This window comes from Alosa alosa, chromosome 6 (assembly GCF_017589495.1).
Source record: "Alosa alosa isolate M-15738 ecotype Scorff River chromosome 6, AALO_Geno_1.1, whole genome shotgun sequence".
Taxonomy (NCBI): Eukaryota; Metazoa; Chordata; class Actinopteri; order Clupeiformes; family Clupeidae; genus Alosa; species Alosa alosa.
The window spans coordinates 3,052,620-3,172,619 of NC_063194.1; the positions used below are offsets into that span (position 1 = coordinate 3,052,620).

Consider the following 120,000-nt stretch of genomic DNA (forward strand, 5'->3'; position numbering starts at 1 on the left):
TGTGTTGGTATGTTAGTGTGTTTGTGAAGGTATTTGTGTGTGTGTTAGCGTGTTTGTGTCTGTATATCTGTGTGTGTGTGTGTGTTGGTATGTTTGGCCTCCCTTGTCTGTCTCCGGGCCTGGCTTGGCTCCCCTGCTGTCCGTCCCTGTAGACGCTAAGAGGAAGTCTGGCCTGCCGGGTGTCCTTGGGAGCTCCTGACAGCCCTGACAGCACTCAGCCATAAACTCCAGCCTGGACATCGTCTATGGGAGGATCCCACACACTCACTCACTTTCTCTCACTCACTTTCTCTCACTCACTTTCACTCTCTCACTCTCACTCTCACTCTCTTTTTCCATGACCATTCAGCTGTCGCACATTCAGGCAGGCTCCTCGGCACCAACTCAGAACACATCACTGAGAACACTGCACCTAAAAGAGACGGGTTGCGCTCACACTTGGTCTGCTGAAGTGCAGGCCAGTGGGTAGATAAACGCCAACTTAATTAGTATTGCATGACGATACTATAAAGGTTTTGCAATAGCCTGAAATTAAGAATGTTACATCACCCCATTTGATTAGTACGGAATGTTGTTTTAATCAGGTTTTTAATAAAAGCCATATTTGTTTGAGAATTTCCATGTTTTCTGAGAAGTTCCATGTTCTGTCATCAAGGCCTGTTCTGTTACTTCTACTCCTGATATTTAAGGCTCTTTCAGTCCCTGGTGTCCACAGGGACACAGGAAGTGGTATGCTCATCAGTGCACATTTGCACGCGTCGGAGAACGGCGCTATTGACTTGCGGTCTCAATTGTTGGGAGGCACACGACACCCCCTGCCTGCGGCGTTGATGACGCAATTCTCGTCACGCGCAGGACTAATATACCAGGCCTATTAGGCTGGACACAGAGGCTAATGACCTAACCCTCTTAGCGGTGATGAGGCGCTCTGAGGCTCGAGCCCGAGCTGGTTGTGTTGCTTGGGCAGGTTTAATGGGCTCGGTGGCCTCAGATGGAGTCTGTGTAATGGGCTAACTCAGTAAGACCGTGGAAGTTAATGGGCCTCTTTGGAGATGTGTAGGCTGCTTGTAGAGTTTGTGCTCAAGCTCTTGTTTGTGTGTGGATGGAGGAGGGACGGAGACTCGGGCGGCGGCTTCATATGTGGGAACTGCTGTCAGATGACTCTGTTGTGGATGGATGGATGGATGGGTGGATGGGTGGATGGATGGGTAAGAGGGTGGGAGAGACATGTACACTAGTGATGAGTACTGGCCATATCCCATTTCTCCTACTTGTAGACTCACAAACGCATACACACTCTGCCTGCTTTTTCCCTCCCCGGTGGAAGGGTTATTGGGAGGGGGGGGGCGTATATGAAGGATATTGATGTGCTATAAGTCACTTGGCAAAATGGTCACAAAGCAAGTGAGGAATTTGAGAATATGGTGTACTGTACTCACTCAAAGGTGTGTGTGTGTGTGTGTGTGTGTGTGTACGTAATTCTACTAATCTAATCACACACTCACACACCGGATGTGCTGTAAAGTGACTTGGCTGAGTGACGTGAGGGATTTGAGAATAATGATAGACCCACACACACGCATATACACACACACATTCACACACACCTAGATAAACCCAAATCGGCAGTATCGACTAGCGGGTGTTCCAGGAAAAGTGAGTGCTGCAGAGCTTGTTGCTCCCAGGTGAGTTGCATGCAGCACAGTGCAGCAGCAGCACTGAGCCCTGCAGTGTATCACACATGAGTCATGCTGCAGAGAGAGAAAGAGAGAGAGAGAGAGAGATCAAAGTAATGAGAGAGTGAGGCAGAGAGGAGGGGTGAAATGATGGGAGTGATGGAAACTAATGAGTATCAATGGCAGCTGGCAGCACACTGACTGACCCAGCAGGTTGTGGGTTCACTAAGAGTAGCTGAATGTTCAGCCCACAGCCAGAGGGGCCTGTGTGTCAGTCTGTTACAGGTTGGACAGTGGTCACATCTCTTTCTCCTGTTCCTGTAGATTTTACAGTCTATTTGGTGTCACCCAGTCAGTCTGTCTCCCACACTCCCTCCCTCCCTCCCTCTCTCTCTTTCTTTTTCTCCCACACACACAGTCACACACCCACATTCATTTTCCTCTAAATGAGAGTCAGTCCCTGGAGACCTCTGATGCGTTATGTGGGTTGTGGGTGTACCGCACGCCTGCCGTTGCCGTGCCAACGTTCCGGCTCGGCGTGTTCCAGCCTGGGCCCGCTGTGCCACCTGGCCAGCTCCAGACGTCGGCACCGGTTCCGATGTGCCCACTGTTCCATTAAGCTGACTAGCCCGCTGGGCCCTGATGTCTGTAGCGATGGTGACTGGGTCGGGTCGACTTTGTTCTAACTGCGTCTACTCTCCTTCTGTGTGTGTGTGTGTGTGTGTGTGTGTGTGTGTGTGTGTGTCACCCTCTTCCTTCTCCCTCCCCTTGTGTCTGCTGCAGAGTGCCCACTTGGCACTGATGGACGCGCTGATGGCGGTGGGTGCCATGGAGACGGTGAGCACTGCACGGACGAGAGGAGCGGAGCTGCTGGAGGCAGGAGGAGGAGGAAGCAGCGGCTGGGAGGAGCCCCTACTCCAGTGGGTCAACAGGGTAGGTCCAGCAGCTGGGAGCGGCACACTGCTCGTGTGTGTGTGTGTAGATTTCATTAGGGCAAGGGTAGGGCTAGTGTTTGTCAAAGCAGAGGAGGGGGATCAATGCTTTATTACAATAGACCTGCAGGCTCATTTTTCCACATGTGTTTACGTGCTGTGTGTGTGTGTGTGTGTGTGTGTGTGTGTGTGTGTGTGTGTGTGTGTGTCTTGCTTGCTTGCTTCCAGTTGAATCAGAAGCTGAAGGAACACACAGAGGGAGTGCTGAGTTCAGACACCAGCTCAGACCCACAGCCCGTCCAGCCCTCTGTAAGCACACACACACACACATTTGTGTATATATATATATACTTTTAATTAACAGTATTCATAAAATAATACAATTCTTAAATGTGCAAGCTAAGATATCCATTAGTGCCAATCAGCTGCTTGCCTATATGCGTGCGTACACACACACGCGCGCTATTCCTGCAAGTCAGTATCTCTCTTTTCCTCTTACATTCCCTCCGCAATCTTTTCTCCGCCACCATGGCCTTTAATGTCTGTCCCCTCCTCTCTCCCTGTCTCTTCCCTACTTCCTGTCTCTTCTCCCTCTCTTTCCTCTCTTTTGCCTCTCTCCTTCGCTCCTCTCTAACAGTGTCCCACCCGCTGGTACTGGAAACTTGTTCCTGTAAGTGTCTCTCTCGTGCTTTCCGCCCTCTCGTCCTCTTTTCTCCCTCATAATTCCTCCTCCTCCATTTCCTGTCCCATTCTAAGGCCCCCTCTTGTCCTCTATCGCCCCCTGCTGGTGCTGAGTGCCACTGCTGCTGTGGCTTGCTGGGATTGCTTAGAGCTGTGTGCCTCCCCCCCACACTCATCCACCCCCTACTCTGCTGAAGCTCTGGCATGAGCCTGCGTTGGGTGGGTTCCTCTGCCTGAGGGGGAGAGCCCCCCCTCTGTCAGGTCAGAAATCTTATACGGTCCAGTGGGGGCGGCTGAGTGGTCGGCTCAGAGGAAGAGCTGTGGACATGAGTGAGTATGTGAAGCGTTACAATTCTAAGCGCACAGCTTGGCTTGAACCAAACCCCAGGGTTGTTCTTCCTCACCCCCACCTTTTCACTCCAACTCCTATTTTTGTTTTTTTTCTGTGGAACACCGTGGAATGTTGGACTGATTCGGGAAACGGAGACTATCCCAGTGAGACAGGTGAAAAATGGAGTTGGTTTATTTGCCAGCAACAAACAAAGCAACAGACATTTTCTTTAGTTTGGGTTTTGGACTGGATCTGTTCAATTCAGAGTACTCACAGATGGTTTAGCCAAGCGCGTTGATCCACTGCTATCATTTTATGAGGACAAAGGCAGGGATCTCAGAAAGCCAGCAACATCAGAAGTCCTCACCTTTTAAGTGGATTGTCATGATGAGTGAGTGTGAGTGTGAGTGTTGTGCGTGTGTATCAGGTGAGGGGCGTTCATACAACTGCCTCTGTTCAGCGCTCTGACCTGTCTGAAGTCTCGCCCTGCTCTCTCCTGGGACCTGGCTGTCCTAGTTTCCCTACCCACAATACTCTTGCTGTTACTGCCTCCACCCTATCACACACACACACTCTCTCTCTCCCATTACCTACACTACTTTCTCAGAAAGTATTGTCGCCTGTGCGTCTCTGTGTGACTGCCTTGTTCATGAAGTCTTTCATTCCTTCCTCGCCCTCTAAAGGGTTCTGCCTCACTAGCCACTCGACCCACGTTGTTTGCATGTGCATCACATGTAAATATTTGTTTTTTTGGTCACGTGCCGCCTGCAATACCAGTTCAACCAGTCTTGGCTCCAAACATTCTGTCTGGCTTGTTTTTTACCTCATTGATGGATTAATTAGAAATTAATTTGCCTGAATGGGGGTGTGCGGGGTGGGGGTCGGGATGGGCTTGATCCTTTTGTTAGGGTCTGATCTGCGGATTGTAACACGTGCACAAACCCCCCCCCCTCCCTTCTCCAGACGCGGTACAGGAAGGATAGACAGAAGAAGCCCTGCTTCCCGCTGGTGAACGAGGTGAAGGACTTGAGCAGCGGCTGTGCCATCGGCGCGGTTATCCACTACTACTGCCCGGACCTGCCTCTGGAGGGTAAAGGCTCTTATCTCCCCCCAGCCAGCCTGCCAGCCAGACCCCCAACCCCCATCACATCTACCCCACCCTCTCCTCTGCCCCTGCCCCTGCTGCCGTACCCACCCTTATCTACCTGCCCCTCCCCCCATTGCTGCTCTGATCCTACACTGTCTAACTGCCTTCTCTATTATTAATGCTGACCCGACCACTGGGAAAGCACTTGCATTCCTCGACATACTCACCCTCTCTCTCTCTCTCTCTCTCTCTCTCTCTCTCTCTCTCTCTCTCTCTCTCTCTCTCTCTCTCTCTCTCTCTCTCTCTCTCTCTCTCTCTCTCTCTCTCTCTTTCTCTTTCTCTTTCCCTGTCTGTCTGTCTGTCTGTCTTTCTGTGTGTGTGACCTGCTTTCAGAGGTGTGTCTGAAGGAGTCCATGTCGGTGGCTGACAGCCTCTACAACCTGCAGCTGATCCGTGAGTTCTGTGAGCGCTGTCTGCGCAGCTGCTGCCACCTGGGGCTGGAGGACCTACTCTATGCCCCACCCCAGCTACAGGTACGTACACGCACACGCACATACACACACACACACACGCGTATTCACACACACACACACACACACACACACACACTCATACATACATACAGACCTGCAGGCTTATTTTTTCAAAATGTGTTTACATTGTTGTGTGTTGAATGCCATCAATAATAGGCAAGTTCAAAATGGCTGCTGTTGTTATTTGTTTTTATATGATATTTCTAAAATCTATTTATTAAGTATTTAATAAGTATTTCTTGCCTGGATTTCTTTGTGATCTGGTTGGCATGTCCTCCTCTGTGCCATCAGAAATGTCACACATCACTGTGCCATCTTTGCTACTGTGGAACACCAGTGCATGTGTATTGTTGCCTCTGCTTTGCAGGTGAACATCTCAAGCTTTCTGGCAGAGCTCTTATGGTGGTTTGAGATCCAGAAACCAGAGTTTGTTCAGCCCCTGCAGGCAATGGAGTCGGCCGGTAAGTGTGTAGGCCAAGACATTTGATATGTGCCGCAATTGTATGATGTCATGGCAGGCAGTAAATCCTTATTATTAAAGACTCGTGTTTCGCAGATGGTCCAGGGAAAACTGATGGTGGGACATCCAGTGGGAACAGGTACGCATCAGTCTAATTGGAAACACTTGTTTCTCTGAAAGAATCCTGACTGGGATTATTACGTGTCTGTAGATACATTTCCATATTTGCCTGTTGGATATGGTTGTGGTGGCAGGCTGTTTCAGTTGATGTCATCTCTACTTGTCCTCTGTTGCAGCTCTCCCTCCCTGTTCAAGAAGCCCTTTCTGCCCATCTCCTCCCCCGTGTCACCGGTGCCAGGTGAGCCAAACGTCATGCCGCCACCCCATCAGCAGACTCCCTGCCCCCTCCCTGTCTGTGTCTGTCTATTGTGTTGGTGTAGACCTGAGCCAGTTGTGTGTGGCTCTATTACCCAGTTTAGGGATCTGTGAATCATTTGTTGTCATTTGATTTTTTTTTTTTTTTTGGTTTGCTTGCTTTGACACATCGTGTTGTTTGTTGAATCATTTTGGTGTATTTACATTTCTGTGTGTGTCTCTGTCTGTCTGTGTGTGTGTCTGTATGTCTGTTGGTGCGTGGCTGTGTGCATCTGTCTTTGTGTGTGTGTCCTCATCAGGCTCTCTTACTCAGTCTACCTCAATGTCTCATGTAGAAGCTGTTGGAAGATCGTGGACAAAGAAACCAATCAGGTAAGAACAGCCTCTGGCTCTCATCATAATGGTCACTTTGTACAAGAGCCACTGTGTGTTTACGATGCTTCACTGAATTATTAGCATTTGTTCCTTCATTCTGAATTGTAAAGTTTAATTCATTAATAAATGAATGGAACTTTCTCTTTTCCTGTCTCTTTTCTCTGTGCCTCCCTGCCTCCTCTTATCTCTTTCCCTCCACCTCTTTTTTTTGTTTTCTCTCTCCTTCCTCTTCTCTTTCTTGTTCTCCTCTTTCTTGTCCTCTCTTTTCCCCTCTCCCTCTTTTTCTTGTCCTCTTTCCCTCCCCCCTCTCTCACCCTTTCTTTCTTGTTCTCTCTTTCTCTCCCCCTCTCTCTTTCTTGTCCTCTCTCTCTTGTTCTCTCTTTCCCTCCCCCTCTTTTTCTTGTCCTCTCCAGCCGTCCCCTGTCCGCTGTGTCCTTCAGCATCCCCTTCGGTCTGGACAGCGACGTGGACGTAGTCATGGGCAAGTCGGTGGGCAGCGCCATCACCCGCTCGGTCAGCTCCGACAACCTGAACCCGACCAATCAGGGCCTGACGCGGGCGCCCTACACCCCGCCCGAGGACCTCACATGTCACATGCTGGGCAAATTAGCCCGTATGGCAGCTTCTTACCCAGACCTCCCTGCGGGCCTCGCCCATGCGCCCGTGCCTGCTAGCCGAGGAGAACGGGCTGGATGAGCTGGACGCGGAGGGGGAAGCCGAGGCGGGCGAGCTGCCCACCATCGAGGAAGCGCTGCAGATCATCCACAACCAGGGCAAGATGGAGCCGCGGCTGCACCCAGATGGCGCGCCCGACGGCTTCTACCTGCACTCGCCGGACGAGCCGGCCAACGTGCGCCACAACGGGAGCCCTGCTGCACTGAGCTGCTCTGCCCCCTCTTCGAGGCGTGCTTCCACCGACCCCGAGAGAGCCCCCGCAGACCCCCGGCCCGGCGTCTTAGATCTCGTACCCGCCACGTCGGCGGAGGGGCTCAGCGCGTGCTGATGACTTCGGGTACTGCTTGGCCCGGCGGCAAGCGTGGACTTCGGGCCTACCGGAGGACCTGCCCAGGACTGCCCTCCAGCCCGGCCACGCCTCTCAAGCCCGGCCGGGCTTAGCGGCAGTGGGGGTGACCAGACGCCCGACAGCGGCGTCCGCATGACCAGCTTCGCCGAAAGGAAGAAGAAGCTGCTGACCCCCTCACCTCAGGAGCCTGACGCTGACCGCTCCGCTGCCGCCCCGACCCGGCGGCCCGATCCACCTCTAACATGACCCGCATTGAAAACGGAAACGAGCCCCGTAGAAAGAACCGGCGTGACCACGAGATGTGGGCTGGGCCCGTCTGGGAAGCGCCAAGACCATGAGGCCACAAGAAGAAGCGCATCGAGGCCATCTTCGCCAAGCACCGTCAGCAGCTGGGCAAGAGCGCCTTCCTGCAACTGAAGAAGGACCGGGAGGGAGAGGGGGAGGACGGCACCAAGGGGGAGGTCAGCGCATCCTCCACAGAGGAGGACCTGAGCCGCCTGTCGTCCTGCGCTGAGCCCCCACAGCGGCCCCTGGTGGAGCAGGACGGTAATGCAAAAGCGCCGCCGGCCGCTAAGGAGAGGGGAGGCTGGGAGAGGCGCAGCCACGGCATGGCTCTTGCCCGTGACCAAGCTGAACGCGGCGCTCACCTCGCTGCAGAGCGACATGCAGCGGCTGGCGCAGCAGCAAAACCAGCTGATGCACAAGAAGCAGACGCCCGCTGGCGGCGCCCAGGCCTGGGTCATCCCCCCGAGTCCCAGGTCTCCCGGCCAGCGCCATCGCAGCGTGTCTCGTGAGCCACCCGCGACTCCCCACCGACCCTCGTCCTCCCCCTCACCGTCGCGGAGGCTGACCCTCCACGCCACCCCGCCCAAGTCCCCAGCAGCCCACCGCCGGGCACAGTCTGCGCCGCCCAAGAGCCCCAAGCACCACCAACAGCAGCACCACCACACGTCGCGGCCGGCTGACCTCAAGGTCCCGGTCTCCACCCGCGTCATCGTGGCTCCCCAGAGCGTGGACAACATCCCGCACCTGCGCCGCGTCTCGCCGTGGCAGTGCCGTGACCAGAGCTCCTTGTCTTTCAACATCGGTCAGCCGGCCTCTGCCGCGCTCCCGCCCGCTGACGCCACGTCCACCCCTTCCCGTGGACCCACACCTACTCCCTCCGTGCTTCACATACGCACGCCCTATGCCCTGGACGTCGACGATGCGGCCTCGGACGTCGGCTCGGCAGTGGGGGACCACGGCGGTGTCTTCAGCCTGGAGCTGGACGGTGCCTCCACGCCGGGTGCCGCCGGACGGAGGGATCACGCGCCGCTGACGGGAGGCAGCAGCTCTGGCGCACCATCCGAGTGTTCGTTCGAGAGCGACGTGCCCGCTGCCGCCTTCAATGGCAAGCGCAGCAGCCTGATCGAGATCTCACTGTCGGCACTGGAGGGGCCAGAGGACGAGGCTGACCAGGCCAATGACCCCTTCTCCGACTCCATGAGCGACCAGACCGAGCCCGAGGTCAAGCCCGGGGTCGGCTTCTTCTTCAAGGTCAGTGGACTGAAAGCAGTTTTTAGTGTTTGTTCCTGTATGTGTTTGTCTATGTTGTAATGCGGTTATGTGTAACCGTGTGTATTGTTCCCCCGCAGCAGGACGAGGCCCGGCCGGAGGATGAGATGGCCCAGCGGCGCGCCGCACTGTTGGAGAAACAGCAGAAGAGAGCCGAGGAGATAAAGAAACGCAGACTGGAGCAGGAGAGAGAGAGGGAGGCCAGGTGAGGCAGACACACACACACACACACACACACACACACACACACACACACACACACACACTGCAGGACTTTAGAAACTATCATAATATTTGTACAGTCTACTCTGATGCTCAGCTAGAGGATATGATGTTAATGGCATTGATGAAATCTGTTTTTATGGATACTTTCCCCTTTGAGGTCTCTATTGTAGTGTTGTCTTTAGAAGTTTATTAAAAAAGCATTTTTTTTTTTATTCAAGGCTCTCAAAAGTTGTGCATCTGCTAACACAGGATGTATCTATAAAACCTTTGCTGAGAACTTTTGTAGTCTGATCATTAGCTACACAGCAGGGTGTCAGACTGTCACCATATGTTGCTCTTAGTGAGCCCCAGATAGCTACGCTTTCTCATCACAGCTAATTTTTGTTGTCATCTTCTAGCCGGTCGGCATCAGGAGACGAGCTCCGACCGCAGACGCCAAGCACCCCTCCTCCTCCACGCAGCCCCTCGGCCGAGCGCACGCGGCAGCGGCGCGACGTCTTCACAAGGGAGGAGTACGAGCGGCGGCATCAGCTGAAGATCATGGAGGACCTGGGCAAGGTGCTGCGGCAGAAGCCCACCACCGTGCGCGGCGTCAAGAAGCAGCGCCCCAAGACCGTGTTCCACGACGACTCGGCCCTCTCCCGCAGCCCTGCCAAAGGCCTTCTGGGTACGTTGCTATGCTAGGCTACGCTAGGCTATTCTATGCTATGCTATCTGTCCTGTTCTGCCACAGTTTCTGTAGAGTTATGTTTTCAGTAATCATGTTAAATGTATTATACCTCTTTTCTTCTACCTGTAGGCTCCAGGTTGAACAAAGTCTACTCTCATTCCACTATGAACCTGTCCTCTATGGCTAATGACAGTGGGACTCTGACAATCAGGAAGTCTCCCAGGTGGGTGTAACAGCATCCAGCGCAGTTGAGCGAATATCGGATAGCTACATTTGTCAACCCTTGTTAAACCGATCTTTCGGCTTTCTTCTTTTTCTTTTCCTCAGTCGTTCCCACTCGCCGTCAAGGCTGATGTCACCGGGTCGACTGTCGACCCATAACGGAGATCGGGACTGGGAGAACGCCTCCACCATTTCATCCCCTGCCTCCATTCCAGAGTATACAGGTGCTTTCTCCTTTGCACAGTGCTTATTTCTCCTTTGCAGTGCTTATTCATGTCTTTTTTTTTTTTAAAGGAACTGTCGTCCGATAGTTGAACAGAAGTTAAAAGCTGACGTACGAACCATGATAAATGTGTGTCATTGAAATTAGAGATATACTGTATATGGTATATCTCTAATTTGTGAAATGAAAGTCTCACACACACACTTAATCAGTCTTTAGGAAATAGATGCTCACTGTCAAAATGTCATAAAAATATTTACAGATGGATTGATAAAAGTGAAACTAGCCTTTATTGTAAATCAATAAACTTTATGTTGCATGCCAGGCCCCAAACTGTACAAGGAGCCCAGTTTCAAGTCCAACAAGTTCATCATCCACAACGCCATCTCCCGCTGTTGCCTAGCAGGCAAGGTCAACGAACCTCAGAAAAACAAGATAGTGGAGGTGAGAAACCGGCCAGTCTGTGACCTCTTTGATTTGGTCTTTACACTCAAACACACGTTCCCTGGTATTGTCCTTCCCCTAGCCCTTATAGCCGACCTTTCACCTTTCCCTGCCACTCTCTTGTGCATTTAAAAAGAAAATATGACCCCTCCTAATTCATCTGTCCAGAGAGAGTGCATAGGATCCCACCATTAAAATCTTAATTCTGTCCATGTCCCACGTCGTCCATCTTGGCTCAACCAGTTTCTTTTCTCCACTTCTTCACTCTCCCTTTTCTCCCAAACAAACACATCTACAATGGCCTGTTTTTTTCACTTGGTCCATCTCTGTTTTTATTGTATTATTTTTTTATACTTTATTTTAGTTAATTTCATTCATTCTTAAGGCCATTTATACTTTGATACTTGTGCAACACATTCTTTTCAAGTGTTTTTTTCTCCTTATGCACACCTGTGTCTATCTGTAGATTTATGGTAAAAAACGAAATATATATATCCATCTTTGTTTGTAACCTCCTCACATACCTACCCTGTCCCTCCTCCTCACAGGAAATGGAGAAGTGCAGCGCCAACCACTTCCTGATTCTGTTCCGGGACAACAGCTGCCAGTTCCGGGCGGTCTACACCATGAACCCGGAGACGGAAGAGATGGTGCGGCTGACGGGCATCGGCCCGCGCGTGGTCAGCCCCGCCATGGTGGAATCCATTTTCAAGTACAGCTCCGACCGCAAGCAGTTCACCGCCATCCCGTCCAAGACCATGTCCATGAGCGTGGACGCCTTCACCATCCCCGGCCATCTGTGGCAGAGCAAGCGCCCAGGAACCCCCAAGAAGCCCAGCACCCCCAAGTAAAGATGTCCCTCGCCACCTGGGCTCCCCTCTATTCAGCCCCCCTAGCACCACGCCAACACCACCCCAAAACCCCCAACCCCCCCAACTCCCCATCCTCTGCTCCTGACATTCTCCAAAAGGTGGATCTCTCTCTCTCTCTCTCTCTCTCTCTCTCTCTCTCTCTCTCTCTCTCTCTCTCTCTCTCTCTCTCTCTCCAGTGAGGAAGAGGAGGGTGTGCTCGTGCTGGTGAAGGGGTGGGAAGAGGGCGGTGGTCACCTGAAGTCCTAGACAACTCGAAGAAAAAACTGTGTCATCCCTGGCCTTTTTGTACATGGGCTACAGCACCCCCTGCTGCTGTGCTCAGGGCATTGCAGGCCAGGCTCACTGAGGGGCAGAAATGCAGGCCTCACACACATGGGGCCACACCCATGTAGGAACATCCAAAAATGAAGGCGATGAAATGATTGTGCAGACGACAAAACAAATGTCAAGATGTCAAATTGTTGAATGAAAAAAATAAGTAACCATGTCCAAATGCATCCTGGGATGGACTGGGCTGGACATGTCTCTCTTGACTTAGTGTAAGGGCTTTGACAGGCCCTAGTTGCCATGTCTCCTCCTGTCTTAATCTCCACACCCTCCCTCAGCACAGGACGCTTTGAGTGGCACCAGGCTGCGGTCCACTGCCACGATCCGGACAAGCTGGGGAGACCTCTCATCTGTCACTTCCTCTCTTAACTCTTCCTCTTCTCTCTTTTCCCACTGATGCTGTTTTACTGCTTCCCTCTCTGTGTCTTTGTCTCTCTTGCTGCTTCTTGTTCCCCCATTTTAAGCCTGTGGAAGAAATCAGCTGGGAAGAAAGAGTGCTGGTATCCACCACCATCTCCACCACATTGAAATGACCCATGGCACTGCTCTCTACTGAATGTACTGTGGGGCTTCCCAGCCTCCCACCCTCACACTATCGCTAATCAACGGGCTTCTTCTGCGATGTTGACTCCTCACTGGCCAGTCAGGATGTGGGGGGATACCACAGACGGCTCTTCCAACGGGGGCGATTTCCAGGTACTTTAGCCATGCTGCCATGCCTACATATCAGGATAACATGAAGGACCCAGACAACCCTTGCTGCAGTCACCCAGTCCTCCGTGCAGATCCGACATTGTGTACAATGAAGACATCTGTGTGTGTGTGTGTGTGCGCACGTGTGTGTGTGTGTGTGTGTGCGTGTGCGTGTTTGTGTGTGATGTTTTTCTCTCTTTTTATCTTTCCCTCTTTATACAAGCTGCACTTTTGACATGTTGGTGTGACACATGTCAATCATCCAAGCCTTGCTGGGCCTGAGGAGAGCATATCTGCCGACTAAAAAGTCAGGTTCGGAATCATCTTCATGTATTTACATGCCCTCCGTGATCTTCAGAGTTCGTTTTTCATCAGAAGAGAGAAACTACCCCAGGATCTCTGTCCTAATCATAGTCAACACTACTGGAAAATTAGACCAAGCTTTGTACTCTGGCATTGACTTGACAAAGTGACGTCGGTGGACTTAAGACAAAACAACAACAAAATCAGAAGCAGATCGACAACGATTTCATATTTACTCATCTGAATCCTGTTTATTGATGATTGTTTTTGATTTTGACAATGATTTGTATAAAGTGAGGAGACTTTGTAAAGCTATCAAGCTAGCCTGCTGTTTTAGTTCAAAAGGATGTGTGAGTGTGTGGGTGTGCATGGGTGTGGGTGAGTGAGTGTTTGAGGAAAAGGAGTGAGTGTGTGCAAGAGGGAGAGAGAGAGAGAGAGTGAGAAAGAGAAGGAGACCGAGCGATAGAGAAAGAGAGAAACCAAGTGAAGGAACGAATGAGTTGCTGTCGAGTCCAAAATAAAAAAAAAAACTTGATGATCTTCCCTCTATGTAGGGTGAAATAAACCCTGTGCTGAGCGAACAAGACGTGTCCTCCATTTTGGAAATCAAATCTGCTCTGTCACATACACTTTTCTCAAAGGTACATTAACATGGAGAAACATCCATACATAAGTAGGCACAGGATTGTTAGACTGGCTCCTATCTGGAGCCTTCACTTGACCAAGTTTGCGCCATTGTTGTTTGTCTAACACTAGGCTGCTCTGTTTGTCCTCCGGGTTGTTGCCATACTCTCGGGCAGTGTGTAGAAGATTGCTTCCCATGGTATATTACGCTATAGCTGACCTGATCTGTCAGTGTTTGCCTGACAGTCAACCCTCACCTCACGAGAGTAGAGCTGATTCAGACACAATTATGTCCTGTGTGTCAGGAATGGAAAAAAACAAAACAAAACAAAAACACAGAATATAGAAGCGGCATGATGAGATGTTAATATTTTTCTAAAACACTATGTGCAAAATGTCACCATTTAATGGTTTGGGATGGGTGAGTTTGTAAAGTCAGATGAATGGTGTGGAGTGATTGCTCTGAGTGTGTGTGTGTGTGTGTTTGTGTGTGTGCTCTGTCACATCAGAGTGTGAAGGTGATTTATAACTGGATTCTGTGCAATTTTCCTGTAGTTTGTCACCCTGGGTTGTATTTATTGGGTAGGGAGTAGCAAAATCTGTTTTTTTAATGTTTAGTTTCAGATATTATTTATGTTCTGGTTTAGGTGGAGATTTACATTCATTCATTTATTTGTTAATTTCACATTTATCATCTCCTGACACCGTCAGTGTCTTCACTGCCTCTTATGTTGTTGCCATGTCAGTGTCTGTAGTGATATCTATTTTTTGTTTAAATTGTTCATGATTACAAAAATTATCCCAGGTGACTGGATCAAAAGAATAAATAATTTTTTAATCACCTTTATTTTTTCACTGTCGTTCCCATCAATCTTCATGTGTTGCATTTGGGTTATTTGAGTTGGTTTTTTTTATTTTATTTTAATTTTTTTCGGTTTTAATTTAATATTCATCCCATGCATTATAGTGCTTATCCTGTTAACATTTATGAATTGAACACACAAGAGCACTAGTTGTCACAGTATGCATTCCTTTCAACAGTTTATTCACAATTCTTTTCCAACAAATGCTTGCAAAAAGAATGTATGCTTTGGCAAGTGAAGAGGATGTACATAATTTGGCAGTGTTTATTCCTTCGAAATGTGGATCTGTGAAGTGCTGAGGATGTAGCATTAATACAGACACTGAGACTCAGTCTGTCTCTTCAAGGCAACAGTTTGAAGACCATCAGTATATACAGAGTTCAGTCCAGTCCATCTCTGTTGGTCCCAAGAACTCTTGTTCCTAGGACTCCATGGGTCACTGCTGGTTCTGGTTCTGGTTAACTTGGTTTTAAACTGTCAAGATCATTTAAACCCTGCACTCTCACCTCTGAATTGGCGCCATATCGCCTGGGCTCAGGTTCGTAGGAACAACCCCTGAAAGATACAGGAGGGCCAGTGTATTTACATTCTTTACATTCTGTCAGTATAGGTTAATACTCTTCAGGGGCCGTATTCACAAATAATTTTAAGGCTAAAAGTACCTCCTAACTGGCGAATTTAGGAGCAACTCCTAAAAATAATAGGCGTGTCACTCCTAACTTTAGGACTCCTAATTTTTTTCACTAAAAGTAATTGACGAAGCAATTAGACCTAAAAGTAGCACGTAAGTCTGGATGGCTTAAAAGAAGTCGAGAGGACTCCTAACTCACTAAGACCTATTCACAAACAGCTTTTTGTGGCATTTCAAGTTGCGATGTTTTGAAATGCGTTGCCTATGCGGCAACAGGAGCTTCCAATCGCGGGGGAGCAATTTTGCATTTATAAAAGGGATGCAATAACGCCACTAACAACAACCAAAACTACTCATTGTTAACATGTAAATTAAATGTAACGTTTCATTGTGAATCATATTAAAATGTTATCTTTGCAAACGTAGGCATATGGTGACAGATTAATATAATAATGTTGCAAAGATACTGCATCAATCCGTAGGCCTGTTTTCATTAGGCTACTAGGCTATTTGTTTTGCCTTAGGCCTACTCTTTATTCATTTAGGCCTTTTTATTCAGTTATTCATCATCTTCCGTCCTTCACACTACTTGTGTAGCGCACGCATTCTCAGACCTGTCACCTGCATAGACAGTAAAAGAAACCTGTCACTCATCATCGTAAGGGAGGTGGAATCATTCCCCCGTTACAATCATCAGCCAATCAAGGTGGCCACTTCAGTCAAGCTCGTACATGAGTAATGACGTCATCCATAGCAACGAAGGCCAGAGACTTTCTAACAAAGATTCTAGAACAGAGCAAGATAGATTACTGGCAGGAGAATACGTTGGATATGTTGAAGTACGTTCTATGACTCTATGGGCGCCATTTTGGTAAGCTCAGGTGTCGTCACAGACGCTGGCTACCGTGGGAATCCTATGGCGCTGATCCTAACATGTTAACAATATGTATTCTGTAAAGCTGTATTTTTGAAATTACGTGAAACCCAATAGACCACACCATGTCTAGACCAGTTAAATATATTGTATAAAGACAATCTAGAATTATTTCCGAGGGTAAATTAAACTAGGGCACTGACATCTGTCCATCATCCACCAAAGTTCAATAGGCCAGTGTTGGGGGTAACGTGTTACTGTAATTTCGTTACTTTATTGGGAAACGAAGTAGTCTAAAGGTAATACATTACAATTTAAATTTCAGTAATTCGTTATAGTTACTGAATAACTGTAACGTCCATTCCTGCATTAGGCCTACTCACAATATCTGTCTAGCCTATTGACTTATTGTTTCCATGATTGCTTATTTAAATATTAAAATATGTATTAGTCTAGGCTACATTATTTCATAGAGATGTGCGTAGAGCACCTATTCTCTCCCTGCACCTCTCTCCCTCAAGCGGGTTCAGCCCGCATCTCCCCTAAGGAAATCAAAACGGTGGCTTGTGCAAGAACTTCATGCAGACTACAACTGGCGCGGTGTAGCCTACACAACTTTGTTCAAAATTGATGCATTCAAGTTGACTTTGCAAAAGTTAGAATGCCTATTTATCACAATGTTGTCAGTCGCGTTGTCAATCGCAAACTTATTCAAACGACTACGGAATTAACTGTAGCTTAATTTGTGGAGGTCGAAGAGAAAGCACCTGTTTGACATAGGCTACGCGTAGCCACGGGCTGGCCTACTTGTCAGTCTTGCCCGTCCGATTAGAGGGCTTTCCTTCGTATACGCTCATCAAAGACGCGCAAGTCAGCACTGCGCTGAGAGCTCAATAAATCAGTCAAATCGCGGCCACAGCCCCGTTTATTTGTCAGGTGTGATGAAATGCGTTCATATTCCACTTTTTATGTCATAAACGTTGCATGCCTATGGAAAGGTTTTGATTGTCCAATGGTCAAGCTGTGCGGCTTCAATTTGTGTTTTAATTTATGCGACGCACCGATGCTGGGTTCATCAGTTTTGCGCAAGTTTAAAACGTTTAGCCGACTGCGTAATTTGTCATTTTCGTTCTATAAGTTCCACTTTTCATGTCATGAATGTAACATGCCTATGGTAAGGCTTTGCAGTTGTACAATATGGTCAATCTATTGTCTCAATTGTGTTTCATGTGACGCGCGCACCGATGCTGGGTTCATGCACTTGGCCAGCCTAGAACAGGAACATTTTGGAGAGGGAATGAGAGAATGAACGCACGCAAGAAACACTTTTTAATTAAACGTAGCATAATTTACAAAGCCATTTACAAAGACATGTTTTATAGGCAAGCAGGACAATTTGGGAGTTTTTGACTGCATGGAAAAGATAATAATTAGTGTCAAGCACGGTTGTGTTTGGCCTAGGCCAACTATTTGCATTTATTTAAGTTACATCAGACGCTTGAGTGAAATCTTGACCTTATTAGTGATTGATAATAATAGCCTATGCCTATGTGCTGTGTTTAAGCAGGCCGTGAACAAAGGGTTAACGTATAGCCTACAGGTAGAAAAAAGAACAATGGTGATAATATAACGTTAGCTAAGTTAGTTTGCCTGCTAGCTAGCTTATCAGTAGGCTATACAGTCTCTCAATGGGAATTTATGTGATCTATTCACCAGTGCAATAGCTACTTCTGTCTAAATAATAGGCCTATTTACCTCTCCTTATTCAGTGTAAACTTGGAAAAAGATAAATCAGGCCTTTCACACTGTCAGTTCTTGCAGTTCATTACCGAGTAAAAAAAAAAAAAACAGCTGGCAACGTTAAAAACAGCTGTTCAGGTGGGCTCATAGAATTGGAACTGTATATGAAATGTTGCGCTGAGCTTACCAAAATGGCGCCCTGTCGGGCTCAGAGCGTACTTCATGCCTATGACGTAACTGATCTATCTTGCTCTGTTCTAGAATCTTTGCTTTCTAATGTGGAGACACAGCACTCAAAAAATACTCCATAGAAATGCATGGGGCTAGTTTGTCACGCCAATATGGCCGTTGTCTACATATATCCCACCCTTTTCTCGGCAAAACGTTGACATGTGAATACATTGAGCCAATCATATGGTGTGTTGTGAAGACATCGTGCCAATCATGTGTTGTGATCTCGCCGCTGGAGCAAGATTGGTGTCGTGAAGCCTTGCGTACGCGCATTTCTGCCGAAATGGATTCCCGACGAGTGCCCAAAAAGCATTGTCAAATGGCCGCTGAGTGGAGGGACTTGCCTAAAAGGACTTTGCGAAGACTCACTCCTAGTTTAGAGGTTGTCATTTTTCCTTACTAAGTGTAGGTCTGAAAGGCTTTGTGAATAACTTTTAAGAGAAAACTCCTAGTTAAAATCTTTTAGTGAGATTTAGGAGTACTCCTAGTGGTAAGATAAAAGGCTTTGTGAATACGGCCCCAGATGGACGACAATCTCTGGGTGTGTAGCAGTGGTGAGTAGCTCTAATTGTGCTTGGCGTGGAGCATCTCGGTGAGCAGTGAGTTGCAGGGCAGGTCACCCAGCAGGTGGCGCTGGTACAGGTACTCCTCCACTTGCAGGCTGATGCTGCGCACCTCAGGCAGCCGCAGGAGCAGCTGGCCGAACTTGTCCGAGTGGCTGGGATGCGCACGTAGCGTGTGCTCCATCAAGGCCCGGTTGACTCGCTCCTGGGTGCGTTCCACCTGCTCCCGGTCCTGCACCGACTTCACGTCTGGGACGGGGGACGCATGATACACACAGGCATGTGGAGAAGTAAACACACACATGCTGGCACACGCATAAACAGGTAGGCATGCAAAATTGCAAATACAAGTAAACACACTGACAGAAAGACACACACACCTGCATGAAACACAGGCAGACGAGCATACAGACACTCTCATTCAGAAAAAAACATGCACACACGCACACAAATTAGCACACATTCATTCAGAAACACTAAAAGGTTTTGGTTGGTGTTTCAATCACAAGCCATGACCCCTGCCAAACGTGCCAGAGGCATGAACCCTAAGAGCTCACCAGGGTTGAAGAGAACCAGGTACTTCAGACACACAAAATCCTGCCTGTCTAGCTGCAGGGATCTTAGTTTGAAGACGAGGTCCTGAGTCCGCGATACCAGACTGCTCAGAGGGACACCAGCCTGAGTGAACACGGTTGAGACATCAATCTGAAGACAGGGAAGAATGTTATAGATGATGAATTTTGAGAGAGAATAATTTTAGAAAGACTCAAATAGTCGTGAATGTTCACACCAATGTTGTTGACAACTATTTCTATGTTAATAGAAATTAACTACACATAATTCTATGTTTTGTGATAAACAAATCAAATGTGATCAGATTATCTGTTGTAGTTAGATGTTGGATTGGAAAAAATCATCTGCCACCACTACTGGAGTTCACACACAAACTTCTCATTGGATATCTCAGTGGCCTGGCCTCTGACGAGCATTAGCCAGTGGGTCAGTGTTTGTACCTGTTGTCCTGTGACCAGGTAGACGCAGCCCTCTTTCCCATAGGCCACCTGTCTGCACAGGTGATCCAGGACCAGCAGCTCACTCCAACAGGTCTGCAGCAGTGCCATCTGATCCTCCACCTGTGGGAGCCAGGGCACCAGTTATAGGGGTTTATTACACGGCTCTTCAGAGTGCTGCAGAAAGTTCCATTCACATGAATGGGCCTTCCCAACGTTCGGGCCTATGTTAAATCTACATAAATCACCTGCAAAGCATTTAATCACCGCTGTCAATGGCAACGGGTTTTGTGCTTCTGATTAATGTCTTTCATATCACTACGCAAGGACGCAAGGACCGGTCATTACTGTGAAAATAAGTCCCTTCAGGGTGGAACAAGACCCCTCCGCTGCGCGTCGGGGTCCGGTTCGCCCTGTCGGGACTTATTTTCCCAGTAATGACCGGCGTTCTATACATTATCCCTTATGTAACGGTGCACAAAAAACACAATATAGTACGTACCTCTGTGTGGAAGTCACAGTTTGGTTTATTTTCGGTACCGTAAGCCCAGGGGTGTAGTGGTAAATAACAGGTGGGTAAACTATAGGAGTTCTGTGATCACGGTAAGGTAGACTGCACCATGCGGTATCAGATTTTGAAATAAGGCATTCAGAGCATGTTTGATGATGAGGGAGGTTATTAAATGTTTATAACAATACCAGTGGTGTTAAATGGTTCCTAGTGTTGATGAGTGTACATATTGAGAATGTGGATAATACGGTGTGATTTTTGAATGCGCCCGTTGTCATCAAAACCAAGGACAGCACAAGCATATGGAAGTCGTCAGCCTACACTGTCAGTTTCCTCCTGCCCTCGACTTTCCAACACAGCCAGAGTCCTCCCCTCCCCACTGATAGTAGTGTAAGTTTGCACAGACATGACATGAAACATAGTCTGATAAACAAATTTAACAAATGTATAAAGATTATACATAGGCGGAGCAAGATAGTTCATCATAGTTCATGTCTATGGCCTGAAATGGGGATCAAGTCCTGTCTGCATAAAGAGGCTTGTCTTTGAAGTATTGATGAGCATATGTAGCAACCAGCCAACAGCAGCAGAAAACATAACAGGCACACACCTATGGCGCACACCTGTGGATTTTCTCCAGACTGGAATGCTCAAAACATGCTAAAAATGTACCTGAAATGGTCAGAAGGATCATGAAAATGTGCCCAAAATTGAGGATCATGAAAACGTGCCCAAAATTCCATTCCTAACTCTAATGTCTTGCTCCGTCTATGTATAATCTTTGGTGTACCTTCCCTAACAGTCAGCTCTCCTCATCAATATCAGCTGTCACAGATGCCTGATGATGACAGCACTGTGCATATGTGTCAAATACACACATGTATTCTCTGCACTCACCAGAGGTGTAGGTGTAATATGCAACTTTTTTGTTGTGCTAAATACACATATTAGACCGTAGACCAAAATTTAAAAAATATCATCAGATGCTATCATGTTCTTTTTCTAGGTCCAAAGAAAAAGCCCAATAAAGTCCAATAAGTCCACCAAATGAATTTAAATATTTCAAAACTTCTTAAATACTATGTATACAAAATGACATTATAGGTGAATGCTTTGAAGCATCTTTGTTTTGGACTGCAAAATCTACTTACTGCACCTTTAATGAACTGTGGGCACTCATGTTGTTGTCCATTACCTTGAGCTCTTTGAACAGGTCACTGTTGCGGGCCCACTCCACAAGTCCAAACAGCGTCTGGTCGGCCATCTTGCACATGATGCTGAAAGTGTTGAGGCGGTCGTGTTTGCCACGGCTGGCCTGCTCCCTCTGCAGACTGGCTAGCACGCGCGCACACAGCTGGCCCTCATCCGGCTCACCCTGCAGCAGCCCGTCCAGGAAGCCCTCCGAGGGCAGAGGATGAGAAGTGGCTGGGCCTGGCGTGGGCGTGCTGGGAGTGGACGTGGGCGTGGGCGTGGAGCTCGGAGTGGAGGTTGGTGTCAGGGTGCCCGCTGGTGTGCCCGACATAGGGGTGAGGATGGGCAGAAGTGTGGGAGGCGACATGCATGCTGGGTTGCAGTTGTATGAGACGGGCCTCTTCTCCAGGGGACACCCATGAAACTGGGGGTGGTGGTAGAGGCTGGCGTAAGAGGAGTGGGCAGGGGGAGCCAGCACTCTCTCCCTGGAAGAGTCCAGCAGCATGGGGAACTCGGACTGAGCCATGCAGGGGGTGTGTGGCTGTGGGAGGTGGTAAGGGTCCGGGTGTAGTGCGGCGGGTGCGGGATTGGACACCGGCAGCCGGTGAAAGTCATGGGCCAGTGGTGTCAGCTGAGTTGGTTGTGATTCCAGTTTAATCCTGTAGGGGGCGTTGTTGTGCTGGTTGTAAACGCCTCTCTGTTGCTTCAGCTGTCTGTCCCGACGGTACAAAGGGCCAAACTTGTTCCGTCCTCCTCTCATTCGGTCTGCCCGCACAGCTGTGAAGAGGGACAGCACACACACATTACAAAAGCAACAATATGTTAACCTTAACCTGTACAACATGTACAATCTCTCTCTCTCTCTCTCTTTCTCTCTCACTCACACACACACACACACACCTATGAATCTATACTTGGCATGTTTTCATTTTTACTTTTTTATGGTTTCTAGTAGTTCAGTGACCTCGCATTGTATGCAGAGAGAGAATTTGAACAACTTCAGACCATAACGCGTCAAGCTCCTTATCTGGGTCACTGTAGCCTGCAGCTGCGCTAGTTTATGAGCTCTCTGATAAGTCAACTGAGGGAAAGTGAAGGGAGAGTGTAATGAGTAATGCTAGACTTCAGAGACCTGTCTGACATGCCCCCTTAGCCAGTCTCAGCACACCGTTATATCTCATCACTTTTACAGACACAAGCAGAGGGACTCCACATGGGGCACTTAAAAGCCTTGAGAAGTGGGTACCTTGAGAAGTGCTATATAAGGCCTAGTCCACACGTACCAAACCGATCTTTTTTTCCTCCTAAATGCAATGTGTTTTTGTTGTTGATTAGATTCAGACTATGTGACCTAACCTATACATTGGCAATGCATGCACAGAGACAACAATGCTTTTGCTGACTTCTCTAACTCTCGGGGAGACGATGAATATGGTGGCGTGTTCCTTTAAGGATGTCTGTGTCTGCTGTGTAATTAAAAGACTCCATGCCCGCCTGGCTCACCCTCTCTCTTCATGCCGACAGCCAGGCACTTCTGGAAGCGGCAGGACGGGCATCTCTTCCTCTGGGCAGGATCCATGGGGCAGCTCTGTCTCTCCGCACATGTGTAGCGCTTGTTGTTCTGCACCGTACGCTTGAAGAAGCCCTGAGGGAACAGCAGGACGTAGTGCAACATGTAAAGTCTCAGGGATGTTTAACTTTTATGTATTTTTATGTATTTTAAGTCATGAGCGTCTGTCCATTTCTACAAGGGAATATCAGCATTTACTTACTAATAATATTAGATGGTGCTGCTTTATTTGTATGTACAGTAACTATTGGAAGAAGAATAAACGTGAAAATGTATGCTATAAATGTACCTCTATTCAGAAAATACAAACATCTTTGAGCGAGAATAATATTCTAAGATATTAATCTAGGATGTTGACCAAAATGATATTGGACAACCACTTTAACTAAAAGAGCACATCTTTCAAAATAATGTTCACTCAATAGTTTGATTGAACATTCAACACAAGTAATAGCAGTAGTAGTAGTGGTAATAGTGGGCCTAGTATATTTATCAAGTTTAGAGAGAACTGGCAAAGAAAAGATTAAGGGCCCTATTTTTTTTTCTAAAACCCAGCGCATAGCTATTCTTATCATGACGGAATATATTCCTATCTTACACTCGAATTTTCCCCATACCTGTCTCTTTTATTGAACAATGCGCTTAGGGGTGTGGCAATTAACATAAGGTGTGGACTGGCGCATTATCTAAGGGCATTTTCACACCTGAAAGTCTGGACCAAGGTCCGAACCAACGTTTGTGATTAGTTACATTGAATAGATTTGATCCGGTTAGTTAATGGTTTCACATTGCAATTTTTCTAGTGCACTTAAGAACTTTGCATGACGTCCCTGCATCCTGCCATTACCACTTACTGACGCTGCATCTCCCTTTGATTGGTTTGTTTACAGGCATGCGTCTGACGTTGACATGTTGTCAATTCAGTGGGATTTCTTACCTTATTTTTAGCACCTTATTTTCTTATGGCTCCATGTACCTTAATATACTGCTGCCGCAGATTTTTTCAAGCTTTAGAATTCAGATAGCATTGCTCTGCTGTCCTTTGTATCCCCTCTCTCTCATCCTCTCCAAACATGTTGTAGATGTCGGTATTTTAATGCATTTGTTGTAATTGACTTTTAGACCAAATTGTCAGACTTCTAATTCAAATTCTAACTAAATAGGCTAGGCTATATGATCTCCTCTCCCCGTGTGCATTCGCGGCTCATTTTAGGCTATTTATTATCCATTATTTGGTGGCTAGCTGCCTCAACCTCCTGTAATTGGTCCAAAAGTCCGAACCATCCAAAAAGTGTTTTCATACTGCACACAAACCGAACCATGGTTCAGTTTGATCCGGACCGAGACCACCTCTTTAATTCGGACCAAATTTTGGTCTTTTGATCCGGACTGTGGTCCATCCGTGGCACCTTTCTCACCTACAATTTTGGTTCGGACCAAACTGAAAAGTCTGAAGGTCCTGACCAAATGAGGTTTGTGTGAAAACGCCCTAAAAATCACTATCTTACACTATCTAAAAAGCATTACGCAAGAAAAACCTGGTCTATAGCGAAAGTTGCATATGAAGCACGGCTGAAGTTGCACTGTCACAAGATTTATGCAGTAACTCCTCTGCAGGATTAATGTCCTTAGGTTTTTTATTCAGTCATTTGAACATTATTGGTGTTGCTTTTTTCAGGCTTTGTTTTCTATAGTAACCCATTGTCAGTCAATAGTGAAAGTAATTCCCTGTGTATAACTGTTTTGTCGTTGACTATGACAGTGACACCACGGTGAAGTTAGTTCAAATAATAGACGAGTGTAGATGCATGTAGGCTATACTCTGCTAGGTTTTAGTAAAGCATGGCATAGTGGAATACCTGTTCCAAATGGTCTCGAGTGCAAGCAGATTCATTCAAATCCGCCTCTGACTATCAAAATACCGATGCACTGTTTGAAGTCGCACTGCTTGCTGTTAAGGGAATGACAGATGTCATTTTCATTGGTTTAAGGGATGTTACGCCCAAAACACACCCATGACTGATTAAGAAACATAAGAACCACGTTTTTGCACCAGGTGCCCGATGTTTGATAATGTTTGATAACAAAACCACCCCCAATGTGGACTGGACCCTAAGCTATTCACCAGTGACCATGTGTTTTACATCGCTGAGATAGGGACCAAAGTAGAGTAGGAGGTATAGTAGTGTAGAATAGGAGGTGTAGTACTGTAGAAGAGTAGATGTTTAGTGGAGAGTAGGAGGTGTAGTGTATAGTAGAGTAGTACTAATAGTGTAAAGTAGGAGGTGTAGTTGTGTAGAATAGAAGTATTAGTGGAGAGTAGGTGTAGTAGTGTAGAGTAGGAGGTGTAGAGTAGGAGGTGTAGTAGTATACCTACTATAGGTATACTATACTCTTATACTAGTGTAGAGTAGGAGGTGTAGTGTAGAGTAGGAGGTGTAGCGGAGGTGTAGAGGAGGTGTAGTGTAGAGTAGAGTAGGAGGTGTAGTGTAGAGTAGGAGGTGTAGTAGTGTAGAGTAGGAGGTGTAGAGGAGGTGTAGAGGAGGTGTAGTGTAGAGTAGAGTAGGAGGTGTAGTGGAGAGTAGGAGGTGTAGCAGTGTAGAGTAGGAGGTGTAGAGTAGGGGGTGTAGTTTGTGGTAGTAGGTGCGGACACACAGGCAGAGTAGGAGGTGTAGTGGTGTTGGAGAGTAGGAGCACCTTGCAGCTCTCACAGGTGAGCAGACCGTAGTGATAGCCCGACACGCGGTCCCCACACACTGGACATCTTTCCTCAGGGTTGGGCTGCTGGCCTGGCTCCACCTTGGGCTCCTGGGCTGTAGACCAGGACAGGTAGGAGTTAGACTAATGAAAACAGGTTGCTTAATAAATAAATAAACAAATATTGGAGGGAGAAAAGAGGAGTCGATGTTGTGGTCAGCATGCTCTGTATATTTTGAAGACCAATGGAACTTTTTAAGGAGGTTTGGTAAAAATAATTCCGGGGATGATATAAATGGTATGGTCTGGTGTGGTATGATAATCGGTTCTCTTTGAAACTACATATACTAAAAAGTGTCCAATATAAAAGTCCAGCAAGTTTGGTGATGGCAAAAACACAAAGGCCTCTAACTTCTGAGTCTTGTTTTGTAAGAGGTAAAACAAAAGAAGTGTGGTTGGCATAACGATACTGGAGGATGACTACCGGTAATTGTTGTAAAAATCGACATGAGTCACGAATCTTATGGTCAGGGTCATTTATCTGGGTCATGTGGTTGGAAAATGAGTGGATTGCATTAGCAGTCTCTTATCAAAGAGACTGACTATCTGTGCTCGGAACAATAATCCTTATGTAATTCCCATGGTCTGAGCTTGACAGACATGCTTGATGACACACAATTTATGAACCAATCTCTTAGGTCTTTTAAACAATTGTATAATCTGACTGTTTAATTGTGGGAAATACACTTTATAACTGATGAAAGAATTGTAAGTGATTTAATATTTAAAACTCCCACGTAACCATGGTTTGTACAAATCATATGTGCAAAAATTGTGCCACTGTGTAGAATACTGCACACAGCCACAGTGCATAGGACAATGCGCTCTCTCCTGCTGTATGATGTTTTGATGTCTTGAACTTACTGCACATTTAGATAAAAAGCAGTGACAGAACTCACTCAATGCTACTAAGCCATTACTTCCACGCACCTTCACACAAAATCACCTAAAGTGGGGCAAAGCAAACACTTCACTAGATAAGAGAGACAATTAGAACCCAAACCACCAGGCCTGTCCAGATCAGATTGTGACCACTCCAAAGCCATCGTCTTCCAGTCAGTACTCACACATTGAAGGTCCCTCAAGTGTACGGAGGTCCGGTGCGTAATCCAAGGCATGAAGGCCCATAGACTGGGCCTGCTCTGGATGGTAGTGTGGGATGTTCATGTTGAATCTGGGCTGGGGTTGGGGGTCAAACCACCGAGCCGCTAATCACGCCGATGTCCATGACAGCCAGAGCAGCCCATGGAGGAGACTTGAATGGGACGAGGACAGAGAGCGAGCGAGCGACAGAAAGAGCGGTGTTGGCCAGAGGCCCCCGTCCCGGACTTTGATCCGTAGTGGGGGTAATAAACCTGCCCCATGGCTGGCACTCCTTCCTGCCCCTCTGATCCGAAAAAAACAAAAAACACAACAACCCACAATTGGAATCTGGTATCTGACATATTTTGTGGAAAAGCACTGGATAGACCAGCTCATCGCCAGCTTTGACACCGTCTGTCACAGGGACATGTAAAATGTTGTGAACATGTTGTGAAATGTTTGTCACCATAATAGTTATCAGGCCCATCACATGTCATTGGATATTCCAATAGAACTGGGGCTGGTTTCCCAAGTTTGTAACCTCTACCTTAAGCTCTACCTTAACATTGTCACATATTTCCCGAAAGGTACTTTGCCATGAATGTCTTTCGTATGTCGTTCATTGGTAAGATTTGTCTGGAGCAGTCTTAGAACTTAGAAGAGGTCATTACAGTAAGTCCATTCCCTGTATTTTGGCTCTCAAATCATGACTTAAAACACAATACAATTTCAACCTTTAAAATATTTAATCACTATCCAAATTCTGTCTCATAAACAATTCTGGTTGTGTGTTTCTGTTGTGGTTTATTTCATGTTTTTATTATTTTACACAGTTTTGCTTTTATAGCCTCTCTGTACGTCACTAGTGTCTAGTCAGCACATCCAAAGAAATCTGTTTGGAACTAGATCATTCATTCAAATTTATAAAAAAATCAGCCTCCATCAAACAGATCATATAACAACCTCCTAATTGACAATCTACAGCCTCAATTATGTGCGAGTTGACGTCAAAAGAGATAAACCAGTCCAAGGGTGATTGGTTATCTTACCAAGCCATGTAGCGACTGAATGAACATCATGGACACTAAGTATTGCCCCAGATAAAATAAACTCTATTGAATACAATGATTAGTGTTAGCCAATAAAAGTCTACAACATGTATGGGATTCTTAACTCAGATAAGAGTCTAAACTCTTTTTGGTAGTTGGTCAAGAAATCATAGACCAGAATAATAACACCTTTGTAAATGTATTGGTCTTGTGTAGCTATGTATTCACATTTGTATGTGTAGTTAATGTGAATGTGTGTATGATTTATAGTTTTCTTACTTCTCTTGTCTGGCCTATGAATACATTCATGCAGTTTATGCTCTCAAGATGAACAGTGCCCCCTACAGGTAATGGATAAACTATGCAATGACCTTCCTATGAACTTGCTCTCAGACCTGACACTTTTGCCACTCACTGTGAAAAAACCCATGTGAATGTGAATGATTCCTTTAGCACACATATACGGCTTGAGAAACAATGACAACTTTATTTAGTTCCCAACACAATAAATGCAATGGTGCGTTGTAGTGGTAAAGATCAAGATATGGATAGACTATCAAAATACATTTTACAAAACGACGTCCTAAAACAGGACTAGCACAGAGAGTCATATTATTCCCTCTGCTCAATAGGAGAAACATGGCACAATTAATGGTCCCTGCAAAATCAAGTAGTTAGCTGATGCTGATGTAATGTGGACAGAACTCCCTCCTCCTCATCGGTGACAGCTCCCTCTAGTGAGAGTTCTCATTCAGCAGCTGCTGGACACACAGGCTCTCCCTCCACTAAGTACCACACATCGTTGTGCCTGTTTGTCATCTTCATAGGGCTGGAACACACACACACACACACACACACACAGACAAACACACATAGAAAATATTTTTTTCAATTCTTAATCCTGAAACATACAAGCCTGACACTCTCTAATGAAATAGTTTCATCCTCACCTGTCATAGCCAACGTCGTAGTGGTAACCCTTGGTGTAGGACGCATCAACAGCATCCAGTGACTCCCTCAGGCTGCGTGATTTCATTCTTGAGGTGAGACCAATCAACCAGCCCCCATAGCTTTTCACATACACCTTCATGTCTGGCATCACACTGAAGTACACCTAAGAGCAAAGACATTATTCACATTAAATCCAAATCCATGAACAAATGAGAGCCTCGTTAGAAAACCCCCTGGACAATTCCAACGCTGGACTATTGAACTTTCTGACACTAAATTAGGATTAATGCATTATCATACCGGATATGTAATCATCCCACCTCTTGTAACTTTCACCTCAGGTGGCTTTACACCAGAGGTGGAAAAAGTACGAAAATATTGTACTCAAGTAAAAGTACCAATTCCTTGATGAAATATTACTCAAGTACAAGTTAAAATACCGATCTGAAAATGTACTTAAGTAAAAGTAAAAAGTAGTTCATTTAAAATGTACTTTAAGTAAAAGTTACTTAGTTACTTTTTTTATAGGGGGGGGGTACCAGAACAACCAGTTGCATGGGGTTAGTCAGTTGTATACAAAATATCACAACCCTTCCGCAGCAAAACGTTGACATGTGAATACATTGAGCCAATCATGTGGTGTGTTGTAAAATACATTGAGTGCCATCGTGCCAATCATCTGTTGTGATCTCGCTGCTGGAGCAAGATTGGTGGCATTTCTGCCGAAATAGATGCACGATAAGTGCCCAAAAAGTTTTGCAATATGGCCGCCGAGTGGAGTGGAGGTACTTGCCTGAAAAGGACTTTGGTCCTAGCTCGAGTTGCTGCAGCCAGCAGCTAAGGCAGCCATGTTCATGCTCCTAGTGTGTAGCGCTGTAGCTGCAGCAACTCGAGCTAGGTAAAACCGATTGTTTCAGTTTTGTTCATACCGACAGTACTCGGTGACGTTGAGAAATGGAGATCTATGTGAAAAATCACCGGAGTTCTCCTTTAAGTTTGAGCAGTAGTTGATTTTCAAAGTTAGTTGCACTCATCCTTGCGTCGCTTTGCAATGAACAGTAATCCAGCACAACTGAAAAGCCCCTCACAGGCAGCTGAGGCAGGCAGGCTAATGTTGAGTTGCAGAGAGTTTTTTATATTTGGAAATGAGCAGAAGGTTCAGCAGATTAAAGGGGCGTCGAACTAGGGGGGAGAGTGGGAAGTATAGGGCCCCAATGGAGGAGAGGGCCCTTGAAAAGTGGAATACAGGGGGCACAACATTTTCACCAGGCATTAATAATTCAGGTAATCCACACATAAAAAATCCAAACAACTCCATAAGTAGTCATGTGTAATGAAGTGGAATAACACAGGGAAAAAGTATTGAACAAGCTAAGAAAAAGCACTAAGGCAAGGAAAGGGAAGGAACGAGCTGGAATCTGTAAGTAGTTAGAGTAGTTATCCTTTCTATCTGTGCAAATTAATATAAGCTTGGTTAGTAGCCTACATATTGATGGGCTATAAAAAGGTTTTTCATTACCAAGGTGTCACACAAGAAACATTTCATGATGGATAAAAGCAAAAAGCTCTCCCAAGACCTTTGCAACCTTATTGTTGCAAAACATATCAATGAAACTGGTTACAGATGCATTTCAAAACTTCAGAATCTTCAGTAAGCAGCATGGGAGCCATTATCTGCAAGTGGAAGAAACATCACTGCATCATCAACCGGCCACGCAATATTTCTGACCAGGGAGTCAGAAGGATAGTCAATTCCAAGAGCCAAGGACCACTCGGAGAAAGCTCCAGAAAGACTTGAAGGCAGCCAATTCAATTAAATTCAATTGAACAGTTCTGGAAGTAACTAAATATCAGGATTCACAAGAGGGACCCCTGGAATCTGTTTAGAACAATGGACCAAAATCACACCTGATACTGTGACTAATACCTTTTGTCATACAGGAAATGTCTTGAAGCTGTCTAAAGGCTTTTCCACAAAGTATTGAAGAAATTTCAGTAGGCACGTTCAATACTTTTTTCCTGTGTCATTCCACTTTAATACACATAACTCTTATGTTTTGGATTTTTTATATGTGTGTTAATATAATGTGTGGTGAAAATTTGAATAGACTCACTGGAAGTTTAAGTTAATTACTGAAAATATATATGACTATATGTCCACCATATATTTATTTTACCTGAATATTTTAACTTCAAAATTAAATGTCAAAATGAATGTCAGACGAAATTTAAAGTTTGACTGACTGGATTTTGTATACAAAACAGTGAAAACTGTCTAAGGTCACTCTCACTCTCCCTTGCTAAAGAGCTAAATGGTTTAGTCCGCCTTCACATTCATAAGGTAGTCTATCTTTTGTTTATTTAGTTGAGCATCGCTAGTAGTGGACCGCTAATTGTTGTGCTGCTGGTGCAATGTTTTTCTCCAAGCCAAGTCAGGTTATTAAAAAGAGAGACATCAAAACGAGGGGAAACAACTGCTAATAAACTTCTTTCCAAAGAAAGGTGAGCACAAACGTCAAAACACGAAATCCCATGGTGTTTGCTTGAATATCTCCGCTATCATTAGTGCTAAAACGAACTGAGACAACCCATTGAAATAGCGGAAAATACACTTTCATAGGTTAGACTACACATGTAATCTGATGCATTTTGTGATCCAGCTCCAGCTCCATCTCCCATCACTTTCAGAAAGACTGCATGGCGCCAGCTTGATTCATGTCCTGTTGTAGGCTACATGCTGATCATTATCACTAGGCTAGTGGTTTAGGGCGGGATTACTTTTCTCTCCCTTTCTGTTTTCGTTAGTCTTAACTTTTTTTGTTTACTCAAGTAACGGATGGGATTTTTGATGTAGCGAAGGACAATACTTCGCTCAAAATGTAATCAAGTAAAATTTAAAATACCGATTTTATAAACTACTTAAAAAATACAAAATACACAGAAAAACTACTCAATACAGTAACGTGAGTAAATGTATTTCGTTACTTTCCACCTCTGCTTTACACCATGTGGTATTCTCTACACCTGACTATCATATGCATTTGTCATGTATACAGACCTTCCTGTCTCTGACCCTAGGCAGATGAGTCATGGATCTGCTCGAGGTTTCTTCCTATATGTATCTCCAATTCTAGGGTTTTTCCTGGCCCCTGTTACCCATGGGCCTTCTTTTCTTTTCTTTTTTTTTTCTGATTGTCTAACACTCTGTAAAGCGCCATGAGACATGTGTAATATTTTGGCGCTCTATAAGTACAATTAAATTGAAATTGAAAAAAAAAAAATCATTGTTGTTACATCCGCTGTTCAATTTGTTTATCAGACTATGTCTCATGTCATGTCTGTGCAAACTTACACTACTATCAGTGGGGAAGGGAGGACTCTGGCTGTGTTGGAAAGTCGAGGGCAGGAGGAAACTGACGGTGTAGGTTGACGACTTCCATATGTTTGTGCTGTCCTTGGTTTTGATGACAACGGGCGCAGTCATGTCAATCTTCATGCCTGTGGAACGAAAACAATGTGGCGTAAGCTGCACCTTGCAAACCAGTTTGCACAGATGCAATGATTAACTTCATCACAGCTCTGTCCTCTGTGTGTTTTACATTGTCCTGTTCAGTTCCAATCTGGCGCACACACACACACACACACACAAACAAATATATATATATATATATATATATATATATATATATATATATATATATATATATATATATATATATATATATAAAGAGAGAGAGAGAGAGAGAGAGAGAGAGAGACATACACACACACGCACACACAGGATCTCACCAGCATTATTCTCCCCCTGGATGTATTTGAAGAGTTTCCAGAAAGCTCTGTTCATGGCCACTTCCATAAAGACGGATTCCACATCAGCAGACACCCATTTAGTGGTCTCGTAGTGGCGCACCTGAAACACAATGGGTCATTCCTCCTGTTCGCCGAGCAAGCTGCATCCACACAGGATTCATCTGGAATCGTATCTGGAATTGGAGCGTGACATGTGGCAAATGACTTACCTCATACTCCTCACCTGTGCAGGTGAGGTTATACAGAAGACATTCCTTTGTCTCTGTGCATAAGTCGGATTCACTAGAATCACTGAGGAGGATAAACAAAAATAAAGTTTTAAACTTCTAACTCTGTGGAGCTGACAAGAGTAGAGTGCATTCTATGTGGATTGAGGGCAGTTGTTGGAAAACATACCCAACTCTGGCCTCCACTGCCAGAGAGAACACCAGCACAACTATTCCCGCGACATAGACCCTGGAACAGATGACAGTTATTGAACAAATATGGTTGCCACAAACAATTGGTGCCTTGGCCCTTTTTGTCTGCAACAGCCTGAAAGTTAGCTGTGTGAGTCTAGTGTAAAATAGTTGTTGTGTAAAGTTATGTGGGTATTGTAAGCATAATGTCTTAGTCGATACTCAAGCTCAAACAAATGGCCAAATATATAAAAAGCTTGTTCCAGGATACTCACATTTTCCGCAGTGGATGTTGTTTGCCCAGAAGTTTTCCCTCTGCATGCTGCTTATTCTTCCTTTTCTTTTATATAGTTGTCTTTGGTTATGAAAGATGTGTGCCCTCCCTCTCTGGACTCCTCCTACCACCCCATCTCTCACTCATGTCATGGCTGAATGTTATTTGCAGTGTCATTTCAGTAAAGTACAAACATGAGCCTTTGCAAATCAATATGAGCAATTGTCAAGTATGAAAAGATGTTGCCTCAAGTGTTAAAAAAACACTTCACAAGATCACGTGGTGTTGTATAACTTCCCTTTTAGTCACGTTGTGTGTTATGAAACATTGACTGTCAATCAAATTACTGTTCTGTCTTTCATTAAATCAGAAGTTGGCCATTTATCTATGCTGTTTTGTTCATTGATCCACTCTGCCAAATCTGTGCACGTGTTTGGAAAAACATAGCAGAATCTAAAATGGTACATATGCGTGAGACTCTACAATCATTGGTGGGTGTTGAAAATCATATGAAAACATAGAGGGCTTGAAAATGTTTGAATGCACTTTGGCAAACCTGAACCCTTTTGCTCTGTCATCAAGCAACATTGAAAATACTTCCTTTGGGAGCTATATCTTGCAGAATTATCCCTAGGTTAATTGCCTGTACTATTCAATTAGTATGTACATGTAAATAGTATATATACATACAGTACATGTATATATGGCTGGAAGTATAGTTTTAGTAAATCATTATCTTATTCTTCACAAGCAATCTGCACAAACAGTACAGTTTTTGTTAAAGTTTAATGAAAGCCATTTAAGTACTGCCTCAGTGCCTCAGCTCTGAAACAAATAATTCCATTACCACCCATCACTAAAACATCAAAATAAAACTACACAATGAACCCCAAAAATGTTAGTCAAGATCTGAAAGCCCACACCCTTCAATAGCTGAATTCTGTCTTGTGGTGACATAGAGTACTCTCTAGAGACAAGTCTCTTACCCTCTCTCTCTCTCAGAGTATTCCCAAGGCTTCCTCCTGTTCGCCGAGCAAGCTGCATCCACACAGGATTCATCTGGAATCGTATCTGGAATTGGAGCGTGACATGTGGCAAATGACTTACCTCATACTCCTCACCTGTGCAGGTGAGGTTATACAGAAGACATTCCTTTGTCTCTGTGCATAAGTCGGATTCACTAGAATCACTGAGGAGGATAAACAAAAATAAAGTTTTAAACTTCTAACTCTGTGGAGCTGACAAGAGTAGAGTGCATTCTATGTGGATTGAGGGCAGTTGTTGGAAAACATACCCAACTCTGGCCTCCACTGCCAGAGAGAACACCAGCACAACTATTCCCGCGACATAGACCCTGGAACAGATGACAGTTATTGAACAAATATGGTTGCCACAAACTCACTCTTGTTGTGGTGACATAGAGTACTCTCTAGAGACAAGTCTCTTACCCTCTCTCTCTCTCCCTCTCTCTTTCTGTCTTTCTTTACCCTCCAGAGACACAGCCTTTAGCCAACAAATACATTCAACCTCCTTTCGAAATTCTGGCCTGTGCATTACTGTAACATAGGTCAGAGGGTGGTAAACATCTAATACAAAGACTGAGTATCCTACTAGTCTACTGTCTACTAGTACTGCCTCACACACCAACTCCTAAATGGGAACCTGAGTGGGTTGATGTCATGTGGGACAACCCTGTGAAGACATATGTGCCTGTGTTACTCCTGCTGGTGTGAAACAGTTGGGTTCCTTCCTACAAAGGCAATTGGATTGAACTGAAGACCTCGAACAAAGGCAAAAAAGTCTGAGGGGAACTGAGCTTCAACCCCAGAATCCACCTTTGTCTCCTGCCCTTTAACACGGCCAGTCAACAGGCTTCAGATATTATGTGATCTCACAGAAAGTCTGACTCGTGAGAATTGAAGGCCTTTCTCTACCAGGACAAAGGGTCATATCCGACCCATACAATATTGCAACGGAGACCTAGATCTCCGGGCACAGACACACAAGGCCATTAGGTCAAATTGTGTCAGCACTGCACAGTATGCCATATTGAGATTCAGTTTTGTCATTTTTTGGAAATATTGTATATGGTGTGTGGTGTGGTGTATTTGTGGTGTGTGTGTGTGTGTGTGTATGTGTGTGTGTGTGTGTGTGTGTATGTATGTGTGTTTGTGTGTGTGTGTGTTTGGGTGTTTACTGTTACAGAACTTAACTAACAGGGCCACATCCCTGAGAAGACAAGTACATACTCAGGGTGCAGTCACGACATAATCGCATGCCAGGTCTAGTATATCGTATAAATGTAGCCAACTTATAACGGGCGAGGGGAGGATCCTTTCTCTGTAAAAAAATAAATTACAGTATATTACATAATACACCTACTGTGCTATTAGAGGGATTGTTTTTGGACTTCTTCCTCATTGTAATGTGGGTGAAACAATCAGCTGATGGTCCCTGCACCCCCCAGACCAAACCAATCTCGCTATCTTATGCAGCAGTTTGGCGCTAGGCAAAGAGAGGGATTTCACCATGAAGGTGTTGTACTCACTCTAATGAGATTATTCCCAGGGATACATAGAGTGGGTAACAATAAAGCATGTCTTAGGTGAGCTTTCACTGAACACACTGCATTGAGTTCATCCACTAGTGATATTGGAGTTAGGCTCCTTTGTGTTGCTGGACAAAGAGTAGGAGACTGGCCCGATGGTCTCATCTTTCTATGGGCTGGGCAGTGTCTCACTGTGTCATAATAATGTAAACATAATATTTCTCAGAAAACCTGAAAATACTGCTCGGTTTTAAGTTAGTGCCATGCTTATATGTTTCGCCTTTTTCAATGTAAAATATATTTTTACATCAAAGTTGTAACATATTTAGCCAGTTAGTCTTTTGTAGCTAATGATTTATCATATCTTTTCATTTTTTCCCGTTTTCTTTCCCAGTTATGTCCTGTTGAATCCTTTTTGCTCAATTGTCAATTAGTTGAATCATGATTCATTAAGCAATAATGGCATGGTTTATAAATAAACTAATACATATCAAACTGCAATCAATGGGGGCTCAGGGGCTTTCACAATTCTTTCTGGGCTTTGACCTCTTTGGAGGTATAGACTCTCAGTGTATCACTGTTTTCCATAACAGTGTTGAAGTTCAGGCGGGTATTCCAAGTACGTGGTTTAGTGATAAACCTGGGTAAGTTAACTCAGAGTAAGTGGTAAACCCCCTACAACAGGGGTTCTCAACGTTTTGATTGATGAGGGCCAATTCAGGAACCCAACATTGAACTGAGGAACACATTTTAATTCATAACTGAGGCTAAACCTGGCAAAACTTGTGACAAATCTTAAGAAAAATTGCAATGCACACACAATCCCTGGGGTTCTCTACCCTCAACAGACAAATGTGGGATAGAACAGTCCTGTGTGCAGTCCATTTCAAGTACAAGCTTATTTAGAACAAACAGTCTCAGTGGGCCTTGCTTATTATCAGCATAGGCCTTATTCAGGGCCAATTCCAGCTACTAAAGCACCACAGGAAAACCTGACAGCCACTAAACACCACTAAAAGGAGATTCATTCTTTTCAAAGCACACAGTACTTCCTGCGGATATCCCACCTATTGGTGAATTAAGTAGCCAATGCGACGATAGTCCACCAAGGTGGAAAGAGGTGCAAGAAGTAATAAAACGTGCAAGGGCCTCTTCAGCCCCGGGACCTAATGGAGTGCCCTACCGGTTGTATAAGAGTGCACCAGATGTTTTAAGATTTCTATGGCAATTAATGAAGATAGTTTGGAAAAAGCAGAGTATTCCCAAGGCTTGGCGGAGGGCTGGGGGAATATTTATTCCCAAAGAAAAGAATGCAGTGGAGATTAATCAATTTAGGCCAATTAGTCTACTGAATGTTGAAGAGAAGGTTTTCTTCAGTGTGGTGGCACGGAGACTGACAAATTACCTTGAAAGGAATAAACTACTTGATACCACGGTGCAAAAAGCTGGAATTCCTGGCTTCTCCGGGTGCTTAGAGCATACCAGCATGATTTGGCACCAAATTCAAGTAGCAAAGCGTGAGAAGAGAGACCTGCACGTTGTGTTCTTGGATTTGGCTAATGCTTTTTGGTCTGTGCCGCATAGTCTGTTGTGGGAGGCCTTTGATTATTTCAGAATCCCAGGTAGCATTAAAAGCCTAGTAAAAGCATACTTTCTGGATATTCAATTATATTTTACTACAGCTGATTACACCACAGGGTGGCAACAACTTGAGATAGAAATCATGGCCGAATGTACCATCTCCCCACTTGCTTTTACAATGGCAATGGAGGTCATCATTAGGGCCTCAAAATGGGTAGTGGGTGGGGAGATGTTGCAGGGAGGGCCACGCCTCCCCCCGATTAGGGCTTTCATGGACGACATGACAACCTTGACGTCAACCGTTCCATGCACCAACAGGTTGCTGGATAAGTTAAATAGTAATCTGCAATGGGCCAGAATGAAGGTGAAGCCAAGTAAGTCTAGGAGTCTCTCAATTGTTAAAGGGAAGGTAATAGATAAGAAGTTTGCTATAAATAAGGAGGTGATTCCCACAGTTCTGGAGAAACCAGTAAAGAGTCAGGGAAGGTGGTATGATAAGCTTTAGTGATAAATCACAGGTTGAACACTTGAGACAGGTCACTAGACAAGGTATTGCAAAAATTGACAAGTCAGGGCTGCCAGGTAAGCTCAAGCTGTGGTGTTTGCAGTTTGGTTTGTTGCCTCGGCTAATGTGGCCATTGACAGTTTATGAAGTTCCTCTGTCAAAGGTAGAGAGGTTGGAAAAAATGATCAACTCCTTTGTCAGAAAATGGCTCAGAGTCCCACGCTGCTTAAGCAGTGTAGCCTTGTCTGGAAAGGGTATTGTAGAGTTGCCAATATCTAGTCTGACAGAGGAATTTAAGTGTGCTAAGGCTAGATTGGAAATTACTCTTACTCAGTCCAAGGACCCAGTGGTGAGGAAAGTTGCACCCACAGTTAATGCAGGGAGAGCAGGCAGTTAAGCAAGCTCAATCAGCATTGAAGCATAGGGATATAATGGGCCATGTGCAGCACGGGCGTCTAGGGGTGGGTGTAAGTAAACCCTTGTGGAGTAAGGCTTCTGCGGGAGAAAAGAGGAAAATGGTAGTGGAGGAAATGCATAGACAGGAGGAGGCTGTACTAAGATGTACTAAGGCAGTGTCGCAGGCAAAACAAGGGCAGTGGGTGAACTGGGAAGGGGTGGAAAAAAGACGGATTAAATGGAAAGATCTGTGGGGCATGGAAGCTGGTAAGATCAGATTTATGTTAGGTGCTACATATGATGTGCTCCCACCTCCCAAGAATTTAAGTCAATGGTTTGGTGAGGATGATAAATACATACTTTGCTCGTGTGTGGGCAGTCTCCACCATATCCTATCAGGGTGCAAGGTAAGTCTCACCCAGGGGCGGTATACGTGGCGTATTGAAGTGTGTGGCAGCGGCAATAGAGGATAAAAGGAGAGAAGTCAATTCATTAGCAGCTAGTAAAGGGGTAAGGCAAATTAACTTTGTACGTCAGGGGGATAAACCTTGTTCCGCGAGGCCAGGTGTAAAACCAGCCAGTTGAAAAATGGGGCGGGCTGGGAAATGAAGGTTGATCTTGGCCAGCAGATGGCGGTACCTCCACATATAGTGAGTACTAAGCTACGACCCGACATAATTCTATGGTCTGATTCAGAGAAGATAGTTTACTCAAAGATGGTTGATTACGAAGATACTTCATGAGAGGCCATTTCCTGTCCCTGGAAATGTATGCAAATAGGGTAGCAGTACACGCCCCCACACATTTATGCAGTGATCGGGCTCTCTTTTTTAACATTGAGGTCTATGGCAGAATCCAAGAATTTCCCAGAATTTGTCAAAGCCTTATTTTTCTGAGCAATGGATGCACATTTCTGACACGGTATCATGATCTCCAAACCCTTCTTACTATTTCAGTAGAATGTCGTGATAGTATGACCCTCCAGTCGGGAGAAAATCAACATTAATGAAGGTGTACACCAAGTTTATTTTGTACTCCGGCTCCTGTCTGGCGTGGAACCGAGGCGTTCAAACGGAAGTCATACGTCAGTGAGACGCCCCTGTGCAGGCGGGAACTGAACCAGAGCCCGTCTCTGACTGAATTCCACTTTGCCCTCATAGACATGAACTAGGACGACCCATCTTGCTACGCATTCATTATCTTTGGTTTACTTCATTGAACTCACTGTTCCTTGGGAAGACAGAGTGGAAGTGGCCAATGAGCTGAAGAAAGCTAAATACACTGAAATAGCAGAGGAGGCAGCTAAGCGAGGTTGGAGTGAATGATTAAGGCCTATTGAAATCGGTGCACGTGGGTTTGTGGCCAGATCTGCTATTGGCTTGCTGTCTAAATTGGGCATTTGTGGTCGAAGTCTAAGGCAGGTGGTTAGTAACATGTCTTTAGCAGCAGAACGGACAAGCGAATGGTTGTGGGTAAGGAGAAGTTACCCTTCCTGGGGCGCAAGCTAAGGTAAGCTAACTGGCTCATTTGTTTTGTGTTTGTGATGGACTGTGCCTAGGTTGATGGTACTTGGCTAAGGTTTTTTATGGTTTATGGTTCAGTCCGCATGAACGGGATGGACCAACCTAGCCAACTTAGACCATGCCTAGGTTGGTTAAGGGTATTTGGATGTTTGTTGTGGTAATGTGGTGGCAGCATGGGGCGTAAGCTAACTGGCTAATTTGTTTTGTGTTTGCGATGGGGCCTAAGCTAACTGGCTAAGCTAACTGGCTAATTTGTTTTGTGTTTGTGATGGGCTGTGCCTAGGTTGATGGTTGGTTGGCCAGGGTTTTTATGGCTATGGTTCAGTCCACATCAACGGGACGGACCAACCTAGCCAACTTTGACCATGCCTGGGCTGGTTAAGAGTATTTTGGGTATTGGATATTTCAATGTGGTAATATGGTGGCAGCATGGAGGGGAGGGTCTCCAGGACGCTGGTTTCACTGTTAAGCCTTCATGAGGTGTCGTGGGCCTAACTTAACGAAACATCGGGGAATGAGGGTGCCCACTTAATAACCCCAATGACATGCCGCATACTATATACTGCTGTTGGATGGGCCATTTGTACTGTGTTTGTGACCATTTGTTGGTGGATTTGTGGGTAGTGTGCTTTTTGAAGTTAAACTTGAGCAGGGGCTTCTTAATGTGTTTTTACCTTGGATTTTGGCACAAGGGATTTTAACATCTAATCCTGTGTATTAATGTAAAGTTGTACAGTTTTACAGATGTTATCAGATGTTATCGCGGGCCGCCAGAAATGTTTCCGCGGGCCGCCATTGGCCGCACTTTGAGAACCTATGTCCTACAACAAGAGTCCTATGGAATTGTTTTGTTAGGAGAATGAAGCCATACAGCCCTTCTATGTAATGTTTTAAATGACTGTTGTAGAAAGAAATGGCTGATCTTTAATGCAATACCTCTATTGCCCATCATCAGCAACCATTCATCCAATGCTCCAAAGGCACATTCTGTTTACTACAGTAATCTGATATCATTTTACAGTAAAAGGCTGAGTGTGTGACTGTGTGTGTCTGTGTCTGTTTGTGTGTGTGTGTGATGGGGATGGGGGTTATGGATCCTGACACTGAAAATAACTGAAAACAATTATTCGATAGTCTTAGAAATGGGGATTTTAAAGTATGCTACAATAAGTTTAGGTATTGGGGCTTTGGTCTAAGCATTAAATTTTAGTGTGTAAGCAATGGGCAAAAACTGTAAGTGATCCATTCTTAATCCATAGGCTTTAAAATGACTTCAATCCACCCTTTGCAGCTATAGCAGCATCAGGGGTTGTTTTTCAGGAGCTGGGCTTGGCCCCTTAGTTCCGGTGAAAGGAACTTCCGCATACCAAGAGAATTTGGACAATTCCATGCTCCCAACTTTGTGGGAACAGTTTGGGGGTGACCCTTTCCTGCTCCAACATGAGTGTGCACCAGTCCACAAAGCAAGGTCCATAAAGACATGGATGGCAGAGTCTGGAGTGGATGAACTTGACTGTAGGGAGTTGAGACGGAAGAGTTGAAGCTAATAGCTGCAAAAGGTGGACCGACGTCATATTACGTAATGTCTGTCATTTTCCTTTTACTTGTAAAGAGGTGGATAAAGCTTCGCTACATTTTACTGTAAGTCATTGTTTTTGAAATCTGTTGACAAAGTTGCCCCAGAAAAATCTGTCAGAATTAAATGCAGAACAGAGCCTTGGATGAATTCTGACATATTGAAAGCTATAAAGATAAGAAATGATTATTTTAACAAATTTAGGAAGGCTAAAGATGAGCAGATATTTAGTGAGTATAAGAAACAAAGAAATGAGGGCAACCGAATGATTAAGAAAGCCAAGACAGGGTTTTTCAATGACAAGATAGAGGAGAATAGGAACAACCCTAGAAAGTTATGGAAGGCACTAAAACTGTTAGGATACAGCAACAAAGTGAAGACAAAATCTTTCAACCTGAGTTTGGATATAGGAGGCACTGTTATATCGGACAAATTAAAAGTAGCAAATAGTTTAAACAAATATTTTACAACCATTCACCACTTTGGTGAATAAGTTGCCCAGTCAATCAGGGCTGTATGGGGAAAGTCATGTACAGGCTTTTTATCAACAGAAGGGAGTCCAAGCAGAAATGTTTTCTCTTGTAAAAGTAACAAATGAAAACATTCTAAGTAAGCTTAAAAATCTCAATCCTAGCAAGGCAACAGGTCTTAATAATATTCCCACAAGATTCATACGAGATGCTGCAGAAACTATTTCTCCTTGCATAACACATATAACCAACCTGTCCATAGAACTAGTTAGTTTCCAATTGAGTTCAAAAATTCAAAAGGGCGGGAGTAATTCCTTTATATAAAAAGGGAAGCAAAGTAGATCATGGAAAATATTGTCCCGTATCCATTTTATGTTGTCTGTCCAAAGTCATTGAAAGGGTTGTTCATAAGCAAATAGATAACTACTTATCATCACAATCTTCTGTACGAATTCCAGTCAGGATTTAGAAAATCTCATTCTACAGACACTTGCTTACTTTACTTAACAGATTACATTAATATAAAAAACAAGTGGATGAAGGGAAATACTGTGGCATGGTTATGTTGGACCTCCAAAAAGCGTTTGACACTGTAAACCACTGTATTCTTTTAGTCAAACTTAGAGCCTTGGGTTTTAACTCTGCATCTCTACGTTGGATCCAGTCTTATTTGGGGGATAGGGAACAAGTGGTAGATGTGAGTGGTACTATATCAACTCCTCTTCCACTTCCATGTGGGGTCCCCCAGGAAAGCATCCTAGGTCCGTTATTTTTTCTGCTGTATATAAACGACATGAAGTCAGCATGTGATTGCAATCTGTATCTTTGCGCGGATGATTCAGCTCTTTTAGTGTCTCATCGCAATAAAGCAGAAGTAGAGAAATTACTTAGTTCAGAAATTCAGAAAGTCAGCTTTTGGTTATCTGAAAACAAACTGTCTCTTCATCTCGGTAAAACTGAATCAATACTGTTTGGATCAAATGATAAGCTAAGGAAGTCACCTGGATTCAGTGTGGTAGTTGGTGAATCTGAAATAACAACTAAGGAATCAGTAACTTAGGCTGAATACTTGATAATAAATTATCTGGGGAGAGTATGGCTCTAAAAGTTCTGTTTAAAGTAAATCAGAAAATAACATTTCTAGCTAGAATATCCACATTAATAGATAGACAAGCTCTTGAGATTCTTGCTGGGGCCCTAATACAATGCCACTTTGATTATGCCTGCACTTCATGCTACACAACCATTCCTAAGATTTTCAAACAGAAGCTGCAGACATCACAAAACAAATTAGTGAGGCTTATTCTTAAAATACACCCATACACACACCTAAACCCGGCTCATTTTAGTAGCTTGAAGTGGCTCAAAGTAGAGGATAGAGTAACATATATAAAAATGTGTATGGTACATAGAATAATTAAAAATGAAGTACCTACATATCTTTGTAATTATTTTTCTCGGGTAAATGCTGTTCACAGTTACTCAACAAGCGGTAGTACCACTGACTTTGTTCTATGTAGATTTAAAAGTTGCATGGGTAAGGGCTCTTTTCTGTATTCAGCAGCCATCATATGGAATGGGTTACCAGCAGCATTAAAGTCAACAGACAATACTGATCATTTTAAGTCATCCCTAAAGAGCTGGCTGAGCAGTAGACAGTAGTATTGTATTAGAGTTACATGCACTGTATGTACTGCACTTCCTTCTCTGCTTTATGTTGTATGTCTGGGGATGCCTGGTCCTCTCTATGTTACCATGTTTTATTTTTGTTTTATTCCTCCACACACCACCAACATAATTACATTCACTTTAAGACATATGCCTTCACCCTACACCTGCAAACACTGACACACACCACAAAATGCACACATTTTAAGGACCACAATGGAAAAAAGCCCTGTGGCTTTATTGTGTTTACCCTTTTGACTGATAATTGTACAAAGTCATTTTATTAATTTATGTATTTATATAAGAATCATCCTTTGTACAAATACATCATGTCAACAAAGATTTTCAATCAATCAATCAATCAATCATTTCAAATGTGCTTTCATCTGATCTCCAAGCTAATTGTTTGTATTGTATTTCAAGTTTGAATGTGTGCGTATATATTTTTATGATTTGTCATCTATTTATCTGGCCTATGTCTAATGCTGTGTCCGACTTTGTTCCCCCCAAATGAGCAGTATCCCCTACAGATGGTAGTGGTTAAGGTGTGCACTGTGCAGGTCGCTCTCTGATCACATACTTTTGCCACTCCCTGAGAAAACCACCCAAGTGAATAACTCTTTTGACACACATGTAATGCTAAAGAAATGACAAAACATTTATTTTGTTCCCAACAAAATACAGTGTTGCAATGTTATGAATATCAAAATCAGTCTGAACTATCAAGACTATTCGACTTATTCACGCAGCGGCCATTATAAACCAAAACGAGGCTACAGGGTACACAACCATAGGATTGTTGTGTTCTATACATTCGCCAGTAGGTGGCGAAAATGCAATGATGATATAATAAGTGTAAACTGTAGCCTCGTTTTGGTTTACACAATGGCCGCCGTGTGAATAAGATGAATACATTTGGAAAAAACGGTCCTAAAACAGGACTAGTGTATGGGGTCATACTATACCCTCTACAGAAGACATGGCTTAATGAATAGTCCCTGTAACATCAAGTAGTTAGCTGATTTAACATGTGGAAAGAGCTCCCTCCTCGGTGTCAACTCCCTCTCGTGAGAGTTTTCATACAGCCGAACACACAGGCTTTCCCTCCACTAAGTACCACACCTCATTGTGCCTGTCTGTCATCTTCATAGGGCTGGAATACACACACACACACACACACACACACACACACAGACACACCGAAATGTAAAACGAATTTTTCACAAATCCAGTTTTTCAATCCTGTCGAATGGTTTGCTTCATACCTGTTATAGCCAACATCATAGTGGAACCCAGTGGTGTAGGACGCACCAGCAGCACGCAGAGCCATCCTCAGCGCACTAGACTGCATCCTTGAGGAAATAAATGACATCCAGCCCCCATAGCTCTTCACATAAACCTGCATTGAAGGCGTCTCACTGAGGTAAACCTATGGAGCGAAGGTTATGCAAACATTAAAGGAATTTTTTTTTACCTTAAAATAACATCTCCAAAATCATTTTGATGGCACATAAACTCTTAAAGGGCAAACAGCACTTCTGCTACACTTTGAGCAGGTCTTGTCGCATGTAAAACAGCCATAAGAGGTTTGGTGTTCGGTTAGGAACACTGCCCTACTGACTACTGTCGGTGCATTCCCTCTAAATTGCATTTGAGTTTGCATTCATACTTTGTTGCAAAAAATGCATATTTAGTTTATTATTGTGGTTGTAGGGGGACCCCGAGACCAAATCTTCTTAGGTGCTGCTTTAAAACATATTTCCGTACACCTGTTAACAAATTAGTGTTCTGTCTCTTCATGATTACTGTTGCTGCTGCTGGTGCACTATGACAAATAGCTCATGCTGGAGGTCACAAGTTCCCACTCAGCAATCGGTCATTCAGAGGAATAACATCTGTGCATGTCATGTCATGTCTGTGCAGACGTACGCTGCTTTCAGTGGGGTTGGGAATAGGAGTCTGTTTGAGCTGGAAGGTGGACGGCAGCAGGAAGCTAATGGTAAAGCCTGATGACTGCAACATGCTTCTGCTGTCCGGGCCTTTGATGATAACGGGCGCAGTCATGTCAATCTTCATGCCTGTGGAATGAAAACACTGTGTTGCTGAATTTGTTGATCAGATGCAATGATTAACTTTAATCACCTGTCCATCCTCTCTATATTTCACATTCACTTCTTGACTCTCCTTCTGTCTCTCTCTCTCTCTCAAACACACACACACAGCGAGAGAGAGATAGAGAGAGAGAAACAGACAGACAGACAGACAGACTAACACACACACACACACACACACACACACACACACACAGCAGCTCACCAGCATCATTGGATCCCATGATGTATCTGAAGAGTTTCCAGAAAGCTTTGCTGATGGCCATTTCCATGAAGGCGGATTCCACGTCGACAGACACCCATTTGGTCTCCTCGTACCTGCGCACCTGAAACACAACGAGTCACTTTCTCTGTCCCCCATGCAGGGACATCAGCCAAGCTGAAGCCTGGTCCACTCAGGCTCCTAAACCTACTCCTCTGAGCTTTGAGATCTGCCAGGTGTACAATGGAAGGTGTCAACAATGACCACAGTTATTGTGGAAAATGACATACCTCATAGCCGTTCCCAGTGCAAGTGAGGTTATACAGAAGACATTCCTTTGACTCTGTGCAGAAGCTGGACTCACTAGAATCACTGAGGAGGATACAAAATCAGTTGTTGTAAACATCAAACTCTGTGGAGCTGACAGCATCATGTATTGTTTGTGGATTGAGAGCAGTTGTTGACAAACATACCCAACTTTGGCCTCCACTGCCAGGGCGAACACAAACACAACTATTCCTGCTCCGTAGACCCTGGAACAGATGACAGTTGTGAAATAAACAAGAAAAAAGGCAGCTCTTAACATAAAAAGTCAAATTCAACATCAATAATTTGCAACAGCCTTTAAGTGAGCCTAAAAATGCTTGTGGTGATTCATGATTATGTTGTGACGCATCACTAATGATGCATATAAACATCTTAGTTGATAGATACTCATTTAAACTTTTGTAAAAAAAACACAAATAGTGGTCAGAATTTGTATTACTCACATTTTCTCCAGTGGGTGTCGTTAGCCTGGGAGAAGTTTTGTTTATTTTTGTCCTCCAGTCTTCCGCTATTTAAAGTTCCCCCAGGTTATGAAAGTGCACTGCCTCCACCCGGACTCCACCCATCCTCCCATCCCTCGGTCATGTAATATTTGTATAAGCGTAGCCAACGCAGTGTACACACAGGCTTTTCAAAGAAGTTAAATACTCATCAAAGACGTTAGAATGCACGTTAGGTAACTTTTCTGTCCATAATAAACAAAGTCAGGCTCATGATTTTCTCTAGGTAACACTCCCTGTTCAAAAATGTCACATACACAAAGACCTCCACAATCAGGTTATATTTCTTCCCATGGCCATCTATTTTTTGGTTAGTTGATTTGTTCACAGGATTTCACACAAACTGGGAAAGAGAGATTTTGTGAAAATCTAAACCAATTTTCATGAAATCTTAGTAGTGAGGAGCAGCATGAGCAGCAAGATAAAAATAAAACCTTACATTTGGGAGCAGATCTGACTAACTGGCTGTCGGCACACATTTAGTTTAGCTTTCGCTGAGATGAGTATTACTTTAACTTCCCCTTATGCTCAGATAAAGTATCAAAGGGGACTGAGGTATGCACTCTACCAAGTGTAATAGTTTGTTTATTGCTACTGAAAACTGGATGAAAACATAATTCAGGTTTATAGTCCAAGTATACTTGCGTATACCAGGAATTTGGCCCCTGCACTTATCCCATCCGTGAATTAGTGAAACACACACAGCACACAGTGAACACACAGACACAGTGAGGTGAAGCACACACTAACCCGGAGCAGTGAGCTGTCTTGCTACAGTGGCGCACGGGGAGCAGTGAGGGTGGTGTCTTGCTAAAGGGCACTTCAGTCGTGGATGTGGGCATAGGAGAGCAGTGCTCAACCACTTCCCCCGCCCACTTTTCTCCTACTGATCGGGGATCGAACCAGCAACCCTTCTGTTTCAAGCCTGAAGCCCTAACCAGTAGGCCACAGCTGCCCCAAAACATATACATAACACATAGCCAATAGCTTGTCTCTTAGCCTCCCTCATCAAACACCAAAATAAGACTTGTGTATGAGTATGAAAGAACACCTTTCAATTGGGGAATCCAGTCTTCTGGTCAAGTCAAGTCTAGTCAAGTTTATATAGTATTTCATACACAAAGGGCATTCAATGTGCTTTACATAAATAAAAGCAAACAGTAATAGCTAATAAAAACATAGAAGGGCAATAGTCAAAGAATAGTTTACTAATTAAACATTAGAAAACATAAGACACAAGGTAGAATCATTCAGAATTTGTAACTCTGTAAAGGTAGCAGAAAGCATCTAAAAACAGTTTGGTCTGAAGTCTAGATTGATTTAAAACTGGCTACAGATGGGGCCTTTTTGATGTCATCCGAAAGTTGGTTCCAGAGCTGAACTGCATAGTAGCTAAAAGCTGCCTCACCACGTTTAGTTCTAACAGCAGATTTTACTAAGTCTTCTGGTGCCATGAGACTGTATCAAAAAAGATAAAAAAAAAAGACACAAAGACACAGAAGGTTAGAGGGCTGTCAATATTAAACGTGATGAATGATTTTTGTGAACTAACTAGTCTGTTGCAGTGCCGGAGCCTACCGTTGAACTCTTAAGAGGACTCTGAACTTGGAACACGAGTGGCTTGTTGTGGTGTGCACCTGTGCTCCTCTCTCAGCCTCACACACTGCAGGTGTGGGACAGTTGCTCGGCTACAAGGCCATTTCGCCCAGGAGCTCAGACAAAGGTGAAAAGAGTCCCATGGGCCCAGGAGTTTCGACACCGCTGCCGTGTGAGTGAGGTGCAGGGTAGCATGGGCATAATCAGTTTCTGTCTCCTGCCCTTTAAGGCAAACCCCATAATCACCGGGCTTCAGACCTGTGGTTTAACTACCTTTTGAGAAGGTGAGGACTCTCTATTGTTCCCTTCCTTGTCACACCAAGTGTAATCCCTGAGAGGAATGCTATTCTCTACCAGGACAAAGGGTCAGCTTCGTCCCACCCATGCAATATTGCAACCTAGATCTCAGAGCACCCAGACACACAAGAGACCACATGGGAAAATAGCATTTGTATTGCAAAGTATACATTCCATTTCCCCCATCAATCCAAAACATGCATCTGCATGGGAAACTTTTAATTAGCTGATACAGAATGAAACTAATAGGGATATACCCCTAACAACAAATAAGGCACATGTCATTTCTCTTTGCAGCCATTATATAATTGCACGCAATGTCTCACCAGCCACCCCACAAACCCTATCTTTTGTAATCACTCTGACAAACAGAGGTGTCCCATAATGAAGGTGTTTATGAGATTAACCCTGGGCGCATTAAGTGAATTACAAAAACAGTCATTAAGAAAGCACATTTCTATCTGAGGTGAACTTCCACAGAACATTCATTACATTGAGTTCGTCCACTGCTTTGTGCAAGTGTAATAGTCGTATTGGATTTAGGTTCCTTTGTGTTGCAGGACAAAGAATAGAAGACTGGCCCAGGGGTCTCATCTTTCAGTGGGCTGGGCAGTGTCTCACATTGTCATAATAATATTATAACATTATACTTCTTAGACCATTTTTCTTTTGACAAATTCATATAAACATGGACACTGATAAAAATACACAATTTTGTATTGAAATCTAGCAAGTGTAAACAAAAGAAGAGGGGTATGACGATAACCTGAAAGCCGTGAACAAACTGTATGACGGATAAAATGGTCACTGCTTAATTCTTGCATAGAAGAACATACAGAAGGTATGATGTGATATTTGGTGGGAGCACAGAAATCTGTCATTTAATGTTTTGACAGGATTTTTGCACTGTTCCCTGATTACCTAGAGCTGTGTGAAGAAACGTATGATAATGTGTTTAAGACGTACCATGTGTGACTTTCAAGCCACAGACAGCGAGATGACTATTAGCTGCAGCATACGAAAGCCTCATCGTCTCTATCTGATATTGCCTGTGCTACTGTCGGACTCTCCCCCCTCCTCATCCTCCTCCTCCTCCTCGGTGTCCTCGTAGATGACGTCCTCCAGGTCGTCGCGGACCAGATCGTACAGGTCCAGGATGATGCCCTGGCTCAGGCAGGTGTTGACGGTGGAACCAGAGCTGATGTGCGTGGCGCTGGCGTTCACCACGCGGGGCTTGCGGTTCTGCTGGCGACTGCGGGGGTGGACGCACTCAGTCCCTGGAACGTGTGGTTCTGCAAGAACAGAGACCAGCAGAAGGAGGTTAGAGAGCCAAACCCAAGTGTATATTTACTCAACATAGATGATTTTACACATGACAAACACAAACATAGTGGGTTTTAACACAAGGTTTTAACCTAATTTAAATTTAAGGGACCAAAGTGCAAAGTCTATCATCATGGTAAGTTCTTGTGTATGAACTCCAGCTATCGTGTTGAATATGGGAGCACTGAGCTGACTCTAAGGTCTTGCTTGTGGTGTTAAATTACCAAATTGATTTTGCCTCGTTATTAAATTAGCTCTAGCTGGACTTACTTACGACTTTGCACTTTGCCTATCATTTGAATTAGGGCCCAGAATGTTAATCATTACTGTAAGTATATACCAATAGTTGACAAAAGTTACATAACACCATTACTACATAGGTAAATTCAAAGTGTATCTGAAGCACAGTGATGGGCAAACTACTTAGAGAATGTAGTGAGCTAAGCTACCAGTTACTACAGTGCCCTCCAGAATTATTGGCACCTCTGCTAAAGTTGACTAAAAACCGGTAAAAAAAATAATCTGTTGGTGATTTATTGTCATCTCACAATAAGGACTATGACACCCCATAAAGTTGGAGAATACAAAGCAAGGGATTTATAACCGTTTGTCTTTACAAAATCTCCCCAGATCGTAGGTTTCCTAGGTCTACACTTATGCATTCTCCTCTTTGACTTACCCCACTGTTTTTCGATGGAGTTTAGATCAGGGGACTGAGATGGCAATGTCCGAAGCTTGATTTTGTGTTTAGATCTGGACGTTAGTTTTGGTTCATTGTCCTGATGAATGATCCAATCATGACCGACTTTTAGTGTCTTGGCAGAGATTGACAGATTTGCTTTAAAAATGTTCAGGTTTTTCTTGGTGTTCATGATACCATGCACCTTAAATAGGTTCCCAAGGCCTTTGGGAATAAAAACAGCCCCACAATAGCACAGCCCCTCCACCATAATTCTCATTTGGCATGGGGTCCTTTTCAGTTTAGTCATTCTTCTATGTATGCCAAACATACCTAAAGTGTTTCTAGCCAAAGATCGCAATTTTCATTTCACCTGACAATAGACCACACTTCCAGACAAAGTTACTGTACCATTCAGAAACTCCTGTCGTTTACATTGGCAATTAAATGACTGGACAGGCTTTTACCTGGCATGCTCTCTAAATAATCTATTAGCAGTGAGGTCGCTTTTGAATATTTTTTGGGGGACTTGGTGACCTCAAGATGATACCTTTGTCTGTAACTCTCCAACAGTGGTTCTTATGGAATTTTTTTGCCTATATCTTACCATCCTCCATACTGTATGTTTGGGCAAGATAACCATGGGTCTTTGTCAAAGCATGTTTGTCACATTTCCAGATGATTAGAACCTTTTAATCATTGTTTTAATTGTAAATATAGGCATTTTCAACAAAGTACCTAGTTTTCATAGACATTCTGACTTGTAATGTCAACGCACTTTCTTTTTATTTAAGTTTAGTGTATTATCTTGTCTTTCCGATGTTGAAAAATGACTAGAGGATTTAGATTCTGTGTGACTTTATTTTCATACCATAGTGAAAAAGAAAGTCATGAACTACAGACACTCTGATTAACTTAAATACATTGAAATTAGATAGGAAAATAGGCTTCTGTTAGGTTTTGTATATACGATTTTTCAGTGGTGCCAATAATTGTGAGCAACGTGTTTTTGTTAAAAATATTTATTTCTTGATGAGATTTTCCTTTTTTTTCAAAATAAATTTGCTTCCCTTCATGGTTGGATTTTTCCTATTTGTTTTCATTGTGAGATTACAATACATCACCAACAGATTATTTTTTATACCGGTTTTTAGTCAACTTTAGCAGAGGTGCCAACAATTCTGGAGGGTACTGTATATGAAATGAAGCTTAACACAAAAGCTTCCTCTAGAGTCTAGACAAAATGTAGCTAGCAAGTTACATACATTTCACAAAAGTAGTTAGGGTAACACTTTACTTGACAGTATCGACATAAGCAGGGTGCGATTTGTGTAAAAACCAGAGGGGGGGATGATTTTGAATACATTTGTCACCCAAAAAAAAATAAAAATAAAAAATGAACGAACGATTCATAGCCTAGTAATGTCATGGCTAATAATACCCTATATTAGTTTTGCCACCTTTGTAACATTTTAGTTTTAGTTTACCGTGGTGTATGACTATTTAAACAGCGAGTGTGCTTGGTATGATGATCAGCTCCTCTAATGCAGGGTAGGACTACGTTTTGACAAAAATACAAATTCACCTTGTTCTTGCCCCATCTGAAATGACTTCTCTACTTTTGCTGCCTCCATCCTTTCTGTATTTGTTGTGTAAAAAAACGTTGTATATGATGGCACTGAAGTCTTAAGTTAGTGAATTGGTGAACAGTGTTAGTTGGTAACCAAATAGCCTACACATTGCGCTACACGCTGCATAGGCTACGTTCTCTCTCCTGCTGATTTGCGTTCAGTAGCCAAGTGCGTAATATTGCAAAAGTTGAAAAAATAAATGTGTTTATTGTAGCCTACAGAAAATAAATAGCCTATCATACTGTCAGTTAATTGCCTACAGTGCAGTGAAGAGTTTGGAGAGTAAAGTTATAGGGCAACTTGAAGTTTTATGAAAATAATTTAAGAACCAGAACATAAAGACCATGAAGCTTCTATTTCTTGCAGCTGTTAAAACACCCGCTAGATAGTTTAAATACCCACCAACATTCGTTTTTGCAGTACAGATTATTTCTAAGTTTCTAAGATAAGTTATTTGTCTACTACTGGCTGATTTATTAGTTTTTATTAGTTTTGTGTAGTTTTGTGACATTCAGCAAATATCTTCTCATTTAATGTAAGTTCCTTCAGACAATAGGCCTACGTTCTACTCAGTTGTCCTCCATCTCAGTTGCATCAGTTTTCTAATTCTGAAGGTTCTAAAACATTATTATGCTTCACTGAATCCTTCTCGTTTTCTTTCATTTGTCTAGCTAACTTTTCCATTGAACCTAGCCATTTATGATGGATTACACACTCGACACTGTGAAATGTCCTGCACGATCAAGGCCAAATTAAGTTATCACGCAGCCACTGTGTCAGCAGCATCAGTGCTGACGGTGACGGTGCGTTTCTGATGTCAGATTATTATGTAGGCTAGCCTACTAGACTGTTCTCGCGTTGCAGCTTTACTTATATGAAGTAGCATTAATCAATATGAGGGGCAGAGGGGATAAATGTTGTCCCCGACGAAAAAATAATTTAGCAGAGGTAGGGATAGGAAAACCAGAGGGGGGGAAATCCTCACCATCCCCCCCTACAAATCGCACCCTGGACATAAGAGTGACATGACACTGTCATGACACATGAACCCTAACCCTAAACCTAACCCTAACCCTAATCCTAACCCTAACTTGTTATGACAAAAACCAGAACAGAAACGTTATGTCATAAATGTTTCTGACTTGTCTATGACACGTTCATGACAGTGTCATGTCACTCTTATGTCGATACTGTCAAGTAAAGTGTAACCGTAGGGTAGTTTACTACATCAGAAGCTACTTTGTATTTTTATAGAAAATTAACATGAACAAAAAAAGTGAACCAGCTTCATGCCAAGTCAGTGCTATTTGAATGAACTAGCCAATATAACTAAGTCAAACAGATACAGTAACTTAGTTAATAAAATAATAAAATAATAACCCTTGATTGTTACTCTCACAGCTCCGAAATCAATTTTGGGGGAAAAGGCTCCACATAATAGCAAATGGCAGGTACTGAGTGTGCATATGGCCCATGGGCATGCTCAATTTGGGCATTTCTTTGCAAGATGAACTGCAAGCTAACTTATATTCGGGGTACAATTGCAAAAGAATACACTATGGAACTATGCATGCATGCATGTTTGGATCATCATTGGACATTCATTTGGTGGATGTTTGCCTGTAAAAGCTTCACCTTCTCTTGATTATCTCACTTTAATTCCACTTGGCTGAAATTGTGGTGCTACATTTAGAAGTACAATTGGGCTACCCAGTCAGTAATGTGCAAGTTAAAACTAATTCAAAAAATGTAGCAAGGCAGCTCACTACGCCGATGTGCTTCACCTCAATTTTTGTGTGTCTCACTTCACTGTGTGTTCACTGTGTGCTCTGTGTGTTCACTAATTCACGGATGGGATAAATGCAGAGACCAAATTCCTTGTATACGCAAGTATACTTAGCCTAGAAACCTGATTTACATTTACATTACAAAAGATAGATAGATAGATAGATCAGAATGTAACACTGGCTGCATGTGATTGGTTAATTTCACTTCACCGGAGAGGTTGCACCCATTTCATAGACCCCGCCTTGACGTAGCTTCCCTCTACCTATATTGCCACCCAACTCAGGCCCTCAGTGTTGACGTAGCTTCCCTCTACCTATATTGCCACCCAACTCAGGCCCTCAGTGTTGACGTAGCTTCCCTCTACCTACAGTATATTGCCACCCAACTCAGGTCCTCAGTGTCATATTGTTCATATTGCTGCACTTCGCACTTTTTGCCATATTGCACATTGTGTTGATTTGTATACCTTTTAAATATCTATTTGCACTTGTCTAGTTGTGTCCTATGGTCAGTCTTATGTTTAATGTATGCTTGTGTGTGTCAAATCTTGTTTTAATACTGCACATTGGAGTATGGGAGAAACACAATTTCAGTCTGCTGTGTAATGTACTGTTGCAATAAAGTTGAGAGCGTTGGTCAGTGTCAGCATTTGACAAGACTGCCCTCTAGTGGTCTGTCTTCATTACAACAAACTCGTACCTTGTCTGTTGTAGCAGTCTTCAGCAAGGCATCTGTGTGGGTTCTTTGTTCTTGGTCCATCGCCCAGCACGTTGCGGCGAGGCGGTAAAATCTTCGTTGGGGTTATGACGGAGTGACAGCCATAGCAAGGCGAGCCCAAATCCATCCTTCCAAAACCCCTAATTATCACAAACACATATAATGTCAACTCATATTACAATCGCTGAAGGTTTATCAGACTCTTATGAATAAAACATGCGGCGATGTAGGTGCAACGGCCAAAGGACTGGATAATTTGAGTTGCCAGTGTCCAAACCTGAAAGTGCGAGCGCAGTTGGGGCAGTGGAACTCTCCAATGCCCCACATTTTGCCTTCCGGTACAGGGTCATACTTCGTCTTGCACTTATGACAGCGGGACACCTGTTGTGAGTACATACACTCAATCATTCCACAGCGTTATTTGGTTGGGTGCCTTAAATAAAGTGTTATCTGATTGGAAAAGCAGGTCAAAGGATACACTTGTTTACTTGCTTAAGGTGCTTTGTGATATATGAGACTAGCATAAATAATATAGAGCTATTAACATTTTCTCTACAGGATTATCTAAGAAGTTTGAATAGATTCATTAGTATTTGTAGCGAATGACAATTAACCTAGTAGACAAAAAAAAACAGACACAAAGCAATTACTAAGCTGGTAGAAACTGACCTGGGAGCAATAAAAAATGAAAACTAATAAAAAAAAGACCATCTGCATACTTTGAAAAGAATGGGTCTCTTTACTATCTTCGCAATGGTCCTGAGTATTACGTCTTGGGCACATTTCCATTGATATTAGGCAAACATTTCTCTGGAGAACTTTAATCATCAGTAGGGAAACAATCATGGCCAGCAATACTGCTCAAAACGTTGCCCAATGTTTTGCCAACGCCTTAAGGAACTAAGTAACCTTAAGTGCTAAGGAAGTGTCAGAGGAAGTGGATGTCATACTGTTTTCCTCTGTGCGACGCGGCGCCACCAGTCATTGTCACACCGCTCGCAGGCAAACTGGTGCAAGACGGACGGGATGAGGTCACGCTGCGCGTTGTCAAACATGCGCACATTCTCCTGGGTCAGGGGCAGCACACGGAGACGCTCACCGAGTTCCTGGAGAAACACACACACACACACACACACACACACACACACACACACACACACACACACACACACACACACACACACACGCAAAAACACACTGATGCATATAAACCACAAAGTGAAAGACATAAACATACAACAAATACACAGGTAAACATTCAAACCACAGAAACAAACACATATCTCAATCCCATTTTAAAGCTTTAGTAATGAAGATGGGCTAAATTGTGTCCACATTTGTTTACTAATCAGCAATATTATTGTGCTGGTGCACTATGAGAGAGAAGTCACGATAAAATGGCTGTTTTTTTGTCAAGGATATGACAAGGGACTTCCTCAAAATATCAGTCCAATTCTGTGTTGTGAGCAAACAAACGACAGCACATCTCTGTAGTGTACAATGTATAATCACAGTGTTATAGTGTTATAATGTTATACCTAGTGTTATAAAATTCTTCGGATAATAAAAGCATTGACGTCATAAGAGATTACCTTATTACTTTATTAACTCACTTATAAACTCCAAATAAAATGGTTAGTAAAGAGATTGTGCCAACAAGCATGGCACAGTAGTTGTCAACTCCATTAGGAAGAGTAAGCTGTATCAGTCTGGGTTGAAAGGATGGTATTGCATTCTTCCAGCTCACTTCCCTGGCATACCTTGTCAACAGTGCTTTACTGACTACTTCGCATAAATACTGACCAGCACTGAAAAAGTGTCATGAGGCGCCAGCGTTCTAAAACATGTGGCTACTTTGTGGAAAGTGAACGAAACCAAGCCAATCTAAACAAATCCCCCACCTGGATGTCCTTGTCCTCATTTGGCTGTTTGTCTGCTTTGGACTGTGGAGAGGAGAAGATAGCTTGAGAAGTAAATAAACAGCAGAGTGTCACAGACAAAGTTCTGTATCCATCATGAAAGAGGCAGAGGCATACACCAACCTTATTACCAGACTTGCGGGATCTGTCTTGTTTTAGGGCTGCCTGAGAGGGCATGGTGTACAGCTGTCAATATCTCATGTTACTGAATTCATTACTGCTAGTGTTAACATACACAATGGCAAGAATAATCATGTGCTCATATGGTTTTATGAATGGTCCAATTTGTACATCCTGTTGTTGAAGATTCTCCTACCTGGCTGGTAGAAGAATGGGCTTGAGACCTGGCTTCGTTCTTCTCTTCAGCCTTAAGTTTCTCCACCACATGCTGCCTCAGGGTCAGATGAAGGGGGAAACTTAGTCACAATGTGAGACATCATCAGGTGCCACAGTGATATATTGTGCTGCAATACTTCTACAATACAATTTGTGTCTGTTACAATCATATACCATTTGATAATGCGTTATGATGCCATATTCTGAAGTACCTGAACACCTTACCTTAACAATGAGATCATTCTTTAAATCATGTCTGTCTTCATCGTCAAGCTCTACACAGCAAGATAAAAAAGTACATCAAGGTACAACAGCTTTGTGCTCCTATGTTGGTCATCGTAAATCAATAAGAAAACAAAACAAAAAATATATTAAAATGTAGTGGCCTTAGATATGGTACTTTAGTTGTAGACCTGTGATTAATATCAGTGATGAATTCTCTACCTCTATCTTTCATCAGTACAATCTCCATGGCTATGCGTCGATGGTCATTGCCATAGCGGCGCATAAGCAGAGCTGCCTTGTCAATTGTAATCTTTCCATGAAATTTTTCTCTGAGTCTTCTGACACTGATTTCCAGCTGCAAAATAGATGTTTGGGTGAGACACATAAATATGACCAAGTACTTTAAAACACACTTGCTGTACCTTAGGCTACTGTAGCCTAAATGTATCTGGGTACAGAGGGGGGATGATAATTGAGAAGATATAATATTAGGGCCTACATTTTGGCCAATGGTGACAATTCTGGGGGGAAAGTATTTTCCCTGTACCAAAATCTACTGTCATACCAGATGACATTTACAACGAAACCAACTGAAACACACTTCTCCCTCATTCAGAGGCCGTGTGCACTGTAGGCAAATGACTCAGATCGTTAAACTGTTGACATATCGTCTTAACTAAAATAGCACACATCTCGTAGCGTGTTTATTTATTCATCAGACTGTGTCCATAACTGTAACGGTGGGTGCAGTAGCATAGGCTACTTTGTTGCAGTCGGTAGTATTAGGAAGTAGCATAACATCCTCGACGACATGTTAGCCTACTGTAAAAGCTTTCCTTTGAATTCACTGAATATTCTGAGCATAAAAAGCTAACCCTGTCATTTAAAAGGAATTTAGGGAGTCACGCTTCAAATTCTCAAGTTAAATAAAATTACATTATCATACCTCCACCTCATCTTGAAGACGATTCATGTTAATATCAGTTTTAAAAAGACAAATCCCGAAGTTTTAAATAGGGCACATAGCCATGTATCAGTCGTTTTCAGCAGGTCTGTTGTTCAGATCGGATCAGTTTCAGTTTGATATCAAGACGACTGACGTAGGTTTGACTTCGATTGACCACCAGAGGGCACTCATAACTGTGACCCCACCCTCTCTCTCTCTCTCTCTCTCTCTCTCTCTCTCTCACACACAAACACACACACACACACACACACACGCACACACACACACATAGCCAGATACACATAAACATAAACACACAACACATTTAGCCAGTAGTTTACATCATTGATCATTGTCATACAAATATAACTCTATTTGTTTTAGAACACATTGAGTTAGAAGAAGGGTTCAGTAGCCAGGTGCTAGGGTATAGCCTAATATCGGCAAACTTGCTTATGTTTGGAACTTCAATTCCCAGACGCCACACTGCCTCATGACCCACTTTTGCCCCCCCCCACCTGGCAAGCTGACCAGTGTATTACGTCGGTCACGTTATGTGACACTGTTCACTCTGTATCAGCAAAGTACCGCAAGTGTTACATTTCACTTCGGACCGACTATCTCTGAATAAGCCTACAGCAGGTCTTGCACACAGCCATGATGGACATTTAACTTAAGGTCTGTATGCGGGTACGTTCAATTCTTTAGGCAACAGAATGCGCAATTTTATCATGTATCCACGAAAGGTGTGTGTAGTCTGTGTAACCGAGATAATGCTGTCCTATTGAATGTTAAATAAACCTTGAATTAAGCTTCTCAATAGCCAGCTTAATGTGAATTATGGCAACTCTGAATAGCGAAGGAACGGGGATTGTCAAGGACATTCAGGAAACTTGTACCCTGCATTTTAATATTAGAAATATACCACAACCATGTCTATTGTTTGGTAGGCCTACAGAATACCATTTGGCTTTAATTGTCGATACAATGGATGGAGTTAATTCACAATAACAAACATTATCTTAGGCTAGGCCTACTTAATTGTTACAGAATCAATGGATGGGAACAAAAATGAGTGATGCTGTTTTTGAAAAGTTTGCAAGTGACCCATCTTAGATCCTAAACAAGCTATAAAGGGCACATAGAATTGAATGGGAAGGGCAGGAAATGAATGGGAACATAAACGTGATTTCGATAAGTAATCTGGATTAATCTGGATTATCTACGGCAAAATCACAGTAAAGTAGCTTTAAGGAGACAGCCCGAGACGTGCGCTCGTAACGTAAAGTAAAAATGAGGCCACTTGTCATATACAAAAATCTGTAGATCTACTAGCCTATAATAATGTATCACACAGTCTTGAGAGAGAAAGCGAGAGAGAGCAGTGGAAATATCATATTTCTTTGTATGCATGTGCGCAATATGCTATGCACAGCTGTTCCATGTGGTTATTACACATGTTTGACGAAACCACAAAAATGTCAAATTCAGTAAGGGGGTCTGTTCATCATCACCATCACCTTCATGTTTTTTATTCACTGTCATAAATACACAAATGTTCTAAATCTAGTTTGGGATAGGTGTGTGGTGTTGAGTAACATACGAGTTTAATATAAATGTTTTTGATTACAGCATTAGTCTCATCATTTTATAACCACACCATTTATGAATAATAACCACCATTTACCACCACTAGCATTAGTCTCGTTTAGTAACAATAACCACCATTTACCACTGCTAGCATTAGTCTCATAATTTAAAAACCACCATTTATTAACAGTAAGGACTTTTATCCTCATGTACTCAGAACAGCACCCTTGCTCTACAGAGCAGAAGGTGTTCACACACAGGAGGGTGGACTTTGCACTTTAAAAACAAAACATTCTCATCGCTCTGAAGCAGGCTGTTTAAAATCAAAACAAACAAACAAAAATGTTACTTCAGCACTGTAATGTATTTATAATATTTAGACCTAGTGTATTCATTTTCAGTAAACTGATGATTACATGAGGAGAGTGATCCCAGCATGTGAACAATGGCCCAGTGTTGCTTCCAGGATAACGTGCCTGAACAGCCGAGGCCATGGGAACCAGGAGGGTTCTGGTGACGGGCTGCTCCTCTGGAATTGGATTAGCTGTCGCGGTGCGTCTGGCCAAGGATGATCTGAAGAGGTTCAAAGGTGAGAGACTCCCAGGGCCTCTCCTGTAGAAAAACACCATGTCAGAGCGTCAAAATAAAGCTTGTGTGTGTGTGTGTGTGTGTGTGTGTGTGCGTGCGTGCGTGTGTGTCAGTTCTGCTCATCTACATTACAGTACGCATAGTCTAGTGTGTTCTACACAGTCATGTGAGTGTGTGTGTGTGTGTGTGTGTGGTTTGTGTGTATGTGAGTGTGTGTGTATGTGTATGTGTGTCTGTGTGTGTGTATTTGAGTGTGTGTCTGTGTGTGTGTATGTGTGTGTGTGTGTTTGTGTGTGTGCGTGTGTGTGGGTCTTGGGGGGTATGCTTGTGCATGTCTTTTTTGCATCACCAAGTTCAGCCATTCTGTGACTGTTGCCTGACTGAGATGTGCTGTGCTGTTCTTGGGCATTGGGTGGGGGTGGTGGTGGTGGCGATCAGTTGTGGCTACCATGAGGAACTTGGAGCGGAGACAGGCTCTGGAGAGGGCAGCTGGGGAGACGCTGGACCACACTCTGGAGATCCGCCAGCTGGACGCTTGCAGTGAGGACTCCATCAGAGAGTGTGTGAATAGCCTGCCAGACAGACGGGTGGATGTTCTGGGTGAGCAAACACACACACACACACAGACACGCACACACAGATGCACACTCGCACACACACACACACACACACACACACACACACACACACACACACACACACACACACACACACACACCTCTATGTAGTCATATGAACATGGATGCACATACTGTTGTATATGCACACACATAACACATGCTGTATAAATGCAAACAGAGGCACAAACATAAACACAGAAGTGTGCAGAATGCGTGCACACAAACCCAGACACACACACACACACACACACACACACACACACACACACACACACACACACACATACATACATAAACCAGAATTACACCACACACTCAGTTCACAGTAGAAAAGACCTATGTTTCTCAGTAGAACAGTAGGGGGAGATCAGCCTGCCACAGACCTCATCTTACAATGTGTGTGCCAGTGAAGAAATAGCAGTTTATTGATTTCCAATCAAAAGAATCTCGCCTGTTAACTTGGCATTGTCAGTGAGTATTTCACATGAACATAAGCACTGAGGATCACTGCTATAAATTCATATTGGCTATATAATTTTAAACTATGTTAGAACACAGCTAGGAAGAAAATTATTTTGTGCTTTCTTATTTGTCTCTGAGTTTGACAATTCAAATCCGGTGCAGACCTGAGCAAGAGGCTGTATCCTGAAGGCTATGTATTCAAAGCTTCCTGTATGTGACAAACTTAATATGCCTAAATATCTTCAACCTCAAGGGCTGTATGCTGCTAATGAGGAAATATGATTCATTACTAGAGCTGAACTTCTCACCATGGTGGGATGTAGAAGGGAAAGCTAGACAAGGAAGGGAATTGAAACACACCAGACACAATTAGTTATTTATGCCCATCCGCACCACCCTGGCGCCCTATTACCACTTACAGAAACAAAGGTCAAATAGCATGTCAAAAGGCTAGCATATTTTTTACTTTCCTGAGTCTGTACCTTGTTACTTTTACTTGAGTAAAGAAATTAAATCAATACTTTTACCAGAGTCTTTTTTAACACTGTAGATGTGTATTTCTACTTGTGTACGGAGAGTGTGTACTTTTGTCATCTCTGGTTCACACCCTCCTGAGGACTCCACAAGTACTTCAGACAGAGTTGTTAGCACATGCCCGCTAGCTCCGTCGAGTGACCCTTGGCAGTCCGCTCCTCTCCTAGTGAACAACGCAGGCGTGGGCATGATCGGTCCACTGGAGTGCCAGAGCGTCGGCGCCATGCAGGAGCTCTTCAACACCAACTTCTTCGGCCTGGCGCGCCTGGTCAAGGAGGTGCTGCCGGACATGAAGAGACGCCAGAGTGGACACATCGTCGTCATGAGCAGCGTCATGGGCATTCAGGGTGAGCGCCCTGAACTTTGTGCCATAGTTAGGTCATATACCATCCCGAGAATATGCAGATATTTGTGTCCCATTTCATGCGGAGATTGGTGAGAGAAGGATCCAAGGCATCCTTGTAGTTGGTCATTGCTGTTATTTGTCCTCCCTAGGCCTGCTCTTCAATGATGTCTACTCCGCATCAAAGTTCGCCGTAGAGGGCTTTTGTGAGAGCCTGGCTGTGCAAGCTATGAAGTTTAACATAAAGTGAGTGCAAACATGACATTTATTTGTAAGTGCATGCATTTAATCACTTTCATACTTACTCATAGACTTTGCACTCACATCTTTTGATGTTGAATAAAATAATGGATATGTCTATCCGTGATAGTGGGATTTTGTTTAGTTTTGATGTTGCATTCCCCTCGGTGTGCAGGATGACGTTAGTGGAGCCGGGTCCGGTTGTGACTGAGTTTGAGAGGAAGGTGTACGAGGATGCTGCCGACATGGACCTGTCCGGGACGGACGAGGAGACGGCCAAGATTTTCAAACAGATTTACCTGCCATACTCACGCAAGGTGTTCACCTCGCTCGGACAGACCCCAGAGGAAGTGGCTGAGGTAATGAGGCTGTGTCCATCTATCACCTTTTACATGACAACAAGGGAAATAATCAAGGTAGAGTGCGATAAGGACAAGTTAGTGCAGCACTGAGTGCTACTTCCATACAGTCAAGTGCAGTTCTAGTCAGGTGGGAAGTGCTAGAATTAGCAAGTCTAGTTGTTGGTAGTGTTAGAAGAGATACTCTGAACAGCTGGGTGTTCAATAGTTTACCTTGGGCCTGTCCATCCCCTCATTAGCTTTGGGTTTTTGCATTTGTACTGTAACTATGGAGAGAAGATGCTCACCTTAAAGAACCAATAAGCAGGTTAAGATCTCATTTTTTTTAAGGAAGCCATGAAAATGTATCACTGATATTGCTATTACCTGAAATTCATTCTTTTTGCTCATGATATGCTGCCTTTAGCACCTTTAATAGTCTTTGTCAACGGTATGCATTTTGTCATTGGAGCATTAGATGCAACTTAAATGTGTAAACAGTAGTTTAATGCATGAGATCACCAAAACATGCAGGAATCTTATTTGCGTCTGTGTGTGTGTGCAGCAAACCTTTCAGCTGATTGTGTCCAGAGACCCTCCCTTCCGCCACCAAACCAACCGGCTGTACATGCCCCTGACGGCCATGAAGCACGCTGACCCCACCGGACGGCTGCCCATCGACACTTTCTACAAGTTGGTCTTCAAGCATGACCGCGTGTTCAACGCAAGCCTGAGCCTGATGAAGTTGATGACCAAGAGGACGGGGAAGAGTGGAGGATGAAGAGGCATGACGCGGGACGACAGCGAGACGTCTGGTCTGAAAAGAGGAATCAGCCTGGAGCAAACCCCTGTTCTCTTCATGTCTCTTCAAGTAGTTTATCTGTAGGTAGATTTGTCCCAACATACGTGTCACACCAATCACTGACTGGACAGCCTACACAAAACTGTGATTGTTATTGACGGGTTCATTGAAGAGGGATTATCAGTAATGGTGCGGTCACAGTTGATGGACTGACAACATTACAGATTCATGAGTGATTGTTTTCAGTTGTATTTATTGTTGCTGAAGCTGACCAAGAATGTAGCTGCTTGATGAACTGGAGTTTATTATAGTAATTCTTTACTGAGCACGACTTAATTTCCAATACTGTAAAGCTAGTAGAAGAAGTCAACAATATAACTGAGGTAAACCTGCCTGATAGCACTAGATGGCAGGTTCAGTATGTTGTTAAAGATTTTAAGAATGTAGCCGTTTCAATTACAGTTATGATGATGCATTTTAACCTTCAGACTTGAGCCTGAACTAATCATGATTCAATCAAGGTTAATGTAAAGTTAGATATGTTTATAAAATAAAACTGAAAATCAAGAGAAGCTGAGATAACCGAGTCCTCGGTCAGCAAGGCTATCTAGGAATGCACATGGTCCTTCCCTGAAGCATGCGGTCATCATGAAACAAAACTTTTAACTTCTATTTAGTTATGAAACTCTTGATATACTGAAAAGATCCTAGATTTCCAGACTGCCTAAATATGTGGACAGATTTAAGTATTTACACTGCTTATCCTCATGTTTCCAAATATTTACAACTGGTAAGTCAAATATGAATGAATTAGTTGTCCAAACTATTTAAAAAAGTTGTCAAACAAGGCTTAAGATAAAAAAAAGACACAACTCAAGAATGTAGATCCCTACTGTTTTTATTAGAAGTACCTTATTTTACAACTTTTGTTTGTAGAGAGAAACAATGTGAAAAGGTGTTTATATACAACAATATTTCTTTTAAAAAAAACTACTTTTAAACAAGTATAGAAATTAATAATGAAACAGAAAATGTCTAATCCGATCTAATAAAGTGAGACCAATAAAATATCAGTCCTCTCAGCTTCGACAGTAAGGCTAATTGGAAGTACATTATCATTTTAGTACATAATCATTTTTAGCAACATAAGACTCTTAAACAAGTAGATCTAAATAAGACAAACATATTTACAGGTAGATAATGGGGTTGATGAAATGCTCTGGTACAGGAGAGGGGAGTGTTGAAAGGAATGAAATGTCAAAACCGAAACAGAAATGCAGTTGGGAAAAGAAAAAAACAAAACAAAACAAAACAAAACTAAATGGTCATCAGTGCCCCAGGAATACAGAAACATGCTCTGAAATGCCAATTTCTGAGAATATCTGGTAGTGGCAGAGTACCTATGCCTGGAGAGACAACCAGAAAATAATGGAAGATGCTGAAAAAGTGACTGATGACCCAACGCAGCTGTTCAATCAATCTTAAAAGTTGAGGGGCCTAGAAGATGAACTCACGAGAGAAGAGAACGCCTATACTTTTTACTTTTTCAATGTTTCTAATTTAATCTGGGAATCTGGCAGCACTACATAGCAGTGTTCCTGCTCCAGGATCCAGGGTCATCATCTCCAGTGCACAAGATGCCCTCTCCCTCCCGGCTGGTGCGGAGGGGGGGGGGGATCACTGCTAAAGATGCAGGGGGGTGGGGGGGCAGGACACACCCTCACTCCCGGTACCTGCATGCCTTATAATGCCTCCCTGAGGAGTGACAGGGCACTAGCAGCCTCCGGCCCTCCCCAGCCACGGGTCTTCCCCGCCTGGGCAGCCCTCCAGCCAAATGTAGCCTCTCAAAACTCCTGGAGGTGGAAGGGAGGAAAAACAAAACTATTTTTTTTATTTATTTATTGTGCCCTCACATGTGCGTTGGTCATCTACGTTGGTCGGAGAAGGAGGCATCAGAAATTGCGTCAAAAACAGACATTAGAAAATTGATCTGGTGGGAGGTGGAGAGGCCAGTAAGTCTCTCTGAGGGTACGAGAGGAAGCACTGGGAAGAGGGGACAGGCACAGTGCGAGTTTGGGTAGCAGCATACACTGCAGCTCTACACGAGCGGGGGATGGGGGATGGGGGCAGGAGAAAGGAGGAAGCAGTAATGTTTTCAGAAGACACACGGGTGTCACACTTAAGAGTGACAGCGAGCAGCAGCCAATAGAAAAAAAAACAAGAAAAAAATAGCTTAGTAACCATGTTTTCAGTAAAGATAAAAATCATTGTAATAAAAACAAATAAAAGAAATGAATAACAAAAACAGAGAACTATAAAAGGCAGTGATTTAGGCTGATTTAGTGGCAAAAAAATATGCTTGTCTATGCGGTCATAAATATTTATGCTGAATACTAAAGGCCAACTCTGGTACTGGAGCCCAGGACTGTCAGAGCCATGAGAGGATAAGACAGAGGGGCTGTTGGAGAGGGACATCTCATTGCATCACACCTGGCTTTCCTCTGACGGTTGACCTGGAGAGTGATGTGGTCACTGGTTTTACTGCAAGAAGGGAGAGCCCAGCTCACTATCGCCGCTCTCATGTTCGTCCCGACAAGTGCTTCAGAGATGCCCCAATACATTCTTACACGTAACACATACCTAAAGAAATGGTTTAAACTAAAGATAATTTTTTTTGTTCAAAATAATTTGTAATCAGTGACAGTTACCTAGCATACGCCATTTTTGTAGTTTTTTTTTGTAGTGCCAATCAGTTTTTATGTGGCCAAAATAAATAACAAAAAGTGAGTGCTCTCTCTCGATCAGTCTATGACCCAAGGCCACTTAACCCATCCCACCTCTGTGGGACTTCACAAGACTGGAATAAGGTGGATAATATGTTCGTTGAGGGGTGAGTCAGCTGCAGTTTGTGTCTAGGAAAATGAACAAAAACGCCCAACGTAATCAATACTGGCCACTTCTGCTTCATGAATTAGTACAGGCCATAGAATTAGAAACAAACCTGCCGTACTGACTGAAAACATGACATGAATGAGAAAAACAAAAATGGACAAAATAATAAATCACCTTAAGGAGGACTACATCCTCATATTCTGGTTTCATTTTTCAAAACAACATGAAAGTGTACCGGACCTTACGTAACACTAGAGAATAACCGCAGTGCCTCCGCAGAGGCGGTGAAAAGTAACAAATCTGGACCGTGGAGTGACCATTCGTCTGGGACAAATAGAGAGAGAGGGAGAGAACGCCCCACCAGGCAGTTTCTTCTTCTTAAAAAGGAGGAACACAAGAAAACAATAAATAAAAAAGAAAGGAATTTCCTTCAACATTTGCTTTTTCTCTTACTCTACTTAAAGTTTGTTAGTTTCAGGAAAGTGTCCCCCAAGTCTTTGAAATAAAAGACGTGGCTTTCTTCATATACTTTTTTATAATAAAAAAACAAGTCCATCTGAGACAGAATAAGTCTTACTTCATCATATTGTCTTTTCTTTTAAGACAACAATAACAACAACAATTTTTCCCTTTACTCTTTTTGTTTATCTCTGCACGCAATATCAGCAGACGGTCTTCTTGACGCGACACAGTCAATCCGGATCCCAATTCAAAATCTTGGAAACTGGCTGACCCATAAAAAAATGAAACCAGAGCCATCACCAGAGCTCCCTTCGATTCTCGGTGGCTCTGGTACTTTCAGGCGATGGGGGGGGGGAAAGGGGGGGGTCGGGGATGGGAATGTGTCGAAGTTGCGACGGCGGGGGGGTCTCTCCTCACGCGAACACCTGCATCTTCCCGTTGGACTCCTGGACGTGGGGGATCTGGGTCTGCGCTGGGCCCGACACGGCCGGACTCGGGGTGGACTCGGACCAGTCGGACACGCACTGCGGGGAGGGGCTGGACCAGGGCTCAGGCGACTCTGGCGAGGGGGTCAGGTAGGGGTGCTCGCTGGGCAGGTGCAGGTAATGCTTAGGCGTGGCATCCATGGCGGAGGTGTAGCTGTGCTGCGAGGGCGGCGTCGGGTAGTCCTCCGTACCGCTGCCTCCGGGCTGGGCCGCCGCCGCTGCTGCTGCTGCCTGGGCCTGTGTGGGCTGGGGGGCCTGCTGGGGCTGCTGCGGAGCCTGCTGGTAGAAGGCCGGTGGGGGCTGGCTCTGCTGGGGGGTGGGAGGGGAGGAGGTGCCCATGCGTGCCAGGGAGTGGCTGTGGAGCTGCTGCGGCTGCTGTTGCTCGGCGATGGAGGCCAGCTTGACGGGGCTGATGCTGGTGGGGGTGGAGGAGACGAGCGTGGGCTGCAGCATGGTGGGCTGACCGCCGCGGAACATGGGCTGGTGCATGAGCAGGCCGCCCTGGGGCATGGTGGGCGTGGGCGGCATCAGGCTGGCCTGACTGCTGACGGGGTGCACCATGCTGACCACCGGGCCGCACTGCGAGGAGGGCGTCATGCGGCTGTGCCAGTCGAAGGGCACGCTCACGGGGTTCACCATGCCCATGCTCATGCCCAGCTGGCCCGAGTTCAGCACGTAGCTGTGCTGGTTGGCCGCCGCCACCGCCGACGCCATGGAGACGCGGGCCTGCATGGAGAGCCCGCCGTCGGCACCTCCGCCGCTCAGGTCGTTCAGCTGCGCCAGGGAGACGGCGAAGGGCCCGCCGCTGCCGTCCAGCATGCCGGCGTGCACCATGGGCGTGCCGGGCACCGACATGGACGTGTGGAACATGCCCGGCGAGGGCATGGCCACCGGCGAGGTGGGGTTGGTCATGTAGCCGGCGTTGCTGGCGCCGCCGTGCGGCGAGTCCAGCGAGTCGACCGGCGACAGAGTCACCGAGCTCTCCAGCAGTGCGCTCTGCATGTCCAGCGTCAGCTTCTTGTTGCGCGCCTTGGCCGACTCCTTCAGGCTGATGCCGCCGCCGTGCTGGCCGGCCATGCCGCCTGAGCCCTTGGCGCCTGGGCGCCGGCTCTTCTTGCCCTGCGGCGTGGTCTTGAGGCCGGACATGAAGCTGCTCGGTGGGCACATGAGTGGCGAGAGCGTGTGACCCGCGGCGGCGGCCGCCGCCAGGTGGTGGGCAGCGGCGCTGTGGCCCTGCGGGCTGCGTACCGTGTTGTACTCGTCCAGCAGCTGGACGATGTCGTGGTGCATGCGCTCCTGGGCGATGTCGCGCGGCAGCCGGTCCATGTGGTCGGTGATCTCGCGGTTGGCGAAGTGGGCCAGGAGCACCTTGACCGCCTCACAGCTGCCCTCACGCGCCGCCAGGAACAGAGGAGTCTCCTCCTGAAAGGGGGGGGGAGGGGAGAGGGGGGCAACAGATGAGAGATGGTGTCAGGAAACGGACATCGGACAGTTTACTCAGTTATTAGTGAGGGAGGGAGGAGAGTGGAGAAGAGATGTCAATGGACATCGGACAGTTTACGCAGTTATACCCATGTATTTGGTCAATCAGAAAGAAAGAGAGGGAGATAAGAGGTGGAGAGAGAGAGAGAGAGAGAGAGAGAGAGAGAGAGAGAGAGAGAGAGAGAGAGAGAGAGAGAGAGAGAGAGAGAGAGAGAGAGAGAGAGAGAGAGAGAGAGAGAGAGAGAATATCAGCTTCACTGTGTTTACCTTCAGATCTTGCATATCTTTGTTGGCTCCGTTCTTCAGCAAGGCCATGGTGGCCTCCACGTTATTGACCGCAGCAGCCCAGTGCAGGGCAGATTTACCTGAACAAAACACACCAGCACAAACACACAGTTCAAACCACCAAACTCAAACACCTCATCAACACCACTACAATCACGTTCGAAAAACCACCACACTCAAACCACCACGCCGCTTACCCAGCTCGTCGACGGCATTGACATCGGCGTGGCATGTGATGAGCTCCTCCACCATGCCCTCCACTGCCAGGCGGGCAGCCAGGATGAGGGCAGTGGAGCCGTCGTACATGCGGGCGTCCAGGTCAGTGGCACGGTTACGGATCAGGATCTACAGGGCGCACAGGGACAGAGGAGAGATTAGTCACATGGAGGAAGAGGATCCCTGGAAGACTGTGTGTAAAGCAGACATAAGAGTACAAACTTATAGGGAATGTCAGCTTAAAGGTGGGTAGAGATGTATATGTGAGCATATGTATAAGTAAGTATAAGTATATGTACATATACATGACGTTTGTGCATATATATATATATATATATATATATATTATATATATATATATATATGTCTAAGAGCATGCAGTATGTATATATGCATATTCTTGTGCATCTATACAGTGTGTGTGTGTGTGTGTGTGTGTGTGTGTGTGTGTGTGTCGTACCTGGAATACTCCTTGGGCATCAGCAGCCACAGCTGCGTGCAGCGGCGTGCGTCCGGTGTTGTCCTGTGCATTAGCATCCGCTCCGGCGTCCAGCAGCCTCTTAGCGGCGTCAGCACGGGCGTAACGGGCAGCCAGGTGCAGGGCCGTCTCGCCGGTGCGGTCCGTCTGGGCGGCCAGTGAGGCGCCCTGGTAGATGAGGTCCGAGATGATGTTGGCCGACGACTCTTCCTCCTCCTCCTCTGCCACCTCGGGTTCCAGGCCGCCACAGAACGACGCCAGCATGAGCGGGGTGAAGCCGTCTGGAGCGGACGAGACAAAAATAAATAAAAAAGGTCAAAACACAGACAAGAACAAATACACACGCCGAATGGGAAAACAGACAAGCAAAAAGAAACAAACAAAAAATATCCAGGATGACCATTACAGAAAAAGATCTTGGGGTTTGGGATTGTGACTTACCAGGTCCTCGGACATTAACGTCCATGCAGTCGCTGTCGAACTCTCCCTGGGGAGGCGTGAGCGCCATAGAGGTGGGCATGCGGATGTCGGCGGCGGCCAGATGGTGCTGTGTCCACTGTCGGGAGTCCACTGGGTCGTCACTGTCCGACATCATGCTGGGCTCCTCCACCTATGAACCAGTCAGTCGGTTACACGTTAATCCTCTGGCCAGGCCATGTCCAACAAACTACCCTCTCCAGTGCTCTCAGTACTCATCAGTATCTGCCAGTCATCAACTCCAGCGCCTACCTTCAATCTCTTGGCCTCGGGGCAGTCTGTGTCAATCCACTGGTCACTGTGGTCACCAAGAAGAGACTCCTCCACCGTCTTAGGCATGTGTCTGTAAAATGGAGGGGGAAAAAACAACAACACTACTTTACAATCCTGGATGCAGTGATGCAGCAATACAGTAATGCGGCAAAGTGTGAGGGGAAAAAAAAACAAAAAACAGAAAAAACTGAGAATGGCATTCTGCGCTGGACTCACTTCATGCCCAGAGCGTCCTGGCCCACAGGCTCGCGGCGGTTCTTGTTGCTGCTGGCCTCCTTCTTGAGGAAGAAGCCCTCGGGGAACCAGAGCGTGCTGTGCTCCCGCTTGCGCCGCGCGATCAGCATGCCCAGCAACAGGATGACCATCAGGAAGAGCGCCGCCACACCCACCAGCAGCAGCTTGCCCCACTCGGGCACGTCGATCGGCCCCGGCGGCAGCTGCTCACCTGAGAGGTGAGGAGCGAGGGAGAGAGGAGAAAGGAGAGAGGGAGAGAACGACAGAAAGAGAGAGAAAGAGGGAGGGATAGATAGAGACACTCTGATTACATTTTGAACACTCGCTTGCTACTTCAGCACAACACAACCAGCGTACTTTGAGAAGTGTCCAGATGTAATGGTTGACCACACAGGCTCCAACTTACTGCGGACTTCTTGGATGGGGTAGGGGAAGCGCAGCATCTCGGTGGCGTGCAGGGCGCCCAGGTACTCCGCCGCTGTGTCGGCCGTGGGGAAGCAGTCCTCGGAGCCCTGGGAGCACAGCCGGTTGTCGATCTCCAGATACACGATAGATCTGCGGACGAGGAAAGACATGAGATCAGACTCGCTTGAGAGGCTTCCAAAGCCAAGCCACTCTCCCATGACCACCATGAGCTCTCATTTATAGTCCTTCATATTTCTCAAATCATGCATTTTGACTTTAAGGCCTGCCAACAGATCTGGCAAGTTCATTTGCTGCCAGTTTGTTGTCAAAAAACTGTGATAGTGTGTGTGTGTGTGTGTGTGTGTGTATATGTGTGTGTGTGTATATGTGTGTGTATATGTGTGTGTGTGTGTGTGTGTGTGTGTGTGTGTGTGTGTGTGTATATGTGTGTATGTGTATATGTGTGTGTGTGTGTGTGTGTGTATATGTGTGTATATGTGTGTGTGTGTGTGTGTGTGTGTGTGTGATCTTCACACACATAATTTAGCAGTCATTTTCTGCTGTTTTGTTGCCAACAACTGTCATACCTGATGTTCACAACACACACACGCACACATTTTTGAATGTTAAAAGCTGCAATTGGTGAACACACTTTTTTGACAGGTGGATAAACTCTATTTCTGAAATTTCAGTGATGGATAAATACTTGCATTTAGCCTCCACTACATCCCTGCACACACACATGCACAGAGTCCCCGCATCCCTCCTGGCGGTGCCAATCACCCGATCCCCCCACTCACCCGATGACCTCCTGCTGCGGCTGCAGCTCGCGCTTCTTGAGGCGGCGCATGTAGGGCTTGATCATGGCCTCGCCGTTGTGGTCCAGGTGGAAGCGCAGGCTGGTGCGCAGGATGGCGCTGAGCTTCTGCAGGAAGGCCGTGCCTGTGCGCAGCAGCTCCTCGGGCGGCAGCAGGACCGTGATGACCAGCACGCCTTCCGCCAGGTTCTCAGGCACCTTCTGCGCACAGTCCAGGCCGTCCCAGCCGCACTCCTCCGTGTTGCAGCCCTGGTCGCAGCGGCCGTCGGCAAAGTGGTCAATGCAGTACGTCTCATAGATCGGACTGTGGAGGTGGACGTGACCGAGATAATAGTTAAGATACTGTGACTAATTCAGTCATTTGACTAGTCTGAGTGGATTATTACAGTATAGTGCTTATCCCAAAGGAAAAAAAAAAAAAGAGTTCAAATACACGGGACTTACTATCAACGTGGAGCACCCGCCACATTTATGTATAATGGTGGCCATTTTGTGTCAATGCGCTCACCACAATCGCACAGCAATGGCAACAGACAAAAAAAAAAAACAACAACTGACCAGTGGCGGACACTCACTTGCAAACCTTCTCCTTGCTGCGGCAGTCGAAGTTGTCGTAGAGGCAGTCGGCGTTGTTGCAGCTCTCGTCGCACTGGCTATTGTTGAAGACGCGCCAGCAGTGCGGGTCGGCGCACTTGGCCCACGGGTTGGCCGCCAGCGAGCAGTCGCCGCTGTCCCAGCGGCAAGCGAAGGTGTTGCACTCCTTGTCGCACACGCCGTCGTTGGCCTTGCCCGGGCAGTCGGCCAGCGGGCAGGCGGGCGGCGGCGGCAGCGTCTTGGGAGACGGGATCTGGGCGATCTGCTGTTCGCAGCGCTTGCCGGAGTAGCCCGGCTGGCACTGGCAGTGGAAGTAGGGGAAGGAGGTCTCCTCGGTGCAGAGGCCGCCGTTGCGGCACGGCTGGGCCGAACAGCCCTCGTTGCTGCGGTGTTGGCACTGCGGCCCGGCGTAGCCCTGCAGGCAGGAGCAACGGGCGCCGCGTGTGGTCAGCGTGCAGCTGCCGCCGTTGTAGCAGGAGAGCTCGCGGCACGACATGCTGCGCTCACAGTTGGCACCGGTGTAGCCCTGCGCGAGGGAGAGAAGAGGAGGAGGAGAGGAGTTGTTAGAGGGAGGATGGAAAAGAGAGGACAAAACAGGGCACTGCTAAAACATACAGACTGACCAAGACTGACCGATAAAGATGGGGGGGGGGTGGAAGAGAGGAGAAAGTTTTTATTGACAGAAGGAAGAGCTGCGGATTGCGGATGGCTCTCTACAGGACGTACCAGCTGACAGGTGCATGTGTATCCTGAGGCCGTATTGCTGGAGACCGAGCAGGCGCCTCCATTCTGACAGGGCTGAGATTCGCACACACTGAACCGGTTCTGGCACCGCCGACCTGCGCACAAACAAAAACCCAAAACATAAACATAAACAAAAACATACTCAGGGCACCCACTTAAGACCCACTTCTGCAGAGAGTACTGGACCACACGAGTGGACTCAAATGGAGTGTGTGCGAGGCCTTACCTGTGTAGTCAGGCTTGCAGATGCACTGGTAGTCGTTGGGCAGCTGGATGCAGTCCAGGCTGTTGCCCATGTTGCAGGGGTTGGACAGGCACTCGTTGATGTCGCCCTCGCAGCGGTCACCGGTGAAGCCGGGCGGGCAGTTGCACTTGTAGCCACCCACACGGTCCACGCACGTGCCGTTGTTCAGACACTTGGGGGTGCCCCGAGGCCTGGCTGGCATGGAGCAGTCGTCCTCGTTGATCTCACACAGCACACCTGAACACAAACACACACACACACACAAACATCAGATACATGAATCAGGAGAGTCATCCTACGGTGACAGGAATACTATGACTTGGTATGGCTGTACTGCACTGATGCTATACAGCACCATCAGCTTTTCTTATTTACAACTACTGTAAAGCATTACCAATTATGGGTATAAAACACAATCATTATAATACAAGTTAAATTTAATAGTAGGACGATGTATTGATGAAACTGAATAGCTTAGTAATTGATATTAGATGCTGCCATGCCAGGACTGCTGACTCTGAGCATCTGTTTCTTACCCAAAGTGCCAGGTGGGCAAGAGCAGATGTAATGGCCCACCAGATCGATGCAGGTGCCACCGTTCTGGCACGGGTGAGACTGGCACTCGTTAATCTCCATCTCGCAGTTCTCGCCATGGTAGCCTGGCATGCACTGAGGGAGAGAACGAACAGTAAAGTTAGTTCACGTAGGCTTTCAAACCTTTCCGTACATTAATGCACAGCAACTTCTTCATGGGTCTGTATGTAATGATCTGGGACTCACGTCGCATGTGTATCCTCCCACATAGCCCCTGCAGGTGGCGCCGTTACGGCAGGGCTTGTCCTCACAGTGGTCCACCTGGCTCTCGCAGTAGCTGCCCATATAGTCGTCTGGGCATTTGCAGTAATGCGTGTTGCCGGTGTTGACACAGTGTCCACCATGGTGACACAGCTCGTCAGTTTGATAGCCTGCAGGGACCACACAAACACAGCTTACAGTCAGGAAATGGGACCCAGGTAGGGGGAGGAGTGCAGAACGGACACTGACTGGACACACAAATGCAGCCACACAAAAGAGCGGTGATGGCGTCTTGTTTACGCACCTCTCTGTGCGGCGGCCACTTCGCAGGACACCCCAGGGATGTCGCAGTAGCGGCCCGACCAGCCATTTACACAGTCGCAGGTGAAGGTGGCGTCCTTCTGACGGCAGCGGCCGCCGTTCTGGCATGGGTTGGAGCGACGGCACCAGTCCACAGCACTCTGGGGGCGGCACACGCAAACAAACACAGAGACGCTTTTAAAGTGCCCTTCACAATGGACGCACCGCGCAATCCTTGTTTGCTGGAGAAATCACCTGCCATCCCCCTAAGGCATCACACCAACTCCATGAATGGAAGATGAATGGACATACAGTAAATAGAAATGCTAATCTATCACTCTCTCTGAGTCTTCCGTACATTTCTGTACATACACAATTTCACAAAATAGTTTTTATCCAACTCAACTAAAACCCTTTAAATTTTGTTCCTAGAGGGTTTCCGGTTGGCACATTCAAAACCAACGCAGACATACTTCAAAATGAAAATAAAATCGGCGATTTAGCATGATCCTCTACAAAATGTAAATGTTAAAACTTTTGATTTTTGTTTGTCCCCTAGTTACCATTATATTGTTTTCTGTGCCACCAGAAATGCCTTAGGAGCCCACATGTTTATTCAGTTCTAGAGTCTTTAAACAAGCTCCAAATTAGGCCTAGTGAACACCTATGGAACACCATAGTGACACCCAGTAAGGCTCTTTGGAGGGGAGGGGTGGGTCTCAGGAGTTGTTAGGGAGTGACTCACCTGGCACCTGCCACCGGAGTAGCCCTTGGGACAGGAGCAGCGGAAGGACTCGAGGGCATCCTGGCACAGGCCTCCGTTGAGGCACGGCTGTGAGTCACACTCGTTCACCTCGTACTGGCAGTGCGAGCCGGTGAACCCTGGGCGGCATGTACAGGTGTAACCGTTGATCTTGTCCGTGCAGGTGCCTCCGTTGAAGCAGGAGCTGCAAAAGTGAGGAACATTAGTCACGATCAGCACATACACGCACATCATCCACACACACACACACACACCCACACACACACACACACACATTCACACAGTGTCTAACATGCAAATCAGACCTTGTGCAACAAGAACATGCAGTCTGTAATAAACATGCGGTCTCTTATAAACAAATGCCTCTGGGAGTTAGTGAAGATCCCCCTTCACTGTAAAGTGCATTGTTGAAAGAACTGAAAAGGTTACATTGTATTTCTAATCATTCTGTTACAATGTACTCTGATTTGGGTGCCTTCAAAAGCGTTACAAATATGCAAGGTGTTGTTGTATGCAAGAAGAATTAGAACTACCTTACATTCTTTTTTCTTAATGTTCTGTTACACTACGATTCCGTTACCCACCTCTCTGTGCAGTCAGGGATGTTGGTCTCGCAGTGGATGCCCGTGAAGCCAGGCTTGCAGGTGCATGTGTAGCTGTTGACGTAGTCAGTGCAGGTGCCTCCATTCCTGCAGGGGGCGCTCTGGCACTCGTTCACCTCCACGGCGCAGCGTGTGTCGGTGAAGCCGGGCAGGCAGCTGCACTGGAAGCTGTTCACGCCGTCTGTGCACGAGCCTCCATTCAGACAGGGGCCTGGAGGAAAGAGGAAAGTAGGACAGGAAGGTAGTAAAGGAGAAATAACATTCAATTAGCAAATGCTTTTATTCAAAGTGACCTACAGTATCAGTATTGTATCAGTGCAGTATGGATGCCCTGAGTATCAGACCCATCCTCGTATATGTTGCTAGCACCTTTCTCTACCAGTTAAGCCTCAGGAAAACTAATTTAAACAAAATGAACAAAATCAAAAACAGGCCATAAACAGCTAGAGGAAAAGGAAATGAGGTCTTACTGGGTGAGCAGTCGTTGATGTCCGTCTCGCAGTTGGGCCCGGTGAAGCCGGCACGGCAGGAGCACACGTAGGCCCCGAGTGTGTTGGTGCAGGTGCCGCGGTTCTTGCAGGGGTTGGAGGGGTAGCACTCATTCACATCCACATTACACAGCTGGCCTGTTGGGTGAAGAGACACACACAGGGTCAGTCACCGCCCTGCTAATTCATTACATTTGTCCAAAGGGTCAACTACACAGAGCTTCGGTCACTGCAGTCTTTTTGGTGACACTCAAAGCTCAATCACTACACTCACACTACATGTCCGGAAAAGGCTACAGACACAAAAAGGTTGCGGTCAGTCTGACCCCATCACGACCACTACACTTGTTGAAACTCGGAGGGTGATGATTTGACTGGACTTCAGGAGCTTTCCCCTCACCTTGCCACCCAGCCTGGCAGCTGCACTGGTAGCCCAGGTAGTCGGGTGTGTGGAGGCACTGGGCGTGGTTGGAGCAGGGGTTGGGCGAGCAGGGCGTGAGCACCTCGGCACAGGTGGGCCCGCTGTAGGGCAGCTCGCAGAGGCAGGTGAAGCTGGCCACGCCATCCACGCAGGTGCCGCCGTTCAGACACGGACTCGACGAGCACTCGTTGATGTTCACTTGGCACAGATTACCTGAGAGAGACGGAGAGGTCAAAGAGGTCAGACACACACAAGATTGTTCTACCCTGAGCACATTGTCATGTTGAGACCCTGAGAACACAACCTCTGCAGCCTGCTGTTCCTAGAAGTAGCCACTAGGAGGAGCTCCAGCCTAAGTCAATCATGAGCTCTACCAGGCAGACATTTTAGATGGGATTCCTCAAGTGGCCTTAACAGAAGCTGAGGTCATTTATGGAAAATAAAGCCTTCGGATGCTCAGTAATTTAGAGTTGATGCTGTCTGTACACATAGTGTGTTTGGTTGTTTATGATACTCTTAGAATCTGTATATTTACACAGAAGGGGGCCTTCCAGTCGTCATTACGCCCACATGTTTACACATAGGCACTCCATTCAGTTTACACTGGCTGAGTGTTCAGAGGCTCTACTGAGCACGCTCACCTTTGAAGCCCTGGCGGCACTTGCAGACGAAACCGTTGAGCTGGTCTATGCAGGTGCCAGCGTTCTGGCACGGACTGGGAAGGCAGTCGTTGCGGTTCAGGTCGCAGTTCTTCCCCACCCATCCAGGCTCACAGTCACACCTATAGCTGTGGGGAGACGCACAGGGAAGGGCTCAGTCCCACAGAGCTCCAACATCTCACTTTTCAGACACCTTCCTCCCCCATCCTTTCCAATGCAGCACAGATACTGTATACATTTCAATACGTGTGCCCCATGGACACTGGACCCATAAGCGTGGTTGTGTTAGCAACTTCCCCAGTTTAACTACAGGAACACAAGGGCATTGCATAACTGCTAAAGCACCTGTGTGCGCTCACACAAATACTCTTGTGGTCAGTGTGCGTGAAACTTCATTTCTATCCTTACCCATTGGGGTCTTCTCTGCAGGCTCCATTGACACAGGGGTTGCTGGCACACTCGTCCACCTTGGAGTAGCAGTAGGGCTCGTGGAAGCCCTCGGGACACTGGCAGTGGAAGCCGTTCTCCTCGTCCACACCGCTACGCGGCCCGTTCTGGCCCACTCCACAGTTACACTTCGGGCCCGATCCAGAGACAGAGACAGAGACAGAGACAGAGAGAGAGAGAGAGAGACAGAGACAGAGACAGAGACAGAGAGAGAGACAGAGAGAAACAGAGAGAGAGACGGAGAGAGAGAGAGAGACAGAGACATAGAGAGAGAGAGAGAGAGAGAGAGAGAGAGAGAGAGAGAGAGAGAGAGAGAGAGAGAGAGAGAGAAACAGAGAGAGATCTTTAGTCTTAAGACCATCTATGCCAACGAGGTCTGAGGCTTATTTGGACCATATAAGGATCGTATTTGTGTGTCGTGTGAAGTCTGTGGGTGCACAAGATGGAAAGGCTCTCACCAGTGAAGCCAGGCTTGCAGACACAGTCGTAGCGGTTGATGCCATCCTTGCACATGCCAAACTCACATGGGTTGCTGGCACAGTCATCAAAGTTGAGCTCACAGTTAACACCTGCGTTTGAGGGGGGGGGACGACACATGCGATCAGTCACCCAACAGACACGACAAGACTAACACCGACGCAAATCAAGCAGTGTGTCCGTTTCTCACCAGAGGTGCCGTGCAGACACTGGCAGATGTACTTATTGACCAGGTCCACACACTTGCCGCCGTTCTGGCAGGGGTTGCTGTGGCACTCGTTGAGCTGGTTCTCGCAACGGTAGCCCGTGTAGCCCGGCTCGCAGTTGCAGGTGTAGGTGGCGATGCCATCGATGCAGGTGCCGTGGTGGCACGGGTCGGGGCGGCAGTTATCGATGTTGCTCTCGCACAGGGGCCCCTCGAAGCCTGGACAGCGGATGAATGAAATGAGAGAGACGGAGAAAGAGGGAGAGAGAGATAGAGGGAGAAAGAGAGAGAGAAAGGAAGATCAATATTTGGGGAAGGTTTTTCCCAGGCTTTCTTAGAGGTGTTAGTGAAGAAGGGGATCAGGTGGCAGCGGAGAGCGTCTCCTCTTTATTTTCCGTGGAGCGGGGCAGTTCCTGAGCGTCAGCTTTCATTTCCGCTCATGGTTCACCGGCAAGACATATCAGACGCTGTCTCAAATTCCCAACCCATCAACAACAGTCCGGCCTCGCCTTTTCTTTCATTTTCTCCATGGTCTGTTCCTGTTTGGGTTATCCCTTTGATATCTCTTTTTTTTGTCTCTCTGCTCTGAAAACTTCCTTTTGCTTCATTGAAATTCTTTCGAATGGCCACCCCACCCCTTCAACTGCAGCTAGCACACAGACACACACAAACATATCGTCATACAGTCCCCCCCCCCCCCCCTTCAAAAAGTTTCTTTTTTCTCCCCCATCTCTTTGTAAACTTTCCTTGTTTCTTTTTTCCCCTCGCTTTTTTTTTCGACTCCATTTTTTCCTCTTTCTAAATCATTCTACTTCCTTCACATCCCTTCTTTCTCTCGTGTGAAAAATCCTGAAGTCCTGTCTGAGTCTCAGTTCTCAAGGTTTCCATGCCGACAGCCTGTAGTGTGTGCTTCTGTGTGTGTGTGTGTGTGTGTGTGTGTGTGTGTGTGTGTGTGTGTGTGTGTGTGTGTGTGTGTGTGTGTGTGTGCAGGGCTGTGTGAGGGATCGGGGAAGGGCCATCTGTGCTGAGGAGAGAGCAGGCAGGGACTATGGAAGGGGAGAGAGTGCGTCCTCCAGCTTTTGTCCCCAGCCAGCAGAGGGAACAATGGGCCGCCTCACGACGAGAGGGCCCTGCTCAGCCGAGTAGAGCTGGAGCACGAGGGAACACCGAGCAGCTGCCTCCCTCCGCTAACAATGCAAACACACTCCCCCGTTTACAACCGCCGCCTCCACAACACCACAACCACTACACACACACACATCCACTAATGCATCCTCTTCAGTAAAAAGATATAAATATAGAGTTGCACCCCGGTGTAGGCTACTTTTGGGAAATGGAGTGCGGTGAGTGCGAGAGGGGACCCTCAGATGTGGCATAAGGTCCTGTGTGAGCGTGTATTGTGGGGGTACAGCTGAACAGATGTCGGGGTGACGACCGAGCGTAACCCCGGTCCCTGCCAGCTGCCGGACCCTGGTGACCCCGTGATCCTGGGGTCCGGCTGGGGGGGAAGAGGGGGATTAAGGGCCCCTCTCTCTCGTCAGTCTGCCTAGTCATCTGTACACAGACGCACACAGAGAGAGAGAGAGAGAGAGAGAGAGAGAGAGAGAGAAAAGAGGGAGGGAGGGAAGGAGGAAGAGAGAGCACGAGAGAGACAGAGGGAAAGAGAGCTGTCTGACCTTGAGGCCCTCAGAGGGTGTGTGTATGTGTGTGTATGTGTGTGTGTGTGTTGGGGTGGGGGGGGGGGTTTGGGTGGTTGGATGCTCTTCCCAGACTACAGGTGTTAGTCAGGGCCAGAGATGCCTGTGTCCAGCAGATGAAGTGCCACAGCACACAGCACTGAACTTTGCTGCTGCTGATGACCACACCACAGCAACACCACACCACGGCAACACCACACCACGCCAAGCCTTTTACACAACATCTTACACATGATGAACTCTTCCCCTGGAGAGGAGGCTTACCTTCTGCGCAGCGGCACTCGTATCCGTTGGGCCGGTCGAAGCACTTGGCACCGTTCTGGCAGGGCGTGCTGGCGCACTCGTCAATGTCGATCTGACACATGGTGCCGGAGAAGCCTGGGACGTGCAAACACAGAGGCCAGGGGTCAAACTAAAGTAGCGGTAGAGAGGTCCAGGAGGGAGATCAGGGGGTCCAGGAGGGAGATCAGGGGGGTCACTGCGGCCACCTTAAAGGGGCCAAAAGGTCTCTGGCCAGGCCTAGGGACGTCTGGACAAGAGCAAAGAGAGCCTCTCTCTGAACTCGGATTATGACGAACAAGGATGATTCTTAGAAATGACTTTGATGGATGCGGGATTGTTCCTCTTGATCTGGGGATGCATCTGTCCCAACACTACGTGCCGTCATGTCTACATTTACCCCCCCCCTGGAACGCCTTGTGTGAATTTACGTTCTGGTATGGCTACAAATCCATTTCATGGAATGTCTCCAGTAGCTCTGTTGGAATGTGTACCAAATAGCATTCTGGGATGTCGATCAAGCAAAAAAAGGATTTTACATGGCATGAAGAGAGATCCTGGAACATCAATAAAAGATAGGGGCCTAATGTGTCCAGTCCACAAGCTTTCTAAATCCTGAAATGAAATGAAAATGGTGCGATGCATAAGGGAACATGGTGTGATGCATTGCTACATGAGGCGATGAAACCATATTTGGTAGCTTTTTTTCCCTTTTTCTAAAAACTGGAATTTCTCCATTTAAAAATATATTCTGGATTGTTTTTATCAGACAAGGTTATTAGAAAGTCTGCCAATCTGAGTTTTTCAAATGTCCATAAAAAACAGTGTTTGGAATGTTTGCTCAGTATCATGTTCTGATCTGCTCCAAGGCACTGTTTTGATTTATTGGTGTTATGTTTTAGATATAAAAGGAACGACTGGGTTACATTAGCGAGAGTGCGTCTGACAGAGAGAGCGCGCTTGCTTTGTTTCAGACTTTCTGGATGGGGTTTTCAATGGCGAGTTGTCTAGACAATGTGTGGCTCTCAAATGGCTTCCCAAGACCAGCGTCTCTCTGGGAGCTCCAGTGAGCTGGCATCCGCCCAGCAGGATTAAACCACACGGAGCATTTCCCAACAGTGCACTTGGGGCTTTAGTTTTTGTGGTGGAGACACAACAAAGTACGCATTTCGAAACGTCCCAAAAGCTTGGGGAAAAAAAAATGAAAAAAAAAAAAAAAAAAAAACTCACCTGGCAAGTTGTCTTTGACAACTAAAACAAATTCATAAATAAATGAGTGAGAAAAAAAAAAAAAGAACGGGCCAGCAGCCCATGGACATGTCAGTGGCTCTAAGGAAGACTTTGTGTTGATTAACAGTCTTGGGATGGGGTCTGTGCTGATGCTTGGGGCAGGAGGTTATGGAGGGGGGGGGCAGTGGAATTGTTTTCTTTCTTGGGGCAACATCCCCCCCACTCCCTGCGCTTGCTCCACGAGCTCAATAGCTAGATGGGGGGTGGAAGGGGGGGTTGTCTGCCCCAGATGTAAATTGCGGACCTGGAAAAGAATCTCATTAGCAGGACTGCTGCCCCCCAAAAAAAAAAAAAAAAAACTGGAGGAGGGGGAGGGGTGCTGTCCCTTCTACATTTCTAGGCTGAGTGTGTGTGTGTTGTGTGTGTGGGGGGGGGGGGGGTTGGGGTCACAATAGTGTCTTTGTTCAGCCAGAGAGAGATAGGCCGCCACAGAGTTCCTGCCTTTTTTTAAATAGTTCTGTCAAAGCCCATTGCACAGGGGAGCTGGGCACATTTCAGCCCCAATCTCAATCAACATTCTTGGCCATTTTGTGATTAGATCTCACACCTAAAGATACGGCAGTTACTCTTAAACCTGCTCATAGTATGGCCCATAGGAGCCATGGGGCAGTTGAATGCTAGTACGATAGGAAGGGAGGGGCTCCTACCTGGCTGGCAGGTGCAGGAGAAGCCGTTGACCATGTCTCTGCAGATGCCGTCGTTCACGCAGGGGTTGCTCTCGCACTCGTCCAGGTCCACCTCGCAGTATGTCCCAGTGTAGCCTTAGTGGACACAAACAAGGAGAATGAGACACAACCAGAACACAAAAGCTGAAATGACCAGACACACACACACACACGCACACGCACGCACTCTTCCAGACTCACACAAAGCGCAGATGCCACACACATATGAGGCACCCCCCCTCCATTCTCCCCCAATAGGCCCTATACTTCTGCAGGGTCACATTTGTATACAAAACTCCCATTCAGTCATGTGATGGGGTGGTGCAATAGATTTCTCTATTGAGCACAATGGATTATGAATGCAGAGTGAACGCTCAGAGAGAGAAAGGGCTGAGAGAGAGAGAGGGAGAGAGAGAGAGCGCGAATTGGAGGTCCCAGGGGCTAATTTCTCCCTTTTGACCAGGAGCATGTCTCATAATCGGCGCACTCAGGCTGCTGCCCCTCAGCCTATTGGGGTGAAACCGAGTGTGTGGGAGCGCTGAGAATGGCGGGCAGCGGCTGTAGGCACACAGGGAGCGAAGAAGAGGAGGCCGAAGAGGAAGAGGGAGAAGTGGAAGTTTGTGTGTGTGCGTTTGTGTGTGTGTGTGTTTGTTTGTGTATGTGTGGGGGGGGGGGGGAGAGAAAGTTTTTTGAGGGGGAGGGGGAGCTCTGGGAAAAAAAGTTCTCCCTTTCCCTTGCTCGCTCTCTTTCTCTGTGTGTGTGTGTGTGTGTGTGTGTGTGTGTGTGTGTGTGTGTGTGTGTGTGTGTATATTTGTGAGTGAGTGTGTGTGTGTGAGGGGTGCAAAGTGGAGCACAGAGGGGCCCTATTGTTTGCCTCCATTCCCACCACTCCGGCGCTCATTATTATTCCCGGCACACTCCTCCCCCTCGCCGCTCCGTGCCCTCGCTCCCATCCAGCCCTATAGAGCGCACTCATACTCACAGCCCCGCAATTGTATAGTCCCGCACACACACACACACACACACACATAAATGGAAGGGCCTGGGTGCAGGGGTGTGTGCGTATGTGTGAGGGTGTTGCAGGGAAGCAGGAGTGTCGTGGGGGCAGCTTGGTGCCTCTCGCGAGTCGGCATGGCACTGGTGCCAGTTAGTGGTGAAGGCCAGACCCGTTTCCAACCAACACCCCCCACCTCCCATCCCCTTCCTAGGCCAAGGGTGTTACGTAACAGCAGCGGACACTGTTCTGCTTGGGGGAGCTCCGGCTTTGGGCAGTGACTGGGCATCTTTGACTGCTGGGAGATGCTATCTGGGGAGTCTGAGAAATGAACAGCCCACCATCTGTTCAGTTGGTAGCATTGAGTGGGTGCTCAGAGGGTGCGAGCGTCTGCGTTTTGGTGTGTGTGTGTGTGTGCTTGTGAATGTGTCTACGCTGTCTGCAGGTTTCAGTAGCCACAGCGTGGGTAAAAAATGCCAACCTGGCATGCAGATACAGGTGAACTCCCCGATGCGGTCGAGGCAGGTGGCGTCGTTCTGGCAGGGCATGGACAGGCACTCGTTGATGTCGATCTCGCAGCGTGGCCCCGTGTAGCCGCGGCCGCACTGGCACTGGAAGGAGCCCTCCGTGTTCACACACTTGCCAAAGTGCTCGCACGGATTCGCACCTGACGGAGAGGCAAAAAAAATGACAGTCAAATAAGGTCCTTCTCAAGTATGTGTTAACAGAGAGAGAGCGAGAGAGAGAGAGAGAGAGAGAGAAAGAAAGAAAGAAAGAAAGAAAGAAAGACAGACAGACAGAGGAAGGTCAAGTAAGGACAGAGGACAGCATAAGTGAAGAGGCCTGATTTCTCTCACCGATAGAGCACTCGTCCATGTCCTGGTTGCAGGCTCCACCGACAAAGCCGGCAGGGCAGGTGCAGATGGCTCGGCCATTCAGGGGGTTGGTGTCACACACGGCTCCCTCGTTACATGGGTTGCTCACACACGCATCATCCAGGTGACACAGGAGACCTGACAGCACGCACACACACACACACACACAATATATGAATATGTTGATTATACATTATATTACTTTATACATATTAACACAGCACAACAGAAGCCATTTTACCACGACTAGACAACATGACTAACAGCAGCAACCATAACGGGTCTTGGCTGGACGACCGTACGGGACATACCAGTCTTGCCCACTGGGCACTCGCAGAAGAAGGAGGCAACGCGATCATGGCATGTGGCACCGTTGAAGCAGACAGCGGTGGCACAGTCGTCGATGTTCTCACTGCAGTCGTCGCCGGTCCAGCCGTTGACGCACACGCAGGTGTGGCCGCCGATGGTGTTGAAGCACGTGCCGCCGTTGTGGCAGGCGTTGGGCTGCATCAGGCACTCGTTCACATCCTCGGCACAGTACTGGCCTGCAAAGACATGGACAGACAGACATCAGTCTAGGCCCATAAACAGGTTTCAACCGCACCAAACACTCGTTGGTAGCCTGAGGAAGAGCCAGGAGCTCAAAACCTTTCAAGGGAGCTATATATGGTGTGCGGATCACTCTCTTTTTTTGAATTTCCCCTGGGGATCAATAAAGTATCTATCTATCTATCTATCTATCTATCTATCTATCTATCTATCTATCTATCTATCTATCTATCTATCCCTCTCTCTTTTACTTTTCAGCCACACCAAACAAAACGTATTGTTTGCTACTCATTGCTGTTGCAATATTGCACGAAATCAGCAAACCTTGAGTTAAAAAGACACAAGGGGTTTTCCTCACCTGTCCATTCTGGAGGGCACTGGCAGTTGTAGGTGTTGACCCCGTCCACGCATATACCCCCATTCATGCATTTGTGCCCAGGGCAGTCATCCACGTTGGTCTCACAGTTGTGGCCTTCGAAGCCTGTGGGAAAGACAACAATGACAGGACACGTTAGGGCGAGATATCCAGGAAGAGGTGAGAGTGTAACGGCAACAGCGACTTCATATCCCCCTTGATCTCATCCAAACATACGCCACACACACACACGGGCTGGCTGGGGGCTCCTTCCCATAGCCATGTGTGCATTGCGGGGGCTACAGAAAGCAGCTGGTCTGTCAGGAAGCCGTTGGGAAGCCAGCAGTGCGGAGTAGTAACGCGGCGCAGCCAGAAGCCGCAGGGTGTCGGAGTGTTTACATGTTCTCATGGCCGTTCCCACAGTGGCAGGGGCCGAGCTGCGCTGGGCTGCGCTGGGCTGGGCTGCGGGGGGCAGTGCGGGGAGGCTCCAGAGGGACGCGCCTCCCCCTGCCGTGTTTGCTTGTTTTATAATCTCTCACAGTTTCAATGACTTCCTCTCCGGCGAGGGACATTTCCTGTCCGCTCCCTCGAGGGAAGAGCTCAAGGGCCCATATAGATTCCTCCTTTTTCTGTGGCGCCGTGACTGACCCTTCACTCACTCATTCACGCTCCCCCTCTCACCCCCTCTCCTCCTCTCCCCCATAACTTTCCCACTCTCTCCTTGCCGCCCACGCTGTGCTATTTATAGAAGCTGGGGGGTCTGACCTGGAGAGGGAGACTAAATTGTTCCAGCACCGTGCTCAGCCTGGGAAAACCCAGCACCCAGCGTGCCACGGTGGGAGTTTACGGCTATGGGAAGGAGTGGGAAAGGATGAGTGTGTATGTGTGTGTATTTGTGCTATCTGTGTGTAGCTATCTGTGTGTGTGTGTGTGTTTGTGTCTGAATACATCAGTGTGTGTGCTCTTCTCTGAGCATGCATGTTTTTTGTATTAGAGTACCCCAATCTGTGTCTGAATTCAGGTATAGTATTCAGCCATTCAGTCTATTAAATATCTATACATTTTTCAAGTTTGTACATGAATACTGTACGTGTATGCTAAACATGTGAGTGTGTATCCATACCTGGCAGACAGGCACACTCATAGGCATGGTCGCTGATCTGGTGGCATGTGCCCCCGTTGAGGCACTGGGAGGGTGCGCAGGGCAGGGTGACGATCTCGCACGTGCGCCCACTGTAGCCCGGTGGGCAGCGGCAGGTGTAGGAGCCGTGCGTGTTCTGGCAAACGCCGCCGTTCAGGCACTTGCCCGGCTTGCGGCACTCGTCGATGTCGTTGCGGCAGTTCTTGCCCTGGTAGCCAGGCGGGCACGAGCAGTTGTAGTGGTTGTTCCAGTTGACGCAGCGAGCGCCGTTGGCACAGGGGCTGGTGGCACAGGCATCAATCAGGGAGCAGTCTTGACCTGTAAAGAGGGAAAAGCCAGGACTGCATTAAGAACGTTGTCTTTTACCTTTTATCTTTCAACCTTTTAATAGCCTAGTAACTGTTTTAACACACTCTTCCTACAAGTTATTTTCTATTTTTCTTCTGTTCAATTGTAAAGCACTTTGTGCATGTCCTGCGCTACATAAACAAACTTGTCTTGCCTAATCAGGCAGATGTTACCTGACCTTTCTGTAATGTTCGGAATATTCTGGAGATTTCTTTTTGCTCCACGTACCTCGGAATCCTCGCTGGCACACACAGGTGTACTGGGGGATGCCGTTGGCCACCTGGCTCTTACAGACGGCTCCGTTGAGGCACGGCGTGCGGTGACACGGGTCCAGGTGTTGGCAGAGATTTCCGATGTAGCCGGGCCGGCACCTGTGACAGAGACAGACACAGAAAGAGAGGGACATGAGTTAGCCGGCCTGTCAGCCAGTGAGCGTTGAGGTATTTGACAGACCGGTGCAAAACGGCTGCAACTCCACTAAAAAAAAAAAAAAGAGGCAAAATCCCCTCCATTTTCTGGCGCCCACCCTTCCTCCCCCAACAGTCGATCTGGCAGTGGCCTCGCGTGCTGGCGCTCGGACTGACGCTCCCTGCCTGGGCTCTCTGGCACGACCATGGGCAGTGGGTGGGTGTGAAGGAGGGTGGGGTTGTCCAGACCCTCTTTGTCTTGGCCAGCAGTGAAAAGTATCCACCACAATTTGGACATGGATATCACTGCTGCGCTTCATTCGTCTCTGGCGATGCAGTTTGTCGACAACACACTCGATCAACTGCTTGTCTTCAGAAAGACCTCTCTTAAATGACTGACACACATACATATATATATATATATACACACACACACACACACACACACACACACACACACACACCCCTCCTCTCTCTCTCTCCACTTCCCAGCTGGGGAAGCTCTGCGTCTCCCTCTCCACACCAGTTCACATTCCTCTGACATTACTCCTCTTCCGCACTCGTTCTCCCACCCTCTCCTTTCCTCCCTCCATTTCTTTTCAGTGAGACCAAAATGCACACGTCAGACACATCATTTAGCAAGATACTGTTCATCATAGTGGAGGACCCCAGACATGACTTCATTCATGAAGCAGGGAGTCCAGAGACAGAATAACATTACAAAAAAAAAAAAAAAAAAAAAAAAAACCTTCCAACTGACAATCTCCCATTTTAAAGAAAATACTGAGGTCAAATTTGACCAGAGAATTGGAGCGAATCGGAGAACTGGGCTGCGACAAACTCGATACACTGCCGGACCTTTCCTGTTTGTGTCCTCGGACCAAAAGGAGCTACATTGTATGGCCAGTTGGCTCGGCGTGACCTAAAAGCGAGCGGCTAGATAACATACAAACAGGTTTTTTTTTAAATGTCCTCCTGCTTTCTTGCTTTCTCCCCGGGGTCCCATGTGCTGGTACAGCCACTGATCCTCTCAGCCTGGAGAGGGGGGCCAGTGTGTGCCGCGAAACCCGACACCCACGCGGGATTGGATGGGTGGGTGGGTGGGGGTGGGGGCAGCGTTGCCACAGGACGGGCTCGGACATCAAACGGGGCCCGTTTGAAGCCGATGACAGGGGGCCTGTGATGACTGTTCCCCTCCGAGGCCCTCACTCCTTTCTTCACTGTAAAACAACCCCTGGACAGAGACAACAATGGCTTTTCCTCTTTTCAGGATGGCCACCCCCCCTTTCCTTTTTACATCTCTCTCTCTCGCTTGCTCTCTCTCTCTCTCTTTCTCCCTCTTTTCTTACACTCTGCTATCTCATCTATCCTTTGTCCTGCTTCTCTTTTTGCCTCCTCCTCCCTCGGACGCAATCTGATGGTATTTCTCCCTGACCCCGAGGCCAATGAGAGATGAGAGAGAGGGGCCAAACCTCTAGGGGGCGCTGTGTGAGAGCCATGCAGAACAGGCTAATGGGACACCTCCTCCATCCTATGCACGATGCTCCCCTGTTGCTCTGCTCCATAGGAACAGCACTGTTCTGGGGTGCTGGTATTTCCCCCCCACCCCTCCTCCTCCTACTCAGCCCAACAAGACAATGGGCAGACGAGTGAACCATGAGGCCCCCTCTCTGGCTAACGCAGGCCAACCCACAAGAATGTCCAGCAGACTGCGCAGGCAGACCCACAACAATGTCCAGCAGACTGCGCAGGCAGCACTGGAAAACAGGGGGATGGGACAGGAGGAGAGAGAAAAGGAGAGAAAAATGGAACAAAAAACTAGAAAAAAAAGAGTTTGACTAGACTATCGCCCAAAGCACAGAGAGTGGGAGTGGGAGTGTTTGTCTGTGTGCGCAAACAGCTGCGGATTTCCCCAAACACAAGCCGGAGCCATCTTTCCCCCACGCTCTCTCTCTCGGATCCCTGGTAGCATACTTTCGGAATGACTACTGAGCAAAACTAAACTGTTGATACTGATAGGATGACGTGTCTCTGGGGGCGCGTAGTACACCTGCCTGCCACCCCAGCTGCATTCTCTGGCTGGCCCCAGCTACTGGGTCTTCATTCCTGGGCTCAGACTTGGTGAGAGAGAGAGAAGAAGAAGAGAGAGAAGAGAGAGAGAGAGAGAGAGAGAGAGAGAGAGAGAGAGTGTGTGTGTGTGTGAGCAAAAGAGAGGGAGCATAAAAAAACACCCCACACAGCCACAGGAAAGAGTGGCTAGCGCAATAGCGTTGTGCAGAGAAATGCTAGGAGGAGGAGGAGGGGGAGGGGGAGGTGCTGTGTTCAGTTACCACGGCTACTGCTCTGGCCTGGGAGAGCAGGCCAGGGCCGGGAAGCAGAAGCCTGCCGTTCCCACTGATCCCCCTCCCTTCCCCTCCCCTCCTCCCCTCCCTCCCTCCCTCACACGCTGAGGGGTCAGGGGGCAGAGGGCAGCAGTCTGATTGTCATGATAATGTCAGTCAGCCAGCGCACAGCACAGCAGAGAGGAGAGGAGAGGAGGAGAGAGGGTCAGCCCAGCCTGTCTGTTAAGAGTTGGGTATGCATAAGTGGATGAGTGTGTGTGTGTGTGTGCGCATGTATGGGTATTTGGGAGAGGGTAGTCAAGAGAGAGAGAGTAACACAAGTAACTGTGTGAGAGAAAGAAAGAGAGAGAGGCAAAAAACAGTGTGTGTGTGTGTGTGTGTGTGTGAGAGAATGTCAGAGAAGAAAAAGGAGAGAATGTCATGTCATATTTCCTGTAATCCCTCGTCTCCTGCTCTGAAAACACCCGCTAACTCTCGCCCAATCCCAGTTCGGCGTTGTCCTGGCAACCTCACAGACGAGCGAGCAAGCCTGCCACCCCACCAATCGCCCCCTACCCTTGGCTATTGGTCATGGCTTGGCTGGGTTTATTTAGAGGCAAATTAACTATGTCTGGAATCTCGGGTTGTCACCAAAAAAAAAATATGACACTCCTCTCTGTGGCATAAAGAAAAGGGAAGGGGAGGGATCGGCCTCAGAATGTTCCGTGCGACACGCACTTGGGGGGCGACTAGCAATGTGTCCATTCTGCATATCGGCGGACATTTAAAAAAGCAGAAGGGGGCAGTTGTTCTACAACAGGAGATGGACAATAGCTTACAGCCGTGTTAGGGATATAGCCTTTGTGTGTGTGTGTGTGTGTGTGTGTGTGTGTGTGTGTGTGTGTGTGTGTGTGTGTGTGTACCAGATGTGATGAGTGAGTATGGGAGAGAGCAACCAAAGCAGTCAAAACTTCCAATAGCTTCTTAAGTTAACTACTGCCACTTCTGGGAACTCTTAATGTTTTAAGTGTGGCAGTTGAGAGTAATTGGAAAGGGAAAAGAGTCTGGTGGGGACTCTGTGGGAAAGCCTCTGGAGGATTGAGATTTGGGATTTCTGTCCCATCCCAAACCGGAAACATGGAGGGTGTGGAAGCCTGAAGCTGCTGCTGGTAGCTCCACACACCCAATGCTACAATGTGTCTACGTGTTTCAGTGTGACCATGCTTGTCAGTGTAGGCATCTGTCTGTGTGCGTGTGTGTGTGTGTGTTGAGGCAGCACATACAATTCGTCCTCACACACATCGAGCGCAGCAGCCAAAACACACATTCTTTTGTCTGGGCCTTGGCTGTGTCCAGCATGGCACTCGTGAGTGGCAAGGCCGCGGGCGCTATCGTTTAGAGATAACTCAGCTGGAGGAGGTCATGCTCCCACGCCACATCAGTGCACCGCCCATCTCCACCTGCTTGTTTGTGCATCCGATTATGAGTATGGAGGTGTATGTGAATGTATGTGTGTTTGGGGGGTGGCACATGTTTCTACTGGGGGCAGGTGTGGGGTGTTGTGTGTTGTGAAATCCCCTTCCTCCACCCTCCACCACCCCATCCAAAGCCTCTGGTGGGTCTCCAAGGAGAGGAAGGAAGAGTCGGAGGAGGAAGCCGTGAGTGGTCGGAGGGCCCCAGGACAGGACAGAGCGCTTAATCCTCCGCACGTCACATCAGGGCAGCTGAAGGGCCACGACAGCTGCAGGCCCCAGGCCAGCCACACATCTGTCCAAATCGGTCAGTGCGAGAGACTCCGTCCGTCTGCCCCTTTGGCGCACTGGTCTGCCTCTGGCAGGGGAATGCCGCGCAAAAACAATGGGCCCTTTCTGCCCCTGAGGATGAGCTGTGATGCGGAGCTCTTATTCGAAGCACAAACACACAGACGTGCACACACAAGCTGGGCACACCTGAAAACCGGGAGAGGAAAGAGTTCCCATACATAGCAGAACACACTCATGCATGCTACCGCACACACCCTCTGCACATAAACACACAAACACACACACACACACTTAAACACAAATGCAAACTAACACACCTACTATGATAATATTTGATTTGTCAGTGGATATGGGTTAGCAGCAAATTGGCCAAACACACACACACACACACACACACACACACAATACAGCTTCAATTAAAGAGGTGAGTGAGAAGAAAGTCAATAGTGTCAAAACAAAAGCAAGGCTGATAAGCCCTTAAATCAATCCCATGCACACAGGAACCAACTATATACACACACACACACACACACACACACACACACACACACACAGCAACACTGCAACCAGCACATGGGAAGACTTACACGCACCCTTCGAGGGGAAGTGCTGGCAGAAGCATGAGAGCCGCCACAACAGGTGGGACTCTCCTGAGAATGAGCTACAAGAGAAGGAGGTGAGACAGAAGGACAGTCGAAATAAAACTCACTCTCTCTCTCTCTCTCACTTGGACAGAAAGAAAATCAGCTCTGGCATTTAGTCATTTTATTGATATCACACACCAACACATGGTCTGCGTTAAGGCCGTTGTCAGAGATGAGACCATGGCGCCTAGATGATGGAGTGGTTCTATGTACACACACACACACACACACACACACACACATGCTCAAGGTTCCGGAGATGCTGCCCTCCATGATTTATGTGTGTGAATCTCAGCACCTCCGCGCCACTGTCGTAATCCGACGCCACTTTTCCTGCTCCGGGGGTCAACCGTGGCAGGTAACGAGACACCGGCCCCATCTTGGGACAATACCAGCAGAGGCATCCTACCACAGGACAGGGGTCACATCACCTGTGGACCCGGAGCGAAAACACACCGCCCCTCTGCGACAACATGCTTCAATCCGGTCAGTCATGGTCCATAAGGCAGCGGGCATGAGACTGCCCCACCCCCTCCCAAACTCTGCAGGCACCCTGGTCCCACAAGCCCCTGAGGCCAGACACAAAGACACCAAATTCCTCCGGGCAGACATTTCACTTTGTGTCACAGGAAGCGCTCTGTGTTTTTTTCCCCTCTCTTCTATTTTACCCTCCAACTCACTCAATTCTTTTGTAGGGTCACCAACCATTCAGGTCAGTTGGAGCAAAAACGTTTTTCTCTTTCTGCCGTGTAGCTAAACGTGGGTGAAAAGATGCCCATCAGGGCTCATTCAGAGGCAGTCGAGGCATGTTCAGAGACTAACCCACCTCACTTTGCTGTACTGTGCACAGCACACACACACACACACACCAAAAAATACACACAAGGAGAACCCGACTCCATGCCTATTGTGAGAGTTCATACCGACCACACTGCCAACAAGAGCCTACACCCACCGTCTCCCATACACCACCAACACCACCCCAAACCCCTTCCCTCCCACCTCTCTGTTCCTCTCTCTGTTCCTCTCCTCTCCTCCAACCCCCCTTCCTCTCTCCCTTTTCTCAGAGAGCTACCAAAGTGGGGGTAGGGGAGTGTTTTGTGGCCCAAATAAAAGAGCTAAAGTAGTCAGAAGCCCTTTGTGTGAGGGAGGCTCTGCGAAGAGGAGGAGGAGGAGGAGGAGGAGGGGGGGGGAGGGGGAGGGGGGGGGGAGGTGGGGGTGGGGGTGGGGGGTTGGGACGGTGACCCAAACAGCCCGGCTCTCAGGCCTTTGCTTACACGGACCAACAGGCCTTGTCTGTAGCCTGGCAACAGTAACCCATGGCTGGTGAGCAAGTGAGTACGTTTGGGAAAAGGGGGGAGGTATGCATACAACACAGGGTTCTGTGAGGACAGTTTCAGATAATCATCTCCTCAAGAAAGGTGGAAAAAAAATACTCAACCAACAGCTTTCCCTGGGAAGCATATAGCTCAGAATGTTCTAAAAGAGCCTGAAGAAGTCTTTAAAATTCTCCCCGTGTTTAGAGTTTAGCTGTTGAGGACAGACTTTTGACAGACAATGGAGCCACTGAACTCTATAGAGAGGGAAGGTTCTTGTTCTCCCCTCTGGCATGAATATTAACAATGTGACCATTACGAGCAGTGGTCACCTCCTCTGGAAAGGAGCAAAAGGGAAAATTGTGGTTAATGGAAAAAGACCATCTCCGAGCTCTGTGGTCTCCTTGCAGTCAGGCTTACCCTCATTCTGGAGTTATCTCCACGTTCAGACACTGGCCAGGGGTGTGGTGCAACTCTTTCCTGAAGAAATAATAATACCGGTATTCCCTTGTGCTCTGCGCAAAAAGCTAAAGCTTGAAACACTGACTACTGAACACAAAGGTGGTTAACAGATACTTCATCATGTCAAACGGCGCAAAACAAAAAACACTTTGGTGAAACTCAACAGCTTGGCAAGAAGTCTATTTTTACATACATGTACTCTCCTGCAAAACATTATCCAAACTGTCAATATTAAGGGGGGAGAGGGAAAAGAGAGGAATGTCTGGTATTTAAAAACAGTTGACCAGAACCCACATCGCATGTTTCCCAAAGCTCAGGACTTCCAAGACGTTCCTCAAGTAAGCTTCACCACAAAACCCCACCCCAATACCTAAACTGATCCAGGCCTCTGGGAAGCTCATGGAAGAAATGGTGACTTCACTCACAAAGGACCCCGACTCATACGGCTTTGTTTCAGCAATTACATGGGGTCAGCTAAACGTATATGTGCAGGACGTTACAGGGGGTCAGCTAAACGTAAATGTGCAGGACGTATGAATCCCTACAAATAGAAATGTCAGATAGAGATGGTCTGTTAGCCTGTAGGAATGAAATGTGGAGAGCAAAAAAACCTGCCATGCATAATGAAATTTTAAATGTCATGCTTGAAAGCAGTAATTGAAGTGTGGGATTTTTTATTTCTCCAATTATGTGGCATGGGGGTAAACATGAACCCAAGGACTCACAGTGACATACGGCGTGTTGACAAGAGTAATGAATACACACGGTTGACTTTGATGAGTACAAAGTCAGGGGGAAAAAAACATCTGACATATTCCTTTTTTGGGTGGAGGATCTGTGCTGACAAAAAAACCCCACTGACATACGATACGGTCACTTGGAACATTGTAAATGTCCTCAGCTGGGTTTATGTCAAAGATCTCTTTTAGGTTAAAACTGTCACCATAGTAATGGGGATCAAACCAAGCAAATGGCTCAAGCGGAATCCTTAACAACATTTTTAATGGTTGAACACCCTGAAGAAAGAGCCCGTCTGTCTTACGAGTTGTGAAACGTTTTTTTTTTTTATATGAGCCTCTAAAGCTGCGACCAGAGTGCAGAAGAACGGAGACGCTCCGATAAGCTGTGGGGAGAATGCAAGGAGAAAGGCCAAAGAATGTCCGCTATCTTTACCACAGTCACCAATAAACCACCAAACAGCTGAAGACAAGGGAAGGAAGGCCCTGCTCATCGTATCTGCTCAAACATGAGCTAAACACCAAAACAAACACAAGCCTCACTGTGAAAATTCTCCATTTCACTCAGCTCTGCTTCTTAACAGCTCTGTACTCTGTGTTTAATGAGAAAACCACAGTGAATTGAGAAAGGGGGCCTGAAAGAGACAAGAGCAAGAGTGTTTTACATTCGAGTGATGACTTCTGTCTCTGTCTCTTAAAGGGTGGTGCAATGAACATGAATAGGACCAGGACTGTTTATCATCTGAGAATCACTCTGCATGCTGAGGCTGACTGAAGTCAATTATCCAGTGATGTAGAGTTGTGACACCGAGGACAGTAGCACTGTTGCTGTAATGTGACCCAATGAACACAGTGTGAGAGTGAGTGAGTGAGTTAGAGAGATGTGAGAAAGGCAGCCCGATCATAAGCTTTCTTGAGGGGGTCTGACATACAGGAAGTGAGTGAAAAGAGCGAGGTCAGGAGTCACCACTTCCTCCGATAGGGCCTGAGAACCACGGCGACCAGCTCCCGATCTGACAGACCCCCGGGCTACAGCCACTGTCCCCCTCACTTAATAAGAAAACAAAATATGGCTACTCTTTATATAAAAAAAAAAAAAAAAAAAAAAAAAGGCACTCAGAGACTTCATGGAAGCAGGGCCGGCTCCCTGGTCCCAAATGTCAGACAGCTTAATCTGTCGGTCAAGCAGACAGCCGTGAACCATCACTCCTGAATGGACGTTAGCTTATGACCAGAGACTGGCACTTTCCTGCGAATGAGTCCAGACATTCCAGTTGCCCCCCCCTCTCCTACTATCCACACATACCCCGCTCCACAACCACTACCACCCCCCACCCAGTTTAAAATTGGCCCCGGTTGAGAGCATTGTCTGGGGCATTCCTCAGATGACTGTCTGGATGAGCTGAGCTGGAGGTGAGCAACAATGCGGTGACTGCGATAGAGACAGAGGAGGGGAGTAGAGGGGGTGGGGGGGGGCCTTACGAAGCATTCCTGACTAATCCACTTGCTCAAGTACCACAAGAGACAGGAGAAAGCACAGCTCCAGGACCCTCACTCTAAATCCACGGCCCCGTTTGGCATGTTCCTTACACGCACACAGGGGCACGACGTGCTCGAAAACGCACGCAATGCTAATCAGACTGAGGCGCTCTCTCTCTCTGGGCCGTTAAGTGTAAACCATAACAGACGCGCTCAAGAAGTTTACTGGCTTTGGAGTGGCCGCTCATAACAGAACACAGAGCTCGCTGACTCCATCCATCATTCCGCTAAGAAGCAGGCAGTCTCCATGGGTCATTAAAACACAACACTTACAATTTACAGGCTCACTCTGCCACTGGGGGTCAAGACGATGCTATTCAGAACACAGAGACACCCTGTATCTAGTCCCTCATGTATGTGTGCCCATAAGCACATGCACATACATACAAACGAGTGGCTATATGTCTACACACACACACACACACACACACACACACACACATACTATATCTCTCTCAAAACAGGAGAGGCTGACTGTTCTTATGAATTGGTGAGTGAGGACAGAAAGAGCAAAGAAAGTCTTGGGTCCTCTGCCTGGACGAGCATGACGCAGAAGACAAAGGTCCCAAAGGCTCCTCGCGTCCTCCTCTTGCCTCGTGTGAGCATGTGCAGGGCTGGGGGCCCGCAGGCTGCCGGCTCCATTCCTCCACGAGCCTGTCTGTCTCTGCATGGGGCCCGCGGGCAGCTCAATGGCAGCACCTGGCCCTCCACTCCTCCATTGTGAGGCTGTGACTTCACTGGATTACCATCACAACATCCACCAGCTGTCCCCCACACCACAGCCCCAGCCTCCCCACCCACACCACCCCAGGCCCCAACCCCCCTAGCAAAGAATCCCTAACCCCCACCTCCCCTTGAAAACCCCTGATTCTTCCAGCTGGATCCTTTCTGAATGACACCCTCTCAATCTGCCTAATTATCTTTCCTCCATGGCCGGCATGTTCTGTGTTCAGTGAGCGCTTAGGGACACAGGGACTGGCCTTGCACACTCAGCAGATAGGAGACGGGACAAGCCCAGGGGCCCTGCTACACTTTAACCAGACTTCCTGACTTTTCATCCGAGACCAGCAACCCCCCCCCCACACACACACACACACACACTCTCTTATCCTACAAGTGCACACGTCACTCCATGGCGTCTTCACAAGAGAACAATGCCACTGCAACATATGCCCTGCGGCCCGTACTCTCGTGTTCCCCAACACACAACAGGTGGTTTTAACTCTTTCAGAGAAGAAGTCAGGTGGACACCAACACCTCATCCTTTACACACACACACACCTCAAATCAATCCTTGCAGGTAAAGCATTGCAAAACCACCCTGTGTGTTGCAATTAGATTGCGGCAATCAGACTGAAGAGTCCTCGCGGGTCCCTTGCATTCTCCCCCCTTCTTTTACAACGGTTCAATATGGTTCCCTTGAATGGGCTCGCTGAGGGGAGCAGGCCTCTGAAGGATTACCCCTGTAATCTTCTAACAGCTACACAGCAGCCTCAGACCCCCACTCAGGACTGATCACAGCTGAAGTCCTCACAGGTGAGCAGGGGGGGAAATCTGAGACCAGATAGGAGCAGGGTTTTTTTTTTGTCTTCAGTCTCTCCCCCCCCAACCCCCACACAAACTTCCCCCACCAACTCAGGGTAAGTAGAGGTATGGTGTTGTGTGTTTGCCAACAGATACGGGTATATCTAGGACAGACAGAGACCAGGGGCCACGCTTAAATTATATTACCGATACTGAGAGCTTTCACACTTCAAGGAAGGAAGAAAGTGTAAAGTCATTGCTCAACCTATCCGCCATCACCTGGCTCTCATCCATTAAGGAAAAACAACAGGAGAAAGCAAGCACACACACACACACACACAGAGGAAGAGAGAGAGAGAGACTCATGTTGAACAGGTGGAGCGTTAACAGCCTAAAGGTTGTCCTCTGAGAATCGCACTAATAAAGACGAGGCGGAAACCTATATTGGTGTTTATTAGTAACATGCACCTGTTCGGCGTGGGCCCCCTTTTGGTGCGGTTACCTGCCAGCGCGCTACTGGATTTCTCTACTGGCTCTTTTCCCTCTTGTTCTGTTCCTCCCCTCTGCTACCCTTTCTGTTCCTGCCCTCTCTCTCTTTCCCCCTTCTCTCGGTTCTCTGTCCCAGTGGTGCCTTGTTACAGGGAGGTATCTGGGGAGAATAAAGGCCCTTTTCTGCTGTTTTGGATCTCTGGTTACGTTGGTATCCCGAGGGGAGGGAGGGAAGCGAGTGAGGGGGAGGTGGGGGTGGGATTGAGCAGGGTCGCCCCAACCTCCTACCGCACAAGACTGGTCTGACCACTCTGGTTCCTGAGCCACTCTTCAATGGCACGGTTACCACCTTGTGTGGTATGACATTTTATAGTCCCCCATTTGGGAAGAAATCCTCGCTTTCCTCTAAAGAAGTGTCATTTGTTGTTGGCATTGAACCAAGAGGGCAATTTCAAAAAGTCCTCCACGCCCCTTTGTTATATACACACAGAATGGCTGAAAGACTAACCACTGGCCCTTACATGTAGGAAAATTAGGGGAGAGAATGGACAGAATGCTCTGATTTAGAGGTCACTGGCGAAAAATGAAAGGACTGAGGCAAACTCGGACAAAGGATAGTAAATGAGCGAACAACGCAGGGCTGTAAAGGCTATTACACATTCACCCACCTGCTGCCTGAACGCCACGCACCCTGATGTGCCTGGGTAATGATTGGACAACATAGTCATGCGTGCTCTCTGTACTGACACACAACCTATATCTTCAGACCCAATCACTTCCAACTTCAAATGGTTGAGTGAGTTTCTTCTTCCTTTAGCATTGCTAGCACAGTCTGAATAAATTAAATCTCCCCCATTTCATATGTATAGGCACCCTGGACTTCTACGTTCATGTACAACTGTTTTTTTTCCAGTATTTTGTGAATTATGACGAATTGAAATTTGCTTCAATTCTATTCACTACACTATGCTACTCCTTCTTTAAGGATATAAGGGGTGAAATGTATGAACAACCCTCATTGGTATGGGAACAACACTATACTTTAGATACAGCACTAAACGAGCCTTGTAGTTTTGACAACAATGGACTATCATTACCTGGCGAACATGTGAAAAAGCACACCTAAGGCAATGAAATTCAAAATGGTGAATAAAGAAGAAAAAAGGGAACAATAATTAGGAGTAAGCCAAGGCATTTCTTTTGACCACATAAAACACAAGAATCGTTTTGTAGGAGGTGAGACAAACTGCTCTGCTGGCTGTGAAGGTATTTTTCCCATGTCAAAGGGTGTACCGTGCACAATCTTTCGCCAGGCTGCGACCTCCTCACTGAGGGCTAGGGAGTGGTCACAAACCATAAAGTAATAAAAGTTACTGTAGAAAGGGCCCGAGGTGGCAAGCCAGCCACAGAAAAATCACAAAGAGAAACCCAGAGAATCCTCCCTCTTCGTCTTCTCAAAGTTCTACCCATTTGCCAGGGGAGGTATAGCTTCCATTTCAATTGGGTTAATGTACGGTCTTTAGTTAGTGCAAAAGAAGCCTAATAGCCCTGGACCGTGATGGACTTATCAGCAGAGTGTGTTTCCCACGTAGCTTTTCCTAATGGAAAAAGAAAACTAACCAGCCTGAATGAGGGGTTTGGGAACACACACAAATTTCCAAATCAGGCGGGAAACTAAAAACAACAGCCCAAGGGCTTTCATGTGATAACAATCACTTTGCATTAGAATCCACACACCGAGGAGAAGAGTGGCTGGGGGGGGGCAAAAACTAATGAGACACACTGCACAGGACTCAAGAGAAAGCACACACTCACACCACGGGATACTCTCTAAGCCAGTAATTTATGTTTCTCAATTCCCCCAGACAGGTGCAAGTGGATGGTGTGTCATGCAGCCTGTACGAGTCATGGCCTGACTGATTTCTTTTTTTTTTTTTTTTGGTCACCGTGCTGAAACATTGCAGTAAAATCTCTCTCTCACTCTTACACACACACACACACACACACACACACACACACACACACACACACACACACACACACACACACACACACACACACACACACACACACACACACACACACACACACACACACACACACACACACACACACACACACACACACACACACACAATGGGAAAAGCCTTTTGCTGCCAAATAGTTGAGACACTTTCATGCAAAGCTCAGAGTGGTGTGTGTTTGCCCTCTGAAGATGCAGAGAAGAGTGATAACCGTTCCCTTTTGTTTGGCCAAATTCCAATCCCTTTCTCTGGGGCTGCGCAGCTGCAAGTGTATCCATGTACTCAATCTGCCACTAGTTACCAAGGCTGAACAATTGCCCTGATACACAAGATCATTGCGAACAAAATTAACCATCACTTTCTGAAGAGAGTCTCTTTATCCAAACAATAAGCTAAAGCATGGAATGGGATAAAACCATGTACAGGAGAAAGTGAGGGGGCAAATCAACACAGAAATATTTAAGACCTAGTACAAAATCAGAGCTCATTGTAAAAACCTTGTATTGTAGAAAGATAAAAAAAAACAGCACGAAACTTACATGCATTTTGAGTTTGAACATATTCCTCCATTCTCACAGGGTCTGTATGAGTCCACACAGCGGAGACCTGTTGGAAGGCAGAGGACATTGTGTGAAGAATCTGAATGAGGTAGCCCTACTTCCACAAGAAACTACTTAAGACACCTTTTTAGATATTTAATATATTACAAAGCATATAGTTTTACCACTGTAATGTGTAGAGTGTATTAAACATTTTTGTGAAGTTTGTGTGTGTGACAGGGAATTGGTAATATCGAGTTTGGGCCTAGGCTCCTACTCTAAAAAGCGGTGGGGACATTCAGTGTTGTAAGAGTCAAAAAAGATGAGTTGCGGTAATGACAGACAAAATGCCTTGCACCTCCATCGTTCAAACTCCATCATTTTATGGAGATGAACCTTCCCACCTTTCCCGCTTCTTTGAAGGCATTTTCACATCACCGCCGGCACTCTGGGGTAAGCTCGTGTTTACTTTTCAGCTAGCGAAGATAATACCTTATCAGCAAGAGTGTAGATGCATGCTGTGATGGGTGTACACATGGAAATGAGATAGGATTCAAATTCTTTCACACAGATTCTTGATTCGCTGATATGGGAATAGGGTTTCAATTAAATGTACCACCAAAATCCCTGTCATTAGCCTACTTGCAGTTTTTAATAATTTAAGTGGATAAACGTGTTTAGAGTTAACTAACTAATTCGAAAATTAGTAGGCCTGAGTGACCAAATTAAGGCCAAAATGAAGTTGATCTTAGTGCATTTTAAAGTTATATTCTGTTAAATGACTAAAGTAGGCCTACGTTGTCTTCATTTGAACACAGTATGCTTACTAAACACAACATACTTACTAAAATAACAACTGAATAATAAAAAAAAAAAACTTTGCACCTTGCACCTGCGTCGTAGGTGCGGGGCCTATGTTCGTCTATTGATATTATCGCAATCATTAGCCCATCCCCCAATCTGATGAAAATGTTAATAGCTCTTTGTTCGTAAACGTAGGGGGTAACGCCGGAGCTCATCAGTGTTGCTCTGACACAAGCAACCAGCAGCCTCTAAATTGAAAAAACAAAACAAACCTAGCTGAAAAAAACAGCTAGCTGAAAAAAACAAACAAACCATGAACTAAACTATTTAGGCCCCGTGTCACTAAAAACTAGATAGCCCACGCAAAACAGCTTCAATACTGTCAGATTGTAACATCTCTTCTCTAGGCTGAATGCAACTTGTTGCCCATTTCATCTGTTGCTTCCCTGCGATTGCAGTCACAGCGCTGTTCAGCAGCTAGTCCTGTTCTCACGGCCCCGCCGTTCATAATCACGCACATGCCCAGACCCATTTAAAACAACGGAGTAGTGAGCCCAACTCTTGTGGACAAGGAAAAAGCGATTCACAATGGAGAGCATCTGCAGACAATGCAGTTCCCTTGTAGGTAACGCCACACATGTTAACAACTCATCACACCAGTCATTCTAATAAACAAAGAATGGTCCGTCTGTGTTTGTAACCTACATGCAATTTTGGCACGTTTTAGCCTGAAGATGGTCTCTCAACTTGCAGCACATGTAAGCTAGATGCAGGCTTCCAAGAGCATCCCTCAAAAAATATTGCCAACGCTTAAGACGAGATGTAAATCGGAGTCATCGACACACAAAATAATCAATCTATGTCTATATATATATATATATATATATATATATATATATATATATATATACATACATACATATATATATATATATATATATATATATATATATATATATATATATATAAAATGCACAAGACACTTCAGGCAGTGTTGTTGAATGAGACACTTAAATAATTTAGTCTTTATTGGCTAGGCCTATTTCGTCTCCTCCAAAGCGACTTTAAAACATTCAGCTAAACATTTCACTTTCATAGACTACCAGAGAATAAGTATGTCTAGCCTATGTTTTGATTAATCTTACCAGCCTGAATCAAGGAAGGAGTCGCTAACACACAAATTCCTACAGCCAACATAAAGTTTCTAGTGACAATTTTCTCACAGTCATTTTGTTTAGTTGCAAGGACGCAGCTGCGCGTGCAATTCCACAGTCCATATTACCAAAATTAAAGAAACGTTAATATGGGTAAATGTTTTCTTACCATCGATATGTTGTACAACACATAAAAATGATAAAAATATCCAAATACTGTAAATCCCCATTTCTTGTTCCAACTCTTCTTCAGAAGGGTTTTCAATAATACATCCTTCAAAAAACGAACAGATAAAAGATCCCAGAAACCTCGATACGTAGCGTCATAAAGTAGATTTAAAATCTTTTCACATTAACTGAAAACATAAAATGGTGTTTTAAAATAGATCCAATAGGGATTCTCCGCTGCTCGGACGGGCAGCAGTGCTTCTTCAAACACCTCTAGGAACTTTTGAAAACTTTTCTTGCCTCTCTTCGAACTGAGGGGCAACGTCGTATTACTCCGCCCACTCTATACAATCCATTCCGCATAACCGACTCCTGGGTCGTGTCCTTCCGCCTAAGGAAAGTACCGCCCAACAAAAGGACAAGCGACATAAGTGGGAATGTCGGTACTTCTCCAGCATGTCCTTATGGCTGTTTATTGGTGTTATGTTCATACTTAAGAAGTCAGCAGCTACACTGGCTGTCCTTTCACCTGAGAGTCTTGACATCAGTTGTGTGAGACCGAACACCAAATTAATCTCGTTTTGAGGAATCCAAAATGTATTACTCAATAACTGGTTTGGAATTATGTAAACTATTTCCCTCCCAGTCGTAGACCTACTGAATTTGGCCTACTTTAATTGTAACTCAAAGTGTTCTACAGATATACCATATTCTTAGGGCACCACACGGTCTGTTTTACTTTGATCAATTTAATTTCAATTAGCCTACTTGATCAATTCTCTTAATGCATAACACATTCTGAGTGATGTCATTTGGATTTGCTATTCAGTCTGCAGCATCGAAATGGAGCTCACATCTAAGAATAATTTACAAGCTTCTATAGGCAGACTCTAGTGTTCCTTGGAGTCAAAAGTGTTATTTGATAAAGAAAAAGCTAATGTGGCTGTTCACACCATGCACATAGCTACACCCAAATGCCTGTTCTACTTATGGAGAACCTTTTAATTTATTTTCTAAACAGGCTGATCAGTTATACTGTTCTGAAACACTGGGGCCCTTGTAATCCAAAAAGGAGTGTGTCTGCGCATGGGTGCTTGTTTGTTTGTGTGTTTACACCCAATGCTGTCCTGATAAGAGCATGAATTGTGTTTACATGATGGAAATGAGAGCAGACATTTCTGTTACCCCCTCCAACCCCACCCCATGCCACTCCACCCAAGCTGTAAGAAAGTGCTCTTTCTGTTGGGGCTTTGGGCGGCCTGTGCCGGGCGTGCTCGTTTTGTGGGGCGTATAGTGCCGCAGTTGTTTCCAGCCTCGCTGCGGAGCCGGTCTCTTACAGAGACAATGCCTGCGATTTGAATGAGAAAAGGAGTTCTGCATTATGACACAGTTTCTCTCCGCAGGGGGGCTTGGAGGAAGAGGGGGCAGAGAACTGACATTCAGAGATGTTGCAGCCACACCCCCCCCCCCCTGCACCCCTTCCTACACACACACACACATACACTCACACACTCACTCACACACACACACACACACACACACACACACACACACATACACACACACACACACACACACACACACACACACACACACACACACACACACACACACAAATGCACACTCTCAATCTTTCGTCCTGTCCTTGAATAAATCACAAGCAGGCCCAGGACTGTGAACGCAACAGGCTCATTCCGTTATTGAGAGTGACGTCAAGTAAGACTTACACAGACTTGCTTGGTCTATCAGACACCTGGAATATAGTTTTGTTGCCATGCATCTGAGTTCTATACAGCAATCAGTCAAGGACTGAGAAATATCCACAGAGTACTGAATACATCTCAGGAGGTTATGCTCTACATATAGGTTCAGTACGTATACATTGAGGCATATGGTATATCTCAGACTCTGGCCACTGCAGAGGAATTAAACCCGGCTCTGTCATACTGACTGTAATCCGCCTGGAGTGTACACAAGAGCTCTAAGCCGTTGGATTTTGAAAGCCATACTATGGCATACAGCCTTTGTATGCACTGTAATAGATTGTCTCAAATCTTTCTCTTTGTGGGCCATATGCCAGCTCCTTAGGGGGTGTTTGTATCTGTCTTTCTATCAGACATGCTGTGTGCATGCTGTGACCTTAAGGCCCCAGTCCAAGAGAAAAGCAGGTAGCGGCAGGGTGTGTCCCTAAAGTTTGGCCATTGTTGCGTGTGTACTTTTTCCCAGTGTGGATTAGCAGGTGCACCAAAAGGCTTGAGTGGCCAGCCTTGTATGGGAGTGCAATCTAGGGTGTGTCACCATGAGGTCACCACTTTTGTGGTTTCTGCAGAGTGCAGAATCGGGCCACTGTGCATTCTGGGAAGTTTTGCAATATCCGCTGTCCGCCTTAAAAGATGTGAAGCATCAAACTAGTTCACAGAGTGGTGTGTTGTGTTGTGTGCTCCCACTCGTCTCCTGAGCAGAACTCATCCCTGTGTCAAGCCTGCGCTCCTCAGCGAGGTCAAACTCCACACTTAACCCCTTGTTAGGAGCCAGCATTCACCACGTCCCCTTTCCCTTCACATCTCTGAGGCGTGCCGGAGTGGCCGACTCTTTCTCTCTCTCTCTCTCTCTCTCTCTTGCCACTGGAAGTGAAAGATGAAAGGAAAGGGCAGTCCCACCTCTGGTCCCGTTTTTTTTTGTCTCTCCACCCGAGACGCCCCTTTTGTTTTGAGTTTGTGTTTGTGTGTTGTTTTTGTTGCTGTTGATTCATGCATGGCCACGGTCTGCGCTGGCTTGGCGTGGTGAAGCGCTCGGCACAGCTTTGTTTGTCTGTCTGTCACCCTGCGGTTACCGCTGGCAGCCGGCTTGGCACAGTTCCACAGAGGTGGCTCCGCTGTGACATTCAGCTTTGATGATGATGATAGAGGTGACACATTATCAGTGTCGACAATCACAGGAACCGCCGGTCACTTCACAGATGAACGGCAGTGCTAAGAAACATCACAGCTTGTTTAATGGTAGTTTTTTTTTAAATGCTGAGCTATGTGTGAAAGCTCCTGGAGCAGAACCTTGACATTTTTTCAGATAAATTGAGTGTCACTCTAATTGGGACAATGCAATGAGATCTGACAGCCTTAGACTGTTTGAAGCACCAGGGGTCCAAGAAGGCCTGACTAAAGATGGTAATTAATTTATGGTGCAGTCTCATGGTGCCAAAATGTAATCACCATGAAACAAGAGTAAGACAAGATAAAAGCTTTTCGCAAAGTAGGGACAAATTGTTATTGGTGTTATTTAAAGGTCTAAAATATTTAGGTATGTTTTTTGAAAATATTTAATCCTTGATTAAATATCTAGAAGAAAGCCTTTTTTCTTGATCTCAATCAAGTTGTTTACCGTCCGTCACACAGAAAGCTTCTGTTAGGATGTCTCGCGCGCAACTGCCGGGAAAACTTGATATTTGCATTTCAGGGAACAGTGAGTGTACTTTTGTCTAAGGGAGCCAAGTTGGAACTGCAGGGACACCAGTCTGCCTGTGAATGCTCGGCTTACATATTGTATGTATCTCAGGGTGATTTCAGGGATGGTCAAATTGGCCCATAATTTGGGTTTGCCGTGCCAGCACACACATGTATTTGGTGTTAAGGCCTTCATTCAGCACAGTAGCTTTATTTCTGTCTTTCTGCAACATTAAGTCTTAAACATACAGTGCATGTCTTTTTCTCAGTTCCTTTCATTCACTGTTTCGGCTGGCTTGCTTGGTGTCAACATTTGCTATTTTCAACACACTACATTCCAGCTCTGATCTGACACTGTCTTTTTCTCCGTGTAAAACTGATCAATTGAGCTGCTCATATGGGGGCATGGAGGTGGCAGTCAGCACATTCCTCATTTTGTCTGGCCTGCAGAATCTGACCCCTCAAGGAGATCTTTTTATAAAGGAATGAAAACAAAAAAACCCTCTTGACTCTGTGCATGTTGTACAGGTTCCAGTGAAATTGTGTGTAATGGATACTATGTGAGGAATTATGAATGAATGAGAGTGTGTGTGTGTGTGTGTGTGTGTGTGTGTGTATGTGTGTGTGTGACAGAGAGAGAGTGTGTGTGTGTGTGTGTGTGTGTGTGTATGTGTGTGTGTGACAGAGAGAGAGAGAGTGTGTGTGTGTGTGTGTGTGTGTGTGTGTGTGTGTGTGTGTGTGTGTGTGTGTGTGTGTGTGTGTGAAAGAGGGAGAGAGGCAGACAAGGGAAAAGCAGGTGACAGGATTCTCGCAAGGCCCAGCAGGGAAGTAAAATCAGACAAACAAGAGGATGGCGACGGCAGTGATTTATAGCCCTGGCGTCTGATGGGAGGAAGAATGAACTGTCCTCCTGTGAACTCTTCACATCACAGCGGTCAGCAGTGCAGCACTTTTACATTGTGAAACACAAACTCCCAGTGTCTCTCTCTCTCTCTCTCTCTCTATTTCTTTCCTTCTTTCTTTCTTTCTTTCTTTCTTTCTTCCTCTCTCTTGCACTCTCTCTCTCTCTCACTCTCTCACACATACACACACACACACACACACACACACACACACACACACACATAAACACTTAAACATGCCCGTACACAAACAACCCAAGTCACATAAAAAATGCGAATTCATTGAAAATCATTTATAATTACGGCTTGGAAAATTCTTGCCTCATACCTCCCGAAACATAGTTTATTCAGCTGCTCTTAGCCATCATGTAAATATCTTGTTCTAATATTGTTGCAAGACCAAACATCGGCCACATGTTTTGGCTGCTATTGTGATGCAGCGCAGGCCAGTACGTGGGTCTGTAGCTTTTGTATGTGCCTTTGTGGCCCCTGAATGGTACTGTATGTTTGCCCTGTGGCGAGTGAAAGCTGGGGGTTAAACCCGCTCAGTGAAAGAGGACCACCCTGCGGAGAGAGAGAGAGGGCCCAGCCACACACCCTCACCACCACCCCCCCTTCTACTCTCCAGCCCCCCAGCCTCTCCTTAGCTTCTTAACCCTCTTTTTCTCTCTCTCCCTCTCTCTCTCTCTCTCTCTCTCTTTGAGACCCCAGGGGACGGTCCTGATATCCCGGGGGGGTCAGTCAGGAATAAATAACGAAGAGAGCGACATTAAAGACGATTACACTAACAAGTGAGGTCTGGGGGTCAGGGGTTGGGTTGGACAGTGTATGACAAACACTTAGTTTTAACTTGGCAAGGAGTTTCTGTGTGGTAAGAATTTTCAAATTAAGCAACACTGAACTTCCTCTCTTGGGCTCAGTTCTGTAAGATCAAGCAAGCCATTGGCTTTGCAAATAAATTGTTATCACTTTGAGAAAAGTTGATTGAGTTGAGCGTGTTTGTATAGTATATGTAACAGTCTACAGTATCCCGGGGGCTTGCGAGTCTGGTGTGAACTGTGTGTGCTAACATGCTACATGACCTCTGAGCGCTAACAGCCCCTGTGGACAGAGAGGATGTGATGACTTTACCACCCAGGCCAGGCTGATTTATGTGGGAAAAGCCTCACGGCGCCCGCTGAGAGTGTGGAGCAGATTAAGAGTCCCCCTCCAGCAGACCTGTCACGGCCAATCAGGAACCCTGGCCCCCCCTACTGACGCGCGTCGGGACCAATGAGGTGGCTGCGTTCATATTCGAGTTCACTCCCCATAACCAATCTCTCGCTCTTATGTTTTCCTCTGATTAAAGTGTTGTCCTCGTGGTGTGACTCTGGTCGTTTTTAATTACATTAAATTATAAATGCGCTAAGGGACAGATCTGCCTTTGAAGTGAAGGAGAAGGTCAAAATAGCTGACTTGATCACTCACTGCGTTTGAGAAATTAAAGGACACACACTCTCTTTTTACACACACACACACACACATACAGGACCTTTTTCCTGTATCGATAAGGCATCTCTTGTTCTGGTTTTCAGAGTGGAAACTTGTGGTTCATCTCCCTGGGCAGAGACACCTCTGCCTTTCCCAGGATGATAAGTGCACGCAAGCCAAAATATCATCTGGCCTTTTGTCCCCACTTGTTGCTGTTTGTCCAATTTCTCCTCGACATCCTTTCTCCTGCACCCTGAGAAAATGCAGCCAAGCCCTGAGGGATTGTCTGTGAACAGTCCCATGCCTGGAAGTTATGCTGTTTCATACATACAGTGAGTTCATGATAAATGTTTGGACATATAAATCTGGCCCACTGTCAGGCTGCAGTCCGCACCAAATGGTCTCTGTTGGTGTGCTGATTTGTTAACAGCGATAAAATGACAAGCTGTGAGGCGTGGGCACAAAGTACTTTTTTGTATTTTTGGCAGATTTCCTTCTTATTACTTACCTCCTCTGTCTTTCCTTTTTTCTCCTTTCAACCAACCCCCAGCCCTGCTTCTTTCTTCCGTACACACACACACACACACACACACACACACACACACACACACACACACACACACACACACACACACACACAAACACAGGCAGACACACAAGAACCCTGGGGTCTGTTGTCTAAGGTAAATACATGTGAGTGATGGATCTCTCTCCCAGATTGTGGGAAAAGGTGTTTGACTTTCACACAAAGCCTCTAAACGGTTATTAAAACTGGGTCTGGAGCCCGTGTGTGTATGACTTTGTGTATGTGGGAGCGAGGGGAAGTTTATGTTTAGCCAGATCAGGGAGACATTTTCTTTTTCTGGATCACTTCCCACTTCTTTTCTCCCACTCTTTGTCTCTCTCTGCTTCACTCACTCTGCTCTTTCTTGCCCCCCCATTCCCCCCCTTCTCTTCGCCTGGGCTGCATCCTCGGACTGGCTCTGTTTGGAAGTGATCCGTGGCTCTGTGAGTGGCTTTGATTGTTGCGCGCCTGGGTACAGCTTGGAGCCTACGAGACCTCAGGGACTGTGGGATCCGCTTAAATCTCCAGTCAAGCCTGCCTAAGAAGGGCACAGTCACCCCCAAAGCATTTCAGCCTCCCCCACACACACACACACTCCAACCTCCACTCACCCTCCAAGGTTCAAGATTAATCCCCAATGTATTCTGCAGTAAGGTTGCACAACCCCATGGGGTTTTGTTGTTGGTGGAGGGGGGCATTAGGGTGACGTGTGGGGGGGGTATCTATTTGGGATGGATCCTGGAGCACAGGCAGCTGGAGGAATTCAGTGTGCCATGGCTGTGTTTCCGTGTGAAATAGCTGGTTAAGTCCACTGCGAACAGCTGCCGGACAGTGGCCCCTTCCCCTCCTCCTCCTCCCCCCTCCTCCTCCTCCTCCTGCCTCTCTCCTCTCGTCCTCATCCTCCTCCTCCCCTACCGCTGTAAATCTCACTGGAGGACGGGAGGCACTGGCGACCTGTTGAAAAGGCTCCTCAGAAGGTTCCTGTGTGTGTGTGTGTGTGTGTGTGTGTGTGTGTGTGTGTGTGTGTGTGTGTGTGTGTTTGTGTGTGTGTGTGTGTGGAGTGGGGGTCAGTTCCTGAAGGCAGGGTGGGTGTATAGTTGTGCTGTGTTCGTGGGGGTCAGGCACTGTGTTTAAAGGGCCCCAGAGTCGCAGCTCATCCCAGATACTCACAGATAAGCCAAAGCTGTAGCCTGGGGCTGTGGAGCTATCTCTGCTGTGAGGCACCATCTGAAGGGACGCAGTGGTCACTCTTCTCCCTTTCACCCTCGCAGGCCAGCCGAGTTAGGATAACAGAGGCAGGCGTAGGCTGATAAAAAAGGCAGTATGCATCGGAATGTCTGGGGTCACTTGCACTAGTCAGTTGTCAAACGCCGCGTCCAGATCCGAGCGTAATCTGACAAATAATCGAAAAGCAAACAACTGGCGGAATGCATTACCCCCCCACCCCGGGGCCGTGGTTAAGGGCCCTTTGAAGACGGTGTTAAGAGTGGCATATGTTCGACCAGAAATGTCAGTACGAGACATATTGAGAAAAATGACTGAATTACGACTTCAATTGAACCCGTGCGCTCGGCGAGGGGAGCGAGAGGAGAAAAGGCCCCTGGCGCGCAGAAAGCGCTCCGCCGGGTCCCCTGTCCCTCCCTGAGCCAATTGTTCGCGGAGCCCCGTGTCAAGCCCACGCCATCAATCACCCCCTTTTGAGAGGAGGAGAGACAGGCCGGGGACACGCCCCCCAGGACAGGGGGGTGGCGGTTCTCATGCCCTCCTGCGCCTCCGACAGAACTCCGACAGCTGGTCTGGCCATTAGGGGTAGGCCGGGACCTGAGGGCCCCTGCACAGCGGCGACAGCTGCCAGCCCACTGCATCCCCCTTAACCCAGCCCCACCCAACCCAAACCCCAGCCCAGCACCCCCAACCTGGGCTCCACCCATCCACACCCTGCCCCCTCCCTGCCTATGATGTTGTATAATATCTATCATCTATTGTTGCTCCTCTTCATCTTTCTCTACACAGCTAACCTACTGCGGAATCACACAGTCATGCATGGTAGAACTGCATAATATAGATATTCATTTGATCAAAGCGAAAGTGAACATTGATGCAGCATTATTAAGATGACCTGCATGGATCACTTGTAGTCATTTATTGTCTAAAGTTCAAATGACAAGGTTAGTTTTTCAATGGATGTTATGGGTGACAAGGTTAGTTAAAATTAATGTTATGGATGATGACATTTCACTTGCAAAGACATTTGTCATTAAAAGTATGAAAAACTTCACAGAGAGAGCAAACAAGGTCACCAATGAGGCAGAACCCAATAAACAAGGGTGTTGTGGTTTGTCAACACGTTAGACTGTTGGTGGCATTTAGATAGCGGGTGGGGTGCTGTCATTGTAATACTAAACTATTCAAAATATTGGGCACATATTGTGTCATAACCTGTCTCTGTGTTATCTGAAGTAACTGTTGTACCCATGTCCGCAACATAAACTAAATGTTATTCAATAGTTTTATGAACTCTTACTTTTTTTACATCTGCAGTGTTGATAATTTGTAGACAAGATTTTCTTTTGTCAGCTTCTTGTGATTCTGTGAATCCTGAAAAACTTTATGAAAGATACATCATGACTTAATTTCTCATAAATGTTTAATATCTGTTAATTTTCATATACTGTCTAATGTTATTCCATAAGTTTCCATTGTGGAATTGTTTAGTGTAAACTGTGTATGAGATAGTTAAGTGCTGTTTTGGCTGCTCAGTTGAATTATGCTGGGGTTTTTCATGTGTGGTCTCCTTCTTGTGTTTACTTTTCTGTTTGTGTTTGTTGATGGTGTTTGGGTGCACAGATTAATGTACCTGAGTATGTTAGCGTGCCTGTTTAGTTAGTTTTAGTGTTTGTGTGTTCATGTGTGTGTGTGTGTGTGTATGTGTGTGTGTGTATGTGTGTGTGTATGTGTATGTGTGTGTGTGTGTGCGTGTGTGTGTGTGTGTGTGTGTGTATGTGTGTGTGTCGCGTGTGTATGTGTGTGTGTGTGTGTGTGTGTGTGTGTGTGTGTGTGTGTATGTGTGTGTGTGTGTGTGTGTGTGTGTGTGTGTGTGTGTGTGTGTTTGTATGTGTATGGGCGTGTGCACACACAGAGGCATGTGTGTGAGTGTGTGTGTGCGTGTGTTTATCAGTGGGTGAAAAGAGAAAAGAAAAGCGCTGGCTGAGATTACGCCACACTCCCTCGGGGTCTTGTTACTCATGCACAACTGCCAGCCCAGTGGTTCCCACACCTCCGCGACGGGCTGAGCGAAACTGCAATCTCAGCCCCACCTGTCCTTACCTGTCCCTGCACAACACCTCCGGCTCCATACTTAAGCTCATGAGTGATTTTTCCACTAGCAAATAAGGGCAGAGGTAGGGGAGAGAGAGAGAGAGAAAGAGAGAGAGAGAGGGAGGGATGGAGGGGAGAGAGAGAGAGAGGGAGGGGAGAGACAGAGAGAGAGAGAGAGAGAGTTTTCTGTGCGTGTGTCTGACAGGACAAGATTTTGGACGTCAGCCAGGCATTCGCTTTGCCAATCTGTGCCGAAACTACAACAAACATGGTCGCCACAAGGATAAGTTGTAAACAAAAACGCCACTTCTCACCACAAACACATGAGGAGAACGGAACACAAGAGAGGTACTCATAGGCCTAGGCTAAGTTTTGTGGTCTATGCCACATCTCATCGTTAAACAGATCTTTGGCCCACTGTTTCCAAGCTGCTCTGTAAACAGCGCTAAGCTGATTGATGTTCATTGACTTCATTGATGTGTTGTTTTTTGTTTTTTTTTGGAATGTGCGTTTATGGTTTTATTGAGAGATTGAAGGCTTGTTGGTGATGGGCGTGAATCTTTGCCAGTGCTGGCCAGTCCAGTACCCACCCATCACTCGATGCCAAAGTCAACAGGGGCTGTTTGCTCTGTTGTGGCGAAGCCGTCTATGATCATAGCATTCGTCATGGGGGCCCCTGGCCCTTTGTGTCCGAGCCTCACTGAGACGGTGTCACATTACACATCCGGTTATTTCCACAGACTCTTCCTCCTCCTCCTCCTCGTCTTCCTCAGCGTAGGCACAGTGCAGGGGAACGGAGGGCGAGAGCAGCAGCAGCAGCAGCGGGATCCATTGCAGTAGCATTACGCACTGCAGCTCTGCAGCTGTTCCTGCTCCTTACGGTGGAGTCCATGACACACTGTGCGCTGGGCGCTTAGTGAAGGAGAGCAGGGGATTACTCTTCCCTCTCTTTCTCTCTTTTTATTTCTCAGAGCGAAGAGTGGCAGAGCGAGCTTTTTCACGGATTCCACAACGTGCACTGTCGCCTCCACCACCACCACCACCTCCGCTGCTCCTGCTGCTGCTACCCCCGATGCTGTTGAACCCACGAACCGCCAGCAGATTCCACACCGGAGGAATGGCAGTGCGAGCGCTGGTATGAGCTTAGGGGATGACATGGGCTTGCAAATGGAAGGCGAGGAATGAGAGCGATGGGGAGCTGAAATGCAGCATGCCATTAAAATGATCGACTGTACAGATGACCCCCCTGACCCCCCGAAATCCATCTAAGTGCCTCTCCTCCATTCTCACCGCACTCAATGTCAGTGCTGGACGTGTCTGTGTGTGTGTGTGTGTATGTGTGTGTTTTTGTGTGTGTGTGTGTGTAGGGGTGGGTGTGGGGGGGTCTAACTGGTCTTCCATGGCGCCTTAAATTCAACAGTGCCCTCAGCACCTCTGCTTTATTCATCGTCTGGCCAGTGACAAACAGAGAAGATATCAGAGAGGTAGAGAGAGATAGATAGGGAGAGGTAGAGAAAGAGAGGGAAAGGGGGAAAGAGAAAGAGAGGTAGAGAGGAAAAGAGGTAGAGAGAGAGAGAGAAAGAGAGAGAGGTAGCAAGCAAGAGAGAGGGAGAGAGAGGTAAAGAGACGGAGGGACAGGCCCATGTCAGTGTGTGGACAGACCTCTGACTCCTCGTCTCTTCTTCATGGGGAGAAATGAAGGCAGATGAAACGGAAGGCAAGGGAAGCTCGCCGCCAAAGCTCCATGTAATGAATTACCCCCCCACCCCCTCATTCTGCCTCCTCCTCTCTCCTCATATCCTCCTATCTGAGGTCCTGTGGGTCAAGTGTAAGATTGGAGTTCAGCGCCTCCTTCTCTCCATGCGGCTGGAAGGGGGGTGTGGTGGGGTGGTGGGGGCAGACAGCATTCCTGGCGGCCTCCGGGGCAGGAAGGGGTGGGGTATGGAGGGGTGGGGCAGGGGCAGGGTGGTGGGCCAATGTTGGAGCAGTAATACCACTTTTATTAAAATATATTGAAGGAAAACAAGAGGCCGAGCAAGCGGGGGAGACGGGAAAATCAGCATGACTGATCGCACACACACACACACACACACACACACACACACACCCCTCCTTCTTTCTGGAGGCCCGTCCCTGGCCTTGAACCTTTCATCCTCCCCTTCCTTCTCTCTGTCTCTCCTTCTGTCTTTCTTCTAATAGGAACATCTGTCCCTCTCTCTCCCTATCCATCCCCCTATCTCTCTCTCTCTCTCTCTCTCTCCAGCCACTTTAATCTCTCCTGTTTACACTCTTTCTGTCGGCCACTCTGCCGTTGTCTCACTTCCTGTCTTAAGCAAGCGCTCTCTTGGCCGCTCGGGCCATCACTCATCTGCGTGCAACCCGTCTCCCACGTTCTCTCCTCCAGATCTGTGCCTTGTGCCTCACACTTCCTGTGCAGCGCTCATGTCTAACCCTTTCCCTGCTGAACCTTCTTGTTTTGTGTGTGTGTGTGTGTGTGTGTGTGTGTGTGCATTCATCCCCCTAAATTGGCACCCCGCATTAAAGGTCTCTCTCAGCCCCAGGTAGGGGGTACAAATCTGGGTGTGGCTCGCCGTCTTACCCTACAGAGACACATTCCACTGCACCCCCATCCCCCACTCCAATCCACCACTACCACCAACTGCCTCTAACTCACCCACACCACCTCCCTGCCCTCCCCCTGTTTCTCCTCTGTGATACCTCGGGCCAGATCATTGTCCGGGTGATTTCACAAGCAGGCTTCGGGCCATGCTGACCCGACTGACCTGGCCGACGGTTACTAGGCGACAGGCTAATGAAGGAGCTGATAGCGCAGGGGGCTCTTAGAGAGTGACCTGAGCTGGGCAGCCATGGGAAAAGGCACAGAACGATCACACACACACACACACACATATACAAACACATACACATACACACAGTCATATGAGGGCAAACACTCACACACTCGCAGAATGATTAAGCACACTTTCACGCAACTATACAATTCACATGGTCGTTAAAAAGTAGTATTTTATATGAGGATCATTTACAGTCCGTGTGTGTTCCTTCCTCTCTCTATGGTGTAACAGCTCTTGCCTGACACTGGCACCCTGTGCTGCTCAGTAAATCTTGATGAGTTGCGAGGAGACGGCAAAACTCATTTTTTTATTAGTCCAGAGTAAATCTCTCGTTCGATGAAAAATGCGTCATGTAGCTGGGACTGACTTTCCAGAGGTTGAAAACACAGAAAGAGAGAGAGAGAGAAGGAAAGAGAGGGAGAGAGAGATAGAGAGAGAGAGAGAGGGAAGGAGAGAGCGGAGTCCTGGGACACTCGTGGCATTCCAGGGCCCTGTCGTGTCGTCTCCCGCTCTCTAATTTGGGAACAGCTGTCGAACTCTGCAAATCCTCAACCATCAAAGACCGAGATTGGGGATGGGGGCTGTGTGTGTGCGTGTGTGTGTGTGTGTGTGTGTGTGTGTGGAGCAGCCAGGGTTTGTGGATGTGGTGTGAGAGAGAAGAGGGCCGGCTGTGGTCGTGTCGAGGCCCCTTTGCCTCCGAGGTCACTTTCAGATTCCGCCAGTCTCGTCCGGACCCCCAACACCTGCCCCAGGTAGAAAAAAGGGGGTAAGTAACGATTACAGGACACAGAGATAACCATCTCTGGACGTGGGAGGAGAAAAGAAAATGCCCCTCATTGCACAGATGGCTTCCAGTTAAGGGACACAGACATTATGGGCTGAGGATGCATAGCAAAACAATCCTCCTCTCTTGGGCATGTTATAGGTCTGAGTCATTCAGTCTGCTTGTTTACAGTGGAGGATCTTTTAAGTGTTTGCTGTCAGTCTAGCACTGTTTACTTTAGTGTGTGAACAAACATGGACGCCTGTTTGCCAGGCTCTTGATTGAGGTCAGTTCAGAGGGCGATCGCGGCACGTGTGAAACTGCGAGCCACACAGGTCTCACCGCTGAAGATCTTTCCCAGCAGTGTAACGACTCAGAGAGAGAGAGTGAGAGTGATGGAGAGATTGTGTGAGAAAGAGCATGTCATGACTAAAATCACGTTGCGTAAGGATAATATCAGAGATACGCTAGTGAGAACCACATACGCCAGGTTCCCCATTAGACTTCACTGTTCAATAATGTGGTAACTCAAGGCATAGATTAAGTCACACACACACACACACACACACACACACACACACTCACAGAGACAGACACACCCACACCAAGCCTAGAGTGCAGCTCATATCGAGAAGGGTGTGTGTGTGTGTGTGTGTGTGTGTGTGTGTGTGTGTGTGTGTGTGTGGAGGTGTTGCTGCACTACGGTCTCTGGTTCTCACAGACGGCCCAGTGTGAGCATGCCGGGGCCCGGGTACCCTGGGGGATCCCAGCTGTGGTCTGGTTTCTGCTCCACGCTAACCTGTAATTACACCATTGACTCTTACTATGGCAGGCAATTAGTGCTACTCATGCAGCATTCTGGCCAAAGTGCATAATGATTGATTCCTGTCCCCGTCTCACTCCGCTGGTTTCTCCCTCTCTTTCCCCTCTTTTTCTTTCCACTCATTTTCACCCCCCCCCCCCTTTCCATCTCTTATCTGGTCAGTGGGGAAGTGGTCTTGGGCCCTGCAGCAAGTCACCTGCACACAAGGGGAGTTCATGTTAGCCCTCTGCTAATGGTTGGCTCCTGTTTCTTCATTTTGGATCATCTGGTATTTTGTGGAGAGCCAGCAGCATCCCTCGACATTGTGTCTCAATGTTTTTGGAACCGTAGATCGCTTGCACTTGCAGGTCTCACTTATCTTAGCTTTTTTTTTTGGAGGGGTTGCACAACGAATCTGTGGTCGGCACGCACGCATGTGAAAAAGCACCGGATATCCAACAGGGGTCCAAACACGATTCTTGTTCTCCAAGGAAGTGCTGTATCGACAGCTTGTTCCAATTGCACTTCTTCCTTTCTCCCACTAAACAAACAGAGGAAGAGGCAGTAAAGCCCGGCAGCTCCACAAAAAGAGATCAGCCCTGGGGCTGAGAGCAGGAAAAGGGGGTTATAGAATCTTTTTTTTTTTTTTTTTTTTGGGGGTGCTGTTGCAGGGCATTTGGAGGGAAGAGGACTAGGGGTATGAAGGCCATGGAATGAAGTTGGGATGTGTGGGTGTGGGGGGTGAGGTAGATGGGTTTACTGAATCTTCTCACATTTCTGAGGGGTGGGGGGGGTTCTCTATTTTACATGAGGTTTCCCAGCTTGATGGTTCCAGTAAGGCTGCTTCACAGCGTCTGAGGGGTGTTTGGTGTCCCATTGAAACCCGAGTCTCCTGTGGTGATCCTTGTTCCTGACTGTGTGTCGTCTCTTGAGTTAAAAGTTAAAAGCCCCGGCTGTGCTGGGGTCAGCCCGAAGCCCCCCAGCCTCCAGCGTGGAGGAGACGGCCAGCCGTCGAGCCTCTTGATACTTACAGTTCAAACACAGCTGAAGAGGCAGGAGCGTGCCACGGTGGAAACGCAGATCTGAGCGCTCTCCAGGCACCGTGGTTTCCACGAGATAGAAAACACATTGCACTGGTAGGCCACAGCTATGCGCGGTGATGTGGAACCTCCTTGAAAATCAAAGATAAATAAACGGGTGAATCCCGGGGAAAATGACAGTCAGATCTGAGTGAAAGGGAGAAAGAAAGCACCACAAGGCTGGCCGTTTTACTTCCTGTTAGCTCATCCAATCACAGCAGCCAACCTTGGTATGTGTGAAGCCAAAAAATTAACCACCATACCTAGTGTTGTGGTTTTCCCCTACTTCAAACAGATTTCTCAGTTTGAAGTGGTTGAAAAGCATACTTCATCATAAAAACTTCTGTAAGGTAGGCTCACTGAAAAATGTAGGCTGTAGAGATATTCATTTGGTTTGTGATGGCTAATTGGAATAGAACCAGGAAGTGGGATGAAAGGAGGAAAAATCCCTGGCTCACTGGCAGATCTATCATATTTTGGGTTTAAATTGTACAAACATTCAGACATGTAGTGGATTGTGAAGGAAAGAATTTCAGGATTATTCTGCACTAGGCTAAACTTAGCTAGACTAAACCAGGCCAGTTCTGGGATCACGTGGGGACACGAGTGTGCATCAACATGAAGAAAGGAGATCCATTTGGTTAGCTCATAACGGTCATTAGTGGTCCATGGTGATACTTTTGGTTTGTCTCTAACCCCTGTATGCCCATGAGCCATGGAGGTCACTATGAGGATGATTGAGTATTTTAGACAGATGTGGTTTGGCACCAACCCAAGTCTTCATTTTCTCTGCATGTTCTTCAAAACGGTGGAATTGTTTTACATGCTTTCACTCGGAAATATTTTGTCTTTCGAATTCCTCAGCACTCAACCAGGAGCCCCTGAATGTTTTTTTTACTCCATGTCTTTGCATCCTCTTGTTACACTTCCTCCCCAGCCTTGAGCTTTTGTCTCAGAAGCTTTTGTCTACCAACCCTGTTGTTTACAGTGCTACCGGCTCTTAAAATTGCCGCCCTCTTGAACACCCTGGGAGACAAGGGGGGTTATGTGGTGGTTAGGGTGTGGGTCTCTGCCCTCTTCTGATCCCTCTGATGACAGAAACACATGGGCTGGCTGCACAGGGTGTCCTTTACAGCCCTGACTAACTCAGCCTGGCACACACCACTCCAAATGGCTCCACTGGCTGGCTTGCCATGACTGGCTCGCCTCACACTCTAAGAACTCTGAAGTACTCCAGTCCACTTCGCTCCCTCTCCTCTGCTGTGCCCCGAGTCAGGCCTCACACACATCTGTCCTCTCCTGTCAGTCAGCTCCCCTCTCCTCTGCACACAGCCGTTTGATGTTCTGCCTGTCTGTCTTTTAAGGATGGCTTTGGTGAGGAGAAAGGGCTTCTGTTTCAGAGGTAAATATTCACTGTCTGTGGTGAAAGACGACTTGTTGTCTTCTCTGTTATTAAGAACCCAGTTTCCTTTTAGGTTTTTGTCCCACATTGCTCCCTTTTTGAGGTATTTACCACTGAACAAACAGCCTCGCGGTGGCTGCCTCTGCTCCAGGAGCTCAAAAAATGACCCAACATGCTAAAATTTCACTTTTCATCTCGTCTCTCTGCGCCCTGACTCAGACCTGTTATTCTACATTATTGTGATGCACATAGATGCAGGCAGCGACCTCTGAGCACTGAGCAGCGACCTCTGTGACTGCTCCAAGAACTCAACACTACCTAATGTCTAACTCAACTCACCGTTGTCCCTTTAAAGTTGCTCAGTATACTCGACACAGTGGTCATTGTGTGCGCGAGGTGTGACGTTCCCGAAGCGTGAGAGACTTTTTTACTTGCACGCAGTGCTGTAGTCTAGTTAGCTGAAGTGGGTATGCTGTGATGTAGTCTAGTCAGCTGTAGTGGGTATACTGTGATCAACCCCAAATGTTAATACATATCCTTGCATATTTTAAGTGGGT

The 120,000-nt window shown here is 46.5% G+C and overlaps 7 protein-coding genes across 9 annotated transcripts in view; 2 read left to right on the forward strand and 5 right to left on the reverse strand.

Moving 5' to 3' along the window:
* Positions 1–14,478, forward strand: part of camsap3 (calmodulin regulated spectrin-associated protein family, member 3) — a 31,620-nt gene extending 17,142 nt beyond the window's left edge. Inside the window, 21 exon segments of the mRNA XM_048244870.1 lie at positions 2,460–2,609; positions 2,837–2,917; positions 3,246–3,278; positions 4,584–4,710; positions 5,101–5,240; positions 5,608–5,701; positions 5,797–5,839; positions 5,997–6,058; positions 6,375–6,447; positions 6,864–7,086; positions 7,088–7,446; positions 7,552–7,816; positions 7,819–8,025; positions 8,027–9,010; positions 9,109–9,233; positions 9,652–9,920; positions 10,053–10,146; positions 10,251–10,369; positions 10,694–10,812; positions 11,361–12,707; positions 12,928–14,478. Coding sequence (XP_048100827.1) covers positions 2,460–2,609; positions 2,837–2,917; positions 3,246–3,278; positions 4,584–4,710; positions 5,101–5,240; positions 5,608–5,701; positions 5,797–5,839; positions 5,997–6,058; positions 6,375–6,447; positions 6,864–7,086; positions 7,088–7,446; positions 7,552–7,816; positions 7,819–8,025; positions 8,027–9,010; positions 9,109–9,233; positions 9,652–9,920; positions 10,053–10,146; positions 10,251–10,369; positions 10,694–10,812; positions 11,361–11,663 — 3,870 coding nt within the window. The 3' untranslated portion in view covers positions 11,664–12,707; positions 12,928–14,478.
* A 3,944-nt stretch (positions 14,479–18,422) lies between these two features.
* On the reverse strand, positions 18,423–26,955 carry nr5a5 (nuclear receptor subfamily 5, group A, member 5). The gene is made up of 7 exons (XM_048245626.1): positions 26,640–26,955; positions 25,513–25,628; positions 22,749–22,890; positions 21,250–22,022; positions 19,547–19,666; positions 19,091–19,238; positions 18,423–18,782 (listed from the first exon to the last, which is right to left on the reverse strand). Exons 1-7 carry the CDS (start codon positions 26,737–26,739, stop codon positions 18,535–18,537), a joined length of 1,647 nt encoding a protein of 548 aa, XP_048101583.1. The 5' UTR covers positions 26,740–26,955; the 3' UTR covers positions 18,423–18,534.
* A 1,210-nt stretch (positions 26,956–28,165) lies between these two features.
* soul5 (heme-binding protein soul5) lies at positions 28,166–33,196 on the reverse strand. The gene is made up of 7 exons (XM_048245900.1): positions 33,139–33,196; positions 32,862–32,921; positions 32,675–32,756; positions 32,445–32,565; positions 32,008–32,153; positions 28,655–28,818; positions 28,166–28,533 (listed from the first exon to the last, which is right to left on the reverse strand). Coding segments are annotated over exons 1-7 (657 nt in total). The 5' UTR covers positions 33,141–33,196; the 3' UTR covers positions 28,166–28,451.
* Positions 33,197–44,038: 10,842 nt separating this feature from the next.
* On the reverse strand, positions 44,039–47,249 carry LOC125296169 (heme-binding protein 2-like). Its single transcript, XM_048245901.1, has 7 exons — positions 46,488–47,249; positions 46,191–46,250; positions 46,008–46,089; positions 45,721–45,841; positions 45,334–45,482; positions 44,670–44,833; positions 44,039–44,557 (listed from the first exon to the last, which is right to left on the reverse strand). Coding segments are annotated over exons 1-7 (654 nt in total). The 5' UTR covers positions 46,490–47,249; the 3' UTR covers positions 44,039–44,481.
* A 1,322-nt stretch (positions 47,250–48,571) lies between these two features.
* Positions 48,572–58,148, reverse strand: shfl (shiftless antiviral inhibitor of ribosomal frameshifting). The gene is made up of 10 exons (XM_048245902.1): positions 58,002–58,148; positions 57,275–57,410; positions 57,056–57,105; positions 56,811–56,882; positions 56,618–56,659; positions 56,477–56,518; positions 55,526–55,681; positions 54,853–54,956; positions 54,558–54,715; positions 48,572–49,729 (listed from the first exon to the last, which is right to left on the reverse strand). The coding sequence occupies exons 1-10, from the start codon at positions 58,026–58,028 to the stop codon at positions 49,473–49,475; spliced, it is 1,044 nt and encodes a 347-aa protein (XP_048101859.1). The 5' UTR covers positions 58,029–58,148; the 3' UTR covers positions 48,572–49,472.
* A 436-nt stretch (positions 58,149–58,584) lies between these two features.
* On the forward strand, positions 58,585–63,754 carry zmp:0000001048 (retinol dehydrogenase 8). Of its 3 annotated transcripts, none has more exons than XM_048245083.1 (7): positions 58,585–58,679; positions 59,993–60,180; positions 60,618–60,779; positions 61,963–62,142; positions 62,291–62,384; positions 62,554–62,737; positions 63,282–63,754. In XM_048245083.1, the coding sequence occupies exons 2-7, from the start codon at positions 60,084–60,086 to the stop codon at positions 63,495–63,497; spliced, it is 933 nt and encodes a 310-aa protein (XP_048101040.1). In that variant the 5' UTR covers positions 58,585–58,679; positions 59,993–60,083; the 3' UTR covers positions 63,498–63,754. The 3 variants fall into 3 exon arrangements, with proteins under 3 accessions (XP_048101040.1, XP_048101042.1, XP_048101043.1); XM_048245085.1 differs by having other exon boundaries at positions 60,046–60,180; XM_048245086.1 differs by having other exon boundaries at positions 60,058–60,180.
* A 1,604-nt stretch (positions 63,755–65,358) lies between these two features.
* Positions 65,359–103,113, reverse strand: notch3 (notch receptor 3). The gene is made up of 33 exons (XM_048245087.1): positions 102,849–103,113; positions 100,722–100,788; positions 87,185–87,327; positions 86,591–86,926; positions 85,471–85,593; positions 84,875–85,108; positions 84,546–84,701; positions 84,170–84,355; positions 82,677–82,790; positions 80,725–80,838; positions 78,749–78,982; positions 78,543–78,650; positions 78,043–78,220; positions 77,617–77,762; positions 76,955–77,188; positions 76,537–76,692; positions 76,049–76,277; positions 75,447–75,648; positions 74,706–74,862; positions 74,387–74,571; positions 74,143–74,275; positions 73,589–73,843; positions 73,345–73,457; positions 72,600–73,144; positions 72,008–72,328; positions 71,209–71,357; positions 70,785–71,013; positions 70,548–70,638; positions 70,260–70,428; positions 69,801–70,099; positions 69,322–69,469; positions 69,107–69,204; positions 65,359–68,779 (listed from the first exon to the last, which is right to left on the reverse strand). The coding sequence occupies exons 1-33, from the start codon at positions 102,907–102,909 to the stop codon at positions 67,286–67,288; spliced, it is 7,407 nt and encodes a 2,468-aa protein (XP_048101044.1). The 5' UTR covers positions 102,910–103,113; the 3' UTR covers positions 65,359–67,285.
* Positions 103,114–120,000: the final 16,887 nt, after the last annotated feature.

Coding starts and splice junctions, on each gene's coding strand:
- nr5a5 (XM_048245626.1), bottom strand. CDS start 26,739: ATGAACATCCCACACTACCATCCAGAGCAGGCCCAGTCTATGGGCCTT. Junction 25,629..26,639: donor ACTTGAGGGACCTTCAATGT/GTGAGTACTGAC, acceptor CCTGGTCTACAG/CCCAGGAGCCCAAGGTGGAG. Junction 22,023..22,748: donor TGTCGGCATGAAGAGAGAGG/GTGAGCCAGGCG, acceptor CCCTCTTCACAG/CTGTGCGGGCAGACCGAATG.
- soul5 (XM_048245900.1), bottom strand. Junction 32,757..32,861: donor GCAGTGGAGGCCAGAGTTGG/GTATGTTTTCCA, acceptor TATCCTCCTCAG/TGATTCTAGTGAATCCGACT. Junction 28,534..28,654: donor TACGACGTTGGCTATGACAG/GTGAGGATGAAA, acceptor TGTGTGTTCCAG/CCCTATGAAGATGACAAACA.
- LOC125296169 (XM_048245901.1), bottom strand. Junction 45,842..46,007: donor GCACTGGGAACGGCTATGAG/GTATGTCATTTT, acceptor GTTGTGTTTCAG/GTGCGCAGGTACGAGGAGAC. Junction 44,834..45,333: donor CCAACCCCACTGAAAGCAGC/GTACGTCTGCAC, acceptor TTCGCTCCATAG/GTTTACCTCAGTGAGACGCC.
- shfl (XM_048245902.1), bottom strand. CDS start 58,028: ATGAATCGTCTTCAAGATGAGGTGGAG. Junction 56,883..57,055: donor AGAATGATCTCATTGTTAAG/GTAAGGTGTTCA, acceptor ACCCTGAGGCAG/CATGTGGTGGAGAAACTTAA. Junction 49,730..54,557: donor AGACTGCTACAACAGACAAG/GTACGAGTTTGT, acceptor CTGTTCTTGCAG/AACCACACGTTCCAGGGACT.
- zmp:0000001048 (XM_048245083.1), top strand. CDS start 60,084: ATGGGAACCAGGAGGGTTCTGGTGACGGGCTGCTCCTCTGGAATTGGA. Junction 62,385..62,553: donor GCTATGAAGTTTAACATAAA/GTGAGTGCAAAC, acceptor CTCGGTGTGCAG/GATGACGTTAGTGGAGCCGG. Junction 62,738..63,281: donor CCCCAGAGGAAGTGGCTGAG/GTAATGAGGCTG, acceptor GTGTGTGTGCAG/CAAACCTTTCAGCTGATTGT.
- notch3 (XM_048245087.1), bottom strand. CDS start 102,909: ATGGGGATTTACAGTATTTGGATATTTTTATCATTTTTATGTGTTGTA. Junction 85,594..86,590: donor TGAGTGTGCCTGTCTGCCAG/GTATGGATACAC, acceptor TCTTTCCCACAG/GCTTCGAAGGCCACAACTGT. Junction 70,429..70,547: donor CCGAGGCCAAGAGATTGAAG/GTAGGCGCTGGA, acceptor ACTGGTTCATAG/GTGGAGGAGCCCAGCATGAT.